The sequence below is a fragment of the Anabrus simplex genome, chromosome 10 (genome assembly GCF_040414725.1).
Source record: "Anabrus simplex isolate iqAnaSimp1 chromosome 10, ASM4041472v1, whole genome shotgun sequence".
NCBI lineage: Eukaryota > Metazoa > Arthropoda > Insecta > Orthoptera > Tettigoniidae > Anabrus > Anabrus simplex.
In genome coordinates this window covers 85,375,282-85,519,460 of record NC_090274.1, presented here as the reverse complement: position 1 = coordinate 85,519,460, position 144,179 = coordinate 85,375,282, and the positions used below count along the sequence as shown (strand labels likewise).

The following is a 144,179-nucleotide window of genomic DNA, read 5'->3' as shown; positions in this document are numbered from 1 at the left end:
GTTTTCGTTGAGGAGTTGAAGAATTTAGAAGAGAAAATCAGAAGTTAGTTTGATATAAGTGGGATTAAATAAAATCCAGTTTTTAAACTTTTGTAGTAGATTTGATGAAAAGGTCTCTATGGTTGTAGTAATTGAATTCCAAAGGAAAACTTTAATTCTTGGAAGAAGAAGAAAAGAGATTTTTTTCTAAGTCCACCAAATATTGATGTTGAATCCAAGAACGTAGTAATTGTGGATATGGAATGTCCGTGTAGCTGCATAAGTACATTAGTTGTCGATTACTTTGACGGCCAGACCAGCCGCCGCTGCTTGTGTCCAGAGGAGGCCGCTCGGACCCCTCAAGTACCCAGAGATACACCTCTCCCGCTACTATGAGAGGCGTAGTGGTGGTGAAGCACGCCGCACACGCGACGATTGTTTACAGTCCGCAGGCAGTTAGCAGGTGGTACGCCGCACATCAGCCTTGGCCGGGAGGAGGGCTCCGACTTGCCGTACACTGGTTGACCTCACTGGAGTAGAGCGGGCCCGTACTCCACCACAGTGGCGGTACGGCTGCGGGGGCACTGAAACATTAAGATCTCGGCGGCAGAATTTTGTTGGACCAAAATGATTTTAGGGTACAGGCTTTGTGGTGAGGCTGAGGGGCCAGCGGCGTGGAAGTTTTTGTTTCATTTTAATTAGCCACTAGTGTGTTTGAGCAGGAGGCGGGAGCTTGGTAATGGCCTAGGTGGACAGGGCAGCAGTTTAACTGACAGGGGAGATTGTACAATGAATATTTAAAAACAAAGGACATAATTCCAAGGGCAGAAGGCCTCAAAAATAAACCAAAAATATAACCTTCAAATTTCTTTCAAAATTATACAGAGCAAGTTAGCACTGAAATTACACAGGTTTCACCTGCGACAGGTGAACCCTAAATATCCTCTCGGTGGCTGGATTGCTTAGTAATAAGGTAACAGGTGTGAGGAAATCGAGAATAATACACGGCCCATGAAATCTGGGGGCAAGCTGGCCCGCGGGAACAAAATTCTTGACCATAACCTGGTCGCCTACCTTCAAATGGGTGGGTCTCCGTCCACGATCATATCTTTCCCTAACCTTTTCATGAGACACTTTAAGATTGGCCTTAGCCTTCTTCCAAAGATCTTTAATGTTATCAGGATCTATTGTCTCAGGCAGAATATCACTCAGAGACCAAAGGTTAGAGAGCGGCGTGTTTGGAACAAACTTAAACATCAAAGAAGCTGAAGTAAACTTATAGGATCATGAACCGCCGAATTCAAAGCAAAAGCTAACTAATGCAGGGACGTGTCCCACCTAGAATGATCTTCATGATGATATGCAATCAGCGCCGACCTCAGATTACGATTGACCCGTTCTGCCAGAGGTGGTTGAGGATAGTAAGCAGAAGTTGTTACATGAGAGATAGATAGATCAAAACAAAATTTACGGAAAAGATTCGAAGTGAATGCTTTAGCGTTGTCGGACACGATATATTGACAAGGACCAAAAGAAGCAAAGATCGAATTTAAACAGGAAATGGTGGACTGAGCGGTAGCCAGCTTAGTCGGAAATAATCATGAGAATCTAGTGAAGCCATCTACACACACAAGGATGAACTTGTTGGCATTCCCCTTTGACTGGGGTAAGTATCCGACGTAGTCGATATACAGACGTTCCATTGGGCGCGATGCTTGATGAGAAGACAATAGGCCTACCTTGGTGGACATGGTGGGTTTACTAAGCAAGCAAGATTTACAAGCTTTAACTAGTTCACGAATTTCACCGTCCATACCTTTCTAAATAAACATCTCCCGGATCTTTTCACGGGTTTTGAAGATACCTAAATGCCCCCCTAATGGGGTTTCATGATAGTACTTGAAGATCATGGGCACGAGAACAGCTGGAACCACAACCTTCATCTTATTATCATGCCTCGACGGGCAACATAAAACACCATTCCTCAGCACATAAGGGACAGCATTTTCCCCAGAAGAAAGGGTTTCCATGATAGGGTCCAGCGTCGGATCTTCACGTTGATATTTCTCAAGATCCCTAAACAACATGGGAGCATCAGTTAAAATGGCATTAACCTTAGGTCGTATGGACTCGGGAGGTGAAGAATTATCGACCAGTTCGTGGGTCTCGACGTCATTGGAAAACATAAGGCTTAGTCCGTCTGCCACAACATTTTCAGTACCTCTGATATGCCTAACGTCAAATTGGAATGCAGAAATTCGGATGGCTCACCGGGCTATACGACCAGTACGACGCGGCCTACCTAAGACCCAGCTTAAGGCTTGGTTATCAGTCTCCAAGTCGAACTTGACATGTTCCAGATAAAGGCGGAACTTTTCTAGCGCAAACAAGACAGCCAAACCCTCAAGTTCATAGATGGAATATTTGGCTTCTTGAGCCGAAAGAGTCCCAGATGCATAGGCGTTGGGTCGCCTCCCTAGTTCGGTCTCTTGAAGAAGGACCGCAGCCACTGTCGACGACGACGCGTCAGTTTGGACATTGAATTTCTTCGAGAAATCTGGCATAGCCAGGACGGGGGCATTACACAGAGCTAATTTGAGATCTTCAAAAGCGGCTTGTTGACAAGGCCCCCACTCAAATTTGACGACTTTCCTACGAAGAAGGTTCAAGGGCGCCGCTCTGTTAGCGAAGTTAGGAATAAATTTCCTGAAGAAATTCACCATGCCAATAAATCTGGCAATACCTTTGATGTCCTTTGGAGGTTTGAACTCACGGATGGTCTGTGTTCTAAAATGATCCTTGGCGACGCCATCGGGCGATACAATATGCCCTAGAAATGACATGGAAGGCTTAGCGAAGGCGACCTTGGAGAACTTCACAGTTAACCCAGCCTTACGAAGGCGATTGAGAATTTCTTTCAGATGATCTAGGTGTTCTTCGAAGGTCTCTGAAAACACGACGACATCATCAAGATAGTGATACAGGTACTCAAACTTGATGTCGGAGAAGACCCTGTCTAGTAGCCTCGTAAGCACAGCTGCACCCGTAGGGAGCCCGAAAGGCACGCGGTTGTACTCATACAAGTTCCAATCCGTGGCAAAAGCTGTCAGATGTTTGGATTCCTCTGCTAGCGGTATCTGATTATAAGCCTGATTGAGGTCTAAGATGGTGAAGAACTTAGCTTTATGAAACCATGAAAAACAAGAATGAAGGTCTGGAAGGGGCACAGATTGTAACACAACCTTCCGATTGAGAGCCCTATAATCAATCATCGCCTGAAGCCCCCTTGGGGTTTCGGAACTAGAAAAATCGGCGAAGAGTATGCCGACGTAGAGGGCCGAATAATACCATCTTTTAGCATTTGATCAATGGTTTCTTTCAGCGCCTTCATTTTCGGTGGAGATCGAATCCGTAACCTCAATCTTATATTCGATAAGGTCAGTGACACCAAGAGTATCAGAGAAAACCTCTGGAAACGACTGACACAACTTACGAATACTATCAGCCTGCTCCTCAGGTAGATGTCTAAGATCTAACAACATCTCATCCTGGGTAGGTGAAACAGATGAGCATGACACAGAACTACATTTAAGTAAAGGGATTTTACAATTAGAAGCAAATTTGAATGTGCACGACTTGCTCTGAAGATTGAGCACTAGACCAGTATGGGACATAAAGACGGCTCCCAATATAATGGGGCAAGACAAGTGCTTTGCCACAAACAATTTAACTTTCCAAGTAAATTTAGAAATCCGAATTTTGGCATTTAAGGAGCCTAAAATTTCTAATGGAGAAGAATTAGCCGAAACATATTGAACCGAAGTCGAACAAAAATCAGGAAGTTTACAAATAGATTTTAATTTGGAATACCATTCAGCAGAAATAATGGAACAAACACTGCCTGAATCTAAAAGAGCAGTTACGGGCTCATTATTCAATTCAATTTTGAGAAAAGGAACAGGTGCGGGGGTATCCGCCGCAATCCTAAGACATTCTTTGGGACCTTCAAAAGATCAATTTGAAGACTGAGTTTTCGCTGAAATTTCGACTTGTTTACTTGGGGCTGAGCCTCGGGAAGATGGGTTCGCCGAATCAGCCGAATCCACTAGTCACTTATTATTAATGGCATTGGTGGAAGTTGCACCAGAAGTTGAGCAGGAGAGGGTGCTATTCGAATTTGGGCAATTCTTGGCGATATGGGAAAACGCGCCGCATTAAATCAGCCTTGAGATGACCCTGCTCCATTCCCTGTCCCACTAGATTTAATTGATGGGCACTTGTTCCGAAGATGATCAGGCGACCCATAAACGTAACATTTACGGGCGGTGACTGGTCGGCGAGGAGGAGGCCGAAAACTACTAGAGGATGGAGGGGTTCTTTCGCAACACGCAAGGTATCGGCGTATCTAACTCCTTAGGCGGAAACAGCCATAGCCTCTAACTCGGCAAAAGTTTGCGGACGTGACGCAAAACACAAGTATGATCTGTAAGGTGGTGAAATTCCTTCCACAATGGCCTGTACAATCTGATCTTCAGGGAAATGTAGAGCAAACACCCTGGTATAGAATTTAATGTCTTGTATGAAATCAGCAAGATTTTCATCCAGTCTCTGTACTCGATAATGGTACTTCTGAATCAGAGATGACCTCGCACGAGCAGGAATGAAATTTGCAAGAAGGTGTGCATGAAAATCTTCAATTAATGACTGTTCAGCTATTGCCCTAACAATTTTGTCCGAGAGGACACCTATGGCATACGGATATATAATTTGAAGAATTTGTGAAGCAGAGAGGGAAAACACTAGAGCATGATCCTGGAACTCGACCAAAAATCTCAAGAATGAAATTACATCACTGGTAGAGTTGACCGAAAACTTAGAAATACCCCTAAGTAACATTGCTAAAGGATGGGGTAAACTACTGAAGCCAGGTGACATAGTAGGCAGAGGCCTAAGTGGCGGAGAAGCTGTTTCTGAAGCGGCATTATTCAAAGAGGTTCGACGTTCAAATTCATTATCTAATGGGGCAGAGGTTTGTTGAACTCCTACTGATTTCCTATTTTCTTGTCCTTTAGAAGATTCTTCCTCGCTAACTACGTTTAACGTAGCGGGTTGATCGGATTTGGGAGGGACTGTCCCAGTTAACAATAAGGTAACCTTGTTGGACAGCTTATCAAGGTTTTCGTGAAGAGCGCTAGCCTCTTTCCCTTGAATGTCCTTCAACTTTAGAGACAACATATCGTTAACACTATTAGAAAAATGGAATAATCTGGCTTGCACACGTTTAAGTTGATTTGGAGAAGGATCATTTTTTTCACAAAAAAACTAACTACAGATGCTAGCTCAGTAGTATTATCAGTGATCGTTGATAGAGCATCGACAATCTCTTTTTCTCCCAAAGTAGGGATGGAAATAGGCAAATCAAGGGACTCCTTAAGTTTGTTGGTATCTACAGCAACCGTGCCTCCATATTGCACATTCCTAATCGTTAATTCATAAATCAATTCCTCCTTGCGCAAATAGCCGGGATGGAGGACGTCGCGAGAGCCGGACATGATGACAGAAAACTTTTAGAAAAATAAAAAAAATCCAGCAACTGAGAAAATTGTTAGAGTTCGAAACGAAAACAATGTTTAGCCATCAAAAAGGGCTAAATTGAGACCCATTCAACCACGCTCTGCTACCACTTGTTACGGAGTTTTGTGGATTTGAAGAGGTGAAAGAAGGTGCGGGGAGGAATAGGTCTCAACTACAGAAGCACGAAAGATGTTACAGGGCAGAAAACCATAAGTACAAGGAGCACTTGCTCCTAATTACAATGTTAAAGAAAAGAGCAGAACCGCTCTCAATATTACAAGCCTATCAAAGGCTACAACAAACTTCATTTCTATCTGCCCTTAAGGCACACCAAGAAACAGGGGTATTTGATACCCAACCTACAGGGCCTTTACATGAGGAAAATAAAACATCAGGTTAAGTTACTGGCCCATAATACAAAATAGAATGGAAGCGAAGCTTGCACTCCTAATACACCTTTAAAACCTACTTGGCACTAGGCCGCTTACGCAAGGGCTAATCCCATACTAAGGAGGTGACACGATAAGAAAACTTTATTACATGACGAAGAGAAGGAAAACTGTTATGAAAACGTAGTCACCTCAAAACAATATGAGTGGGAGCTCGAGAGCGTTAGGCACTCTCTATCCCAATTCGTAGTTAAAGAGATGGAATATTTACCAAATGTCTTTTACATTTTACAGGATAGGTTACATGAGAAAAGTTTCGAACCTGCCCAGAGGGTTAAACTGCTGAGCTAGCAAGAAATAAAGTTATTAAACGGCCATTACCTTGTGGATGAACTGCTGCCCGAAGAAAGAGGCGCTTCCCGCCCCCTGCTACATAATCACACACTAAGCAAGATGTCGATGAAGTGGCACCGAGACAAGAAAATCAGCAGTTTTTATAGCCTCGTGGAAAATTCGAGACCTTTCAAGAATGAAAAAGACATACCCCTTCAACTTTATTGGTAGACTAGGAATTACACATGGAAACCTGAGGAAAAAAGCTATGATTGGAGGAAAATTACTTACAGAAATTACTGATTGGTTAAATTCAAAGCTGGCGAAAGAGAAGGGTTATACTGCCAACCCAAAAATGACTGAAAGAAATTTAACAAAGAACAAACTTATAAATACCAAATTTCTTTAAAAAAAACCAGTTCCTTCACTTCGCACTAGGGTGCACAATTACAGTTCTTAAGTAGTGCCATCTAGAAGAGAACGTCCACACTTCTTGCTACAGAGCAGACAAATACAAATCGAAATAGACATAGTTCAGAACACTTCAAAATTTACAGTAGAGACATCTTCCGAGAAATCTCTCCTGTAGAGAGGTTTCAACTGGCGCAATATTTGAATTCGCGGCGTGGAGGTGTACCGCCCGGTACACTATCATCAGGACACATTTGACCTCCTGAACCTAAAATATCTGCTAAATCTTGCCGGAATCTACAAGACGAGCCTCAGTGGAATAATGTTTCCTAAACCTGAACTACCTTCTATCGATCCAGTCACTAAATGTGTATAATATAACCAGAAAGAATGCATTTCAAGTGCTTGCATGAAACACCAGCCAAGATGACTAGTGTGTAATTATTGGCATTCTGTATATCACTTTTCTTTATACACAGGGTGCTACTACGCCAATTCTTCATTAATTTGCTATAGCTGCTTCATACATACGCTAATCAATTAAGCACTACAGATGTGGTTCTATATCTCAACCAATTCACTTTCATATATCCCCAGAAATTTTACCAATCTCAGCAGCATTTCTAGTTTTAAATTTTTGTACCTTATTTGCAATGTATTTTTAATCGTAGTTCCATATGGACATTACATATTAATTTCAAAGGATTAAGTGAAATTGTCAACTGCGTCAGGTACGGCAAAAGGACATGGCCATACCATTAGTGACACGTCATATGCCTAACGAGTGATGGGTACGATGACCATCTGCTGGTGAATGGTGCCCTTTTTACATGATGCAGGACTGCGATACCCATCGACTAATGGAGTATACACATTCCCGTGTTGCATAATTGGTACTCCATACCTTTCTCAGTCCGTCGACATTCAGCACTGTAGACACAGATAGTTTCACTTTAAAGTTCTACACAACAGTTTATACTAAAAATGAGATTTACAAACCAGAAATAGGATTTCTACAAACCAATTTTACAAATTTAACAACACATCAATAGATCAAAATACTACATTTTTAATACTTCTGCATCATTTATACAGTAGTATGTACTGTTTAAAGAAATCTTTCAACTACAGCATATTGTACCCGTATATTTTGGCATAATTGGAGTTAAAATTGAGATTACCATAAGAGCCTAATTTAATTCGGTCAGTGGATCATTTGTAAGAGCTGTGGTGAATGTGAGGATCAGATAACCTTGGAGCAAGTCGCCTTAAGCTCATAGCTACATGACCGCGTGGGGATGCGTTCCTCTTCTCTTATTAGTCAGGAGCCTAGCATGCGACAGACATCAACAGTTAACATTTTCAAGGCTAGCACCGCCAGCATGCTTTCAGAACTCTTCACAAGACCAGTCTTCAAACATGATATTTTAAATAGACATGAAGAAAATTTATGATTGGTTTCCAACTAATCACAACTTCTAGACTGAGCAATGTGTAATCGATGCTCCTCTTACTCAACTCCAACTCTATTATGCTTGTTTAAAGGGGCCTTACATCGAGGTCATCGGCCCCTAATGGCACGAAATGAGATGAAATGAAATGGCAAATTAAAAGTCAAAATTGTAGCATAACGGTTTGTGTTATTAGCTGCTCTCCTCGGGGGCCTGGATTTAATTCCAGTACAGCCAGAAGTTTAAAACTGGCAGGAGGGCTGGCATGTGGTTCAAATGGTACTTGCAGCTCCCCTCCACTGGGGGTGTGCCTGAAAAGAGCTGCACCACCTCAGGATGAGGACAAGAGTTTACTCATTATTAGTGTATGTTTTCGGCACTCAATAGCTGAGTTGATGGTCTGAGTAGCTCAGACGGTTAAGGCGCTAGCCTTCTAACCCCAAACTGGCAGGTTTGATTCTGGCTCAGCCCGAATGTATTTGAAGGTTTTAAAATACATCAGCCTCATGTCAGTAGATTTACTGGCACATAAAAAAACTTGCAGGACTAAATTCTGGCACATTAGCCACGTTGACAACTGTTTGAAGCGGGGTTTGCAATTTCAACACTTAGCAATTTATCAAATTAATTGGCAAGTTCAGTAGCTCAGATGGTTAGTGCTGGCCTTTTCTTTCTTAGTGTGCATGTATGTTGTGTATGCAGCAAGAATGCAGCTTGGATATTATTATTATTATTATTATTATTATTATTATTATTATTATTATTATTATTTGAGAACATATCAAGCGTAGGAGTGTAGTTAGTTGGACGTAGAGCAAAAATTATTTTCCCCACCTCAAAGGAAGGCGAACTTGAAGTGTTTCAATTAAGCTCACAAGCCTTTAATGTACAGTCATTTAGTTAGCATGCATGTTTGCTTCCCAAGAAAGGGACCCATCGGTTCGATTCGTAGTCAGGTCGGCGATTTTTTTAATTTCTTGTAGCTTGAAGGTAGGGCGGTTTAGAATTTAATGAACAATCATTTATTTACTACGATAGTCAGCGGTCCAAGGGAAAGAGTGCCGAGTTCACTTCACAGTTGGGGTGCAATTTTTTATTTTCTCGCAGCTCAAACATTAGGTGTATTGAATTAAACGCATGTTTTCAATGCACAGTCATTTCTTTAGCACAATACTCAGGAGTGAAAAAGGGAGGCGCCCTGGGTTCTATTCCCAGCCATTTGAAGTGCAAGCATTATTTTGGGTTCTGAACACAACATTTTATTCTCTGAGTGATGTCAACAGTACTGTAAACTAATATAATTCTCTAGAATTCATATCAGCTCAAAATATTAAAATTAATAAATCACAGTTCCAAACACTAAAAACAACATCATGTTACGCATCAGGTCTCACACTAGCGTCTTTGACTCTGCAGCCAGTTGGCTTCAAGACCTTGAAGTAGCTTTAGAAAGGTATGCCCCTACAAATAATGCACATGTATTAAACCCTTCACCATCTCCCTAGTCCCATACTACCATCTTGTACCCAGTTCAGCACTGAGCCCTAGACCATAGCTCATTCCCATTATCTCTTCCGCCCCTGTGCCCGTTAGCCATTTAGCCTTTACCCTTTAGCCATTTAGCCTTTTTGCCGTTTAGCCATTCAACCCTTTCGGCCTTTAGTACTTTGGCCCTTTTGTAGTTGCTTTTCAATGCTATGGCCATATGAATAAAGCAAATGTATTAAGCCTTACACCATTTCCCTAGTCCTATTAAAACAATGTGTGTAGTCGCCATCTTGTCAATTTTTTGCAACTTGTTTTATGTCACACTGACACAGATAGGTCTTATGGCGACGATGGGATAGGAAAGGCCTAACAGTGGAAAGGAATCGGCCATGGCCTTAATTAAGGAACAGCCCCATTCGCCTGGTGTGAACATGGGAAACCACGGAAAACCATCTTCAGGGCTGCCGACGTTGGGGCTCAAACCCACTATCTCCCAGATGCAAGCTCACAGCTGCACACTCCTAACTGCACGGCCAACTTGCGCGGTCATCATGTTCAAAGATCAGATCCAAAAGCCCCTGGACCATGTTGCTTCTTGTCTCGTTAGGTCAAGCCTGGGATCGAATCCCAAACTCGAGTCTGTAACGACCTTGTAAGGTTAAGATGGGCATCAAATCCATGCCTGTTAGCATAAGCTAGCACTCTTGTCCCTTATCACGTTGGAAGTTAGGTTAAGCTGGCACACTTGGGCATGAAACAACAGTCTGAAAACCTAACGCCCTTGTAAGGTTGAGCCTAGGGTTCAATTCAGAGTCTGTGAGGTTAGGACTTGAGTCGAATCTGTGCCTGTTAGGTTAACTTGCACTCTTGGCCAAGCCCTATATTTCAAATCTCCCGCCAAGTAAGGTCATGTGAAGCGAAGCTCGCAATCTCAGTCAGCACATTCAGTGTGGCGGAGGCCCCTCCCAGGGGCATGTGGTGGTGAACCTGTCAACAGTATCTACTTAAACCACGTTCCATACCTTCCAAGGACAGTGAAGAATATCTTCCAGAAATTTGTGAGTGTTGATTTTCAATTCAAAAAATGCTTTCAGATTGAACAACATCAAGAAGAATTTTGTATTTCTTGTGATTATTGAACAGGATGTTTCAAAATAAATGCAACCTCCTGTTGTACTTTGTGTCATTTGCCAGACGTGATCCAAGTCCAGCCACATCCAAAAATGCCTGAAATACTTAAGTGTTGCCAACACAAACAGTCCACCTCCGGATTCCTCTGTTCACCAATTGGGTGCAGAGTAGTTTGGGGGCAACATATAAACATACAAGCTATTAAGATAACATTTTATTAGTACAAAAACATAAATGGTGTTTGAAATCATTCATTTTGTCATGCTGTGGACAACTGCATAAAAATTACAGGAATTAGGCGATGTCTTGATGTCTCCATTGAGCATCGTACCAATTTTTAAAAAAATATAATCGATATCTTTGATAATCCAGGTTAGAGTCAAAAGACTACTTCTAAGTACTTGCAGTTTCCAATGCATTCGGTCTGGTCGCACCCAAGCAGTTCCTTGTCAGATGACCACATGGATGGGGACGACTTTCTATGTACAGATTAGTACAGGAAATTTTATACAGTGAAGATAACTCCCTCAATTAGTAACATCAAAGCCTGAAAGAACAACTTGCACACTACTGTCCTAACTACAAGCTAACATGCCACTGCTTGAAATGGGTAATTCCTGCAATATACCGCAAGCAGCTATGCTGCCAACTGCCACATATTATGTATATGGCAAAGAATCTTGGAACAGTATCAGCTTTTATATGGCCTTGGAACAAATCCAGATGTCACACAACAGCTAGCAGTACATTACAGTACTCTGTGGAAGACTTAGGAACTAATTGAAGGAAATGAGAATATTCGTATAAAAACCAAAACTTTTCTAACGAACTTCACACTTAATGCTTTAATATAAGGGGTGTGACAGTAATTGTGAAGGATTTTTTAAGGGGAGGTACAACTACACAAATGTCCTCAAAAAGAAGGGGTGTCTCACTGACGTGAACATGACACATATCAAAAAGGCTGCAAAGATCATTAATACATACTGGGGACAAAAATGATAACCTCCATAAATCCGGTACCTAATAATAATAGAACTGAAGCAAAGTACTATTTAAATCGACAGAATTGGTCAACATGACAAAGGTCTGGCTTCCAAAAAGAAATTACCAAGTTTCAACGAAGATATAATGTTGTGACTATATTTCAAGGGCACTTTTGAAAATGTGATCACGAAAAGTTAAGGCCTAAATGGAATAAGAAAATTTCAATATATCACCTCGTTCCTGAAAATTTAGACAAAGAAAACCATAAAAACACAATGCCATGGTTGTCCCTATAATGTACAACTTAATTCATAACCGCTATCACTGCCCTATGCTCATTGCATCACGGTATGTGATGCGCATCCTGAAATCCACAAATAAGCTGTGCTCTACTCGTAGCATTATAATGAATAAGAAAATATTATCATCATCTGGACATGTTCATTAAGGCTCGTCTCCACAACGTTTAACATTTCTACTCTGAATTGTTCGAATCGACCCAGATTTAATTTTCAATTGTTTGTAACTGATAAAATATGGACTGTATACAGTTTGCCCAAAACCTTTTAGAAGTTATTGACATGATTTAAAATATTTTTCTGTTGGTGACTACTCTACCTGTTCATTAAATGACATATATGATTAATGGTTCAAATGGACCTATCTATTAATTTAAATGCTGCCCTACCTAGCGGTCGCTACAAAAATAATGCTTAACTACCTCCATGACTAGTGATTACTGAGTTGTCTGTGTTCAAATATGGTTGGTCATTAGCGGTTATGTGAGAAATCTATACGACATATATTGTATGAAACTAGTGAGAGTGAACATGAAGAGGAAGCTGATGACACATTGGCTGATCCTGATATTGTTTCCCAAAGAACTGATGATGAAGATCACATTTCTCTCAAGGGAGAAGAAAATCACAAGCTCCAAGTATCTGATAATGAACTACAAATTGAGGTTGACTCTGTGCTATAAAAAGTGTACATATATCGAAATGGGACACAATTGAGAAAACAACCCTATTGACAATCATATGTTAGACAATCGAAACAGACTTTCAACCTATTAGGTCGTGTTATCAATATTCATACACTTTACTCCCCCATTTATGTTGAATGTCCCTTATCGATTCCTTGCTACGCGTAACACGACCTAATAGGTTGATAGTATGTTTCGATTACAATGCGGTCGTGAAAATTCAATATTCATATGTTATTTACATTCTACACATACAGTAGAACCCCTAATTAACGTTTTTACAGGGATCTGATTTTTTAACCTTAAATCGAGGTTTCAGTACGAAGCACACCTTCTAAAGAGATTTTTACCTGTAATAACAAACATTGTACCATCATACGTTATTTACACAATGACAGAAATAAAAGAATATATCTATCTGCACACTGTACTGTACTTACAGTTTGTGCTTCATTTTGACAAGTTTTCTTTGGTGAATGCGATCCGTTTCAGTTTAAAGTTTTTCTTATAATGTTATGCATTAATTTACATAAAATTTGGGAAAAATAAAAAAAACTTGCACAGAAACACATTAAACTTGTTATGAAACAGCAATCGGTTTGTTTAAACATTTTCACAGATGTTTTCCAAGCGGTGGTTTACTCATTAGCTCATAGTTTCTAACTCCAATAGACTGAACATGCATATTCTGTTTCCTTCTTAAGAACTGTAATAGAATCAGTCCAAAGGATTGTCGCAAACATTTCCATTTTCTTACTTCAGAGAGCTAGTGGCTTTACATTGCAGTGACACAGGTAGGTCTTATAACGACGATGGGATAGTAAAGGCCGAGGAGTTGGAAGGAAGTGGCCGTGGCCTTCATTAAGGTACAGCACCAGCATTTGCATGGTGTGAAAATGGGAAACCACGGAAAACCATCTTCAGGGCTGCCGACAGTGGGATCCGAACCCACTATCTCCCGGATGAAAGCTCACAGCCGCGTGCCCTAACCGCACGGCCAACTCGCCCAGTACTTCAGACAGCATCACCTAACCTAGGTATACCGCGTACGTATTATCATAATATATTTCAAGCTCCCTGTAGAATAATGATAACATTTTTAATTAAAATTTAGATGGGAACAGCCTTTCTGAAAATTAACGAGATGTGAAAATTAGTTATGTACACCATTGTATCTTGAGAAGGAGCAGTATCACATTCTTATTTTATTTCAGTACATGATTTTAAAATTAAGCAATCATTTATTCAGCTTTTATTTCTAAGTTAACAACTTCCATCATAGCATTTATTGCAAAAACATGTTATCCCAATGTATGGTACACAAGTCGGAGTTGTGAGAAGACCTTAGGCTCTCTCAAGATTGATTCGCTTACGTGTAGCAAGGAATCGATAAGGAACATTCATCATAAACGCTGGAGTAAAGTGTATGAATACTGATAACGGATCAAAACTAACATGCCCGAATTTGCCTGTGATAACAGATGGATCAGTAAAAGGGTTCTAATTGTAATTATAGGATATTGCACAGATTAATTCAGGAAATTTTCGAAGGATATAACACAATGTAATAGACAAGAAAAATGTTCCACCGATCAATGCTATTCATTGTGAATGAATTATTGCATTAGTACCGGTTTCGGCCTCTGCACCGGTACTAGTGCAGTAATTCATTCACAATAAATCGTATTGATCGGTGGAACATTTTTATTGTCTATTACATTGAATCCAATCAATACGGAATATGAAACTTATAAATAAGGATATAACACAGTCATTAAAACAGGAATTCTCATCTCCTACAGCGGCCACGGTTGGATGTGTATCAGAGTCCGACATCTCACTTTAGCCCTAAGTGCCCATGCCATAAATTCCTTTCCTGTCCTGTATCATCCTTAGCAAGCTTATGATGTCTTTTGCGCAAGTACTTAATGTCACATAACCTAAATGAATACAAATAAATATTCGAGAATTTTAAAATTTCCTTAATGCTAAATGTGAATTTTGCCCTATTTTGAATTATGTGAAATCGAAGATACAATTGCATCGCTCTTATGGAATAATTTTCGGGACTGGAAATTTCTTTCGTTAAATGCAGGTTTAATATAATCGCGGTCACGCAAAATCGTGGTTGTACTGTAATATGAACTATGTTATTGCTTCATTTAGATTATGTACAACCTATATATACAGGCCTATAAGCTCATCAAGCTTTCAGGAGGTTCTATTTATAATACTTCAGAGAAAGGTAAATTCAATTATGTGTATTCCAGATTGCGGAACATAATGTGAATTGCACCTGGACCCAAGAGGACAGGTGATTCCCAGATATTGGCAATGGGGTTATTCGTCATTGATAAAATGCTGTAAACCACTTTATAGGAAACAAGATGTGAAATGGTGAGAGTTTTTGTGGGTAAAGAGAAAACCTACAAACCCATTTCTTTGATAGAGCTCGAAGCAATTTCAGGTATGTACGATTTACACAATTTAGTAACAATAGCAGTTTCTATTGTTACTGTTCACTGATAATAATCACAACCAAAATGACATGCAGTTATCTATATTTAAAGGCTGGATTTTGCTGGCCAGAGTCTACAAATCAGCGGGCAAATCACTTTAAGGATTATGGAATGAAGCAGATAGTCGTCCTATTCTTGAGCTATAATATCTCTTCAACAGTTCCAAATAACCCAGTTTTGTGGTTCGATAATACAAGAGATAAACCAACTCTTAGAAGTATTAAAACATTGGCTTTAATAAGGGATGACTTTGACAAGTTCATTCCACAACTACCTAAAGTGTTTGTTGCGTACATAAATATTTACTGTGGATGGACACAAGGTTCACTTTAGTAGAAAATGCATCTTTAAGCATTATTTACCTACAAATGCACAAGGAAAATATGGAATAAAACTATGCCTTCTCTCAGATTTGGACATGGGTTATGTGTGCACCGCTGAAGTTTACAACGGTAATCCACTAAACAGACAGAGAGAAGTGAACCTGGGAAGGAATATGGATTTCAGACTTGTCAGGGATATTGAGGGATCAGGGAGAAACACCACTACAAACAATTACTTCACCATTTTCACCCTGGATGCCGAGCTCCTGAAAAGAACCACAGTTTCAACAATGCATTGTTCTTCCTGAAATAACTGATCATCACCTTTTGTTCTGGAACATTCCTAGAGACATAACACTAGCTGATCCCAATATCCATAGTCCTCAAACAGACTTATTCCCAGGAACTCAAGTTTTCATGCAGAATTAAATAATGGATCAGAAAACTGATGAAAACTAACCTGTTCTCCAAAACACAAAATTGATAAGAATCTGTGATGGATAGGTTAGTATAATTACTTATGAAAGATAAAAGGTGATCATCAAAGAGTCATATGCAAGTGCTGGCCAACAAGGAGTATACCATGAAACGGAAGAATTTTACAGTGTTTCCAGGAAGAGCCAATACTAGAGTGACGCAAGACAAAAAAGAGGCATCGACATCTGAAACCATTCTTCCAGCTTTATCCATTTCCGGCTACCTTAAGAAAAAGGAAGGAATCTGGATACTCTGGTAGCTAAAATGGTGGCACTAGAACTGCGGCGTCTATCGCTCGTCGAGAATAGACTACTTGAAAACCCCATAAAGTAGCTAGAAACAAGGTATAGATTGCCTAGCCGTCGCCTACTCACTGACACTAATTACCAGGACTTTACCAGACAATGAAGGCAGCACTACAAAGGAACCTACATTCGACACCTCATGTAGATATTACCACAGACATTTGCTCTCATTCTAGCACAACCTCATTTATTACGGTGACTGCATACTTTTTCAAGAGTGAATTTGACCTAAAATCTAATGTCTTTAATACTCTTAAGTAGCATTCAACCCACACTGCAGCTTACCTGTCAGATATCCTAAGAAGAATCCTAGAAGAATGGCAGATCAATGTTGTAGATGTTATAACTGATGGTGGAGATAACATAAGAGCCGATGTGCAGAAACTTTCTGTCAGTCACCTACCTTGCTTGGCCCACACGCTGGACATAGTTGTGCAGAGTGGGTTAAGTAATACCAAGAATATTGATGAAATCCTCCTTATCTGCGGAACTCAGGCAACACACTTCAAGTCCCGCGTTGTTTCAGCTGACAAGTTGCGCAGTATCCAGGCACAGCTAAATACCGTTCAAGATGTGGTGACGCGGTGGAATTGTAGAGGTTACTACAGCAGCCTTGACATCACTACCGAACAGTCCGTCACCGCTCACCGCCGATCAGTGGACAGTGCGGCAGTGTTGAAACCACTAGAGCTTTTGCCGAGTTGTATCTAACAATCTTCTCTAATTAGGGGAGTTAAGATCACACTCCGGAACAAGGTTCCAAAGACTGTGCTCTCTAAGAGATAACCTTATCCAAGAAAGAGACAGGTGGAGACAATACTCATCCCTGAATCAGCCACAATTCTGAACCCACGATTCAAAATGCAGGATTTGAGAGAGCTGATGTTCAGAAACTCCTTACTGTTGATCTTCCAGAATTGTACCAAAAGCAGACTGCTGAATAGGAAGTTCCTCTCCCTTTTACCAGTACCAGATCACCTACATCCAATATTTGGGTTTTTAGAGGAGAGGGTGGCTCATTACAAGCGCGTACAAATCCATACAAGTAATGCAAATATTGTTTTATGGTAATAACTTGACCAGCCGTTCCTAAAATTGAAAGAGAACCCAGCCGACATTTGGAGGAAGCACAAATCTAGTATGGAGCTGTTGTAAAGACTTTCTCAAAAATATCTTTGTGTTCCTGCAACGTCAGTTCCTGCGGAGAGAATATTTTCTAAAGCGGGACTCATCATGAGTGAAAGTAGGAACCGACTCAAACCAAAAAATGTAGATGTTAATTTTCTTGAATACAAATATTAGCAGAGTGTAAAATTGCCCTTAATCGGGCCTATGTACCACAATATCATTTATCAAAATTGTTTAATGTACAGTAAGAAAAATGTGCTAATATAATTTTCCAACTGTTTGTGACAAAGTACTGAGAGGGTGTATATATGTCTAAGTTTGAATATAGGCCTACACATTTCTTGTACTTTTTTGTTTATGGTACGGCAATTCACTTATTCTGATTACCAAATTAGGTACTTAAACCATACGAATAAAGTTAGCCTATCTTAACATGATAGTAACAGGATGTAAAATACCTCAGCAGGCTTACGTGGCACCACAATGCCATTTGCAGAAATTGTTTAAGGTATGAAAACTGTGCTGGTATAGTTTTGCAATTGTATGTATATTTCTAATTGTCCCGTGAGGTAGATCATACACAACACTCTACGTTCACGGCAGTAAATTAGCAAGAAAGAAAGGAAAAATAAATTGGAACACAATAAGTGAATAAAGGGAACAAGCTGGAAGCGAACCCAGAGCAAAATCGTCAACACCAAATAAACAAGAACAAGATACTTACCATAAATAAGGCCAAGAAAACCCACCCGGAACAAGGAGAAGGAAAATCATACCTGGTACCAACAAGTTAATTTAAGAAGAACAACACCTTTATAGGGAAATTAAAACAAATGATTTATTTAGAGAATTAAACGTTTGGAAGGTTAGAGGAAGAAAATACTCAACGCAGGAGAAATAAAAAAGTATACATTAGTTTGAATTAAGATATCAAATAAATATGTTTTAAAACTTAGGCTGATCAACCCCCAGAAAATAAATGAAAACACAAAATTATTAAATAAGTGAGGCCTCATCATACCAGCAAAGTTAATTTGGCACTAGTATCAATACACATGGATACATTTTAAAGTCTTCCAGATCCACTGAGCTCTCACCAAGGGAATAAATCAAGGAGAAAATTTGGCATGACACAAGGAACCCCGAAGAAACAGAAGGAAACCGAAATAAAAAAACGTTTAAATCCAAGCACAAGGTCCCCCAAGAGAAGAGAAATCAATCAGAATAAAGCATAATCACATCAATACAAAAACCGTTGGCGTGGTAACCAACAAACGCAAAGAAACAAGTATGGAAACGGGTGACCACGGAAACAAGAATAATCAGAAAAAGGGGACAAAAGGCAGAACGAGGAACAAGAAACACGAACAAAATCAAACTCAAACACAGGATAATTAAATAATTACTGTCCACTTGGTTAGAACTCAACTGGATAAATAAACTCGCTTAACAGGCTTTGATAAGGTAGTTAAACTGATACTTTACAAGCTTTACCACATAAACGTAAGGTACTCGAACTCCATAATTTCTTAAATTATTTTACATATTTCACCCGAATAAAGGTTTCAATAATATCTTTCAAAATGATAATAACAATGTCCAAATTTCTTTCAAAAGGCCGAGATCTTCCTTTCAATAAAGAGTCTATCTTTACTACACGACGGATACTGTAATTGATTGAAGCTGAAGAGAATTAGTTTCGTAGAATAGCCGAAAATCTTCACTGCATTAGGAAGGCGTCAAGACGCCATTTTTAAAAAACTTACATTCTGGATGATGAAGCGATCCAACGATTAAATTAAAAATACAAACTAGAGCAGCTCCCGCGTTGTTTTAAAATGCAAGATCATAAGAAGGGCCAAGGGATAGCCCTTTTTCACATTTTTCTTCAAGTCACATCCATGACGAGAGGCCAAATGCCTTCCCACCAGACAGGCAAGAAACGTGCGTCCATCTCAGTTCACAACTCACGCCAGACTCCTCCTCAATAATCGGCGATTAGCTTTTCTTCCGGAAGCGAGCTCTCATTGGTTAGAGGTCGGAGCATCGTTTGACGAAAGCTCAGGCAGAGAGCGCCACATACAAGGTTCATTTCTTCCCGCAGCTTCAAAGAATCACCGCCAGAGCGCAGATCAATGCATATATTTAGTAAATAAATTCTCAAGCAGTACCAAACCGAAAAGAAAATAAATCCACCAGATAGAGATAATTTGTTACCAATTTCTACAACCAAGGTCAGTTCGAAACTGTTTCCTTGGGAAAGGGATTTTTAAGTTATTAATACCGTCTCAGTCCTCCCCTCCCGAAGCTGACCATATTTCCCAACATGGTCACTTAATTTAGTGGTCAAGAAACAATACAAATTTAGAATGAAGTTCACTTTAGATACAACCACCAATTCAGCACCTTTGACACATCACTTACGAACACAATACCAGAGTCTTTTCAATATTACATAATTTTCCTAATTCTCTGCAATTGCAGCTTAAATTTTCAATAATCAGTTGATTAACACAACACGCACGCAGGTACCTAGGTTAAGTTCACCTTAGTTCCAGTATAGTTCAAATTGCCAAATGATCATGACCAAAAGGATTAACAGAATTAATACTCTTCGGCAGTACAATCGACCTTTAAACATTGAGTTTCAGTGCAGATCTAATAAATCGGGTTTCAAGTATCAAGAAATGCAGCCTCTTGTTTCATCTCCAAAATCAAAATCAACATTGCCATGACAGCAAAACAGGAAGCAAGGAGCAAGAAGGAAAGCGAAGGGAAAAACAGTTAAAATTGGTGAATACATTTAACGGATAACTAAGATCCAATTACAGTAACAGATTTAAATTTAAAATTTCAAACTACAATCGACTGAGCCAGAGCCAAAGCATACCACATAAGAGCCTAGGTTTGCCTACGGAGTAGTACAAGAGTAAACCACACAAACGTAAGTGACACTCCAAATTCCACCAATACAGAATGAACGACACTTAAATGAGTGCACACGTCCAAGTTTTAGAGGATAGTAATTCCGACGCCAGATTCAATCAGCAGTGCAATAATCAATTACCGATTCACCACACGGCGGAAGTCCATTACCAGTTAACATCATCACAATATCGAAAATTCACAACGCCAAGTTAAATAACAGTACCCACCAGAACACTAAACTTGGTGACACATTAAGTTAAGGCATACATCACATGTACTTACCAAACCACCTCAATACTACCGCTCGGTGAGCAATGAATGCATTTTAAAATTTCTCACGACTATCACAGACAACAAGTAAAATTTGCACCCATTACTGGTTCAACATTCCCAATCACAGCATGCATAACCAAGATGAACAAGAACAAGGAGAGGCAACCAATACACAGTTAATTAGCAAGGTTTCAGGTAAGCGAAAATAGAACATAAAAAATGGAAAAATCCAAGGCTAAAAAGGTAAACAAATTCATAGCAAGGGAAGAGTAGGCAGGATCGGTTGGAGACCTCTTAAGGATCATTTAGATGGAGGGTACGCGTTTCAGTTTGTCATCAACAACAGATCAACCAACAAACACCGAGCTACCAAAACTTACAGATCAAAATTAAGTACAACACAGGACCATAATTAGCTCCATGGAAGCAACAGGACAGAAATAGGGACAGGAGAAACTCAGGAGGGAACAAAATCTGGAATCAGGTAACTAACCTACTGCATGGAAACATAATCACAATTCTTTCCACAAAGGGACACCCAATCAAATTAAAAGGAAATTTAGAACCTCAGATCAGAAGACCCCAAGAGGGAAATAACGAGCACTGACCAACACAGCGTACACTACCGGTTACCCAATAGGGTCTCAGCATTACCTGGTCTATAAATACGTGACTTTCCGATCACACTGTCGCTCTACAGCCAACAGGTGCCTCCCCCTATCTCCCAGGGGAGCAGGCAAATAAAACATAAGTGGCGGAATACGAGGCAAGTCCATGGAAAATGCTCACAGAAGCATGAAGAAGGCAGTTCTCAACTAATAGACCCCATAATCTATTAGCAGGAAGATTCCAGTACCGACTAAGAGAATCCTAATCCGTCCCATACCAGAGTAGCAAACTCAAAGCACGGTAAGATGGTCAACACCAATGTCAACAGACACCAAAGAACCACTGAGAGAAGAACACCATAGAGTGGCAGATAAAATTTAAAATGAGCATTACAGAAGAACCAAAAACAGATACGATGACATCAGATCAACCAGAAATGCAGGGAGACAGGATATGAAGGAACCAGGAAACACGAAACCAGCAAGTTACATGCCACAAGTTAAAATCATTCCATCAGAGCAATAGATCCACACCGAAGGGTATTTCCAAATCTACGAAGACACAAGGTACAATAATAAGACCAACAACCAGTCCATACCTGACATGTCATAATGAGCCAACAACACAACACAGAAACCGTAAAACAACCATGACTAGCTCCAACATGCATGCGCCAGACCCCGATAGGGAAAAAGGGACACTTGCAACCCTCAACGACATGCTGCGAAACTATCATGCCCACCCCGAAATATAAACCCCAAACAACAAATACTTGGTACCAAAATCATCACCCAACACCGGTCTGCACCCAATCCTATTAGGTTAAGAGGCTTTTCCATCCTCAGGCTACAGACCACATTAGCTCAACAGCAATCCAACACCGTAGAAATGGTAGGGAGGCCGATGGAATCCACAACTCAAAATGGAATGCAATTAAATACAAATAGGTTATACATTTTCAGAACATAGGAATTCTATGAAGACTATGACCTCGACAGAGTACCACAAACCATACAAGAAACTACTAGCCACCTAAGAATATCCACACATGAACCAGACCTAACCGCAAGGAGGTTAACAGGACAACCTTTCCAGGAATCACAAGTTAACATAAATAAAGCAAGACCCAAAATGTATGAGCCAGAAACTTGAGGAAAGCCACACACTAAGCGACCACACTACAACAAGGGAACAGGTTAAATTAATAAGAGAGCACGGTATCCGTTAGAAATAGAAGACTACCAGCAACCAATAACCAGCACGGATGAACTAGTAAAGACCTGAATAGGTCCAGACACAGGGTCAACAAGGCATCCACACCGTTACGGCCTGACAGAATTCAACAACAACGAACGCCTACACAATAACCCCATACAAACAGAATCCTTGGTGAAATAACTCGAGTGACCCCCGACCAACTCACCAGCCCACACCAACAGCGAGACAGGGTAAGAATAGTACATATTCACGCCATAGGCGAACACCAGTCCCACAATCAGCATAAGCCAGCAATTGCCCAGCAGGCACACGAACACATCACCAACGACAGCCCCCAGAACTCCAGCAATAATATACAGGAGATATAATTTCAATACTCAATCAAGATATCACCACAAGAAAATATGACCGAACCTCAAGTAGCCCAGAAAGGTAAACAATTTTCAACAGTAGATCTCAATAAATTTTCAAAAGAAGCAAGGCGAGCATAGGAACGATATTGGTTAGGCCTAACGTAGGTACCACCTGGACATATTCACATGAAATACAGGCAAAATGCTCACAAGTTAACCGTATACAACAGTAACCAATGCTTTCCCCATAACACATAATATTAAGAACGAGGTGGGTGAATGACTCAAACCTCCGCCCAGCAGTTCACCAATCCATACCAACCGTGAGACAGGGTAAAAATGAAATACTTCATTCATGCAAATTTGCAAACACCTACCCCACAGCCAGCACAGATCAGCAAGCACAGAACAAAGTCAGAGTCATCACATCCAGAAGCCATAGATGGTTAAAATAAATGCTACACAGGTTAATACAAGCATTACAGGCTTGCTCAGCAATCCCACCAGTAAATAACATGACCGGCCAACGAGTCACCGCAGGGAAAAATCTCAAATAATAATAGGAGAAGAGGTTACAAGGCCAAGATAACTGGTATACCATAGAGCATATTAAATTTCAAAACCAGCATAAATAATTCACCACCGGTTAGGTATCACTTAATTTAGGAAAAAAAAAAGCACACCTAGCATGAAGGGAGAACCATACCAGCCTAAGGCCAGTATTTCTCATAAATATTCACTAACGACACGGATAACAGGGGCACAGGGGAAATCACATAAAACCAGAACCAAATAAAATAAATGGCCACCGGAAGTAACCAAACCAGGAGAAAATAAATTCCGATACACAATGGTACAATACCACTATCACATATGAATAACACACAATGCTTAGGCCTAAATTTAGGTTGAGTAAAATCTCGGTTCACACGCCAGTACTAGCACATCAGAACACACTTAGAAACAGTAGTTTCTCATATTAAATGTTGGTACACACCTTGACAAATACACAGGCCAGGAAAATAATAATAATAATAAACACCATATTAAGCCTGGGAATCAAAACACAAAGCCAGAACTGATAATACCATAAGACGTTCCCAGAACACGAACTGTTACATGTAAACACTCGTTAAACACAGGAAAACAACTGCACTTCACGCGGTGAATAAAATCACACGAGCTTACCAAGTAGAAATTAAAATTAATGCACACCGAGGTAGTATAGAGAACACACACGTTGTTTTTAAAATATCAAAACAGATATGTCACACGAATCACGGAGAGCACACTGCAAACCGTAGCATGCTCAAAGCCCAAGCTCAATCGATTTGTATCCAAATATAAACACTAGCAACAGTTTCAAGGTTTACAATAATACACCAAATTCCAAATTAAATCAATAATGCCGTACTCACCAATTTATGAAGAAACAAGAGAGGAAAAGATACAGGTCACCTGAGAAGCAGGAAACAAGGAAGCAGGTTACAGCGAACAAAACAGCTGGTCGCAGGATTACCAACTGTACACTCATGACACCAAACAGTCACCACGACTCGCACGAACAGGAAAGACACGAAACACCGAGAAGAGATTACATGAAACAAAAATATTTAAAATAAACAAGACGAATGCATTTCTTTCACAAGAGCACATTACAGTAGTTCAACACTATGCCCTTCCTTTAACTAACTAGGATTAGATACCAGGTAAAAATAAATAAGAGAAGATGCAAACAACCTACGGGTAGGTACGAGCTACAGGAACGTGAATCAAATAACCTAGCTCTCGCTACCACTTTACTGTCCCGTGAGGTAGATCATACACAACACTCTACGTTCACGGCAGTAAATTAGCAAGAAAGAAAGGAAAAATAAATTGGAACACAATAAGTGAATAAAGGGAACAAGCTGGAAGCGAACCCAGAGCAAAATCGTCAACACCAAATAAACAAGAACAAGATACTTACCATAAATAAGGCCAAGAAAACCCACCCGGAACAAGGAGAAGGAAAATCATACCTGGTACCAACTAGTTAATTTAAGAAGAACAACACCTTTATAGGGAAATTAAAACAAATGATTTATTTAGAGAATTAAACGTTTGGAAGGTTAGAGGAAGAAAATACTCAACGCAGGAGAAATAAAAAAGTATACATTAGTTTGAATTAAGATATCAAATAAATATGTTTTAAAACTTAGGCTGATCAACCCCCAGAAAATAAATGAAAACACAAAATTATTAAATAAGTGAGGCCTCATCATACCAGCAAAGTTAATTTGGCACTAGTATCAATACACATGGATACATTTTAAAGTCTTCCAGATCCACTGAGCTCTCACCAAGGGAATAAATCAAGGAGAAAATTTAGCATGACACAAGGAACCCCGAAGAAACAGAAGGAAACCGAAATAAAAAAAAACGTTTAAATCCAAGCACAAGGTCCCCCAAGAGAAGAGAAATCAATCAGAATAAAGCATAATCACATCAATACCAAAACCGTTGGCGTGGTAACCAACAAACGCAAAGAAACAAGTATGGAAACGGGTGACCACGGAAACAAGAATAATCAGAAAAAGGGGACAAAAGGCAGAACGAGGAACAAGAAACACGAACAAAATCAAACTCAAACACAGGATAATTAAATAATTACTGTCCACTTGGTTAGAACTCAACTGGATAAATAAACTCGCTTAACATGCTTTGATAAGGTAGTTAAACTGATACTTTACAAGCTTTACCACATAAACGTAAGGTACTCGAACTCCATAATTTCTTAAATTATTTTACATATTTCACCCGAATAAAGGTTTCAATAATATCTTTCAAAATGATAATAACAATGTCCAAATTTCTTTCAAAAGGCCGAGATCTTCCTTTCAATAAAGAGTCTATCTTTACTACACGACGGATACTGTAATTGATTGAAGCTGAAGAGAATTAGTTTCGTAGAATTGCCGAAAATCTTCACTGCATTAGGAAGGCGTCAAGACGCCATTTTTAAAAAACTTACATTCTGGATGATGAAGCGATCCAACGATTAAATTAAAAATACAAACTAGAGCAGCTCCCGCGTTGTTTTAAAATGCAAGATCATAAGAAGGGCCAAGGGATAGCCCTTTTTCACATTTTTCTTCAAGTCACATCCATGACGAGAGGCCAAATGCCTTCCCACCAGACAGGCAAGAAACGTGCGTCCATCTCAGTTCACAACTCACGCCAGACTCCTCCTCAATAATCGGCGATTAGCTTTTCTTCTGGAAGCGAGCTCTCATTGGTTAGAGGTCGGAGCATCGTTTGACGAAAGCTCAGGCAGAGAGCGCCACATACAAGGTACATTTCTTCCCGCAGCTTCAAAGAATCACCGCCAGAGCGCAGATCAATGCATATATTTAGTAAATAAATTCTCAAGCAGTACCAAACCGAAAAGAAAATAAATCCACCAGATAGAGATAATTTGTTACCAATTTCTACAACCAAGGTCAGTTCGAAACTGTTTCCTTGGGAAAGGGATTTTTAAGTTATTAATACCGTCTCACTAATGTAAACATCTTGTAATAAGAAATGATTTCAGCTTGATACATCCTGTATTGAATACGTTTGAAATATTAACCCATTTTATTTTTATGCGTATGTAACACGTACTGGAACACCTAGGTCTTCTGGATCCACTGATGAATGTTGTGAGACATAAAATAGGCCATACTATGGTAAACGGGGATAAAAGTCAGGTTGTGGGTTTCACTAATTTGTGATATCTGAAGCCATCTATTTTCAGTTTCAACTCAGCTAATTTATAACTGTTAGGCTCTTTTGCTGGTGTAATAGTGTTACCATATGTTTCAGGTAGTTTATAAATTATTTTCAGCAAACTGAAGAGTCTTAACAGTTATATTCACTAATAGTAAAATTCCCCTCAGCCCTAATTACTGTGTTGATGGGGTAAAAATTCCTTATGGGAATCACTGTAAGTACTTAGTGTTAATATAAGGAAAGATCTTCATTGGAGTATTCACATAATCAGGATTGTAAATAAAAAGTACAGATCTCTGCACATGATTATGAGGGTACTTAGGGGTTGTAGTAACGATGAAAAGGAGAGGGCATATAAGTCTCTGGTATGACGCCGAATACAGTACGATTCCAGTGTATGGAACCATCACCAGGAATACTTGATTCGGAGACTGAAAAACATCCAAAGAAAAGCAGCTCAATTTGTTCAGGGTGAATCCCGACAAAAGAAGAGTGTTACGAAAATGTTGCAACGTTTGCGCTTGGAAGACTTGGGAGTAACGAGACGAGCTGCTCGACTAAGTGGTATGTTCCGGGGTGTCAGAGTAGAGATGGCGTGGAATGACATTAGTAGACTAATAAAATTAAGTGGTGTTTTTAAAAGTAGGAAAGTTCACAGAGTTAGAATTCAAAACGACAAATTAGGGAAAATATTAGTTTGTAGGAAGGGGAGTCAGGGAATGGAATAATTTACCAGGGGATATATATTCAATAAATTGTAATATTTTTCTATTTGTTTTACGTCGCACCGACACAGATAGGTCTGATGGCGACGATTTGAGAGGGAATGCCTAGGAATGGGAAGGAAGCAGCCGTGGCCCTAATTAAGCTTCAGAACCAGCATTTGCCTGGTGTGAAAATGGGAAACCACGGAAAAACATTTTCAGGGCCGCCTGCAGTGGGGTTCGAACCCACTATCTCGCGGATGCAAGCTCACAGCTGCGCGCTCCTAACTGCACAGCCAAATAGCCCGGTCAAATAAATTACCAAATCCTTTGCAATAAGAAAAACTAAGTAAATATCAGGTAGGGAATCCGCCAGGTTGGTGTCTGCCCTAAATGCAGATCAGTGATAACTGATTGATCGACTGACTGATTGTGCCGAATGGGTGTATATATGTCTGTTTTAATATAGGCGTACATATGTCTTGTGTTTTCCTGTTTATGGGATGATATTTTTTCACTTATCCAGATTACTGTACTTCATTATTTTAAATTGCTAGTTAAGTTCGTTCAGTTCTGTTAAATGAACAGCTATCAGACTGAAAGGAGTATAATGCCCAATGAACTTGTGTTTTTATACACTTTATCAATATATTATTTTACATGCAGGCTACAACAGATTTCAAAGTGAATGATTGTTATTGTGCATCATTAACACTTGGGTAGGTTTGTAAAGCACATAAAATATTTTAAATTGTCCGCCACCACATTTCAAAGGTAAGTAGGTAACGATAGCAGCACCGAGGTAAGCGATGTAAAATGGCGGTAGCTAAAGGTGACAGCACGGTGCTCTGTTAATTAAAGATGGCTGCTGTCAAAAATAATTTTTCAAAATTTCCCGCCACCACATTTCAAAGGTAAGTAGCTAAAGAGTGCAGCACTAAGGTTTGCGATGCAAGATGGCGGATAACAGCTGTCAAAAAAGCACGTGGGTTTGTTAGGCACGTGGAATTTTTCAAATTGCCGCCACCACATTTCAACGGTATGTAACAGCACGATTGTGCAAACACCCTTAAGCAGTCCCATAAAAAGCTATGTATAGCCGCCATCTTGCGCAAGCACACTTAAGGTGTCTCATAGCCGCCATCTTGTGTCCGTCATCTTGCGCAAGCATCCCAAGGGAGTCTCATAAAAGCCTATGTATAGCAGTCATCTTGCGACCGCCATCTTGCGCAAGCACGCTTAAGGGGTCTCATAAGGAGCCATGTAGAGCCGCCATCTTGCGCAAGCATCCGAAGGGGGTCCCATAAGAGCCTTTGTATGGCAGCCATCTTGTAGCCACCATCATGCGCAAGCACCCTTAAGGCGTCTCATAAGGAGTCATGTATAGCCGCCATATTGTGCAACTGACATCGGGAAGGGCATCCAACCGTAAAACTGAGGTGAAACCCCTCCATGATTAGGCTTGCTGTCTTGTGTTAGGTTAAGCCCCTCTAAGATAGCGGATGTGAGGTTAGGCGGTATCTCATAAGGAGCCATGTATAGCCACCATCTTGAGCAATTGGCGTCGGGAATGGCATCCAGGCGTAAAACTGAGGTTAGGCCCTTCCATGAGGTTAGGCTTGCTGTCTTTGTTAGGTTAAGCCCCTCCAAAAGAGCAGATATAAGGTTAAGCTCACTCTCTTAGGCGTCAGGAAGGGCAGCCGGCCGTAAAACGGAGGTCAAGCCCCTCCGTGAGGTTAGGTTAGCTCTCTTTGTTAGGTTAAGCCCCTCCAAGATAGTGCATGTGAGGTTAGGATCGGGCTCTTAGGCGTCAGGAAAGGCATTCGGCTTTAAAACTGAGGTTAGGCCCTTCCGTGAGGTTAGGCTAGCTCTCTTACGCATAAAAAGTTAGGTTAAGCCCTCCAAGATGGCGGATGTGAGGTTAGGATCGCGCTCTTAGCCAGCGTGAGGAGGAGGCCGCTCCCGAGAGCGTGTGGCGCTGGTGGAGGAGGAGGGCTCTGCGGAGGGTCTGAGGAGGAGGAGGCGGCCGAACCCGCCACTTATACTACTCATGATAAATAAACAAAAGAGAATACAGGGGATTGAGATGGTGGCTGATGGGAGTTTAAGGCTTTTACAGAAGTGGCAAATACATGTTTATTGTGTGAGAAGGAGTTAGGAAATGCACATTTCTTGAGACAGTGTGAAAGTATAAGAGCATTACGGGTTAAATACTTGGAAGCGGAAGAGTTAAATAAGATGGAAAGAGAATCTGAATATTATACTCTTGTCAAATTAATGAACCGGGAATGGAGAAGGCCAGGGAAACTATCGGAATTATTGACATGGGGCTGACATGGGAAATCACTTAAGTCGAATACTGCAATTTTACAGGAGAAGCAAAAAACTGTTGCAAAGGTCTTGTTTGAATGATTTATTCATTATAACAATAATACCGAAACCACTATTAACTATGAGAACACACCAAAACCATTGTAAAGTTCAAAAACAAGAAAAAATACAACATATTGCATAAACAATTTTAATTGCGGTAAAATTCCTTGTACTCTTTATCTAACTAATCCACCTTCGAAAGTAAGTCCTTCTTCTTGGCCTCATTGATTGTTGGAGTACTCTGGATTGGTGGATGATCGCGAAGATTAGCAACATCGTTAAGGGATGAAATTTCAACTTCGGAAATTCTTTCTTGAAAACCCTGCTGAAAAATGTGTAACTCATTTCAAATTCAGGATGCTTTATTTGATCATCCCTATAGATCCTGTGAACATTAAGGTCTGGGCTCAAGTTAAGCTGAAACGATTGACGCCTAGAATAATTGTTCTCTTCCGCCGGAAAAGACTGTACCTGGGCTTTGATGAGATCCCTATCTTCATCAATATATTTGAATTTACGGGCACTTGAGCGTGGATTTCGCCCTCTTGTGTCCTTCCAGACTAACTGCCCTTCTTTTTCCTTACTTATTAGACGACCCAGGTGATTGTCTGCTATCCCCAAGACACCACAGAATACCTTCCTGCAAACTTTAACGTGGCCTGCAGAGGTTGGTAATCTGTAATCCACAGTTACCTGACGATCGTGAGTAGTTGGTGAGTCACCCTCTTGTTCAGTTGTTGAAACCCTCCTTCTACTTCTGAGTAGGAATTAAACTCATCAGTCCCATGAGAAAGTTAGAGCGCGCTGAGTATTCCCCTTTCCAGAATCGTTATGCAATGTCTTAGCTCCTTGAAGCAGGTCCTCATTCGTTGTACACTTGCTGCCAGGTCTTTTGCAATTAGGCTGAAGAGACTGAAAACACTGCTGTAGCCTATCACACCAGTTGAAACGATAACCTTCAAAACACATCGAGTACTTACCTTTCGGAACGGACGAGGCTGATCACGACGGAAGTCAAGGGGACGATTTGGTTTCGTTTTAAGTTAGGTATTTATCACAAGAAACCCTCCATTATTATAAAACAAACACAAATTCGTCACTGTTAGCTAATAAACAACTCTGCAACTCCATATATTATTATAACACAAAGCGATGAGAACCACTCCCGCCTAAGACAGACAAGGTTCAATGGACATACGTGCTTCTCTATGCCAAGGCGTCTGGACTTACAACTGATGCCATCTAGCGACCTTCATAGGAGCTGAACTAAACGAGGGGTGGACGTGCTGGTTTCTCCATGCCATTGGCAATGCTTCTTACTTGCATATCCGCGGGTTATTGGACTTAAGTGCTTTCCAATATCAGCCCCTCAATTGTAAAAAGCTAGTGGGAGAAAAAAAAATAAAAGTGGTGAATGAAGGAAGGGTAAATGCTGATGAAAGTGATGAAAGAGGGATACACAGATATGGAACATTATAGAGTTCAAGTTAGTATTAGTAAGGGAGACAATAATTATAATTTTAGTATTATGTCCCGTTTATATGTATCTTTAGTTTTGTTCCTTCCTCCTTACGTATTGTATATTTTATAATTAGTAGTATTTTAGTTCATTGATAAGTAAGTCGTATTGTATTCCCTTAATTAGATTGTATGTGTTGTTGGTAAATCGTTTGTCTGCCTGTTGGCTTTTTTGTTAGATAGCGTTTGGCTGGTGACGTACAGATGGAGGAGGGGGGATAGGCCTGACCTATCTCAAGCTAAGTGCTGATTCAGTACGTCTGCACGTGTAAAGGAGAGTAAGGTAGTGAATATTATTAGGTTAGAGGAAGTAAGTTGTCAATGGGACAGCGAAAGATGAGCCGAGTCATACCACCGTCTCGGCAGAAGAACACAGACGTGACGGCCTACATGTGAAGCTGGCATCCGCACACATGTGAGCTGTTACATGAAGGAGTGGTGAGGAATAACATTGACAACTTAAGGGGTTGGTGCGGTTTCGGTTTCCGAACCTCATGAGATATGTCTGGTCGTGACATCCCAGGGAAAGGTGGTTGCAGTTTCTCACCAGGGGGTGTCGCGGCCAGACATATTTAGGATAGAATTAGTATATATTTAATGTAGTAAGTAGTTAGTTATAGGCTTAATTTAGATGTAGGGCGTGCCCTAGCATGTGAGCTGGTATTCCGCTCATGTTAGAGGCAGCTCAGTAGATTCAGTTAAGGGTGGCACCTTGCATGGTGTCTGGTATTTCGCCCGTGTGGGGGGACCAGCAAGTTAGTTGTAAGATTAGAGGGTTGTAGGGTTGGCCATTAGATGTGGACTGGTTATCCGCCTGTGTAAGGGGCCGCTTAGTAACTTAATTGGTGTATTTTTAGTTATTTATACAATTGTTCAGTTTCACTGCGTTTAAGGGTTCTTGTTTTATGTAATTTAATTATGAACATGTATATGGGCTAAAGGCCTACAATGTTCAATACTTACTTACTTACTTACTTACTTACTAACTTACTGACTTAATTGCTTACTTACTTACTTATTACTTACTTACTTACTTACTTACTATATGGATTTTCCCGACGAGAAAGATGGATGCTTGGACCACTATATCCTGTCTCAAATAGATCTTATCTATATTTGGTCTTCCTAAGTTTATTGTATCTGAAAATGCTAAATGTTTTGCTTGTAACATTTTTTAACATTTTTGCTTTGATTTATCTATATCTCATGTTAACACCACACCTTACTATCCAAACCCCCGTTTTGCTGAAAGAGTTAACCGTAATTTACGTGCTGCACTCATTGCATACCATCATAACCAACAATCTAAAAGGGATTCCTGCATTCATTGGCTTACTTATGCATTTAATTCTTCTGTTCGCAAATCACATGGGCAAGGATCCTTGTCCATAATGCTTGGATTTACTCGATTTTCAACCATCTCTAATGTGTTTCACATAGATTCTCTCCTTGCTCACAATCCAGATTCGGAGGAGGATCGCAAAATTTGGGACGGAGCGAGAACAAAATTTGTAGTTTCCTATGCTAACGTGCAAAAGAAGTATGATAAAGGTCGCAGACTTACCAATCTATCTTTTGGTGACACTATTTTCGTCAAGACTTACCCTAGTAGTAAGGCTATAAATACATTTTCTGTGAAATTAGCTGCTCGTTATCATGGTCCTTCTACGGTCTTAGAATGTTTATCTCCATTATCCTCGTCAGTTAATAACCCCCGTTGCCAATCGCATCAGTCGAGTGCACTTGAGTCAAATTAAGCCCACTTAATCAGCAAAAGTTTGTGAACTTACTTAATGATCATGTAAATTGTATTGCCGTCTACATTTACATTTGCTCATTCTGTTCGAAATTATGTAACTTATCTATGTAACTAGGTATATTGTCATTTATTGATATCGGTGGTAACCTCATAAGGATTATTTGTGTCACTAAACATCAAGAGATATCGAACCCTTGTGCGTCAAAATTATTAATGGTATTCTCCTTGGAAATATTTTCGGGTGCTGCTTCATTTCGACTGTAGTCATGAGACACGTCATGCCACTACGTGATTAATGCGTGTGTTTATGTATTCCGGCCTCCAAAATTATTTCTGGTCTTATTGGACCAGTTCTGTGCTCTTCCATATTTCTGTAGCACATATTTTCGCACGATTTTCCTGTTATGCAACTACTATTCGGAGAGCAAGAATGTATGGTACTTCTATTTGTTTGCTGCACTCTGTACTGTCAACCTGCGTGGTGAGTGATGTGACAATGGCCACATGGCCCTTTTCATCTTCCCGGTTTGTTGTTCACTAGTTGGCCCTACTGATATTTACGTACATGTTTTGTTAAAGATCCGCGTAATGCCAGCTACCGTTCCGAGTGTGTAGTGATTTCTTATATTGTGTAGTTTGCTCTTACCTTCCCCTTTTAACTCTGTTTGTGCCTTGTTTGGTGTTACCACTGTAGTAGAGGTAACAATATGGATTAATTAATTTCGTTAAAAATATTGTGGGACCATGTTATGTGAAAGTAATTGTATTATTAATGGGGTAACTGAGGTAATTTGGAATCGCGGTATATGGGCCTATGAGTGTAAAAGTCATCCTATGAGTTTTATTTAGTTGTCACTCTTGTTTGTGTTCAATTTCCGCTGCTATTTTTTTAAGTTTTCTTATTATTTTTGGTGTATTTTCTTCTATCAAAATTTTTCTATGCTTATAATGTGATATCTATTTGTACCTTTATTTTATTGTGAGTTGCCCGGTTTTGGCTGATTTATCATAATACGATAATTCTTCTTTATATCCGTATTCTGATGTTGGGTGTTACATTCTATCTCATATGCGCATTATGCCGCTTCCAAGGCCAGCTCACATTAAATTCAAAAACAATGATTTCGCCGTCTGTTATATTTTTTGTTTATGTGCTATGCAATTAAATCATACCGTCTAATATAATAATAATAATTATTACTACCATTATTATATTTATTATCTGTATCACCGCAGTTAGTAGAGAGTTGAAATTTGATTCTCGTAATTCTTAAATTTCCTTTCCTAAAACGCTCACCTGAATTAACCACATCCGTGTTTTGTCTTATTCCTTTCATTATTATTTTTGTAATTTCTCGTTTGTGTACGATTTAATTATGCGGGCCTTGCCTGTTGTTAATTGTAGCTTGGCTTGAGAAGCTGCATTTCAGTTCGTGTGTAATTTGTTCCGTAGTTTTCGGGGAACGTTCACATTTTACCTTAAGATTTTGTGATTGTGTCGGGGAATATTTAACTATGGTTTTATATTTAATCATTTTATTTGATGATTTAATCAGTTTGATATTAATTTCAATTCTGGATGCATTTTGAGTTGCAGAAATAATTTAACCGTGTTACCACGATTGTTGTTTAAACATTTATGTAAAGGTCAATTATAAACAAATTTCAACTTAAGCAGGCTGACTGGATCCAATTATCGTAAATTTAATTATCAAAAGGAAACTATTACTGGCCAGTATATTATATTTATTTAAGAATTGTTTGTGTTACCCATCAATTATTATTTTCTTTAATCTTCGGTAAAATGTATAAGTTTTTAATTTTCTTCCAGTTTTAATTGATTGTAAGTTTGATTTATTTATTAGTTACATATTATTTTTCCACCTTAATAAGGTATTGCCTTTTGATTTGGTACACTTAGTGCCATTACTGATTTGTCAATATTTGTTTTCGATCCCGGACTTTTCACTTCTAATTAATTTACGGCCCCCTCCACATTTGATTTATGTAGCTTACTGCACCCAAGGTACGTAGCTTTTGTTCCTTGTTCTTGTATTTGGTTGTTTGGACCGTGTTCGTCTTTAGTGTCCTTGACCCGTTGCAATATTGTATAGAAAATAATGAACTAGGAATACAGTAGGTTGTATGGTAAATACACCAATTGTACAGTAAATACACGACCTAATTGTCGATATAAAAGCAGTTACATGATTTGCCCACCTGCTAGGGCTGTATGTCAATATTGTGGAAAAGTAGGTCATTTTATAAACTGTTGTAAGCGAAAAGCAAGTCAGTTTTGGGGAACAGAGCAGCCGGCCTCATCAGGAAAACAATGGACAGAACTGGAACTGAACTTCGAGCCTTGGAAGTTACCCAGAAGAAATCTTTATGCTGGATACCGGCACTGACGTCACTGACTTATCTATCTGAAGCTCGTGTGAAGTGATAGGAACATGTACGGTGACGCTAAATCGTCTTTAATTTTGAAAGGAGTGACCAGTGTCTTACACAGGTATAACGATAGGCCGACCTTGGAACACAACCTGTCCTCTATTAGGCAGAGAGTCGCCGTCGATATTAACCCTTGTCAACTTGAATATAGAAAAATTAGGACTTTATATCATAAGGACATTCCCCGGGCTTGTTTAATAACCCTGGCGTTACAATAATTTGAACAAAATATTATTATTATTATTATTATTATTATTATTATTTTTATTATTATTATTAAATGTTCCGATACGCTCGGCCCCAATCCCCTTTAAACTTGTTACAAAATAATTGCCATTGGATTCTCAATCAGAGATCGGATATTTAAATTGCTCTTCGTTGGTTGTCATTACCTAATTAGCGTAATTTCCTAACGGACGTTACACGACGACAAATTCAATTGTTCTTTCACTCTCTGACGGCGTAAGGCGAAGCTCCGATTCCGACTTGATCTCTCATCCAGGAAGGATGTTCCGATGTACTCTCCGTGCTTCTGCCTTAATTTGGCTATCGGCCGCGTTGTCACATTTAGCCCTAGATGGAATTTACCACCCACTTAGGGCTGCACTACTCCGGAAGCCGCTGTGGTCTCTACGGGCCTGGTACCCTCTGCGGAGCGATGCCCCATTCAACAGGAACTTGAACTCGCCGCAGATTCCCGGGATAATTTGACCCTCTCATTTCAGGGTTTAGGTGCTGGGCTCTTTCCTGATCGCTGGCCGCTTCTAAGGGAATCCTTGTTAGTTTCTTTTACTCCGCTTAATAAGATGCTTTACTTCATCGGGTAGTGTCGCCTGGTTTCATACACACACTTTCAGGATTTTCATAGCGAGAGGGCGTTGAACCGGCGCCTGTAGGCACACAGACGTTGCGCGGACACACTCTCACTGGTCCAGCTCGTCCGGGAACGGAATGTGTGTTCATGTACCCTTCAGTTCATTAGTCCACGTTCTTCATCGACCCACGAGCCGAGTGATTCACCGTTCAGGTTTGTTTTCTGTTGTTCTCTCGCCGAAGGAATCACCATCAACAGCGTCATATGGACACTGCGGAGAGGATTTTGCAGTTGAATCCAGACTTCAGGCACGCAATTTAGTCCGCCACGTCTCTTGCCCTGCAGCAACAGTCTGATGGTCAAATGTTTTCAACCAACGGAACTCGAGCCGACCAAGCATGGTGTCAGATCATATTTACTTGACGCCTCGGGTGCGTGTTTTATGTTATTTCGTCTGATTTAAATCTCTGAATTGTGTTATTCTTTGGTTGCTAGGCACTCGCCGACAAAGGGCTGACATAGAGATGTACTGTACTTCTTACATTAAACCGGTGTGCATGTCTCAGTATTTACAGTTGCACAGGAGAAAGATTTATTTAAAAGATAATTTACAACCTTAATTTTAGGTCCGGATTCAACAATATTTATACAATCATTGTACAGTTTTTCTCGTCACATACCTAAAAGGAGTTTCAAGCAAAGCCACGACGGTTCCCTCATATGTTTCCCGCTCCGCTGAGCGATGAAGATAGGTATCCAATGCCTCTCCACTTAAAAAAAACGCTTATATTTATCGAGTAGTCCCACAGTGCGTGATTTGTTTCAATGATCATTCGCCACATACACATTCCAAGGCAAGGGCGGTGAACCGGCGCCTGCAGACACACAAACCTCCCGTCACATTCTCTGTTGTGTTGTTGACAGTTCCAGTTCTTCTCAGGAGATGCGGTGGCGCGACACTCCCTTCCATGGAACGCTATGTCGCGTTCAGTTTTATCAACAGCATCTCAGACAAGTGTAGTCCGTGGCTGAAATCCAGCGGACGCAAAGTACATTCGCAACGTCATAGAAGGAGACACAGCCACGCTTACAGAGTGTGGGACCCGCCGGAGTTCTCAAGAGGGGGCTCGACAGGGAGCCACGCAGAAGGACAGAACCGCTGGAGTTCTCAAAAGCGGGCTCGACAGGGAGCCACGCTTACGGAGTGTGGGACCCGCCGGAGTTCTCAACAGGGGGTGCGACAGGGAGCCACGCACAAGGACAGAACCGCTGGAGTTCTCAAAAGCGGGCTCGACAGGGAGCCACGCAGAAGGACAGAACCGCTGGAGTTCTCAAAAGCGGGCGCGACAGGGAGCCACGCAGAAGGACAGAACCGCTGGAGTTCTCAAAAGCGGGCTCGACAGGGAGCCACGCAGAAGGACAGAACCGCTGGAGTTCTCAAAAGCGGGCGCGACAGGGAGCCACGCAGAAGGACAGAACCGCTGGAGTTCTCAAGAGCGGGCGCGACAGGGAGCCACGCAGAAGGACAGAACCGCTGGAGTTCTCAAAAGCGGGCTCGACAGGGAGCCACGCAGAAGGACAGAACCGCTGGAGTTCTCAAGAGCGGACTCGACAGGGAGCCACGCAGAAGGACAGAACCGCTGGAGTTCTCAAGAGCGGGCGCGACAGGGAGCCACGCAGAAGGACAGAACTGCGGGAGTTCTCAAGAGCGGGCTCGACAGGGAGCCACGCAGAAGGACAGAACCGCCGGGGATCCGACTCTTCCTTCTCGAAATGTTTCTGACGAATCAATCTTGGTAGTGATCCTTCCGCAGGTTCACCTGCGGAAATATTTGAACGACTTTTCTTTCCTCTAAGTAATCAAGTTTGGGCATCTTTCCAGACACATCGGTAACTACGACAAATAGATCCCGCACAACTGTCCGAAGATCTCAATCGGCAGTGGGGAAGGGCGGTGCGTACAAAGGGGAGAATTGCAATCAATGCGAACTTATGACTCGCGCTTCCTAGGAATTCCTCTTCCACGGGGACCAATTGCAACCCCCAGTCACTAGATGGAAGACGTTCCTTCTCCGTCCTCTACGACTTCATCTCCAAGTTAAAGAAGATCTCAGAATAGAAAGGGAGAAATATACTGCACAGTACTGTATATCTCCTTCTGATGATGATGTTCTTTTAAGAAGTAAAGATGTAATTTGTTGTTTTATATTGTGTATTTTATTGCTTGTGTACTCCTACAGGTATGATGCAGTATAAGATTTATATTTAAAATGTGTGCTAGACAGACTGAAAAGCTATAAAGTTACATTTATGTACAGGTTAGTCTCGGGTTCCAATCCTTTAATACAGTGAGTTGAACACTATTTCTTTCTTGAACTTATCCGAATTTGGGTCACAATAATTAATACCAACAAAAACCCCATCGCACTACAGCCCTTGAAGGGCCTTGGCCTACCAAGCGACCGCTGCTCAGCCCGAAGGCCTACAGATTACGAGGTGACGTGTGGTCAGTGCGACGAATCCTAGACCGGAATTAATACTAAACAACACGAAAATTGGAAGAAAATATGAAGAAGGGGATGTCCGTAGAGGAAAATGATATGTGATAGAATTTTCACAGTTATATCGGAGAATATTTCTTCACCACAGCCACAAATATACCGCTGTAACAAAACAATTAATATCTTCAATTTGTAAGGATTCATGCTTCTGTACAGAGTACACTGAGACTTAGCAATGTGTGTAACTATTTTAACCAGTATCTGGTGAAGATTTTCTCACCGTTCTTGTCGACAATCCAATACACCCACGTTTTACGTTTCGTGTGATGAATGAAACACGGAAAATAAAACTATTTTGACAGTTGCAACGAGAACTGAAGAAGAGATAGCGAGTTTGAGGGAGAAAATTAGACTTGTAACAGAGGACAGGAATGAAGAAAAGTCTCTCTCAATTAATGTTCAGAATTCGATAGGTAGGCAAGAGGGAGGGAAAGGAAGTGGGAAGTTCTGGAAGACAGGTGGGCTCATGTTTTAAGTTCAAGGAAAACGAGGGCTAAGAGTTTTCCTCAGGCAGTGGGCCCAGGAGAAGTATCGGTGAGGAACCAGTGTGAGTCAATGAAGGTAGATCAGCAAATGGGAGATGGACATCAGGGAGGTGTTACAAAGGACGGATGGGGGAAGAGCAAAGTGACCGGTAGAAAAGAGAAACGTAGAGTAGAGGATAGGAAGAGAGAGGTGGAAAAGGTTAAGGTTACGGAACAAAGGGAGGAGGAAGTGAGTTTTGCTCCCGGCTAGACTGCTAAATGGTTAGCGTGCTGGGCTTTGGTTACAGCGCCCCGCGTTCTGTTCCCGGCAGGTTCGGGAATTTTAACTATAATTGGTTAATTTTTCTGGCAAGGGAGCTGAGTGTATGTGACGTCTTCATCATCATTTCATCCTCATCATGAAGCGCAGGTTGCAGGAGGGTGGGGTTGAGGAACTGGTCATTGGTGACTCAATTATCAGGCATGTGGGGAAAGTGTGAGGAGGAAAGGGAGCCGGAGTAGAGTGTTACCCTTCAATCAGGTTAAGGCAGATGTTGACGAAAACAGAAGGGAGGGACGAATGTAAGGAGAAGGTGGTAATCTTGCACGTTGGTACCAATAATGTAAGGCAAGCAGGAATAGGTACTAACATATTTGGGGACATGTGGGATCTAGTTACTGCAGCACGGAAGGAGTTTAAGGAAGCAGAGATTGTTGTCAATGGGATACTGTGCAGGAGAGAAACTGACTGGAGGGTAATTTGGGATTTAAATGAGACTATGGAATGGGTACTTGGGGAGTTGCAAGTGATATTTGTGGATGCTAATGGCTGGATAGGAGATAGGGATCTACGCTCAGATGTCCCTCACTTGAACCTCAATTGTACTTATAAATTAGGAAGTTTGTTTAGAAGCGTTAATGGGAGGTACATTCAGGGAAACGGAGAGGGCCAGAGAGCGGTGATAAAGGTACAGGGATCAGGACGGCAAGTAGAGATGACGTAAAAGTGTTAGTATTGCACTGAGGATGTATTGTAAAGAAAGGAATAGAATTTACTTACCATATATTGTAACAGGAGTTGAATCATGGCTTAGAAATGATATAATAGACGCAGAAAATGCCTCACATTACTGAAGTGCTTATCATAGATAGTATAGGCATGGCATAAGGGAGAGTATTCATTCTGGTGAAAGAAGAATTTTTAAGCTACTAAAATGTTAAAGATGACAAACATAAAATTGTAAGTGTAAGGCTTATCTCTAAAGGTAATAGGCAACGTGGTGTTCTTGGAGTGTATAAACCTAGAAATGGTAGCGTAGACGCTGATTCGGAACTATTTCATAAGATAATCAGCTAAGTGGGAAACGATATGGAAAGGAACGTGATTGTAGCAGGTATTCTCAATTTACCAAATGCCTCTTGGGAAGGTGATGCGGAGGACTGGAAGCATGACCAAGAAATGGAAAATAGGTAACTATGGGAAGGAGAGCTGATTCAGAAAAAGATGGAACCAACTAGAGGGAGGACTATTCTGGATGTGGTGCTGGAAAACCAGGTGAGGTCTATAGAGAAACTGAAGTAATAGATGGTATTAGCATGAAATGCCGTGTGGCCTCCGGAGAGGCCTGGTGCAGGTCTTTGGACTTGACGCACTTAGGTGACCTGCGCGTCGTGATAAGAGTGAAATGGCGATGATGACGGCACAACAACCCAGCCCCCGTGCCAGGCCAACTAACCAATTAAGGTTAAAATTCTTGACCCTGCTGGGAATCGAACCCGGCACCACTGTGACCAAAGGCCAGCACGCTAGCCATTTAGAAATGGGGTAGAACGGTGGAATCAGCAATCACGAAGTTGTTCTTCTCGTTGTAAAAACGAAAAGTAATAGAAAGGACAGTCGTAAAGGCAGTACCATATAGTTGATAAGACAGGTACGAGGGAGTTTAAAAAAAGTAAGTATGATCAGCGGAAAACGGTAAATAAACATATAACAGATTGTGGGAAGTGTTCAAAGCAATTATCAAGGAAATTGAAAACAGCTATACACAACCTGTGTCTTAAACGTTCGGTGAATGGTCGCCTAGTTTGCACACCGTGCTAGTTCGGACGATGCGCTCATGCACACGCATTGCCCCCTATCGGTCACTCAACACAATTAAAAGGAGATGAAGGCTGCAACACATCGCACGGAGTCAGTGTGAGGACTCGTGTCATTGCACAATGGAGTGCAAAAAGGAGCAACGCGTTAACATGAAATTTTCTTCGACCTAGGCAAAATCCCAACGGAAACACACGCAATGTTAGTACAAGTGTGAAGCAGTGAATACAAAGTGCGTTTCTGACTGATTTATACGCTTTCGAGATGGAAAGAAAGGTGTTGAGGACGAGGGGCCTTCCAGACAACATCGAACGAGTGCGACAGATGCTTGCGAATGATCGGCGACTGTCCTTACGACTTATAGCAAATGAACTGCGTGTAGGCAAGGACAGTGTAAGGACCATTGCTCACGAACAATTTGCAAACGCGGAAGATTTGTGCCCGGTTTTTACCGCACAACCTGACAGACGAGCAGAAGCAAACTCGGATGGAAACGTCGGGAGATTTCCTTGACGTTTGTAACCAAAATCCGGAGGTGTTGAAAACCATCATTACAGGAGACGGGTCGTGATGCCACCAAGAGACAGTCAATGGCGTGGTGTTCAGCGTCTTCTCCGCCTCCCAACAAAAGTCGGCGCACGAAGTCCAAAATTAAGACAATGCTGATCGCCTTTGTCGACAGCAATGGTGGCATTCTTCATGAATTTTTACCCCAGGGTACACCTGCCAACGCGGAATTCCACAGCGAGCTTTGAAACGGCTACTGAAACGCATCAGACGGGTTCAGCCTGAAATGTACCGGAGTGGACAGTGGAAGCTCCTCCACGACAATGCCAGTCCACACCCCGCGAGACCCAGTTTCTCGCTGAACGCCAGGTGACTTCTTCCTCACCCCCCGTATTCTCCAGTTTTGGCGTCGGCAGATTTTTTGTTTCCCCTCTTAAATTAGCCCTGAAAGGCCACCGGTTCGACAGTGTAGCAGGTATCCAACAACGCGTAACAAGGGTTCTCCGGGAGATTCCAAAAGAAGAGTATGCTGCCAGCTTCCAGCAGCTTTATACTCGATGTAAAAAGTGTATTGTAGCTAACGGAGATTACTTTGAAGGTTAGTAAAGGAGTTTTGTGTGTGACTTATGTTGTCTTTATTTCATGAGACCATTCACCGAACTTTTCAGACACAGGTTGTACTTTAAGATGTGGCAAGGAATGGTAAAGACCCGCTATAATATAACAGAGACATAAAGAGACTGAGAAGAAGGTGCAGGTTGGAAAGCAATGGAGTCAGACATGGTTGTGGAGTAAGGAGGAATTGAGGGAATTTATTGGAAAGTTGAATCTAGCGAAGAAGTCAGCTAAGGACAACATGATGCCAAGCATAACAGACAGTCATACCACATTCTAAATAATAGAATGCTATGTGTAGGGATTTTAATTAAAGGATACAGAACTCTGCACATGTTTTTGAGGGTATTTAGAGGGTTGTAGTAAGAACTTAAAGGAGGGACTACGTAAAGGACAGATAGGGTATCTGCCACATAGGCGACTGCAGATCAGTGGTGATTGTTAGATTGATATGATAATAGTAGCAAAATAATAATTGAAAATGTATATATTCTTACAAGAACAGTCGGATCCTATTGTCAATGAAATAGAGAATACCGTGTCAAGATTTGGACTCGGCATTTTGAACGTAACTTTCTTTGCAGCAACAGCGCATCGGTACATTTTTGTGTTCACACTTCAATTTTCCAGTAGTGGACTGGTGAAAGTAATATACAACGTTGTAGAAATTAAGGCAAAATGACGTAGAAAATACGACGTTGGAGTTTTTCTGAATAATCTAATTCAGATATATACTGCACATTTTTGACGATACTTACTGGGTAGCATGGCATACGTCTATGTCGAAATGATGAAGATTAATAAGGGCGAAGGAACGGGTAAAAAACTCAAATTTAGAAATAAAAGAGAATAAAAGTTAAAATTGGTTTAATGGCACCAAGTTAATCACAATAAAAATATTGTTATTTTTGTTGCTGATATGGTCATCTAATATTAGTTAACAATTACTCTCATCATTGAACACACACTTCCAGCTCTGATTCCTTTGTCAAGCCTGGGACTACACCCTCATTGGAAATACAAAAATATTTATTTAATTTTAATCAATTTATTCCATTATTACAAGAACGATAACTTATTTACACAGAGGCTAATGGCCTAATGAACACCATTCAATATCACAGGAATGGTAAAAGTGTGTAACATATTGCATTTATTAACAGATAAAACATTGCATGAATGTTGTTAAAACATCCAAACCAGACTGAATCCTGGTAGAAAGTGGTCTGGGGACATGTCCCGCACTAGCCACACGCTACCTCTCAGTAATGACAAATGATAATACTTACTCAAGAACACATAAAAACCTGCCCTGGGGTTAAAACAATAAACATCTGGACGATGTGCTTGGACTTATACCTTACAAGGGCGTACTGGTCATCATCACTGGTGTCTGTGAACAATCCTATAAACCTCGTTAGAGTGCGCTACATATGGTGAATTATTCATTTATCATCATTACTAACCTCAACAGGCTTCAATACATCATCCTAGATTCATATTACTAGCCACACATCAAAGACTCACTAACATCATCCCAGATTCATATTACTACCCTCACATCAAGGACCCACTAGCATCATCCAAGATTCATATTACTAGCCTCACATCAAGGACTCACTAACATCATCGCAGATTCATATTACTAGCCTCACATCAAGGACTCACTAACATCATCGCAGATTCATACTACTAGCCGCACATCAAGGACTCACTAACAACATCGCAGATTCGTACTACTAGCCCCACATCAAGGACTCACTAACATCATCCCAGATTCATATTACTAACCGCACATCAAGGACTCACTAACAACATCGCAGATACATATTACTAGCCTGACATCAAGAACTCACAAACATCAAAGTAGATTCAAATTACTATCCTCACATCAAGGACTCACAAACATCAAAGTAGATTCATAGTACTAGCCTCACATCAAGGACTCGCAAACATCAAAGTAGATTCATATTACTAGCCTCACATCAAGGACTCACTAACATCAAAGCAGATTCATATTACTAGCCTCACACGAAGGCCTCACTAATGTGTGTAATTTGCACAGTTACAGTTTATGATGAGTAGACATCCTATTTGTATGCAAATGCCGATATGTAGAAATCCAAAACCGATCAGGAAGTGCACTTGAAGGCGAAGTGCGACCAATTAATGAGATCAATAATGCATGTATATACATACTGGAATATATTCGAGATCATGCGTACATTTCAAATTTCGTATTTATTGTGCATGTTTTCCTTTTCTATTATGCATATTTTAATCTGTTTTAAAGCAATCTTAAAATAAGATTGAATAGTTAATACCGTGAACACTTTCGTCCATGAAACAGTCGAAAGGGAACAGGCACCTATCAAGAAACACTTTCAAATCATACCAGAATCAGTCAAGAAGCTAAAAGCAAGTGGATTGAGTCTTGTAGAGAGTGAAGTGTGAAATGAAAGGTTTTTTTTTGCTAGTTGTTTTACGTCGCGCCGACACAGATAGGTCTTACGGCGACGATGGGACAGGAAAGGGCTAGGAGTGGGAAGGAAGCAGCGGTGGCCTTAATTAAGGTACAACCCCAGCATTTGCCTGGTGTGAAAATGGGAAACCACGGAAAACCATTTTCAGGGCTGCCGACAGTGGGGTTCGAACCTACTATCTCCCGAATACTGGATACGGGCCGCACTTAAGCGACTGCAGCTATCGAGCTCAGTAATGAATGCTTTCCCAGTAAATAAAGAGGATCTACCGGAATGTTTAACAACCTACATTCGCTTCTCCTGTCACATCAGTAGTATAAGTGGATGGTTCGGGCGCCACCGCCACCGCAGAGGCATCCTCCACCTCCACAGAGGCCTCCGCCACCTCCACCTCCACACTCTCTCGGGAGAGGCCTCCGCCGAATTGATTGTGCTGGCTAAGAGCGCGAGCCTAACCTCACATCCGCCACCTCGGAGGGGCTTAACCTAACTGTTTGCGCGTAACAGAGCTAGCCTAACCTCATGGAGGGGCCTAACCTCAGTTTGATGGTCGGATGCCCTTCCTGACGCCTAAGAGTGCGAGCTTAATCTTACATCCGCTATAGTGGAGGGGCTTAACCTAACTTTTCACTCACAAGACTGCAAGCCTAACCTTATGGAAGAGCCTAACCTCAGTTTTAGGCCGGATGTCCTTCCCGACGCCAATTGCATAAGATGGCGGCTATACACGTCTCCTTATGAGACGTCTTAAGGGTTCTTGCACAAGATGGTGGTTGTAAGATGGCTGCTATACACAGCTCCTTGAGACGCCCTAGGGACGCTTGCTCAAGACGGCGGCTATCTAATTCCACAAGATGGCGCTATAGATAGCGTCTTATGAGACGGCTTAAGGGCGCTTGCACAAGATAGCTGTTGCTCTTATGAGACTCGCTAGGCATGCTTGCGCAAGATGGTGGCCACAAGATGGCAGCTATGAGACGGCCTAGCGACCCTTGCGCAAGATGGCGACTATACATAGCTTCTTATGAGACGGCTTAAGGACGCTTGCACAAGATGGCTGCTGCTCTTATGAGACGCCCTAGGAATTATTGCGCAATATGGCGGCTATCTAATTCTACAAGATGGCGACTATACACAGCTTCTTATGAGACGGCCTAAGGGTGCTTCCAAAATATGGATGCTGCTCTTAAAAGACACCATAGGGATGAGTGCGCAAGATGGCGGCTATACACAGGCTCTTATGAAGAAAGCAAGCTTAGAGGATACTGCGCAGGATGGCGGCTTCTGTTATGCATGTGGTGGAGAGCAATTTGAAATTTCACGTGCTATTGTTTGCAAACAAAGCTACGGGCTTTTTGACAGCGGCCATCTTTCATCAACAAAGCATCGTGCTGCCATTTTTAGCTACTACCTTTGAAATGTGGTGGCGGGCAATTTAAAAATTCCACGTGTTATTTGACAGCTGCCATCTTTACTCAACAGAGCACCGTGCTGCCATCCTTAGCTCCTACCTTAGATACGTGGTGGCGGGCAATTTGAAAAATTCCACGTGCTTTATTGATAGCAGCTATCTTCAATGAACAGAGCATCATGCTGCTATCATAATGCATGTTTAGAATTGCAGATCACAAAAGAAGTGATTGAACCATAACAAGACTAGAATCGAACACAGTACTCGATGTCGTTAACCTCAACATGCGTTCAGAACATTGTTTGACGTGTTCAGATTACTAAATAAGTTATTAAAACATAACAAGACTAGAAACGAACACTGTACTCGATGTCGGTACTTTCAACATGTGTTCAGAACATGTCAGGGGATACCTTTGTTCTAAGAAGATCAGATCAGAAAATAAGTGATTGAAACATAACAAGACTAGAATCGAACACTGTACTCGATGTCGTTAACTTCAACATGTGATCACGATATACGATGACGTTACTTACAACATGTGTCCAGAACAAGTCAGGGATCCGAACACAGAAAAAATAATAAGACTACAATTCTGAAGAGCTTGTGCAAAATAGCGGCTGTTATAACGTCCTCCTCCTCTTCCGCTCGGTTAAGGCATATCTCTATCGAACATAAAACGCGATCTTATGAATAAGGCAGTGCACATACTGCGTAGCCGATTTGCTCGGTAAACGATAATATGAATACAACAAAAGTACAACTTCAAATGATTGCCTTCTATCATTTGTCTTATGCAAAAATAAAAAAACTATAGGAAAAACCATCCTGCGTAGCCAACTCTCTCGGTAAACGATAATATGAATATATCAAACGTATTACTTCAAATGGTTTGCTTTCTATCATTTGTCTTGTGCGAAATTCAAAAGGTACAGAACAAAAACCATACTGCGTAGTCAATTCGGTCGGTAAACGATAATATGAATATCTCAAACGTACAACTTCAAATGATTAGCCTTCTATCATTTGAATGGGTGAAAACCATAACGGTATAAGTGACATTTCTTTAAAAAATGAGTTAAGTGCAGGATGTAACTCCAGGAGGATGTACCCTTTCACCAACCAGGGGATACAAGTGATAGCGGTAATATTCTGCGCTCTAGTGATGGGTGGTATAACTACAAATACATTGCTTTATATGAGTGTTGAAGATGTTTAAATGTCTTTTTCTCTGAATGACTAAAATGTTACTTATACCGTTATGGTTTTCACCCATTCATTTGTCTTATGTGAAAATTAAAAAAAATGGAGAACAAAAACCATATTGCGTAGCCAACTCGCTCGGTAAATGATAATCTGAATTAGTTGCAATATAAAAACATAGATTCAAACCCTATTCTCTTATCGCAAACACGGAAAGTGAAATTAAGCAGAACGCCTAGTGCTATAAGGAATACATTGGATACATTTAAGCCCCCCCTAGCAGTCGAACAAGTCATCGCATAAACACGTAACATGAAATATCAGTTCGGAAACATATTGTTTCAATCTGTTGGCATGGGTTACAAGCATTTAGCTCATGCGGAAAATAAAATTGAGCGGAATGCTAGTGGTATAAGTAATACACTGCTCACATTTAAGTCCCTAGTAGTTGAACAAGTTATCGAATAAACATGTAACACGAAATATCAGTTCGGAAACTCTTGTTTCAATCTGTTGGCATGGGTTACAAGCATGTAGCTTGTGCAGAAGAGGGCTACTATGCAAGATAATTGCAAAATGTTGAAGCGAACAATAATTGTGCTACACAAATAATAGAGAATAGGACCTAAGTGTTCCATTTTACTAGAAGGGCAAAAGGATGAAAGGACTCTTCCTCCTCCTCCTCCTCCTCTATCCGCGTCCGCCTCTTTCTCGTCTTCCTGACCACGTCCACCTCCTTCTCCTCTACCACATCACTACGCCCTCCTCCTCCTAGAAGGAGTTAGCTGAAGTTGGTACATTTTTAACAGCAGCAACACACTTATCGAATGTTATCAGAATAAACGCTCCTACTTTGTTAAGTGTAGCAAATTAATTTCTATTGGTCAATGGTTTTGTGTTCAGAACCGAAGAAATTCATGCCGCACATAACAGGGAATGGAACCCAAGGGTCACGTATTATCAGAATTACATTATAAAGAACAAAATTCCCGACCTATTAGTGGAGCAATAAGTTGCGTTTTTTAACAGAAAGCACTATCTGCTTGATAGTTTTAGTGTTTGGAACACTGAACTTTTCAAGATGGCAGCAGTGAGGTTAGCGATGTTGTGTTGTTGGATTTTAAATTCCGCGCTACAACATGCAAAAGGTGGCAGCCTTGATGTTTAGCGTTGTGAAGATGGCAGCAGTGAGGTTAGCGATCCTCTTTTGTCCTTAAAAGTGAGGTTTGGGTGCATCAACATGACAGCTGTCAAAAAAGCCCGTGGCTTTGTTTACAAACAAGAACACGTGGTCGTGGCGTCACGGTCACGTGGTATGCTGCGTCTGCATGCAAAGTTCAAAATCCACAGCCACGTAGTTAGAACTCGTCAAAAGCACGTAGATTTTAAATTTCGTGTCTACGTCATACAAGGCAAATTATAGAAGGCTAATCATTTGAAGTTGTACGGTTGATATATTCATATTATCGTTTACCGAGTGAGTAGGCTACGCATGATGGTTTTCCTGTAGCTTTTGATTTTCGCACAAGACAAATGATAGAAGGCAAATCATATGGAGTTGTACTTTTGTTGTATTCATATTATCTTTTACCGGGAAATTTGGCTACGCAGTATGTACACTGCCTTATGCATAAGATCGCGTTGAATATTCGATAGAGATATGCATTAACCGAGCGGAAGGGGCGTAGGACGTTATAACAGCCGTTATCTTGCACAAGCTGTTCAGAATACTAGTCTTATTAATTTTTCTTTGTTCGGATCCATCTTCTTAGAACAATGTATCCCATGACATGTTCTGAACACATGTTGTAAGTAACGTCATCGTGTATCGAGTTCTATTCTAGTCTTGTTATGTTTTAATCTCTTTTTTAGTGTTCTGAACACATAAATCAATGTTCTGATCACATGTTGAAAATAAAGACATCGAGTACAGAGTTCGAATCTAGTCTTGATAAGTTTCAATCACTTCTTTTGTGATCTGCAAGTCTAAACATGCATTATGATGTTATCGTTGCAACACGTGCACACTCTTGCCTTCGCGATGCAGATTTAAACTTGTTCGATGGAGACATAAAGCTATGTCTTGACAGAGGAGGAGAACAGCCTATGTATAGCCGCCATTGTGTAAAGATGGACGTAGACAGCTGCCATAAAAGCACGTAGAATTTTTCAAATTACCCGCCATCACATTTCAAAGGTATGAGGTTTAGTGCTATAAATATAGCAGCACGATGACCCGTTGATGAAAGATCGGAGCTGTCAAAAAAGCATGTGAAATTTTTCGAATTACCCTCCACCACGATGAGGTTAAGTGCCGTAAAGATAGCAGCAGGATGCGTTGTTTCAAGATGGCGATGACAGCTGACAAAACCACGTAGAATTTTTCAAATTGCCCGCCACCACATTCCAAAGGTAGTACCTAAAGATAGCACCATGATGCTCTGATGATTAAAGAAAGCCGTTATCAATAAGGCACGTGGAGGTTTTACAACTGCCCGCTACCACGTACCTAAGGTAGCAGCTAAAGATGGCAGCACGGTGTTCTGTTGATTAAAGATGGCAGCTGTCAAAAAGACGCGGAATTTTTCAAATTACCCGCCACCACATTTCAAAGGTAGCAGCTAAAGATAGCAGAACGATGCTTTGTTGATGAAAGATGGCCGCTGTCAAAAATCCCTTAGCTTTGTTTACAAACAAGAGCCCGTGGAATTTCAAATTGCTCTCCACCGCATGCATAACAGCAGCCGCAATCCTGCGCAGTAGCCTCTAAGCTTGCTTTCTTCATAAGAGCCTCTGTATAGCCGCCATCTTGCGCAAGCATCCCTATGGTGTCTCTTAAGAGCAGCATCCATATTTTGGAAGCACTCCTAGGCCGTCTCATAAGAAGCTGTGTATAGTCGCCATCTTGTAGAATTAGATAGCCGCCATCTTGCGCAAGTTTCCATAGGGTGTCTCATAAGAGCAGCAGCCATCTTGTGCAAGCGCCCTTAAGCCATCTCATCAGGAACTATATATAGTCGCCATTTTGCGGCCGCCATCTTGCGCAAGCTTCCGTAGGGAGTCTCATAAGATCCTATGTATAGCAGCTATCTTGCGCAAGCACCCTTAATCCGTCTCGTAAAAAGCTATGTATAGCCCCATCATGTGGAATTAGATAGCTGCCATCTTGAGCAAGCGTCCCTAGGGCATCTCATAAGGAGCTGTGTATAGCAGCCATCTTGTGGAATTAGATTGCCGCCATTTTGCGCAACCATCGCTAGGGCGCCTCATAAGGAGCTGTGTATAGCAGCCATCTTGCAGCCACTATCTTGTGCAAGCACCCTTAAGGCGTCTCGTAAGGAGACATGTACAGCAGCCATCTTGTGCAATTCGCGTCAATAGTTAGATAAAGAGGCCCCTCCAAGATAGCGGATGTGAGATTAAGCTCGCACTCTTAGGCGTCAGGAAGGGCATCCGGCCGTGAAACTGACGTTAGGGCCCTCCATGAGGTTAGGCTAGCTCTGTTACGCATAAAAAGTTGGGGTAAGCCCCTCCAAAATGACGGATGTGACGTTAGGCTCGCACTCTTAGGCGTCAGGAAGGCCATCCAGCCGCAAAACTGAGGTTATGCTCCTCCATAAGGTTAGTCTAGCTCCCTTACGCATGAAAAGTTAGGTTAGCCCCTCCGAGATGGCTAATGTGGGGTTAGCTCGCGCTCTTAGCGAGCACAGTCAATTCGGCGGAGGCCTCTCTCGAGAGCGTGTGGAGGTGGAGGCGGCAGAGGCCTCTGCAGAGAGCCTGTGGATGTGGAGGATGCCTCTGCGGAGGACCTGCGGTGGCGGTGGCGCCCGAACCATCCACTTATACTACTGATGTGACAGGAGAAGCGAATGTAGGTTGTTAAACATTCTGGTAGATCCTCTTTATCCGAGATTTACTGGAAAACCTTTCATTTCACACTTCACGTTCTCCAAGACTCAATCCACTTGCTTTTAGCTTCGTCACTGATTCTGGTATGATTTGAAAGTGTTTCTTGATAGGTGCCTGTTCCCTTTCAACGGTTTCATTGACGAAAGTGTTCACGGTATTAGCTATTCAATATTTTTTAAGATTGCTTTAAAACAGATTATAATATGCATAACAGAAAACGAAAACATGCACAATAAATACGAAATTTGAAATGTACGCATGATCTCAAATATATTCCAAAATGTATATACATGCATTATTGATCTCATTAATTGGTCGCACTTCGCCTTCAAACTCACTTCCTTATCGGTTTTGGAGCTCTACATGTCGGCATTTGCATACAAATCCGATGTCTACTCATCATCAACTGTAACTGTGTAGGATACACATGTTAGTGAGTCCTGATGTGAGGCTAGTAATATGAATCTACTTTGTGTTAGTGAGTCCTTGATGTGGGGCTAGTAATATGAATCTGCGATGATGTTAGTGAGTCCTTGATGTGAGGCTAGTAATATGAATCTACTTTGATGTTAGTGAGTCCTTGATGTGCGGCTAGTAATATTAATTTGTGATGATGTATTGATCCCTGTTGAGGTTAGTAATGATGAAATTGCAGATCAACTCGTACACAGTCTAGATGCAGGCAAGAGGGAAAAACGGGAAGATAAAGTTCGCTCACTTGACTGCACAAGATCAAGCCTGAAGCATGGTCTCTCGTATGGAAAATTTGAGATGGAAAAACAACTGCACCGATGACGTCATATGTGGTTCACATGTCGGGTTGGCGTTGCGTCGTGATCCGCGGCTACAAGTCACCTGCTCGGTGGGGAACGCGAATAAACTCGCTGAATTAAATTATTCATCTCTCAGTTACCCGCTTGCAGAGTTTTATTTCTTTTTCAGCAGCGTATTCTGGAGGATTCTGTCCTATGATGTGGATTTTTTCAACTATGTTCTTCAAATTGCAACGTGTAACCCATGAGTTGCATCACAAAGAACGCAACTTACGTCCGCACAAGAACGTCCTCGAGCCCAGTAGCCTCGCGCCGAAGCTTTAGCTCATCGCCTAATCGTCCTTTGGATGAAACAATATCGCTGTAGAAGGTATTTCTGGAGATCATGGTACTGAACAGATCTCTCGGATGGCACTTTGGAACTGTGACCTTCAGTTCTTGGGTTCTTTCTTCACGACCTGAATGCGTGTTTGCTGCGAGTTACACAACATATATTATCGCACGCATGTGTTCTGTAATAGAGGCACAATTCATACTTTACTTCCAAACTGCAGAGACCCGGGTTCTATTCAATTTCTCTTCTTACGTCTTTCAGCTAAAATGCCTAGATGGAATCAACGGTCCCCACCGTAGGAGGAAGACGATTTGCGGGTCATGGTAAACGAATTGTTGAAATTTAGTGGAGAGGATGGTGATCATAGTGATGTGGAGTTCGTAAGTGACAAGTACTGCAGGCTCGAATGTACAGGGTTCGGGCCTAGCTGATGCGAATATTTAGCAGTCACAAAATCAAGACCGGGTCCGGACATATAAACGAAATAAAGATTCTTATGGGCATACTGTTGCCGCAAGAGATCGAATAGAAAACTGAATTATGGCATTATATTTCTCACAGTTGCTTGTTGATAACTGCTATTTCCTATCAGCTTATGACACAGAAGGGATTTTGTCCTCTCCAGGCTGAGTGGTTGAGACGATTGAGGCTTTGGCCGCCCTTCTGATCCTATCGTGGCCGGATCTATCCTCGCTCAGTCAGGTGGTCATTGAAGGTGGTCGAATGCACCAATATAACATGCGACCGAAGACGGTCGTGAAGGCAAACGCGTACTCAGTAATGCTACAACATGTTCAGAGAATCATGTAACTTAACCACTTATGTGGGGACATCGGTACACACCGGCTCACTCCCAGGTCGGGAATGAATTCCCTGATAGAAGAAATTATTTAAGTACTTGCTTTTAAACAATCGTAGACTAAAATGAACAATATACGGGCCACAAGAGAAATATTTAATTGAATACAGTGTATTTAGCTTTTGAATAATCCTTCTATTTTTCAATACTCTGGGCAAGAAGGTACAAAGTGCTTTCACACTGTGATACAATGTTCGTCTCTTCCCAATAGCAAAGCTCTGACTTTCGATTATGTATTATGTTATTATTCGGTTATACAGTAACTTATACCTAAATATTTTACGTAGTTTTCTAACAATCTCTGCCTGGAAATAAACTTTCATATGTATGTAAATTCTAGACTAACAAGGTTTTCAATTAATTAAAAGATTTAAAATGGAATAAATAATACTCAGGTAAGTTTCTGTTATGATCGTTAGCGCTTCTGAGGCAGCCAGTTTATAGACCTGCAATTCATAATTGTCACTAATTGCGCTACACTACAAGTTTTCGGAGACGCCGAGGTGCCAGAATCTAGTCCCGCAGGAGTTCCTTTGCATGCCAGTAAATCTACCGACACGAGACTGATTTATTAGACCACCGTCAAATACCACCCGACTGAGCAAGGAACGAACCTGACAAGTTCGGACCAGAAGGGTGGCCAGCGTCTCAACCGTCTGAGCCACTCAGCCTGGCGAGGAAAAATATCTTCTGTGTCATCAGCTCATAGAAAATAGGAGTAGCCAATAATTGTTTGCGAGAAATATAATGTCCTAATTTAGTTTTCAGTACAATCCCCTGTGACAACTGTATGGCCATAAGAATCTTTATTTCGTTGTTATTTGTCCGGAACCGGTCTTAATATTTCCTTCGTTTTTTTACTAAACTGAGTTTTATGTGTGATTTTCTGCTGGGCATCTTTTGTCTGTACAGTTATGTTCTGTCATTCCTCTTCATCAAAAAACTGAAATATTGCGCTCGGTTTTGTTTTCCCTAATGTCTCTCCCACTACATCACGATGGAATTTTGGATCTAAGCAGGATTTTCTTTAGGCCACTTTTGGTCAAGGTTGATGAATGTACACTGGTTGGACTATTATCAGTATTATCGTCACAGCTGTCCCTGTCATGGTTCCTACTTGAAATTGACCGAACACGTGTTATCTCTTCCGCGACTGCTAAACAATCGCATCGGCTTGGCTCGAACCCTGTATATTCGAGCCTGCAGTACTTGTTCCAGGTAAATTCCTGTCACCTGGGAATTATACTTCGGCAAACCTTACTTCATAAAGATCACTATCTTCCCCACTAAATTTCAACAATTTCGTTTATCTTGACCCGTAAATGGCATTCCTCTGAAGGTGGGAACCGGTGATTCCTTTAAAATATTTTAGCGGAAAAGAATTAAATAGAACGCTGGTCTCTGTAGTTTGGAAGAACATCATCAAATACGTCTGTATTATGGAACACACGCGTGCGATAATAGATGTTGTGTAACTCGCAGTAAACACACACGCCAGTCGTCAAGAAAGAACCCAGGAACTCAATGTCACAGTTCTTAAGTGTGATGCGAGAGGTTTATTGCGTATCATGATCTACAGAAATACCTTCTACAGCAACATTATTTCATCCAAGCTTCACCGCGTGGTTATTGGGCTTTAGGTCGTTCTTGCCCGGACGTATGTGGCGTTCTTTATGATGCAAATCGTTGATCACACATTGGAATTGTGAGAGCATGGTTGAAAAATTCCCATCACAGGGCAGACTCATCCAGAATACGCTGCTGAAAAAAGAAATAAACCTCTGCAGGCAGGTATTTTTGAAGATAATTATAATCTCCGAGCAAGAGACTTGTAGCCACGGATCTCGACGCATCGCCAAATCAACGGGTTAAGTTACATGATACTCTGAACAATTTATAGCATTACTGAGCACGCGTTTGCCTTCAAACCCATATTCGTTCGCATGTGAGCTGTTACACTGACATTCTGGGCTGTAGGGTTTGTCACAGACATTAGGATGGTATGGCCCTTGCCTGTATGAGTTCGCATGTGAATGGTTAGATCGACAGTCTGCCTGAAGGATTTGCGCAGATATTGCAGCAGGGTGGCTTTTCGCCTGTGTGAATCCAAATTTGCTCTGTATGACTGTCTTTCTGGCTGCAGGATTTGCCGGAAACATTGCAGCAGAATGGCTTCTTGCAGGCATAAGTGCACTAGAGATATGCTAGGTTGGCTTTAATGATGCAGAATTTGCCACAGACATTGAAGCAGTGCTGTTTCTCGCCTGTGAGAGTTCGCATGAGGTCTGTTAAACTCCTTTATGCCTGAAGGATTTGCCACAGATATTACAGCAGCATGGCTTCTCGTCTCAAAGCGTTCGAATATGAAATGTTAGATCGCCTTTCTGCTGAAGGATTTGCCGTAAATATTGCTTCAGTGTGGCTTCTCGCCGGTTTGAGACCACATGAGTACTATTAGATTGAGTTTGACTCTGAAGGATTTGTCACGGACATTGCATCTGTGAGGATTCTCGTCAGTGTGAGTTCGCGTGTGTTTCGAGAGTGCATTTCTATCGGTGAAAACTTGAATACAGAAACTGCAACAGTGTGGCTTCTCACCTGTGAGATTCTTAAAGTAATCTGTTCGACTGCCTTCCTGTCTAAGGAATTTGCCACAGGCATTGCAGCATTAGGAACTCTTGCCTGCGTGATTCCGCACGTAAGCTGCTAGATACGCTTTAATGCTGAAGTATTTCCTCTTCTGTGTGAACTGGTGAACTGTACGACTGCCTTTCTGGCTAAAGGATTTACCATAAAAATTGCATTAGTATGGCTTCTCGCCTGTGTGAGTCCGCACGTGCACTGCTAGGACGCTTTAATGCTGAAAGATTTGACGCAGACACTCTACAAGTGTGGCTTCTCGTCCGTGTGAGGCCGCACGTGAGCTGCTAAGTACGCTTTCATGCTGAATGATTTTCCACAGACATTGCAGTAGTGTAGCTTCTCGCCTGCGTGAGTCCGTATGTGGGCTGTTATATTCACATTCTGGCCGAAGGACTGGCCACAGACATTGCATCAGTACGGTTTTTCGCCTTTGTGAGTCCGCATGTGGGCTGTTAGATTGCCATTCTGACTGAAGGTCTTCCTACAGACATTGCAGCAGTATGGCTTCTCTCCTTTGTGAGTCCACATGTGGGCATTTAGAGTGCTCTTCCGACTGAAGGTCTTCCTACAGACATTGCAGCAGTATGGCTTCTCGCCTGTGTGAGTACGCATATGGTCTGTTAGACTGCCCTTGTTGCTGAAGGACTTGCTGCAGATATTGCAACAGAGTAGCTTCTCTCCTGTGTGAGTCCGGGTGTGGGTTGTCAGGTTGCTTTTCTCGCTGAAGGACTTGCTACAGATATTACAACAGTTTGGCTTTACGCCTGTGTGAGTCCGCATGTGGGATGTTAGACTGCCCTTCTTACTGAAGGTCTTCCTACAGACATTGCAACAGTGGGGCTTCTCCCCTTTGTGAGTCCACATGTGGGATGTTAGAGTGCGCTTCCAACTGAAGGTCTTCCTACAGACATTGCAACAGTATGGCTTCTCGCCTGTGTGAGTGCGCATATGGTCAGTTAGACTGCTTTTCTTGCTGAAGGACTTGCTGCAGATATTGCACCAGAGTAGCTTCTCCCCTGTGTGTGTCCGGGTGTGGGTTGTCAGGTTGCTTTTCTCGCTGAAGGACTTGCTACAGATATTACAACAGTTTGGCTTCTCGCCTGTGTGAGTCCGCATGTGGGTTGTTAGATTGCTTTTCTGGCTGAAGGACTTGCTACAGACATTGCAGCAGTATGGCTTCTCGCCTGTGTGAGTACGCATATGGTCTGTTAGACTGCTTTTCTGGCTGAAGGACTTGCTACAGACATTGCAACAGTATGGCTTCTCGCCTGTGTGAGTACACATATGGTCTCTTAGACTGCTTTTCTTGCTGAAGGACTTGCTGCAGATATTGCAACAGAGTAGCTTCTCTCCTGTGTGAGTCCGGGTGTGGGTTGTCTGTTTGCTTTTCTCGCTGAAGGACTTGCTACAGATATTACAACAGTTTGGCTTCTCGCCTGTGTGAGTCCGCATGTGGGATGTTAGACTGTTTTTCTGGCTGAAGGACTTGCTACAGACATTGCACCAGTATGGCTTCTCGCCTGTGCAAGTCCACATCTGGGCTGTTAGATTCACTTTCTGGCTGAAGGATTTTCCACAGACATTGCAACTGTGTGGCTTCTGGCTGAAGGATATATCACGAGGACTGCTCCTGAAACAAGGTGCTCCACCATCCGGAGGTTGATGATCTGCGTAGCTCACCTCGGGTCTCGATCTACAGTGAAAAAATTAAAACGATGTTGCCAATAGATCAACAGTCAACTCCACTACAAGTCTTACACTGGCGAAATGCTCCTACTGAAGATTCCACTGACAGAGAGCTTGTTACTCATGAACATCCCATTCCTGGGGTTTAACGTCCTATGAGGTCAAATTCAGAGTGAAGTCGTAAATTCGAAAAGGTCTCACTTTTACCTAAATGTGTTGAGTCTTTTGTCTCGAATCACGATATCACGCGCAAGAAACATCTGACAATTTAGGAACGTGTAATCTCATAGACAATTCCATTGACAGAATGCATGAGAATAAGTGGTACAGCCTGAAAGGAGAAACACAAACTCTGTAATCCGCCAAACATTTACCTATTGAAATTCGTATGTCTGTTCTCGAACACGAAGGACAGAGTATGCTTTGGGGATTTCGTCTTGTTCAAAAAGTACTCTGCGGTTTGTGGCAGGCGAGTAATAATTTTTGTAAAAAAGCCCTTGACCTTGAGGTTGTTCGAGAGAGAATCTCAATGTTGGAGATATTAATAAAGTTGAGAACATGGTTTTCCGACTGTCAGCAAGATCTACTGAACAATGGAAAATCATTTATAAATATTAATTACAGTCGCACAAACATACGCATTGTATTTGTACATTGTTACCATATCATTGCCGCATTCTACTACGTCAGAGTGTGCAGTTAACTCTAAACACATAGCTTGGATATGCAACCAAACACAGTCGACATACATATAGACGGACGGTAGTAAGAACAAGGAAGTTCATACTTACTACCATGTACTACATCATTCTACGTCTTAGTTACTGTCTTTAACAGCAGCATGGAAACCACTAATCCAGATAAAATCCTCGAAAAGCTGAAATATAACGTGCAGATTACAGCTTTCAGTTTCACCTCCAGATACTGCTGTGTTAGATATTATGATGGCGACAAGGAATATGGCTTTGGTAGCAGCGTTTTATAACAATTTTCTGATATAATGAAATATTTGAACCCAAATGCTGACTGTCACGCCCTTGACAAGAGTTCCTCTAACACTACAGCTAAAAGGAGCACAAAAATCAAGGCTTGAGCTAAAATTAAAGATTACAGGACATTGAACTGCACCGCAGTGGATATTCCTACTTTGTAAAGGAAGGAAAGAGATTCCTTTCATTTCAAAAACCTCAAGGACAAAGTGATTATTTTTAGTGGAATGATAACATCGTTGGGCAGCATCCTAGTTTGTGCATGTCTCCCCACCGCAGAGTAGTTCGAGATATTCTAGGAAAGAAGAGCCAGAAATACAAATTTCTTGGTTAAGGGTGAGATTCCCTTAAGCAGGCACGTAGGAAAAGACGATCACGCAGGCCAAAATACATCGTAAGATGAAGTGATATTTCCCAATTCACATGGGCCGGTGGAAGGCATGACTTGCTCACAAGTAAAGTAGTAGGAGGCTCGACCACGTGGACACATGAAACGGGGTCATTGATTCCAGATACGACAGACTAGACCACTTGAACACCACACAAAATATTAATACTGCCACCACAAGGCAACAGCGGGCAGAGAATACGACAGTGGTTTGAATGTCATACATATTGTTGCATATCATACCAAGCAAAAGGTACAATATTCTGTGGCAATTCTTCTTTACGTGATTATGTGATTTTTGTGACAAGTGAATTATCAGGTTCTCAATTAGTTTTTCATTCTGTACTGATGAATATACTCCAAGAACTATACTGAAATTCAAGTCACGAGCTTAGGAAATGTATCCTTCCGCATGTGAGCACGTCCCCTGTTCCACCTTCCCGTCTCGTCACCGTTCTCCATCTCCGCCACAACCAGGTTATCATTAACGCCGTGCGTCCATCTGACAAGCACAGTACTTCATTCTGAAATAGTGAAGCATCAAACGAAATCACTTCCTTTCACACAGCTGTCCTTTGATTACGTCCCATACCTATTTATTCCTTTACTGACCATGTAAAATCTACAGATTACTGACGAATACCGAGGCAAGAGAAGCAAGGTTTATTTTTATTTCATAATGCAATTTGTGTGAGGCAATGGAGACTGTCAGTGTCAGTTTCTCACAGTTATAACCCGTGAGTGGGATTGCAAAGTACACTGTTTGAAATATTGTAGTCTCGTCATTCGGAACCCATGATCCTCTCATGACAACATTTCTGCAGGTAGAGGGCGATTACGAATAAAAAGTACACATTATTATTATTACTATTATTATTATTATCATCGAATACGCCAAGGATCATATTCCCATACCGTGTTAAGGCCCTTCTTGTTTTATTTACGGCGAGTGCTGAGCTGACACATCGATCTTTCGCTGGAGACTTGGATTTTCCGTGGAGTTTAAATTCCAAGCGAGCGGCGTAAACACTGTACACAAAAACGCCGATCAGCTGCGCGGTCTTCTTCACGTCTTCCACAGTCCACAGTGGATTCTAATCTCGTAGGCTACTGTAAACGTTTAAAACAATTTGGTTTAGATTTTCTACAATATTTTTCTCCACTTTTGTTAGCTTTAAAGTATTTCACAGGGGACTCAAGCGTCACAGCATCACACACGCCTTGCTCACAGCTGGCAGCCATTATGAATACTGAACAGTGAACACGCTGTTGCAGCCAGTATTGCCAACAGTTTTCTTGGATCCATCTTCAACATCACACATATTATGCAAACTTATCAGCAGTGGAATGAAAGTACACAGTGCAATAAGATATCAATATCGTATTAAATAATTATTATTTTGCTACATACACCACTGAGAACAATAACTATTCATAGCCTTCTACGTATGAAACATAAGAGTTGGTAACGAACCCGAATAACATACAGCCTGTGATATATTTTCCATATTTATACAGGGCAAAAAATTTTATTCATCAAGTCAGTTCACAAGAATATCTAACCAAACTGAAGAAAGCTCCTGACTTCAGGAACAAGTAACAAATCTAGGGAAGTATTTGGCGCTGCGGAAGCCTTTTCACCGACCAGAAGTCTGACTAACATCAAAGGGACCACTTTCGATACGGAACAGTTGGCAGAAGAGGTACTCTACCTTTATGGAAGTTGATGCAGAAAGTAGCGTAGCATTCCTCCTCCAGAGGAGCGGATGTAAAAGACGTCTGTTCTCCATCTCCGGAGCGGCGTAACTACCTGCTGTCATGAGCTATAAAATGTTTCCTAACAAGCTGCCCGTAAAATAACACCATCACATCATTATGGCAAAGTCTCATGGAATCGGAAACAAAGGTTAGGGCGTCCCCTGGAAGGGGCGCGCGTTGGCAGGGCCCAGTCAGCGTGAAAGGTATGCAAGGTTTACCATCGCACGGGCTGTGACGGCTAAACAAGCGAATTATCCCATCCTGTATCGCATCACTTTACTAAGTCTGGACGAAGTAGCGAATTAGCCACAGCCCTTGAGAGAAGGCATGTAGGCATCTGTAAGGTGCAGAAGAAAAGTTGGAGTGGGGACAAGTTTATAACTTATGTGCAAAAGAACACGAAGAAGTGTGACAATCGCTTGATGTAACTCGTCTACGTTGGGGACAGAAGGAAATTCCAATTTTTCAGTGCAACGCTGCATAAACTGGGCTGAGCACGAAAACCTGATGGACACGTCGGATGGATAAAGGAATACCACACAGCCCATGGAATACTCGGGTATGGACAGAAGAACGACGACGGCCAAAAAAAATCCCAATTAAGCAGAAACTAATCATCACGAACAAATAGTACAAAAAAACGATACATCCTTGTTAGACAGAAGGAATCTCAAAGATGTTCTAGATGTTCCTTACGAAACCGTTATAATGCAACATCGACCAGTCACCTGTAAGCTGCGGGTAAAGTCACCATGATCCCAAAAATTCGCAGGAAATGGACCAAACAATCAAATAGTGGCGCCTGAAGGAGGAGGTCGATGTTGTTGCGAAAGTTACAGTGCCACAAGTGACCATAGTTGAAGTGAGCCGGACTAAACTGAAAGACACCGCATGCTCTGTTCTTGGAACAACTAAGTCAGGGCGACGACGACGAAGGTTTAACTATGACACGTGGCTTCGGAATGACGATGTTAAGGATGCAGTACGGTTGAAGGAACAGCTGTACCACGCGGTTCTTACTCATTGGAATGCCTACAAAGCAGCCAAAAGTAATGTGAAGGAGGTTAGTGCCATAGCAAGAGCACACCGGTATGCAGGTGAAATTTGGTACGCCAGAAGACGAGCGGGATATTTAAAGGCTAGTCAAATCAAGGCAACGAAAAACGGAAGCCAACGTTTTTACAGCTTCAAAGAGGAAACAGATGATTTGCCACTCGACTGGAAGGAAGTGCGAGAACGCTGGCAGAACTACTTTGACAAAATTTCCATCTTGGAATTTCAGTATCTACCTATCCAAAACACCTCTGCTGTTGAAGGTCCAACGAAGGATAATGTCATCAGTGAGGTCCAGGCTATGCTGAAGAAAATGAAACCAGGTAAAGCCACTGGCACCCATGATCTTCCGGCAGAGTTTTGTTTCTCTCAACTACGGGATGCAGAGTGTGGCTAGAATGAGCTTTTCAACCTGCTCATCAAAGAAGGTCGAAAACCAACAGATGGGTAACGGAATATCGAGTCAGAAATAAGTGAAATCCTGCCAATTCTTCTAATCACCGCCCGATCAGACTTGTGAGCCACGCAATGACAATTTCCGAACAAATCCTCGACAAAAGGATTGGCGATTTAGCCAAACTCAACACCAGCCAAGCTAGATTGGTGTAAAATTTTGGCACAACAGGAGCAATCCACGCTGCAAGGCTCTTAGTTGTTAGACATAGTGAAAAGAATAATAGCAATCATCTCGACTTTCTGGACCTTGAGAAGCCCTTCATCAGGTACCTCAAGAGCTTACCTGGTCAGCGCTACAAGAATATGGCATTCCAGAGCACATTATTAAGGGGGCACAATTGCTCTATATAGAACCAAGGAGTTACGTTCAAGCTGCCGCAGGAGCGTCTGATGACTTCCATAGAACGGTAGGAGTCCACCAAGGCCGTGCCTTATCATCACTGCTGTTCATTCTTGTGATGGACACCATTACATCAGACCTGCAAAAGCCAACACCATGGACACTTCTCTAAGTTAATGGCGCCATTTTGTCTGCAGAGAATAAGTTTGATATCCGCGTCAAACAGAAGATTGCAATAATCGACTGGCGCAATATGTCCCACGCCTCAACAAAAAGAAGACATAGTCGAGAAGATGAAACCGTGCGTGTTTCCGGTGAAAATACAGCACAAGTAGAGAAATTTGGCTCCACAATCTCTGATGATGGCGACTTACTGATGAAGTCACCTTAAGGATATAAAAAGCCAGGCTGAAATGGAGAATAACAACGGGCGCGTTGCGACCGTCAGATGAAGGGCCATCTGAAACCTAAGATCTACAAAACTGTTATCTGCCTTGTCGTTTCCTACGGCAATAAATGCTGGCCAGCTACAAAAGAAGTAGATCGCAAATTAAGCGTCATGGATACGAAGATGATTATTAGGAAGGCTGGCATTACTAGACTGAATCACAGTCCAAATGATGCTATTATGAAATGTTTTGTTGTTGCACTGATCCAGAAGAAAATTGAGAAAAGCCATGTGCACAGGTTTTGGAATGTGTTGCGTGCAGAGGACGATATATAGTTAAAGTCAGCGTATACACAGGAAGTCTGTGAAAAGAAGCGCAAGGCACGAACAAGACAGCAAAGGAAAGATACAGTGCACAACGACCCGAAAGCCGAGAATACATACAGACATGGCCCGAAACCTAACTGGAGACAATGAATCACGACAGCGGATCATCCACCAGGCAGGACTAACACTAAAGAAGCAGAATAACAAAAAGCAGACATGAATATTCTACTATGAAAAATGGGATATGATGGATATTTTTCACATCCTAGCATTCAACGTAATATGTTCAAATTCTCTCTCCTAAAGCCTACGTCCAATATTTATAAATGACTTAGTGTTTGAATGACAGAGTACTTCTCGATTTGATGTTTAAGCAACTATATGAAATGCATTATAAAAAAATGAATAACTGAACAAAATAAACATTTCAGAATGATGTGTGTTAATCGGGCGTGACAGAATAGCCGTGGAGGAGTCAGTCAGTGTATTCTGGACTGAACGGAAGTTCGTCTTAGACAGCAGACAATCAGATTAATCAGTTTGGTATTTTAATACGGTCAAGTCTATAATTATGAAGACCATGGAGGAGTGGCAAAAATGGCTGGTTCAGGACCATGTGTCTCTAGACATGAGTCTCTTCACTAATTATTTAGCACAGGGCAAAGTGTCTCTCCACAAACGGAAGGTAACCTTGTCACTAACTGGTGAGATCACGGCCATGTGTCACTACACAAATTAAAGTTAACCTCATCACTAACTGCTTAGCTCAGAGCTATGCTCTCTCCACAACAGGAAGGTAACCTCATCACTAAGAGGTAAGCTCAAAAATATTTGTCTTTCCACAAGTCAGCAATTAGGAAATTTTATTATCTTCATAACCTTTTCTTATGTAATTCAGTACCAAATTAACATGGCAAACCTTTTAGACATTTAAGTTGCTGCATGATATTTGTAGACTGATGAAATGAGAGTCAGGACAAGATAGCACCAGAGGTTAGATATAAAAAGTGGGAAGCAGTAGATACAGTAAGACCCGGTCGAATGAATCCTTCAGAAGCATCTAAAACATACGATAAACAACGGACTAAACTACGTGGACAATGGATTATCCTCGGCCTTGTATACCAAGGAAAAAGTATACACACAAAAGGCTTGCTGCTTTGCTGGTTGGAGAGTGACCCTGCATGATATATGTTTAGGAAGAATGCTAAATTAATCTCCATCCAAAAATAGAAATATGCATTGTGAAATAATTATTTTGTGTGAAAAGTATTGATAAGCAACATTCTTATTCGTGGTCATATTACAAGATTGTTTTCTAACGTAGCCTACTGTGTCCTGTTACACAAGAATTACTCAGAAACCGGAGAAATTCAACCTCAAAGAGTTGACGTATTTGGGCGTTCCTCAGTTGTGTGCATGGTTCTAATCTGACTAATGAGAGAGTGCACTGGGCAGTTCTCAGGAATTAAATGAGTATTTCTTGCCACTGGTTGTGAATGTCAGGATAACACAGCGCCAGATGGAAGATGAGTGGGAAGCAGTCAACGCATCACGTAACAGACGAGGAGACTCTCACTACCCACAAAATCAAATAAGCCTTTCAGACTTCATAGTTTCCATCAATAATCTGGTTTGAAGTCAACCCTTAAGCTATGACTAGCCATTGCAGAGGCTGCCAATACAAGGGCGCGGCTAAGAGCACTAACCCGAGCTTAAACAATCATTTCCCACGGATTATCAAAGATCGTTTCACACAGTAACCAAAAAAGGTGTGACAGCAATAAATGAATTAGCAAGTACTCCATTGGCACACCTACAGTTCGAGAAACACTACTGCATTAAAGGTTTGAATATAGGATATACATGTGTGCTGCTCTGTTACGTCACTGATAAAAATAATTTTGAAATAAATTTATATTAGATTATTTTTTACCTACTTTTACGAGATAATAAATTCACCTGATGAATTCTGGAAATTTCTTATGCAACCTGCACAAAATATAAATCTTCTATTGTAGCTATCCATTTTATTAGTTTATATTAATTGTGTTAATATGTTTCCAGTCAACACAGTACAAGCACTTCACTGACAATGAGCACTAAAATGAAAAGTGGGGAAATGGCGACATTCAGCAAGTGTGACCGCAACACTGGAACAAAGATAATTCACTACCACAATATCTTGTTATGCTTAAAACCATGTGGAAGTTTTATTTGAAAACTATGTTATTTAAGATGTAGGACTACTGAACTGAACGTTTCATTTCTACAGCAAATTATCTGCTTTGGTGTTCACAAATGGAGGAATTTGACTTAACACAACAGAACTGGAAAGTTTAAAATATGGCATTCTTTGTGTTATTGCACTATTGAACTGAGCCATAAATATATTGATTAATGAAGCTATGTTATTTTGGAATCATTATATTGTGTGCAATGTACATAAAAAATAACAATCTTGAATTTGTATATTTATTTTATAATCTTCAATTATGCCTCTTTCTGTGCACCACTCTTGATACAAACATACAAAATTACTGAGAATATCTGGAGGTGATAGTTGCAGATGGCATTTCAGATGATAAAAATGTGAACAAATTATTCGGTGACAGTGAAAGAATGAATACAGCTTTCACCCTTACTTAAAGGTATAAAACTAAGAAACAATTCTAGGTTCTGTTCAACCCAATCAACACACATCACTTTACAAGTGAACTATTTATTTAGGGACATGTTTCGTCTCTAGTTGAGACTACATCAGCCATTAAATCACATGGTAAATTACAAAACTCTAATTAGACACTCAAAAAATGTTAAAAAATGGAAGAACTCAATATCTTTTTAAGGACTATTTGGGAAATGCAAAATATATAAATATATACTTAAGATGCATTCCATTTTATTTGCGACATGACATTGGAATGAATTCCATTCTAGAGGGACCAGCCATAGGGGGGCCTCAAGATGAGCTAAACACAACTAAATACAACTTTTCATATAAAAGGATTTCTTTATGTAAAGAAATTTAATCTCTTTTCTTAACCATAAATGGTTGACCTTGTTTTGAATTGAAAGGTGAAACTAAGATGATATAATTTTTCTTTGGGAAGGTTTTGAGAATTTGGGAATTACTTTGCTTACTAGACATTTCTTTTAAAATACTATGTCTTTTAAAATTTTTGCTAATCTGATTTTGCGATTCATGAACCTATTTAAAACTTCCTTACCCTGGTTGGCTTCATTAGTACAATTCACAAACTTCATTGTGTAGATATTTCTGAAGTGTATTTGTTTAAAACAAATTTAAGCACAATTTACGAATATCACTGTGTAGATCTGTATTGACACAGTTAAAACTAACAAACAATGCTAGGTTTTGGTCCACCCAATCAATACACATCAAGTGAACTATTTATTTAGGAACATATTTCGTCTCTATTTAAGACTTCATCAGCCAAAAAATCACGTGGTAGATTACACAGACCTCAAGATACAACTTTTCATTTAAAAAGGATTTCATTCTGTAAAGAAATTTAATCTCTTTTCTTAACCGTAAATGGTTGACCTTGTTTTGAATCGAAAGGTTAAACTAAAATGATATATTTTTTCTTCCTAAATAAACAGTTCATTTGTAAAGTGTAGTGTATTGATTGGATGGAACAAAACCTAGCAATGTTTCTTAGTTTTAACTGTGTCAATACAGATCTACACAGTGATGTTCGTAAAATGTGCTTAAATTTGTTGTAAACAAATACACTTCAGAAATATTTAGCTCTACCAGAGATTTTTTGTAGATAGATTAGAAAAAAACTACATGAAGTGTCATTAAATATGATCTAAAAGTTCCTGAATATTTTAGATAAAATTAGCCTATATAATTTTAAGATATTAGTGTTTAAATGTAACAATTTAAAGAAAGGATTAAACTGATGAAAACGGCCAGTTTTCGGATATAAAACATCCACTACTGAACACAACTCTGAATAGGTGCTACATATTCCATACTGTGTAGGGTATGTGGTGTACGTACTTTGTTTCTTCTTTGATGTTTGGTACCAGCTGGTTAATTGAACCCGGATCTGTGAATATTTCCTCCTTAATACCTTCGGAAGGCTATAAGTAAAAAATAAGAAAAGTATAATTAAAAGGGAATAAAAATATATATGACTAAACAGAAAATAGCTGAGAAAATACGTTTCATATTCACACAATAAGAGTCTAATTAATTTATCTTCGAATGTAAAAATATAAGAATGGAAAGGAACAGTGAAATCAAATTGAATCAAATCAAAATCACTTCATTTTCAAAAGAGATATCTACCGCGATGGCAAATGGTACACAAGAATACATTATTGACAAGCACTAAACTTTAAATTAAGAAAAGAAGACATGTTCCTAAAACACAGTATTATACAATTCACACGAACAATTTTTGTATTAATCACACAGCTCATGCTTAATAAATTTATATTATTTACAAGATTCTACACATAATATCTTCTGTACTTACAAATATAATCAACTCATATATATTATGTGGACTTACTTCAAATAATACTATAAAACTGCTGTAAGATTGAAATATACATTGCATTTATTTATTTATTTCCTTTTTACCCATTTTGGAACGTAACAAGCATAAGGACCTGCTGCATCTTAATCAGAGCTCCTTTCACCACTTCTAGTGATAAGAAAGATATGAACATGAAAATGAACACATAATAGAATAGCAGTAGGCAGGGTAGCAATAGAGAAGGAGGAACACAAAAAGAACAAATACTATCTCCAAATGCTTACCCAATACCATTCCTTGCTTCCTTTTCGGTTTCTGTTGATCCCTATTTCCACATTGACTAGCTATTTTCTTTATCCTCGTATATTCACAATCCCCGGTTCCCACCTTTCCATATACGACTCGTTGCCTCTTTGTTCATTTCCATAATCCTATTTAGTTTCTTTCCCTAAAGACCTCACTGTAATATAAAAGTAAACCCACATCGTTCCTATCACTTTACTAACAAGTGGACAACTACAGAAATATCCATCAACCCTCTCTCCTCAACACATTAAAACCATCAAGCAAAATACAATCAATCAGTCTATCAATCAATCTATCAACCATGAAATCCATCAATCACCACTGATCAGCATTTAGGAAGGTGGCAGACTTGTTTAACAGTTGTTGAAAAAAAAAAGATTGTGGAAATTTATGAAACAACTCTCTTGGTAAATTATTTCAATTATTAAATCATCTTCATACAAGCCTATATTTGCCAAAAATTGTCCCTTTGAATTCTAACTTATCTTCATGTTGTGACCTTTCCTACATTTAAAGAATATGACTTAAAATTATTGATAACTAACATAATTCCAAGCCATCTCTCCAATGACATCTGAGAATATATTGCTTAGTCAAACAGCCTGTCTACTTTTTTCCAAGTCCTCCCAGTACAAACTTCGCAATATTTCCGTAACAAAACTATTTTGTCAGAAATCACCCGCGAGGAATGGAGCTGATTCTGTGGATTACTTCCTGTTCTCTAATCAAGTAATCCTGGTGACGGTCTCATGCTCTAACTGAGGCCTTGCTGGGGATTTATGTTCCCTCTCCTTAACAACCTATAAATTACCTCATAATTTCATTAAGAGATCCATAAATTTTATTTTCAATCTTCTTTCGGTGAATACCTCAATGAAGATCTATCCTTATTTCAAATACCTAGGTATTTACAGAGATCCCCATGAAGAACTTTCACCCCATCAACACAATAATTAAAACAGAAAGGACTCCTATCACACAACCTGACATTCCACCCCATTTGCCACCTTACCATTGCCCAATGTCACTCTCACAATCCTGTCAAGAGCTTTATATATGCCAATCGTGATATACTTGACCTCCAGAATCTAAAATGCCTGCTATAATTTGCTGGAATCCAGAAGATGAGTTGCAGTGGAGTAATGTTTCCTAAACCTGAACTCACTTCTATCGAAACGGTTAGTAATGGTGTATAACATAATCTTGAAGAATCAATACTAAGAGCGTGCATCCAAAACCAGTCAAGATGACTAGAGTGTAATTATTGGTTATGTTTATCAAAATTTTATTTATACGCAGGGTGTTACTACACCAAATCTTAATTCATCTGGTACAGCTGCTGCATACATCCAATTCAGCCTACAGATTTGGTTCTATATCTCAATCAATTGACTATAGTATATGCCCAGAAATATTACCATTTCTAGTTATATATTTTTTTAACTTATTTGCAATGCCATTTTTATTGTAGGTCCATGTGGAGATGGAAATTAATTTCAAAGGACTGGGTGAAACTGTTAACTGCATCAGGTATTGTAAAAGGACATGACCATAACATTCGCGACACGACCAATGCCTCATTAGTGATGGGTGCGATGCCTATTTGCTGGTGAATGGCGATACGCATCGTCTAATGGAGTATACTCATTCCCATGTTATATATTTGGCACTCCATAGTGTGTCATTCCACTATTTCAGAAATTAAGCTCAATCGAATTAAGACGAACGCGATTTCTAATAATGAAGTCAGACACAATGAATAAATTATATAAAATCTTAAGGAATTTGAGAGTAACGCAAAGTCGGAATGAATGAGATCGTGATGGCAGTGACCAAGACAAAATTGATATTCGAATTGTTAAAACAAACACTGTTTAAAAATCACAAATAAAAAGCTAACTCAAGGGACTGGACGTGTTCGGAGCAAAAAGCTGCATAAAGCATATAAGATATTAATAACGAGAGAAGAAATCAAGAAAGGAAAGATATTTATAACGTCTAAACAAGAATTTAAGAGTTGAACATATAAAAAGATTAAATAATACGCGTAAAATTTTGAAATACGAGACTTACAAATTGATTAGCAGTGGCATATAAAAACTACGCAGTTAAGGCCGTGACTATAAAAGCAGATATTCGATACATCGCAGCTTAAACGATCAATAACTAGAAAAGCCATTCTATACGAGATAAACTTGAAATGTTAGCGGCCATATTGGAGATCTGATAGCAACTGAGATTATACGAAGCAATATTAAGCGGAATGAAGAAGTTAAATTATGTTAGAAGGCTTTCGAAACGAAACATGTCACGGCTGATTTCATCGATGTATTTCGTCTTTTCAACCGAGCTTATGAAGGAAACCATGGCTTTCTAAGGAGATTTGGGATTGACTATCTGGATGATTCCCAGCTGGACCGACATGGCAGAGATGACCCCCTGGTTCCCAACGACTCCACGATGACCGGGCAAGCAGGGTGACCAAGTAACATATATAATTCCGGAAAGCGACGGAAAAACATAATAAATAAAATTAATAAAATAGAAGGATCGATAAATGGAAAAAAAGGTTAATGTTTTTTTAGTTAAAGGCCAAAGTAATAGATATGTGTTTAGTGTCTTCAGAATGATTTATATGATATTAGGTTCTCGCGAGAGATTTGTATGTGGCGAAGATATAAGTCTTCATCACAAATAAAAGAACCCCCAGTTTGGGAATGTAATAAAGTGATAATAATGTTTAAATGGGAGCAAAGAGTTCCAATTAGCCATATCATGTGTGAGGTGTATAAGAGGAATAATTTTAGGATATTCGATACGTAATACCAACTGATATTATGATAAGTAGAGGTTATATGTTACCATAATAAGTTAGGATATATGTTAGATTTGGATATTATGGCCGACTGAAGACATGTGAATGTTATTTAAGAAGATATTAATCCGATACGACGAGTATTTGAAAATAAGGTTATTTAGCGTCATGCCATATATATATATATTATATATATATATATATATATATATATATGCTAACTGTATGAAAGAATATGAGGAGATACGAGAAGAAATGAGTTATATGTAGATATTATGATGTTATATGAAGAAAGTGGAGGATATATTGAAGGAATAAGTAATTCTACGACGAAATATGAGATGTAAGTGATGTATTTGAAATGTTAGGAAAGATATATTGACGCACAGTGAGATCATACATGTTCATTACCAATGATAATATATTGTCCGAGAATCCATACCATATGTTAATGACGACGTGCTAACACATACATGAAATGTTATTATAGATTAAGATCATCAAAGGGAATTCAGATAAGATTGATTTCATTACTCACTTGGATGTTTCAACCTGATACTTCTACTCTGAAATCACATTTTTACCAAAATAATGATGGCACACGTAGGTCAACTTGGATAGTTATTACTATATTGTATAACAAATCTAATTTAAAATAGATATTACATAGTGTCTTCAAAGATGATTTTCCGTAGCGAAAATACTGCCAATAACACGCATATTAGTTCATTTATTGTATATTTGCGCATATTTGAGAATATTATTACCTTGTTATGTACGTCCAATTATGATTTGCGTTTAATAGTGAATGAATATCAAATATGATGATTGTTAATATTACAATTAATTTGAAGAGAAGCAGATTTGTGTTGTCGATTGATAAACTAATTTTCCAGAAGCATATGTTGCAGTGCTACGAAATCAAAATAATATTTTCCTAACAAATCTTGTCCTAAGGAAAAATTAACGAAAACTGCTGAATAGAATGATTCTTCAGGTCAATGTAACCAATAACTTCCCAACGAATTTTATCACTTTCTTTATGTATGCTTAATTAAATATAAACAATAACTAATTTCAATTGCGATAACAACACGATCATTGAAAATAATATGAGCCTACATGGTGAATACATTCCAGAAAAACACATATCAATCAATTTCCAAACGTAGTTCCACAATTTATATTTTTTATCTAAAATGCTAATAGTTGAGATTTATATGATGTGTTATTTGAAGTTTTCTGTTATAGCAAAGTCAACTTAGAGCTAAGTGGTTGGATTATCGGTTCTCTTGAAGTTCAAGGACACGTCAGATGGAGACGTCCATTAATCTTGATGAGAGAAATATTTAAAGTATCAGCGTTGTCTGGATCCCACGTTTAAAATATTAGTGAAGATTGAAATAATGATCCCTGAGATCAGGTCGAGATATCCTTAGGCACCTATTCTGGACGCGGGAAGGGCGTAATACCTTTCTGAATCTGTCAACATGCAACACCGTTCATAGCAACAGGGCGTAATAAAATGCAGTATATTCTGGACTTCAGATGCAGTGGCATCTTTCAGACACAGAGTATGCCAGTGACTTCCCTTCATCTCATCCATGCTGCCTCTATCATAATTCGCACTTCTACAACTACCCCACTATCAGTCTATAGGCGAGATCCCAGATACATGAAGCAATTCGGATGGAGCCATTAGATGATTAGATGTTCATTCTAAGGTAGTAATGTGAGAAACAGATATCCCGAACTTCACCTTGATACCAGAGTGTCATTCTTGGTCTACCAGCAAGTGAACAGAGCAGAACAATGGTGTACACATCAACTTCACTAGCCAACGTAATTTTGCGGTAAGATAGAAAATATGTAATTCTTATGGAAATCGCTGCCCTGATTCCGAAAATGATGTTTTTTTCCTATCATGTTTAGTTTTGACGCAGTTTAGTGTTTTAGTATCTGCATGAATTCGTAAGATGTAATGTTGAGAGATGTTCCCGCGCAACTTTTTTTAGAATACAATTATGTGATTTGATTTGTTATAGTTTGAATTTTATTACAGGTTTATTGCTGTCTAAATTTTCATTTTTTAGTTCGGGGTTTCCTGGTAAATGCATGACAAACTCAACCAGATACGCAATGGACCGCGAGGTATGTAGGATTGAAGGTAAGACAGTTGAGCGTTTGCCTTTCATCTTAGAACACTTGAATAAACAGACGTATTTATGATGGACTGATAAAGCAGTTTCCTTTCAAAGGTAACAGTGTTGCTTGAGACGGGCTCCAAGAAGTACTGGTACGTGTTTAGTGCGTCTTGTAGGCCTATCGTGTGCGCGGATTTAATTTCAAACTGATCACTAATAAGCGAAGTTGTAGTGTTTTAACACCTTCATGGCTAGTGTTTCAGAGGTGACCAGAAGACAGTGTAAACAAAGTCCTCAAAAGTTTTGTTACATTTGTGGAGTTTGTGTGTTGGAGTCCAAGGTGCGTCAAATAGACTTGTTTGTAAAGAAACTTTATTTTTCTTACTTCAAATTGAAAGTTGGGGACCAAGACAAATATTTTGCACCTCATATTGCATGCAATACCTGTGTTGAGGGACTACGTTACTGGTATGAGGGCAAACGAAACTCAATGCCGTTTTCTAGACCCATGTAATGGCGAGAGCAAAAGAACCATTATGACGACTGCTATTTTTGTACGACCCATGTTGTCGGTTACAATAAGAAAATTAAAAACAAAATTAAATATCTGATTCTCAAGTCAGCTATTCGACCAGTTCCTCATGGACGTGACTTACGTGTACCTACACACTTGAGTGAGGAAAGTAGCAGTTCATTGCAATCTGACTATGAAGAAGTAGATTTCGAACCACATCAATATGACACACCTTCAGACAAATTCACGCAATCCAAATTGAATGATCTGATAAGAGACTTAGAGCTAACTCAAGAAAAAAGTGAATTACTTGGTTCAAGATTGCGCTCAAAGAATATGTTGGTACACGGTGTTACATTTTCCTGGTACGGAAATCGTGACAAAGAATTCAGAAAGTATTACACTCAAGAAGATGAACTTGTATTTTGTACGGATGTTTCAAATCTTCTACGTCAATTGGGAAAGAAGGAGTATGATCCTAGTAACTGGCGTGTTTTTATTGACTTTTCCAGAAGAGGTTTAAAGGCTGTTTTGCTTCATAATACAAATGTTCTGGCATCCGTACCACTTGCACACTCCACAAAAATGTCTGAAACATACGAGACCTTAAAGTTGGTGCTTGAAAAAATTAAATATCACGAGCATGGGTGGCAAACTTGCGGTGATTTGAAGATCATTGGATTGTTGCTGGGACAACAAATGGGCTATACAAAATTTCACTGTTTCCTATGCGAATGGGATAGCAGGGCACGGGATAAACATTGCGACACAGTGAACTGGCCGGAAAGGAAACAACTACAACCAGGATCCAAAAATGTCTTGAATGTGTCTCATTGACCGTGAAAAAATTCTATTTCCACCCTTGCGCACCAAATTAGGATTGATGAAACATTAGATAAAAGTAGCCTATGATTTCCATATTTATCCACTAAATTTCCCTCATTATCAGAAACAAAAATCAAAGAAGGCGTATTTGATGGAGCACAGATTCGTAAACTGATCAGGCATAAAAATTTCACAGACACGATGACCAAAATTGAGAAAGAGGCATGGAATGCATTCAAAATATAGTGACTAAATTCCTTGGCAACATTAAGGTTCCTCAATACAAAGAAATTGTAAGGAAAATGTTGGTAAAGTTTAAGGAACTCTGTTGTAGTATGAGCCTTAAGATTCATTTCTTAGCTTCGAATGTGGATTATTTCCCTCCAAATTTAGGAGGTGTCAGTGAAGAACAAGGTGAAATGTTTCACCAGGATCGCAAAGATACAGAACGAGCTATCAGGGACGCTTGGGATGTGAATATGATGGCCGATTACTGTTGGTCGATTGCACAAGACGACCCTTCTAGAGATCATTCAAGAACTTCAAAATCCCGGAAATTCCATGGAAAACGGAAAAAAGACTGAGGTGTGAATCCAACCTGCACGTAATGTACAAGTAACAAAACTATGTATGTTTAACCAAGTAATTTTAATTCAAGGTACGGTTATATTAATTTAAAAGCAACTGTACAGCCGAAACTAAATAGGCGCTTTATGCATCAGTTTCACGAACTTCAATATACATTAAAATATAATACAAACCATCTACTTGCTTACAAAGCAGCTTTTATGTGTATTTAATGCATGCAAAATATGATTACGTTTTGCAAGCTGAAATTTACATGAATATATCAACTTTAATCAATACTAAGTATCAACAATTTTGCGTAAGAACAAAATAACATTTTGTATAATTGCCACTAAACCAGACGTGATACGCCAAAACAATTTTTTTTCAGACTAGTTTTTCATTGAGAAGCTCTCCGGGACGTTGACGGAGCGGCGTACACAACCTCTGGTGTTCCTGTACATCAACTCGATCCAAATTATAAGCATTTCTGGTACACTATGGTCACGAGTGCAGACCAGATCACACGGTGTGGAACACGGTCGAAAGTCGTTTCAAGGTTAAGGAAGGCAATACACAGTATATGGCTGCTGTTTCGCTCAGTGCTTTTCAATTTGTATTCTGGCAGCGAAAATTGCTTGAGTTGTTCCAGCACCCTTAATGAAGAAGCATTTGTTAGCAATAATGCCAACGATTTCACCCAGTCAATAATGACGGGTAACTCGAAGATCTTCTCGTGTGCAATAGGGGACAAACTGGACGGTAATCTGCACATTATTCTGGATCATCTTTTTGCTTAAAATTAGGCAGAAGGATGTTTGTAGCCCAGTGATATGGAACAGAGCCAGAGTCAACTCCGGCACTGAACAAGCTGGTCAACCAATTGATAATGAGTTCTTTAAATTACTACAACTTTCAGAAGTTTGCTGGGAGGTCGTGTGGTCAGGGCGCCTTTTGGTTCTTCATACTCTTGACGGCACTCCCGACTTCCTCTGATGTGATGCATAAGATAAGACATACCATCTGGAACAGGGTGATGTGGGAACTCAATGCAGGAAATCTCTACAAATGTAGTTCTCAACGTTTGAGGATTCCGTATCTAACCTGTAATCACTGGTCATCTTTGCCTCTAATGCAGACAGAGTGCTCAAATTTGGTCAGCCGGAAAATAGTTTTCTTTTGTTTCCAGTGGTGTTCATTGTTTATACCGTCAAAAAATCAAGGACGCCCCTAGTGTTACATTAACTCATTTGTTCCCAAATTATTTTCTTTTTATCTTTTTGATAATTTATTATGCTTTTGCTCACAGGGGATCCCAAAACTGCAGTAATTGTGTTAAAATTATCTTACGAAATTTCTAAGTATCTTTTTCCGCACGTTCCATTAATGGAACAGCGGGCATGAACGGGTAGTTTTTCAACAACGAATTTTGCATTTACGCGAGTTTTCATACATTTGCATTTATTGGCCCTCAATTGAACACTAAATAAAATAAAAACACACTTTATTTACAACTTAAATACAGGAAATATTATAATCAGCATGAAAACAAAGAAACAAACGAACAACCTCTGCTGTGTTTAGTAAGGAAGTTTCACAGGATAAGCACTGTACTACAGCAGTGAAAAATTTTCTCTTCATTCTGCTTTTAGTCTTTGTCTCACATGCCATGAAATGCTGCAAAATAGTTGACATGAAGTGCAACGTCACATTTCATGCGCATTTTTGCAGTGTTTTCCTTACACTGTGCGCATTTAGAAGCCAACTGCATGATCTGTTTTTCGTCAAAATGCACTTCATCTGAAACTCTTTTGTTTACTGGACAGACCTGCTTTAGTGATCGGCCAAAGGAAGCTCTCCAACTATATTTTTGTAGAAATGGTAGAGTTACCCTCCCAGTAAATACTTCCTGGAAGAGCGATATATAAACCAAGCATTATTCGCAGACACATTTAGAGGAAATGCAAACAATGGCCGGTACCATTTCTTCATCCTTATGGAGACTAATGACCCCAAAATTTTCGTTGATGCAAACAGCGCCACCCGCTATTGGTGCCGGATGAGGAACATCACTTTTTCTCTTGAGTGATCACTTCCACCTCTTTGCTGTCCCGCCTGAGTCGAGGCTACGGTAACAATATTGTTGTCATTGTACCGCATAAGCGTAATCCCACCTTCAGCGTCGGTTAACTAATGATGTGATCCCCTTCCCCTCTTGGCTAACTCTTTAGCATTCATTAGCTGAACTTCCCCTAACCTGTTTTGACGAATTATTCCCGTATCATTATGTCAATTTTAGTAATAATTATGTTATTGGCTTTACGTCCCACTAACTACTTTTACGATATTTCGAAGACACCGAGGTGCCAAAATTTAGTCCCGCGGGAGTTCCTTCACTTGCCACAAAATCTACCGACAGGAGGCTGACGTATTTGAGCACCTTCAAATACCACCGAACTGAGCCAGGATTGAACCTGCCATATTGGAGTCAGAAGGCCAGCACCTCAACCTTCTGAGCCACTCAGCCCGGATTGTCTTTTTTTCTGGAGTTCCTCCAAAACTTTGAGGTGGAATAGTTAGCAAAGTAAACATTATAGCCGACGTCCTTCGGTAATAATGATACCATGTCCAGAACTACGGATCCACCTATACCAACTCCAATATCAGGCCTCGTGTTTCCTGCACTGGCTCCTTCACATGGATTTGAACTGCGTAAGTCAACTGAATGGACACACTTTTCATCTGATTTAGCATGTTCTTTGTTACACTCATCTAAACGTAAATCTATATCTACAATTTCTAGGTCTATGATTCTCTGTACAGTTGTCTCCACGAGGCAACGGAGCTGGTTGCCCGATAAGTTATCAATATCTTAAGCAGCTTCATCCCCACTATCTTCATATTCTCCGGCGGCCCAAATGACAGCGTAAGTCTCCATTTCATTCTGATATTCTTGTATCTCATGAACTGAGAGTATAGAGTGAAACAAATAGTTCCCTCAAAATTATGCAATATACCTACATAACAGGTTTTAAGAGGTTAAGAACAATGTTGTAATCTGACTGAAAAAATGAAGTTAAACTGTTACTTCCGGGTGAGCAATTCCAAATGATTATCTGCTGCCATGTTTCAGCGAAGACAAGGGTAGAGAGGGGTGGCGGAGTGTATGATGCAGACAGAATGTTTCGCGCGTATGATCAATTTCCTCACAGGACTAGGACAGGATTGTCTGTAACAGGCAATATCCACAGTTCATTAATTAAATAGCCCTAATTGCACACACAGTGCAAGAACACACTGTATTTACGACACACTTGTCAGTCAGTGAAAGCACCAGATTGTTTCACCTCTCGTCTGGTTGTCGCAGTGACATTCTCAGTGCTGCCGCGCCGCGATTGTGTATTCCTTCACTCACAACACTGTAAATACTGAACGAATGGAACAATACACAAATAGTTTGATTACAGTAGATGTTATGGCCCCTTCTACTTAGGTGCATAGTTCACCTTCAGACTGGCAGGATGTGTGGTGAATGGCGAACAACTTGGAAAACTGCCTGTATTCCTGCTACAAGCTTGTCTCCTATTTCTATGTGGCCCACTTCGTAGTCAATTTGTGTAGAACAAACTGTGCACCGCCTAGCGGAGCTCAGAAGCGACTATGAACGAGAAACTTGTGTATTCGCACCGAGCATTACCTCTGTCTCCCACTTTTCACTTCCCCTCCTTTCCCTTTTCCGGCGCACAGCAGCAGCGAGCGGCTGGCTCTCCGCTGTAGCAAATACAACAAGTTCGTCAATTTGAATCGCGCGCCCGCAAGTAACAAGGTCACTTCAATTAACCAAAAGAAAAACATTTCCCGCCAATCCGACAGCATCATCATTCTCATCACACGAAGAGCATGCCTGATTTCTCTGTCGGTATAGTTGTGATACACCTTGTACATAGTGAATGCGCCTCTATTCAGCGACAGATTGCTTACCGACACGTTTGGCAATGACAATTCTTTCCCTGTGTTCTGGATTCTTTTGTTAAGCCCAGTTTGTACACTGCATGTCCTTTTATCCTACACCTCTTCTTCGACTGGAATCATCCATAAGAACGTTTGTTTTTCAATGCGGCAGGAACTATGTTCTGATGTACCCAAGTTTACTGTTATGTTTGCAGTGAAAGGTCCTTAGAATGTGGTCCAAGTGTTGTGAATCGCATTCAGGTCAACGGGAGGAAAGTGTATGCTGTCTGCTAGGGTCTCCTACTGCCCTTTAAGCCTCCACCACTTGATCTTCCCGGGGGTTTTTATCCCTCCACATCTACGATGCTTAGAGGTCCTTAATTCTGCTATGACTACCCTATGTTGAGGCGGTACACATCCACACCGTTTGCTAGTCGGAGATCACGATGCCGAACAACGATAAGGTCAATTTGGTTGCTGCAGTGATGAGCTGATTGATGCACTTACGAAGAACGTATTATCAGAAATCAAGTCATTTGCCTCGGTGAAATCCAAAATATGAGTTCCATCATCTTTCCAGATACATGACAGATTCTTAGTGTGACAAACATGCGTATTAATATCACTAGAGAGAAGTGGGAACTCATGTTCAGGACAGTCTCAAACATGATCTCGTAGCTCCTGCCAATGCTGTTCCATTTTTAGGTCATCACAGCCAGATTGTCCGGCTCAATGGCTAAATGGTTAGCGAGCCTTAGGACACAGGAATCAGGGTCGGGAATTTTAACCATAACTGGCTAATTCCCCTGGCACGGGACGGGTTCATCATCACGACACGCAGGTCGCCTACGGGAGTCAAATCAAAAGCCGAAGTCCTCGGACACATCCCGGCACTAAAGACTATACGCCATTTCATTACAGCCAGATTGCGACAGGGAAAACACAAGTTTGAGAGGACATAGGGCTGAACCTCAACAACTCAATCTTGCAAGCTTGCACACATAATGAAGTCAACACAATTCCTGTTGGATGTACCCTGGTAGATTAGTTCATAGACATCTCTGATGTCATTTGATTTCTGGTCCTTCCAAAGCAAGCAAATTACTACCTATAGTTATTTTCTACTCTGATGGCGGGCGGCCTACATGCTGTCAGGGGAAGTGGGGTGCGGGCAGTATTTCACTGCCCAATCAGACAAAAGATCGCCTAGCGGTGGCACTGAGAACTATTCAGTCACCCGGAGACTTTGACGCGCTCACTTCGCTCCACGAACTGCTGTGTTGCCGAGTAGCCTTACTGTGTGCGTTGGGTATTACAAACAGTTTGTTTTGTGAGTAATTCTTTCCGCGTCCTTTACTGCATTCTTCGATTAACGTTTTCTTGGTATGTGATGTGACGTTAGTTTCTTCTATTGTTTCTATTTGTGTTGCTCTGTGTTTTTTATATAATAATTGCACTATATATCTTGCAATGGTGAAGAGGAAAGAGTTAAGGAGCCAGGGTAGAAAATTGATCAGCAATGTTCATGAATATTTTCAAAAGGAAGCAGAAAATAATGGCCCTTTAGTGAGTGTGTATAAAGTGCAGCAGAGAGTGTCGGAAGCCTGTGAAGTTAGTACGCGAACCGTTCAGGCTATAGTAAAGGAAGATGAAGACAGTACCCAGTCATCTGGTTCCATCTCATTTCAATCACCGCGCAAACGAATCAAAAGGAACTGTGTAACAAGGCAATCGACGGATTCCATAAAGATGTAATTAGAATAACTCTCCTCAGTTATTACGTAAAGGGTGAATACCTGACACTGAACAAATTACGTGGTGATTTAGGAAGAGATATACAATTTAAATGGGGAGTTACTTCATTGTGGAGGATACTAAAGTCTATGGGGTTCAAGAATAAAAAAAGCAACGACGGGAGAAGATTTTTAATGGAGAGAGCTGATATAGTAACAGCCAGAGTAACGTTTTTGAGAAAAATGCATCTCCTGAGGAATAAGGACCCATCGCCCCCCTATATTTTATTTAGATGAGACTTACATTAATCAGAATTACGCTCTAACGAAAATCTGGCACCATTATGAGGGTACAGGAGGTTTAAAAGTTCCTGTGGGGAAAGGTGGACGAACTATTGTTTGTCACGTAGGTTCCAGTCACACTGGTTTTCTACAGGAGTGTAAATTGGTTTTCAGACCAAAGGTGAAATCGACCAGTGATGACTACCACACTGACATGAACGCTATGGTTTTTAAAGAGTGATTCTTGAAGTTATTAGACGCTCTTGACGAAAGGAACATCAAAGACGCAGTGATTGTACTGGACAATGCCAGCTACCATTCAGTACAGCTAGAACGAATTCCTACGACGAACAAACGAAAAGCTGATATTATATCGTGGTTATCTGCTAGGAATATTCCTCATGACAGCAATCACACCAGACTCGAACTGTTGTCTCTTCTGAAACAATTCAAGCCAAAGGCAAAAAAGTATGAAACTGATACACTTGTTGACAGAAAGGGTCGCCTGCCACCCTAGCACTGTCAATGTAACCCCATAGAGCTGGTTTGGGGAAACAGTAGTATAATTGGATGGTTCTGGCGCCACCGTCACCGCGGGCTCCCAGAGGCCACCTCCACCGCCACCACAGCCAGAGGCCTCCCAGAGGCCACCTCCACCGCCACCGCACTGGGGGGCCTCCCAGGGGCCTCCTCCACCGCCACCGCAGCCAGAGGCCTCCTAGAGGTCTCCTCCACCACCCGCGGGAAATTTCAATTTGTAAACAAAGCCACGTGCTTTTTGACAGCTGTCATCGACAACAACGCATCGCTAACCTCAGTACTGCCATCTTGACGGGCCTAAACCTCAGTAGTACCAACTTAACCTAACTAGCGCGAGGTAAACAAATCCACGTGTTTTTTGACAGCCACGTGCTTTTTGACAGACAACAACGCATCGCTATCCTCAGTACTGCCATCTTGACGGGCCTAAACCTCAGTAGTACCAACTTAACCTAACTAGCGCGTGGTAAACAAAGCCACGTGCTTTTTTGACAGCTGTCATCCGCCATCTTTAAATTACAGAGCACTGTGATGCTCTCTTTATCGCAGTAGCTACAAATTCGTCACCTGTCATCGGCAGTGCTGCCATCTTGGCGGGTCTAAACCTTAGTGCTACCAACTTAGCCTCACTAGCGCGAGATAAACAAATCCACGTGCTTTTTTTGACAGCTGTCATCCACCATCTTTAATCTATAGAGCACAGTGATGCCCTCTTTAGCTACTTACCTTTGAAATGTGGTGGCGGATAATTTGAAAAATGCTTTTTGATAGCAGCCATCTTTGAGCACCGTGCTGCACTCTATGTGGTAGCGGCAATTTGAAAACTTCTAAGTGCCCCCTGTTTGGAAACAAACCACGTGCTTTTTTGACAGCTACATCCGCCATCATTAATCAAGGGAGCACCGTGCCGCACTCTTTAGTTGAAATGTGGTGGCGGCAATTCGAAAAATTCCACGTGCTCTTGTTTGGAAACAATGCTACATGTTTATTTGACCGCTACAGTCCGCCATCTTTAATCCATAGAGCACAGCGCTGCCCTCTTTAGCTACTTACCTTTGAAATGTGGTGGCGGTATAATTTGAAAAATGCTTTTTGACAGCAGCCATCTTTGAGCACCGTGCTGCCCTCTTTAGCTAGATACCTTTGAAATGTAGTGGCAGGCAATTCCACATGACAGCAGCCATCTTTAATCAAGAGAGCACCGTGCTGCCCTCTATGTGGTGGCGGCAATTTGAAAAATTCTACATGCTTTACAAACTCACGCGCTTTTTTTGACAGCCGTCATCCGCCATATTTAATCAACAGAGCACAGTGCTGCCCTCTTTAGCTAGATACCTTTGAAATCTGGTGGCGGCAAATTCCACGTGCTCTTGTTTGGAAACAAAGCCACGTGCTTTTTGACAGCTGTCATCCACCATCTTTAATCAATAGAGCACTGTGCTGCTATCATGCGGGCAATTTCGTCAGTTGTCATCCGCCATCTTTAACCCACAGAGCACCGTGCTGCCCTCTGTATGACATGTAGTAGCGGGCAATTTGAAAAGTTCTCTTAGCTGTCATCCGCCATCTTTAATCAAGAGAGCACCGTGCTGCCATCTTTAGCTAGATACCTTTGAAATGTGGTGGTGGCAAATTGAAAAATTCCACGTGCTCTTGTTTAGTAAACAAACTCACGCGCTCTCTGTCAGCTGTCATCCGCCATCTTACATCGCAAACCTCAGTGCTACAGTCTTTAGTTGAAATATGGTGGCGGATATTTTAAAAAGAAAAATTCTACAGCAGTCATCTCTCGACGCTAATTGCACAAGATGGTAGCTATACATGACTCCTTAAAGGTGCTTATGCAAGATGGCTACTATACATAGGTTCTTATGAGACACCCTTGGGATGCTTGCTCAAGATAGCGGTTATACAGGGCTCCTTATGAGACACCCTAGAGATGCTTGCGCAAGCTGGCGGTTGCTCTTATGAGGCGGCTTAAAGGTCCTTGCACAAGATAGCTAGAGACGCCCTAAGGATGCTTGCGCAAGATGGCGGACGCAAGATGGTGGCTATACACGACTCCTTATGAGACTCCTTAAGGGAGCTTGCGCAAGATGCCTGCTGCTCTTATGAAGAAAGCTAGCTCAGAGGCTAACGTGTCGTGCTAGTTCGATTCATTAAATTTGGGGCTTAGCCCTACAAGGAATGTGCGGTAATCTAATCTTCTTAGAACAAAGGTATCCCCTGACATGTTCTAAACACATGTTGTATCGAGTACAGTGTTCTATTATAGTCTTGATCACTTATTTAGTGTTCTAAACACTTCAATCAATGTTACGATCACATGATCACGGTATAGAGTGCAGTGTTCGATTCTAGTCTTGTTATGTTTCTTTAGAGATTTGCCAGTCTAAAGATGCATAATGACGTCATCACTGCAGCACGTGCATACTCTAGCTATTCCGATGCAGGTTTAAACTTGTTCGATAGAGCTATGCCTTGACATAAGAGGAGGCTTTAACAGTTTATGTATAGCCGCTATTGTCTAAAGATAGCTGCTGTGAAGAAAAAAACACGTCGAATTTTTCAAATTGCCCGCCACCAAATTTCAAAGTTATGAGGTTTAGTGCTGTAAAAATACCTGCGCGATGCAAAGCTAGCTTTCTTCATCAGAGCAGCCACCATCTTGTGTGAGCACCTCTAGGCCGTATCATAAGCAGCTGTGTATAGTCACCGTCTTGTCGCTGCTACCTTGCGCAAGCACACCTAGGGCGTCTCATAAGAGCAGCAGCCATCTTGTGCAAGCGCTCTTAAGCTGTCCCATAAGAAGCTATGTATAGCCGCTATCTTGTAGAAATAGATAGCTGCCAATGCCAAAGGGCCTATGTAGGAATCGAACCGTCGGTCTCATCATTAAACTATGTTTTTCTTGTTCCTGATACTGCAAACCTCGGTATTAGGTAGAAAAATTTTGTCCGTTTTCGAGATATTTAACGTTTTGCATTTAAGATCCAAATTTAATTAATCGAACCTGCACGGCACGTTATACTCTCGACCATAGCTAGACCTGATCATGTTGCGAAGACTTGCTTCAATACAAGCTAAAACAGCGAATGCCAAAGGGCCTAAGTATGAACCGAATCGTTGAGCTCATCAATAGACTATGTTTTACTTGTTCCCCATACTGCGAACCGAGGTATTGGGTAGACAAATTTTGTCCGTTTGGCTCTACGATGCACCGTTTTCGAGATATTTAACATTTTGCATTTAAGCCGCAAATTTAATTAATCGAACTAGCACGACACGTTAGCCTCTGAGCTAGCTTTCTTCATAAGAGCAGCAGCCATCTTGCGCAAGCAACCTTAAGGCGTCTCATAAGGAGTCGTGTATAGCCACCATCTTGCGTCCGCCATCTTGCGCAAGCATCCTTAAGGCGTCTCTAGCTATCTTGTACAAGGACCCTTAAGCCGCCTCATAAGAGCAACCGCCATCTTGCGCAAGCATCTCTAGGGAGTCTCATAAGGAGCCCTGTATAACCGCTATCTTGCGCAAGCATCCCAAGGGTGTCTCATAAGAACCTATGTATAGTAGCCATCTTGCATAAGCACCTTTAAGGAGTCATGTATAGCTACCATCTTGTGCAATTAGCGTCGAGAGATGACTGCTGTAGAATTTTTCTTTTTAAAATATCCGCCACCATATTTCAACTAAAGACTGTAGCACTGAGGTTTGCGATGTAAGATGGCGGATGACAGCTGACAAAGAGCGCATGAGTTTGTTTACTAAACAAGAGCACGTGGAATTTTTCAATTTGCCGCCACCACATTTCAAAGGTATCTAGCTAAAGACGGCAGCACGGTGCTCTCTTGATTAAAGATGGCGGATGACAGCTAAGGGAACTTTTCAAATTGCCCGCTACTACATGTCATACAGAGGGCAGCACGGTGCTCTGTGGGTTAAAGATGGCGGATGACAACTGACGAAATTGCCCGCATGATAGCAGCACAGTGCTCTATTGATTAAAGATGGCGGATGACAGCTGTCAAAAAAGCACGTGGCTTTGTTTCCAAACAAGAGCACATAGAATTTTTCAAATTGCCACACCACATTTCAAAGGTACCTAGCTAAAGATGGCAGCACGGTACTCTCTTGATTAAAGATGGCGGATGACAGCTAACAGAACTTTTCAAATTGCCCGCTACTACATGTCATACAGAGGGCAGCACGGTGCTCTGTGGATTAAAGATGGCGGATGACAACTGACGAAATTGCCCGCATGATAGCAGCACAGTGCTCTATTGATTAAAGATGGTGGATGACAGCTGTCAAAAAGCACGTGGCTTTGTTTCCAAACAAGAGCACGTGGAATTTGCCGCCACCACATTTCAAAGGTACCTAGCTAAAGAAGGCAGCACTGTGCTCTGTTGATTAAAGATGGCGGATGACGGCTGTCAAAAAAAGCGCGTGAGTTTGTAAAGCATGTAGAATTTTTCAAATTGCCGCCACCACATAGAGGGCAGCACGGTGCTCTCTTGATTAAAGATGGCTGCTGTCATGTGGAATTGCCTGCCACTACATTTCAAAGGTATCTAGCTAAAGAGGGCAGCACGGTGCTCAAAGATGGCTGCTGTCAAAAAGCATTTTTCAAATTATCCGCCACCACACTTCAAAGGTAAGTAGCTAAAGAGGGCAGCGCTGTGCTCTATGGATTAAAGATGGCGAACGGTAGCTGTCAAATAAGCATGTAGCATTGTTTCCAAACAAGAGCACGTGGATTTTTCAAATTGCCGCCACCACATTTCAACTAAAGAGTGCGGCACGGTGCTCCCTTGATTAAAGATGGCGGATGTAGCTGTCAAAAAAGCACGTGGTTTGTTTCCAAACAGGGGGCACTTAGAAGTTTTCAAATTGCCGCTACCACATAGAGTGCAGCACGGTGCTCAAAGATGGCTGCTATCAAAAAGCATTTTTCAAATTATCCGCCACCACATTTCAAAGGTAAGTAGCTAAAGAGGGCAGCACTGTACTCTATAGATTAAAGATGGTGGATGACAGCTGTCAAAAAAGCACGTGGATTTGTTTATCTCGCGCTAGTGAGGTTAAGTTGGTAGGACTAAGGTTTAGACCCGCCAAGATGGCAGCACTGCCGATGACAGGTGACGAATTTGTAGCTACTGCGATAAAGAGGGCAGCACAGTTCTCTGTAGTTTAAAGATGGCGGATGCCAGCTGTCAAAAAGCACGTGGCTTTGTTTACCACGCGCTAGTTAGGTTAAGTTGGTACTACTGAGGTTTAGGCCCGTCAAGATCGCAGCACTGAGGTTAGCGATGCGTTGTTGTCTGTCAAAAAGCACGTGGCTGTCAAAAAACACGTGGATTTGTTTACCTCGCGCTAGTTAGGTTAAGTTGGTACTACTGAGGTTTGGGCCCGTCAAGATGGCAGTACTGAGGTTAGCGATGCGTTGTTGTCGATGGCAGCTGTCAAAAAGCACGTGGCTTTGTTTACAAATTCAAATTTCCCGCGGGTGGTGGAGGAGACCTCTGGGAGGCCTCTGGCTGCGGTGGCGGTGGAGGAGGCCCCTGGGAGGCCCCCCAGCGCGGTGGCCGTGGAGGTGGCCTCTGGGAGGCCTCTGGCTGTGGTGGCGGTGGAGGTGGCCTCTGGGAGCCCGCGGTGGCGGTGGCGCCAGAACCATCCAATTATACTACTGGAAACGTTAAAACTGCTGTAGGGAAAAGGAATAAAACGTTCAAACTAACTGACGTCCAATCTTTAATGGTAGAGGAGGTGCATAAAGTAACCGAACAGGAGTGGAAGTCTTGTGTGTCACATGCTGAAAAATTTCAAGAGGACGATTACAAAAGGGGCGTGGTATTGGACACAGTGATGGACGATATCATCATAAATCTGCGAGACGACAGCCACAGTGAGGAGTCGAGTGTCGGGATCCTTCAGGTGGAATAAGGGAAGAAAATGTGTTGTGTAACTCTGTACTTTTGAATGAATTGTTTTTCGGTCTATTGTCAATGTACTTGTTATACGCATTATTAATAAACTCGTATCATACTACATAGAAGATATAAGAAAATATTAGGAATAAATAATAAATAAAAATAATAAAACTCATCCACTGGCCATAATCGAACTATAACATACGAAGCTCTGTATTTCATTGTTATGTGGATTTCAACGCAACGTTAACGCGCGCGGGCGCTCTTGGCAACGTTGTAGTAGAGGCCTCTGTCTCTCTCCCTTAACGGCCTCACGCGTCGTGCTGTTTTGGTCGGCCGCACGCTCCCCGCTTCCCCCGACAGCATGTAGGCCGCCCGCCATCAGAGTAGAAAATACCTTTAGTTAAAATAGCTACTTTCAATTCTAAACTGCACTTAAATTACCCAATTATCGTAATCACAATAGGTTAACTGAAACAATAGAATTTTAGTGAGAACTAAATTTCTAGGGAGATATCTCCCCTACAATGAATAGATTAAGTAATAATAAAGCAATCATAATACTTACTAATAAAATAACTACAGTACTGTAAACCAAGCCACATTTAGATGTATCCTGATTACAATAGTTTAACTGACACAACAAATATACTTAAACCTATGCTTCAAAATTTATGCTTATATTCTTACAGCACTGTCCGAAGTATCCCCACACAAGCACCCTACTGAGAAAAACCGCCGAAGACACAATTCTTGAGGTGATCTAGCTAACGCAAGTTGATCCTAACAGACTTTCAGTTGGTGTAAAACACTCAAAAACAATTCACTTCAACTAACATTTGTTAACAATGTGAACGTTCAGTACACACGATACAACAAACAAATTCTCCCACTGGGGGACAGAGAACAAGAGACGGCAATCAAGATATAGGTTTATCACAATATTTCCATGAACTTTGACTGCCCAATATCAACACAGATGTATACATACTAAGAAACAAATCGTACACTTGTCTGAAGATGAACCATCGTCCAGATTAATCCCACGGAATATTTTGAAGCTAATACTCAGAGAAGTGGAAGAAAACACCAGTCAATCAAGGTATGTGCTGTAAAACGGAACCATGGATCAAAGGTATCAGGGTATAAAGAAACACTCATGGCTCAATTTAACTCCAAAGGGAAAAGATAAGGTTGGATCAAAAGTATTTCAATGACACTTCAGTGAATGATCAATTAACGAATAGTAAAGATAATGATTATCATAATTTTACTGCAAAAGCAATTTTAGTATTATTAATATTGACAACTAAAAGAGAGATGGGAGGCTCAGAATAGTTAACTGTTAATAATGTAGAATGACACTGCGTAGGCATTGTACAAATCTATAGACAGTTTCACTTTGAAGTTCCACACAGCAAGTTATACTGAATATGAGATTTTCACACGAGAATTTCTAAAAACCAGTATTACTAATTCAACAACACTTCAATATATCAAAATATTATATTGTTAATACTTCTGTATCATTTATACAGTAGTAGATACTCTTAAAAGAAATATTTCATTTACAACATATTGTACGGGTATATTACAGCATAATTGGAGTTAAAATTGAGATTGCCACAAGAGCATAATGTAATTCATCAATGCATAATTAATAACAGTTGCGGTGAAAGCGAGGATGAGATAACCTTGGAACAAGTTACCTTTAAGCTCATAACTGCATGACCGCGTGGGATCCGTTCCTTTTGTCTTATTGGTCAGGAGCCTAGCATGCAAAAGACATGAACAGCTAACATTTTCAAGGCTGGCACCGCCCGGCAAGTTTTCAGAACTCTTCACAAGAACAGTTTTGAACCATGATATTTTAAGAAGACATGAAGATGATTTACGATTGGTTTCCAACTGAACACAGCTTCTAGATTGAGAACTGATAAAGACACTGTGTAAGCGACACTCTACTCGCTCAGCTCTTACTATATTACTTTCATACTGCTCTACTTTAGAGCACAACAGCACATCGCATTCCCACTACAATACTACAAGATATTCTACGCCAAGCGATGTTTATTAGCCGTGATGTCTTATTAAGAGAACACATTATTTCGTCTTCTGCGAGACATAACCACTAAGATATTAATTCCATAACATCAGGGGCGAATGCTGGTCATGAAAGTCAGGCTTGCTATTCCATTCGTGAAAGTCGGTGGGGTGGGACATGCATAGTTCTGAATGAATAAAATTTATAAACCCAAAAATCGCTAAATCACACGAACATTTTAATCGTGCATTCAAACCGGTTACGTCACACATTCAAGAATGGCCAAAAGAATAACAATCAGACAAATTTTATAATTATTAACAAATTATGACAAGCCAGTGATTATATAATTTAAAGAAGTAAACGTCAAACTACGTACACAGAAAAACTGCAACTATTTATTAGATCTTCCTACTTGAAAACAAACTCTACTCTGCGGCTTCTCTTTGCAAAACCATCCATAACTTCATCATAGAAAGAGGACTGTAATCTAATTTTTGCAAGCAATCCTTTTTCAGTCGACAACATAGCTGAGATACAGAGAACGAACGTACATATTCTCTGTTTATCTCCCTGTGCCGTGTCTTTAAATCTGGCAGCGCCGGACAGGGCCTACCATTCTTAATAATGTCAGTTTTCTCTTGGATAGTCCTCCGAGAAAATAGATTTGATAACAAGCTGTCAATAATGCACGGTTCGGAACCCATTGCAGCACGTCAAATAATTCAGAATAGATGATCAGGAACTTACAGTACACTACTCACTGACATAACACACTAGATCTGTAGCTCTCAGACCAGAGCTTCCAACTACACATTACAAATGTGACAGCTTGCAACCGGCCTTGGAGAGAAGAAACCTGCGCGCGCATACATTTCTCGCTGTGTCGACAGCTCCGCTGAAGCTCCCAAGATACGAGCAAGCCCCGCTAGACTCGCCAAGATAAATGCAACATGCGATTTGTATAATGCAGATCTATTACAGATACGGTATATATTGTAATTTTTTTAACTCGCCTACTTTAGAAAAATATTGCGCTTGCACAGCAAGCGTAGCATGCTCGGAGAAATCGCCCCTGCATAACATGTATGGTATGCATAAATGATATGAACCCGCAAACTAAGTACCATTTGTGTCGACTGACATTTAAATAGACATGGCAGGAGCACATAAGTAGGGGCCATTTTAGTTTCAGTGTGTGTGTGTGTGTCAGGAAGCCTACTGTTTCGAGAAGCCTGCAAGGCAAGGGACAAATAGAATCATCACGCTGCTTGCAAGAGGAACCTCTACTTTCACCATGGTGCACCTTACAAGGGATATATTTTCTGGCATGTGCTACTAAATGGGGAGATACCACCACACCCTAAACGATGCGGAAGGGATCAATCGTGAGATGTAGCCAGCCAGAAGGGAATCAACTTCCCTCATCAAAATGCAAGTACCTTCTTAAATATTCATTTCCTCTTGAGAAGAACTTCATTCTTGAAATAGTATTTTCTATTATTTTGTGTCGTTACAGATTCTCATCAACTTATTGGTTTCGGTAAATTTTGTGAATGACTGAAATACACTCATGTTCATAAAAAACAGAACAACTTGAAGGACTACAGATACGAAGTTCATATTCGCGGGGCATGTGCACTGGTATGTTCTAAAGAAATGATTAGCATTAGAACCACGTCGACGCTCAGGTTCAAGGTCCACATCGATATCCCTTCGCACCTCCACCGACTGGTAAAACGTGCCTGCGGCTCTCGTTGTCGCCATTAACCAGTGTGACTTGACCAAACGTGCAGGATGCCTCGCAGACGTATGCACATTATTGAGCATGTGAGACGACCAGCTTAGTTAAGATAATAATCACTCTCTGTGCTCACTCAACAACCCCAAGCTTGTCTGATTAAAGAAACATAAATAATTAATGCGAATGTTAAACAATTACTAGTCTGTCTTCTATAATGTGTGAAGGTAGATTGACAAATCTCCTTAACGCCCTAAAGTGATCATTCCTTTAGTTATTCGGTCATGATTCTTATAGTGAGGGTGACATAAATTCCCGAATGTTCATGAAGTTGAGGTTTGCAATAAATAATGAAAATCTACGTAATGGAATACTCATGCCTAAATAAAATTTGAATTTGAAAAGTAAGGCTTGGCCAAGAATGCAAGCTTAAGCTAACGGGCACGGATTCGACTCAAGGCCAAATGTCACAGGCCCTGGATTCAATCCTCGGCTGAAGCTTACAGTGTCATTAGCTTAGCTGTACAGACTCAAGTTCGACGCCCAAAGAGTGCTAGCTTAAGCTAACAGACACAGATTTGATGCCTGGGTTAACCTTACAAGGACATTACAGCTTCGAGTTTGAGATTCGATCGCAGGCTTAACCTCATTAGACAAGATGAGACATTGTCCATGGGCTTTAGGATCTGATCTTGGAACTGGAAGGTGGCCATACAAATTCCTTTAATAGGAATAGGGAGATGGTGTAAGGCTTAATACATGTGCTTTATTCATAGGGACATAACGCTGAAAGTTTACCTTAGGTCATGGAGCTGAGTGACTGGAAAAAGGAAAAAGGCCAAAGGGCTAAAGGCTACATGGCAAAAGGACATAAAAGTGTTCAGTGGCAAACCACAAAAGGGCAAAAAAGCTAAATGGCTAAAGCACTGAGGGTCGAAATTGCTAAAAGCTAAAGGGCAAGAGGGAATGAGCTGTGGTCTAGGGCTCAGAGCTGAACTTGGAACAAGATGGTGGTATGGGACTATGAAGATAGTGAAAGGTGCATTATTCACAGGGACATATCTTTATAATGCTACTTCAAAATCATGAAGCTGAGTGGCCGCAGAGTCAGAGATGCTAGAGTGTGGGCAGATGCGTACCGTGCTGTTGGTTTTAAGTGTTTGGAACCCTAAATTTTTGATTGTAACAAACCTAGCACTTAGATTTGAATTCTAGATACTTGTAGTAGCTTATAATATCGTGGAGACCACTTAGAGGTTAACACTTTGTGTTCAGAACTGAAAAACGTGTTCGCACTACACATGATTGGCAATGGAACCCAGGGCCTTCCCTTTGGCCTGCTGAGTACCATGATAAGTAAATGACTGCACATTGAAAGTGTGCTTTTTATTCAAAACACCTAACGTTTGAGCTTTGAGAAATTCAAAAATCAGCACCCCGCGTGGGAGTCTAACTCAGCATTCTTTCCCTTGGACTGCTGCCTATCATAGTAACTAAATGATTGTGCATTAAATTAAAAAACACCCAACTTTCGTGCTACAAGATAGAGAAATCGCCGACCCGACTAGGATTCGGACCTGTGGCTCTTTTTTACTAGGGGGCCGATGACCTCGATGTTAGGCAACTTTAAACAACAATCATCATCATCATCTTTTACTTGGGAAGCAAAGCAGCATGCTTGCACATTAACAGCTTATGTGTTTAATTGAAACACCTAGCTTTAGTGCTACAAGGATTGAAAGTCAAAAATCATCGACCGAACTAGTATTTGAACCTGGAGCTCGCTGGGGCCCAAAGCTGAAGTGCTATTCGAATAACTAACTCTAAAATTTCAAACTTATAATTCTGAGCAAAGGAAAATATCGCTAATTCTGGGTTTCAAACCTGGAGCTCACTTGGACTCAGAACTCAAGAGCTAAAATGCACAACAAGAAGAAATTTGTTAAAAATCCTCAACCCGACCTTAATCGATGACAAGCTTTGCTTTACCTGAAGACTAAGTGTGAGCTATTAGCACAAAGTATGTTAACTGAATGTGGAGACAGAATGCAATAAATTTAGTATAAAATGAGGTCGTGACATATGTGCATCACAGGAAAAGAAACGGACTGTACGAACATGTTGATTAAACTTCGGATATTTGCTGTGACACCACGTCTCAGCACAAGAACATCGGCAGTACGGGTAAGTTGACTAGATTTGCTCAGATAGGGAATACATAGTTTATTGTTTCTGCATTGAGCTCTGAGCTGAAGATTGAACCCTGGAGACTTGTAATTGCCTGCTGTAAATTTTACATCACTTGGCACCTAACATCAGAGCTACGAGCAATTAAGAAATCCCCAGGCCGTCTGGGAATCGAACTCGGCACACTTTACCCTGAACTACTAACATAATAACTAAAGGAATGTGCGTTAAGTTCAAAACACAACATTCGAGCTGTAAGAAATTTAAAAATCACCGACCAGACTGGGAATCAAACCTGTGGTTCCATAACTCCGGCAAGAAACAAGCATACTTCTAAATGACGGTACATTTAATTGAAACACTTCAAGTTCGACTTCCTTTCGAGGTGAGGACAATAATAATATTATTCGCTTTACGCCTTACTTATTACATTCCACCGTTTGAAAAGTTCGCAATAATAATGATAATTTTGAGAATCCAAGCTGGTAAGAAAGTTAAGGCCAGAACTTTACCGTCTGAGCTCGGCAATTATTTCCTCAGTTGCTAAGTGCTGAAATAGCAATCCCCATTTCAAACAAGTTTCGAAGATGCCAGAATTTAGTCCTACAAGTTTTCCTTTGTGTGCCAGTAAATCTAACGACACAAGGCTGGCGAATATGAACACCTTCAAATACCACTGGGCTGAGCCAGAATATAACCTGCCAAGTAGGGGTTAAAAGGCTAGCGCTGAGCTACTAAGCCCGACAAGTCAACTATTACAGTAAGAAACGAAAACACACACACGCCAATAATAATAATAATAATATAATTCGGAGGATCCTAACCACCTTCGTACTGAATATTCAACATGTATACCCAATAAGAAAAAAATCTGGTGCTGGAATTTAGTCCCGCAGGAGTTTGCGTCCTATCAGAATCACCTACCTGGTAATGAAGAACAAAATCCCTGACCCTGCCGGGAATTGCAAAATCTAGAATATTTAAATCAGCATGGATTACACACAAAAAATAATAATAATTTGTTGGATCTAACACACCTCCGCACTGAATACTCTACATGAATACCTAGTGAGAAAAAGAAATCTGGTGGCGGAATTTAGTTCCACAGGAGTTCGCGTCTTATCAGAATTACCCAATCAAGAATAAAATTCCCAACCCAGATGCGAATTTCAGTCTAGAATATTCAAATCAGCTTGTAATACACCTAGATGCGCATTATATCTGTCATATAAAATCGTTTACAAGCAAAGTGCAAGTCCTGAACAATAGACGTGTTCCACATTCGGCTGCCAGAGATCAAGGGGGTTAATCTTTTGGAGTGTCTAACAACTAGACTCGCGATAATAATGCTGACAAGTTTCGTGTCACTGCATTCTTTGGACCTCGCTCGCTAGATGAGCGAAAGAATCATCAGAACTGTTAGGAGGATGAGGCCACGAGTTTACTTATTATTAGTGTGTGTTTTCGCCACCTTATATTTGAATTTTCTGGCTGAGTAGTTCAGATGGTTAAGCCGCCAGCCTTCTAACCCCAACATGGCAGGTCTGATTTTGGCTCAGCCCGACTTTCCTCCTTAGTGCTGTAACTGTTCCCTCTCCTCGCTTCACACTTCAGACGAAAGTTATTTGCTGGGGAAACATGAATATAAATATAAACTATATGTGGCTTGCTCGCAAATTGCCACGCAAATAAAATATCAATTATCTTTCCACGGTTTCCCATTTCTCTATGTTTAGATTGGGCGCCAACTTTTCAATTTTTAACAAAAAAATTACAGCTAAATTTATATTGATTAGCATAGAGACTTATACAAATCACAGGAGTAGGACTTTAAATAATTAACCATTAAGTATCCCTTTGAGAAAGAAAATTAACACAATATCCAGTCAAATTAATTTATTAAACAAAATATGTGATGAGTCGGAAAAGTTCCTTTCAGCTTGGAGGGAATTAAGAATTTAACGTTACCCGCTTGAATGATCTAATCTTCATCTGTGCTCCGTGGTTACTCGTAACCCTTTTCTCATTGTAGACTGGTTCCATGGACATCCTTCCTTCCTTCTGCGATTTGGTTTGGGCTATCTGGCCTAACACTCCCTAATTGCATCGTCCTTAAATTAGACATTGGCCCTATGCTTAGGAAAGTTGATCACAGGTGGAGAAAATTCAGTGTTATGAATTTTTCCATATTAGCAGAAATCTTGAACCAACTAATCTGTTCTCCTGATACAGTACAGATTTGTACCAAGTACCGTAGACTTGAACTAACATAGTTCTTCGTCTAGAATAATATAGAATATATAACACGCAGGTTACAACTCCGTCTCACAGCATCACGGCACTTACGTACTGTATATCGATGGTAACTCACTGTACTGCTCCGTTCACGATAATATACACGAGACATCCCCACCCTTGGGAACTGCTCCATATCAAGTCTCTTTTCCATCGATGCATCGGATTTCTTGATCTCATATCATATCTTTCCCTACCTTTTCTTCACGGATAACCAATGGGCGTGTCTACGATGTACACAGGCAGCTCTAGCCTTGTGCGCGGGTTGCTGTATAACCAAGTACTCTTGAGTTAAACCCAGTGATTCGTCCTAAATTCTCAGCTTCAAAAATAACTTTTCCGTCTACACAAACATGACATGGAATGACACAAACTCTGTCTCAACATAGTGACCACATTACAATACATAATATACCGAGCTCGATAGTTGCAGTCGCTTAAGTGCGGCCAGTATCCAATAATCAGGAGATAGTGGGTTCGAAGCCCACTGTCGGCAGCCCTGAATATGGTTTTCCGTGGTTCCCATTTTCACACCAGGCCTTAATTAAAGCCACGGCCGATTCCTTCCCATTCCCAGACGTTTCCTATCCCATCATCGGCATAAGACATATCTGTGTCGGTGCGACGTAAAGCAAATAGCAACAACATATAATAAATTCCTATCCTGATAACTAAAATAATAAATGATGTTCTAATATAACTAATATGATTCCAATGTAATTCTAATTTATAAAAGATTGTAGTTTAATTAACAGTACTCAACGAATAATTGCCGATGCCGTATAATTTGATATCAAATGATATCACGTAATTAGACTGTACAATTACAATCAACATGGCTGGAAAAGCCTGGACGGCTACAGTGTACATGTATGTTGATTGTGCAGCATGAAAGCAGCTTGGACCTTTAAAAATGATATTTATTACTTTTTGCAAACTATGCAAACGTTGTAGTGTAGTTAGTAAGACGTAAAGCGATTATTATAATTTTCCCACCGCAAACGGTAGTCGAACACACAAGCTTTTAATGTAAACCCATTTAGTTAGCATGCTTGTTTCATGCCCAAATAAAGGAGCCACCGGTTCGATTCCTAGTCTCGTCGGTGATTTTTAATTTATTTCAGCTCGAATGATGTATGTTTCGAATATAACGCACATTCCTTTAGTCATTATAATAGTTGTTCACGTTAAAGTGTGCCGAGTTAGATACCCAGGTGGAGTGGGGATTTTTAATTGTTGACAGCTCTACTGTTAGGTGCAAAGTGATGTAAACTTCACGGCAGGTAATTATAAGTCCTTTAGCCATTTAGCCGTTTTGTCCTTTAGCCATTTAACACTTTTTCTCTTTAGTCCTTCGGCCCTTTCGCAGATTGTCAGCTCCATGACCTAAGGTCGCCTTCGAACATTTTGACTAAAATGAATTAAGCATATGTATTTAGCCTTACACAATTTCCCCAGTAATATTAAAATAATTTGTGTAGCCATTATCTTGTTCCAACTTCAGATCCAAAAGCATCCGGACCATGTCTCAATTGTCTAGTTATGTTAAGCCTGGGATCGAATCTCAAACAGTAGTTGACAGCTAGAACACCTGGGCGTCAAACATGAGCATGTAAAGCTAACGCCATTGTAAGGTTAAGCGTAGGGTTGAATCCAGGGCCTGTGAGGTTAGGCGTCGAGTCACATCTGTGCTTGTTAGGTTAAGCTTGCACTCTTGGCCAAGACCTATTTTTAAATCGCCCGCCAAGTAAGGTCATGTGAGGTTAAGCATGCACTCTTAGTGAGCACATTCCGTGAGCTGGATGTCTCTACCAGGGGCATGTGGTGGCGGTGGTTGGCGAACCTGCGAATAGTATCTACTAATATCTTCTTCTTCCTTCAGTGTTACATAAACCACGTTCCATACCTTCCAAGGACAGTGAAGAACATCTCAAAAGTAGTATATACTTACACAGTAGAAATTTGTGAGTGTTGATTTAAAATTAAAAAAGACTTTATTATTGAACAACATCAAGAAGACCTAACTATTCTAATTCTTGTGACTTTTGAGCACTGATGTTATAAAGTAAACAGAGTCCCCTGTTGTACTTTGTGTCATTTGCCAGACGTGATCCAAGTCCCGTCACATCTAAATATGCCACAAATATTTAAGGGTTGCCAAAAGAAACTGTGCAGCTCTGGATTCCCTGTGTTCACCAATTGGGTGCAGATTATTTTGGGGGCAATATATAAACATGAAAGCTATTAAGATAACATTTTATAAGTACAAACAACACGAAGAATGTTCAAAATCTTTCATTTTGTCACGCTGTGGACTAATGTGTAACAATTACAGGAGTTAGGTGATGCCTAGATGTCTCCACTGAGCACCTTACTGAGCTTTAATATACTTTTTTTAGAATTTGTTTTACATCGCACCGACACAGATAGGTCTTATGACGACGATGGCTTAGGAAAGGCCTAGAAGTGGGAAGGAAGCGGCTGTGGCCTTAAATAAGGTAGAGAAGCAGCATTTTCCTGGTGTGAAATTGGGAAACCATGAAAAACCATCTGCAGGGCTGCCAACATTGGGGCTCCAACGCACTATCTCCCGGATGCAAGCACACAGCTGCGCGCCTCTAATTGGACGGCCAATTCGACCGGTAGTTTTAATACAATCGATATCTCTGATACTCCAGGTTACATTACTTTTGCAGGATTACTCTCTTCAGTGATATTGCTATTAGTTTCCATTGCTAGTCCCACCAAAGCTTTTCCTTGTCAGATGACAGCATGGAAGGGGACGTCCTCGTATGTACCCATTAGCACAGGAATTTCATATAGTAGAGATAACTCCCTCAATTCGTAACAGCAAAGCCTGAAAGAACTTGTACATAATTCCCCCTACTGACCTAACAACAAGCTAATATGCCACTGCTTGAAATGGGCAATTCCTGCAATATACCGCAAGTAGCAATGATACCACACATTATGTATATGGCAAAGAATCTTACAACAGTATCAGCTGTTGTATGGCCAGGTAACAAAGTCAGATGTCACACAACACCTAGCAGTGCATTACAGTACTCTGTGGAAGACATAGGAACTACTTGAAGGTAATGAGAATATTCATATAAAAACTACAACATTTCTAAGGAACTTCAGAATTAATGGTTTAAAATAAGGCATGTGGTAGTAGTGGTGAATGATTTTTTAAGAGTTGGTACAACTACACAACCATCCTCTCAAAGAGTGGGTGTCTCACTTACATGAACGTGACATATCAAAAAGGCTTCTTCAAGACATACCGGAGGCAAAAAAGATAACTTTCATAAATCCAGTACCTAATAATAATGGAACTGAAGCAAAGTATTACAGTAAAACCTCGTTAGAGCGTTCGTCATTGACACCTTTTCTCACTTAGCACGTCGTAAATTCGAAGTCACAATGCTCATCGTATTAAATCTATATAAAAATACGTCACTTACCACGTCACGAATTTTCGCTGTTACTGCTTAGCACGATCACATTTTCCTAGTCCTGAAAATGTTATTTGTCATCCCTTGGGGAAGGAACGTGATTTCGAACTCCGGTAAAAGCGCTGGCCGCAGCTGCGAGATAACTGGAAAAGGCCTTGAATTCTTTAAGTTCACAGAATAAATTTCACCTTCAGGGAGCCTCAGAAACGCTCAGTTTTTCTTGCCGGTCAGCCGTGAAACTGCTGAATAACACAATGAGCCTGTTTGTGCATGCATTTCACATTCGAATTCAAAAGTTAGAAATGTATTTCCTGTTTAGTTGCAGAATGACGGGTAGCAAATGTTTGTCGCACGGTAGCCTACATCTGCAATATAATCGTGTGAAGTTGACCACCCACTGCTCCGAAATAAAATGCTTTCTCTAGCATTTGTTTTAGAAAGAGTGTGATGTGCATAATACTACGATATTTTTATTGGCCATATTCAAATATTTTCATATTTGTGCACTTTTCAGTGCACAATTTTTATGTTATAAGCCCCAGCGGAAAAGGTCTCATATTTGATCTCTCGTGTGTTTTCACCTCTCAATAGTCTCTCCTTGTAGAGTTTCACTGTACCCATGGATATACGACGAGAAATCCGAATATGTCGGAAAATCGTATGTACTGTTTCGATATCCCCGTTGGATAGTTTTTATACGTTTATTCAGTAGTACGTTTTCTTGTTTAACACATTCATTTTCCTTGTCCCATGCAGAAACGTTTTAACGATGTTCCAGTGTGTTTAAATCAACAGAATTTATAAATATGGCAAAGGTCTGGCTTCAAAAAATAAAATTACCAAGTTTTGACGAGACTATATTTCGAGGGCATTTTTGAAAATATAATCACTAAAAATTAAGGCCTCATTGGAATAATAAAATGTCAGTATATCACCTCATCCCTGAAAGTTTAGACAAAGACGACCATAAAAACACATTGCCATGATCGAATCCAATGTCAACATATTGTACAACTTAAGCTGATTGCATCAGAGTATGTGAAGCATATCCTTGAATCCACAAATAAGCATGTTGATTAAGGCTCGTCTTTACGCTGTTTAACCCTTCTCCTCTGAGTGGAATCGAACCAGATTTAATATTCCATTGCTTGTAACTGAGAAAATATGGACGCTACATGCCCAAAACCTTGTGTATTTGTTCATCTCGTTTAGTAGTTATGACATGATTTAAAAATATTTTTCAGTAGCTGACTTCTCTACTTGTTCAATAAATTAAATATATGATGGACCCATCCATTCATTTCAATGCTTCCCTGGTCACCATAGAAACAATGTTTGACTACTTCCATGACTAGAGAGTACTTCAGTAAGGAAAGTAATAATATGTGAGAAATCTATACGAAATATATTGTATGAAATTAGTAAGAGTGAATATGAAGAGGAAGCTGATGATGCATTGGCTGATCCTGATATTATGTTTCCCAAAAAACTCATGATGAAGATCACGTTTCCCTCGAGGGAGAAGAAAATGATCTGATAATAAAATGCAAAATGTGGTTGACTGTACATCATGATATATACATATCTCGAAATAGGACAGAATGGAGAAAATAACCCTATTGACAATCACGTGTACATAAGGTACATTCAACATATACAGTAGAACCACTATGTAATGTTTGTACAGGTACCCAATTCTTTTAGCCTTAAATGGGGTTTACACTAAATCGAGGTTTCAGAAGGAAGCACACCGTTTCCATAGATCTTTGCGTGTTTAACATAAATTATTCCATCGTACAATATTTACACAATGAGAGCATTAAAAGAAGGAGATAATTATATATTCTACACAATGTATTGTAGTTACAGTCTGTGCTTCATTTTAACAAATTTTTGTCAGGGAGAGCAAATCGGTTCAGTTTAACTTATCCTTATAGCGTTATACATGATTTTCCATTAAAGAAGAGGAATACACCAAACTCACAAAAAAACACAATAACATTGGTATGAAACAACAATAGGTTTGTTTAGACATATTCGCGGATGTCTTCCTAGTAGCAGCTTACTCATTAGCGCGTATTTTCTAATTCCAATAGTCTGAACACACATATTCCGTCTCATTCTTAAGAATTGTAATAGCACCAGTCCAGAGGATTGTGGTAAATACTTCCATTCTCTTATTCCAAACAGCGTCACCTAACCTAGGTTTACTGCGCACATATTATGAAAACATATTTCAAGCTCCCTGTAGAATAATGATAAAATTTTTACTACAAATTTACATGGAAACAGCCTTTCTGAAATTTTATAAGATGCATAAGTACATAACCTAACCTCTGAAATTAGTTATACACAACACTGTAACTTAAGAAGGAGAAGTATCACATTCTTATTTTATTTCAGTACATAGTATTACAATTAAGAAATCATTTAATTATTGCAAGAAAATGTTATCCTGATGTATAGACACCAGTCGGAGTTGTGAGAAGACCTCAGACTCCCTCGAGATTGATTCGCTCACACGTAACGAGGAATCAATACGGGAGATGATAGATCGCATTCAATATAAATGCTGGAGTAGAGTGTATGAATACAGATAAAAGATAAAAACTAACATGCCCGAATTTGCCCGTGATAATGGATGAATCAGTAAAAGGGTGCTCATTGTAACCGATGGATACTGCACAGAATAATACAGGAATTTTTGAAGGTTATAATAACATTTCCCTTTAGATAAAAAAGTCCCTTTAAATGGTATTTACCTTCCAAACCTAGAGGAAAACATGAAATAAAAGTATGGCTCCTCTCGGATTTCGACAAGGCTTATGTGTGCGCCACCGAAGTTTACAATGGTCAACCAGTAAACGGACAGAGAGAAGTGAATAGGGGAAGGAATGTGGTATTGAGAATTGTCAAGGATATTGAGGGAACAGGGAGAAACGTCACTAAAGATTATTTCTTCACTGACTTCACCCTGAATAGTGAGCTTCTGAAAAGAAGAAAAACACAATTTCAACAATGACTGCATTGATCTTCACCTATCCTACTGGAACATACCTAGAGACCTAACACTTGCTCATCCCATTTTCCATACTCCTCAAACAGACACATTCCCAGGAACTCAAGTTTTCATGCAGCATTTAATAATGGATCAGGAAATTCACAAACCCTAACCAGTTCTCCAAAATACAAAATTGAGATGAATCTGTGATGGAGAGGTTAGTATAATTACTTACAAAAGTTAAAAGCTGATCGTCAAAGATACATATGTAAGTGCTGGCAAATGAGGGGTAATACCATGGATGATACACAGGGGGAAGATATAGGTGATGTACAAGCAGTCAGGAAAATACAAGGACACTAGTGGATGAACAATATAAGGCCACTTCGGATGAACTTAAACACAAGCCACAACAAGTTATAAATAGTACAGCAGAAAAATATAGAAAGATATTTCACAACAAATCACAAAGGAAATATTACAAAGTTCAGTGAGAGTGATACTAACAATTACAATTAGATTCATTAAACAGAACAGATGTTTCCCCACACCAACTGTACAATGAGAAATAAGAAACATTTGGGATGATATGATAGGAAAAAAGAACAGGAGAATGAATTCAAAATGAGCATTTTCAATTACAAAGTCCAGGCATGCCATATGATCTGACCAGACCGGAAAATATAAACATAAACAAGTTTAAGATAAGACTATTACGCAGTTGGGGAATGTAAACAAATATTGAAATCCTAATGTTCTTGAGAGAATTGACACACAGAAAGTTCATTTTCACATAAGTTCAAAAAGTGATCCAAATAAAGGAATAGACATACATCTGCTTCGTAATGGATACAAAATAGTATACAAGCACTCCAGAACCAAGCGCAGTTTACAATACCCTATGGTCTAAGAATAAGTTCCATACCAGTGTGAAAATTTACACCAGTATGACACAAAAATGTTGCCCGCTCTCCAACAACCAAAGAATGACTCAAGGTAGTAGAAGACAAAGAGAACTACTTATACAGACCAGTTGAAGAGGTTAGGTACAGGAAAAGTGATGACACATGGTACTAGAAACGCTGAGGAAAAACATGAAGAGTGTAGAGTGTAAAATCTAAAACCAATGATGTCATTCATGTTTAACGACTGTAGTCCTGTAACTGTGATAGTGTGCACATGTCAAATGCCAGGAAGAAGGCAGCAGTAAATGATGAATGGGGCGGAGTGAATTGACGATGTTAAAAAGTAGTCAGTTGTAGCTATCTACTAACAAGAAGGGAAGATAAAAACTATACCTCATCAATCTCTATTCCTATGCAACCTACAAAAAAATTCAACTATTTTGGATAATACAAGAACTACACCAACAGAAAAAGGGTTTGAATCAGAATTCCAGCAACATATGACAGACATGTCAAGCAGATACACTGTAGATTTCCCAATTACGAAATACTTTAAAACTTGGTAGATCAAAACAAATGGCAATTCAGCATGTCCTGTCCTTGGAAAAAAATTGAAACAAAATGGGAAGTTCTGCCCGGTATATATTGAATTCATGTGAGAATTCGAGTCACTGCTTCACATGAAAGAAAGAAATGTGAAATGCTCGTAGGAAGAAAAATCACTATTAAATTCCACATCAAGATGTCATAATTCTGTCAAGTTAAAAAACAAAAACACTTGTTTTCTGTCAATACTGACAATGGCATAAGTCTGAACTACATCCAACATATAGGGCCATCTATTCAAGAACATCTCTTCTCTATAATCATTGCAGGCTCAACAAATAGCATTTACAGCAGACATAGGAAAATGTATCTTCAGGTGAATATCAAGATTAACATTTACAATTCATGATGTGTACTCTGGCAAGATAGGCCACATCAGGCAATTAAAACATACGGAGTCACAGTGGTAACCTACACAATAGCATACCTTGAAACAAGATGCACGAATAAATTCAAAGAATGTACAAGCTCCCCTCATGCAGGAAGCATCATAAATCAAGACTTCTGTGTAGATGCATGCCTCAAGTGTTCTAAGTTGAATGCAGACACTTCTGAACAATTAATGCAAAATACACAAAGGGTGCATGCAACCCCGACATACCCATTCCTTAACACTAGAACAGATTATCTTGGCCCAATTCTGGGTCTGAAACTTTGATCGTTTACATACCTACATGGCATCATTCCATATCTTAAAAATCAACACAAACGACCGATGCCTTCATGGTGTTGCACTTTGTATTTTCTTAAGTGTATCATATTAATATGTCTAGATTTTATTAAAATCAAATCGAGAGCTAATTTGTGCCTGTGAGTGTTAATGTCCTTGGTTTGATTATTATTATTATTAAATTTTGGTCAGTGTATTTCATTCTATTTATCCTTGTTCTTGTTATGTGATCTCTAATTGTGCTGTAATTTTGTGTTTTATCCTGTGTTGGTTTATTTAACATTATGGGATCATTCTTCTCGCTGTTTTGGGGTCTAATTTCAATTATGCCTCATACACACATTATGCTGTTCCCAAAGCCCCTCACTTTAAATGTTATAACAATTTCGGTCACTGTAAAGTGAAATCTTAATTCAATCCAACTATCATTCAATGTATTAATAATTGTACCTCACCTCCGCTCATTCAAATAAGCGCCTTAATGAACTCCTCTACAGAACAAAAGTTGAAACTGATACTACATGAATTTGGAACTTTAATCAGAAGATGTCACTACTGAAATATTAAGTTTCCTAAACAGATTGAATTTCTCCTTGTTTTGTTTGGCTATACATCAAGATGTTTGAACATTTTTCCACAGATGTCACTACCACAAACTCTGATCATGCACTCTGGTGCAAGGTGAAAGAACTTATAACTTAAAGAAGTTTCGTATTTTGAAGTTTTCATAACTGAATCTATGTTCATTTATTTTTGGACTGGCAACACTTCTTTTCTTTCCACCACTTTGAATCTAGCCAATCAGGAATTTTTGTAATTAATTTCCAAACAATCCTGCATTTCTTGTTCACTTTGTGCTAACTAATAATAATTGAGAGGGTGTGGCCAGATCAGTCCTGAATTCTCTCGAACCTTCCCCGAGGGCATATAAGTTGCGGCTTTTCGAGTTTCCTTGTCAATTGATCGCCGTCTTTCTAAGTGTGTGTGTTAAGGCAAGAGGCCGGGCGCCTCTTTCTTCAGCCGGCAGAACATCTTCCAGGTAATGGCCCGTTAATCCTATCTTTCTTTCTGTCTCCGCAACTTTATCTGAGGGGAAGGTCCGAATCTTAACTATCTAACATTCTTTTCTAAAATGTAAATTTTCGTTTGGCTAATGTAAAACTTTATAAAATCTGAAACTGTAAATTGGGCATTGAGAGTGAGTTACCCTCTCGAGATCCCCTTCATCTTGGATTCAAGTGACTACGATTTCGTAACCTTTCGTTCCTGTAATGTATTACAGTTTTTCCCATGCACACCACCTCAGTAGTTCGGGACTAGCCCCAGTTTCACCAGCCAAGATCCCTGTAGGTTTTAATATTTCATTATCTCAGAGCGCAGTGTATGCCTCCATTCTGGTTGTGTTTGGGCCGTTTATTTGACATGCTCTTTTTCGCAAAGGCCCTGTAGATTGAGTACTAGATACCACTGTATCAAAATATTTCTATTTGTAATTTGTGCCTTGTGAGGCCAGAGAGTGTAACATTGCCTTGAGCGTTCTGTAAGCAACTGAGAGCCTGTTAGCTCTTTTCAAAATTTTATAATAGTAAAGAGTGGCTCTGGAAGGGTAGATATTTTATTTAGGGAGCAAGTGATCTTGAATTAGGGGATATCTGCCCTTGACTAAATTGTTCCTTATTTTGACTTGAAGTTTTGTAAACTGGATCCGGTATCTCTGAAATTTTAAAACTAGGGGCTTGAAGCCCAAAATGGTTAAAGTTCTGAATCTTGGATTTTTCCAAATCTGGTTTCAAGATTGGCATTGTACCTGATTGTTACTTCACTTAGTGGAAATTTGTTTGTTTTTATATGCTGAAAGGTATATAAGATATATAACCTTTGTTAAAATTTTAATTCAATTCTTGATATTGCAGTTAGACCCATTCAAGACCGCACCTTCTTTCACCATCCCTGCATTCCACACATACCCCAGAACAACAATAATGATTATTTATCTTCTGTAACTAGGCCATTCTAGGGAATTGAAATTTGTTTCTCCTGTTCTTAATTTTCCTTTGGTTTACGCTCACATGTCTTATTCACATCCGTGTTTTGTTTTTTTCTCCCATTATTTATTTGTTCTGGCGCTAAGTTCTTATCTCTTATTTTGTGGATGCTTTCAGTTTAGCAGGCCTTGCCTGTTATTGATTAATGATAACTTTTGCTTGGGTAGCTGTATGCTTCAGTTCGTGTATCATAGTTCTGTTAATGTCAAAAAACCTGTTTTTGAGCTATTAGCATTCGAAGTTTTGCTTATAGTTTTCCAATTATTTTTTTCAACAACTAACTTAAAATAAACTTTACACTTTCTGCATGGAAGTCACCTTATTACACGCTAATTTTCTTCTATCCCATTCTTTAAAAATTGCCAGGTATCTAATCTTTATTGGTAACCTAACATTATTGGCAAGGGCTTATTTAATAAACATCAACTGTTTGTTTAGTACTTAACAGAGACATTGGCCCTTTTAACACGTTGCAGGCCAGGATAAAACGCGTTTGTATCAGTTAATATCCCAATCTTGATGAAAAATGGCATTGGCTCTGTTAGAACCAAGCCACAGAATTGTGGACCATTAATATTGTTTTTCCATTGTAATATTGTAATTGGTATGGGGAGTTTTCTACCATGTATTATTGTCATTTAAATTCATTTGTTTATCAGTGTGATTTTATTTGCTGTTCAAGTCACATTTTGAGTTTGTGTGCGTCCGTGTTTCCATAATTGTTCAAACATTCATGTAAGAATGAATTGAAACAAAGTTCAATTAATCAGATTAATATTTAGTTACTGGCCAGTATTCTATTTCTTAGAGAGGTATACCTTAACATTAAATATTAATTTTGTAAAAGAGTCTCAGGTTCATAGTAATAATCTAGAAAGGTGTCGAACTTTCAGTATCCTTATTGCTTTAGTAATTTATTCAGAGTTATTAGTGATCATATTTCTTGTAATTTTATTCATTTGAAATGGTAATTCAATTGTGAATAATATGAAATTTAACTCTTTATTCATTAATTAAATATTTAACTCCAATTCTAATTGCATCTCTTCATTTGGTAGTGTTGGTTACTTTGACCTGTCGACTAATTAAGAGCTAATTTAAGATCTTGCCCTCTTAGCTGTCTATTATCCTGGGCCCCTTCCACATTTTATGTTCATATGCTGCTGCCCCAAGTAGGTAATTTTGTGCTTTGATGTTGTTTTCTGTTGTTTTACTGTATTCATTTTTGTGTCCTTGGCCCATTGCAAAATGGGCATTGAAATACCCCATAACAACATATTCATACCGAAAGAAGATGACAGAAATGCTATGCAGTGGACGATTGCAGTGATCAAATGGGTATCATGGTAGTGACGGATTCATTCATATAACAAATGTTCACGTGAGTAAAGGTCAACATACAAGGACTATTCACAAACAGTATCTGTTATGAAGTATGAAACAGAAACAGAAGTGTTTATTTATTCGTTGCAAGTTTAAGTAATGCTATACGTTACAATACACTAGTAACATCATAGTTGGAAGAATAAGAATACTTCTTCTTGCCACAAGAGGGCTACAATGTGTGTAGTATAAAAGTGATAGCTCACAGTAAGCAAGCATATCCCTTGCAACTTATACCTACAAATAATTGTATTATCTAGAAATCAATAATTAATATAATCAATAAGAATACAAATGTGTTTCATTTGGATGCAACTAGTATCCACTAACAGTAAAAAAGAATGTATCTTATAGCAAATCTGTGTTCAAAAATACTTACAAACCCAAAAGTATTGGTATGAATAATACCAGGTCACAAATGATAACACGGTACTGGTCTTTCGGGTAATCCTAACTGCTACACAATGCATAATGCCAGATCGTGGAACAACTTGAAGGAAAAGTGAAAATTAGGTAAGTAAACAGTCAATCTCATAAAAAAGTATATTTTCCATAGGACTATCAATCGTATGCATTGAAATGAACGGTCAACCACTGATATCTGTTGAGCCATTTTTAAACTATTTTGATTACCTGCAGATGGATTATCAAATCATGTACATTACCTCAAGAGTGTTTTCCTGTGTTGACCCTGGCTCTGTTAACTCTGATTTAACTTCATTTTTCAGAACTACCATATCTGATAGATGTTCAATACTTTCCTGTGGAAAATAAGACATATTAGGTATGCATTAAACATATATCTACAAATACAGTCACCAACAAATGAACATGATAATTCATTATCTGCCAGTATAATGGTTACTTTCAAAATTTCACTTATGTTCAAGAAAGATTTCTACCATCAGAGGATTGTTAATACCAAAGGATGTACTGAGAATGGGCTTCCTCATTCCTTATGTCAGAGAAAGAATGGGACTGAAAACCAAATATAAAATGTGATACACATTCTAGCAATATCGGAATATATTCTAGAAGAGACAGAACTGGGGCCATCTCGCACAGAATTTGGAAGGAAGCTGCCATAGGCATAGACATTAAATTGTATGTACTGTACCCGGACAATATACTGTACCGGTTACGACCTGTACACGAGTCTTTTTTGAGTATAAATTACATTTAATTATCACGCGTAATGTTCTGAGCACGCCTGGTTTGTTTACCGTCAGCGGGACAAGCAAGCGAGTGAAGGACAGCTGTGAGCTGTGACGTAGCCACAGGGGCTAGCTAGACCGCCCGCCCGTCACACCACGTGTTCCCAGCCTGGACTCGTATATTCTAGATTCCACGTCACATCTTCCGGAATGTTCGATGGGGGAAATTTTGTAACTCCCGTAATACTTACGCTAGCGGCTTGAGCGATATATCATCTTGTTTGGGATCACCTGAACGTCGCAATGCTCGAGTTTCAAGTAAATCCATCGAGGGATTCAGGAGATATTCAGTCAAGCCGTATTGTGACGTAGACGTCCCGGATCGAATAAAAGGAGGGCCCACTGTAGCCTGTTCACTCAGATACAGCTGAGTAGTCAGCGTGGACACTCTCGCTGCTACTATCGTTGTGTAGTGACAGCCCCGACGAGGAACTCTGTAATTTTTTAAGTATTCATAAAGTGAACTTGTATTTTTTTCGAGTGTGGGAGAACGAATTCTTCCAAGTATTCTCAAGTGGACTTGCAATATTTCGAGTGTTAAAGAACTTTTTCTAAGTCTTCATAATTGAACTTACAAATTTTACGGGTGTTCGAGACTGGAATTTTTCCAATTATTCATGAAATGGACTTGTATTATTTACGTGTGTTAAATTCATAATTAGACTTGTTTTATTTGTGTTAAAGAACGAATTCTTCATAAATTGAACCTGCAATATTTGCGAGTGTTAAGAGACTCATTCCTCTAATAAACAGTGATTTATAAACTTTGCTAGTGATGATCTCTGAATGTGCTCAAAGTTCCCGTAAGCATAAATTTGTGATTTTTGCCGGTACTGGTTCAAAGACTTCTAAACTTTGCCGGTGATGAACTCTAACTTCATTCAACGTCTTTAAAACATAAATTTAGGATTTCACCTGTGTTTACTCAAAGACTTGGATACCTTGCCAGTGATAGACTATAAATTTATTCAGGTGGATGGACTTGTGATTTTCGTCCATGTTCACTCAAAGACTTGTACATTCGCCAGAGTTGATTCAAAACTTTATAAATTTCGCCAGTGATAGACTGTAAATTTATTCATGTGGATGGACTTGTGTTTTTCATACATGTTCATTCAAAGACTTGTACATTCGCCAGTGTTGATTCAAAACTTTATAAATTTCACCAGTGATGAACTTTAAATCTATTCAGATCTTCATGTGGATGGACGTATGCTTTTCGTCCGTGTTCATTCAAAGACTTGTACCTTCGCCAATGATGAACTTTAAATTTGGTCATAGTTTCATGAGAAGGAACTTGTGTTTTTTGCCAGTATTTATTCAGAAACGAAGACTTTTGCTAGTGGTGAACTCTGAAATTATTTATTTTCCTCGTATACAGAGACATATCGTTTTACGAGTGTTAAATTTTGAAAGTCTTGACGAATAATAACCAGTGACTTCGCTAATAGGTTAATCACCCAAGGTTTTTATGAACTCAGATTTATCAGTACTGCGAGTGACCTTGGAGACATCAATCCTCTCAGTCACATTGGACTGAGGTAGCAAATGATTATCTGCAACATCACCAGGATCATCGGGGTTCAACCTGGGCCTCGAAAGTTCGAGGCATCTCTACCTTCTACCAACCCAGACAGTCCAGCCGCTTCTGTACAGAGTCCCTGGAATCTTCCGGAACGTGTTCCAACCTGCTAGGCTTGGTGAACTGGAGAATCCGAGCCATATTATAGGACTATGTGGAAGACAACTTATATCTACCTGGAGGTGATGTGCAATTTCATGTCTTATATGAATAAACTCATGTTCAGTCAGAGTCAAAGTTTTCTTGTAGATAGGACCCTACCTCCTGTACCGAGCCCTAGCTACTAGTCACCCAGTTTTAGCCCTGAGAACTATATTCTTGCTTACTTTAAAATATAATCTGAGAGTCGGGCTCTTTTACCGGTACAATCTGGAATAAGGGCATGAGATTCAACAAAGGGGTGAACTGACCTTATGGAGCAGGTACTGAGAGGTATACGCTGATCGAAATAATAGCTGATTTTTTAAGACAAAATTTATTCATTTCATTGAGTAGGACTTGAATTTTCCTTATTATTTGCTTGATCAAAAATACTTTGATAAACAGACTCAATATCGTCTTGAAGTTTTAATATCAAATTAATTGTGACGAATGTCTGTCTTTCCAAAATGAATTTCATTTGAAAGTACAATCTCTTCCTTGAAAAGTTCTTAAAATTTTTTCTTGAACTCGTTTGAATTATGGGAAAAGAGAAAATTATTAAATTTAAATTAAGTTGTCTTCACTTGAAAATATAGAAGTTTTCCCTAGAGTCTTTTCTAAATGTTTAACACTTGAAATTGTGAAACTCTCCTCTAGAGTCTCTTTAAACTTTTAATACTTCACAAAGTATCGCAAAATGATTCGTCTTATAAAGTTCAATCTTATAATTTCTTTACGAATAGAAGTTTAAATATTCTGATAGTACTGTTGGAATATTGATTCCCAGTAAGAGTGAATAAACTGTTTGTTGAACTGCTATCTAGAACCACTGATTCTAATATTCCACCAATGAAAAGATAGTCTTGTGGAATTCAAAGAATCCAAAAACACTCATCACCAGTAATCTGGAATTCAGGAATGGATTGTGAAGATATGCAGTTCAGTGAATAGCATGTTTGACAGCCGGTGTCGTGATGTCATCACCCATGGTACAACGCTAAACTCCCTCATTGAGACAACGACCCATGTCCGTCGCTGAAACCACGTCTCCAATCCCGTGTTGAAACCACGTCTTCAATGCCACGTTGACAGGTAGACATGAATATAATAGGCACTTGTCAGGTTTTAACGCGTTTTTGGCTGGATATAAAAACACGAAACTGTTCAACTGACTAGTAATAATTACCGAGTGTCCTATCTGACCTGTTTCAGATTTATGAATCAGACTACGAACACAGTATCGTCTTAAGTGCACACTAGCAGTAAATTGTTGATAACTATTGTTCTGGAAATCGTCGTGTAAAATAGCAGTCGGAGGATATGTACAAGTGTTTTCACACGCAGATCACAGTCTATTCAAATGACGGAATCTTATTATCTCGAGAATACTTACAAGTATTGTCACACTGAGATCACAGTCTATTCAAAATGACCAAACGTTATCTCTCGCGAATGTTTACAAGTACTGATTGCGGTAGAGTAGAAAGCGGTACAATATTATGCACTCGCGACGAAGGATTAAATACGTTGATAGTTCAAAATTGTCATTAGACGTGTGTTTTAAAGCACAATTATGAGATAGTCTGCTTTGGTAAACAAGATATTTTACAAGAAAATGCCCTTAACATGCACACGTTTATCAGTTGTAAATGTTTTAAGTTATTCCGTCCAGAAGAAAATTATAAGTTTTAAATAGTGAAGTTCACTCGAGTTAAAGTCCAAAATGTAAAGTAAGTTACTATCACCAACACTGTTACACCCTTTAAAAATGGTGAGATTACCAAGTCATCGTAGTAATAATTGAAACATTTCTAAGTGCGATATTTTTCACTGGACTACAAGTCCGAAGACAGTTCAAGCAGAGTACCGCTATGCGATAACTAAGTTTGAATTTTGACGTATATATCTGCGTCAACAGCATGCTTACGTGATTGCTGTGAGTTGAGAACTGTCTGACCAGGACAAATGCCTGCTATTTTATATCGTGCAGCTGTGTTAGCTTTCCTCCCCTTCTGATGAAATTGCATTTCTTTACTGCGGAATGACTTTTAACTCCGTGGGCACATTTTTATAAAATTTAAATATGTTGCCATTTAAATCATGGGCTACAAGATGGTCTCAGTCATTATTTGATATTGCCATGGGATAACAGTTAGTAAAAATACTTCTCGTATGTTCTAAAGGTATCATGCGTTGTTCACGTGATCATGACGTCAGTTCTGACGTAGACAGCTTGCTGTTTGCCTGCCTGAGCGTGCCGTTGCAGTTCCTCACACGTCGGGCCGTATCGTTGCAGCACACTGACATTACAAAATAATGTTCCAGGCCGTTAATGGCTCCTGGTACAGTGCTGTTTTCGTATGTCCAATCATATCAATCAAATCTTGGAGAATGTCTGAACCAATTTCATGTGTTACAACTGTTCTAAAGATTTCTTTGTTCTCAGCACAGACTTTGGTTTAGGGACAGATTAAAACATTTTGAAATATCTGAATCACATTCTCTACTGTGGTTTTGTTGAGATCACAGGGGCTGCATGCTGCATTGATACAATTCTGTTTCAAACAGCATATTTCAATGCTTGCAAGTGTGAAAATAAAAAACGAACATGGAAGAAGAAGGCTTATCACAATCATATAGCAGGGAAAGTTGTGACGTAGCCCAAACTCAAAGCAACTACAAATGAAACATTTTACTACTACAACTAAGTTATGCAGTGTTCTGTAAAGAACTGTGGGGAAGAGAACACCATCAGCAGTGTTGTAGTGTACATCAGCAGTTTCAGAAGATCTTTCATGAACTTTCACGAGACCTTTTAATTTCTCACATGGATTCTTAAAACCTCATCTGTATGAAAGTATGTGGGGGAGGCAGTGTGATCAAAAGCTTACATTCTAATATAAGTTAATTTTTAATAAAAGTGTGTTCACGTATAAAATTCCAGAATATACCGACATAACCTATTCAATATAGAAGAAAGAGAACAGTACCTGATGTAAGCAAAGGATGAAAAAGATGCAGAAAGTGGAGGGGAAAATAACTACAAAGAGGAAAGAAAAGTTAATTTGTAATGTGCATGAAATCCTCAAAGTGTTGGAGCCCACTGAGAAGGGGCACATTAAAGAAAATTTTCCCCGAAATCATATATTCTATAGTCCTTAGACATGGTTCTCTATGTAACATAGACACAGACATGTATTTGAGAAATAAAATGGGCTAATCACTATTCTGCCTTTCTAAATGAATTCAATGTCTGAGCAAAATAATTATTTTGAGAGAAATCAAATTTAGATTTTAACTCTCATATGCCATAAGCAAATCTGCTTTTTCCTTAACACAAATATCTTCCAGCAGTTTGTGGATGTGAGGTAACCCAGAGTAATCATACCTGTGTTGACATTCTGTTTAGCAGACTGGTGTATCCAGTCTCAAAAACACTGACAAAAGATATGTGATTCAACTACACTAATGAAGACAGGAGTAATAATTTTTAACATGTGGTGCTAATGCTGGTGCAGTAGTGTTGGAGGATATTACTGTTTTAAAAAAGTACAATGGGTCAACCATCCTCTAGTTTAATCAGAGGGGAAAAATAGAAGAGGCATGACCCCTAAACCAAAGTAAATTTGATACAGACAGAAAAAAAGTACAGACTAATCCAACCCAAACATTAACACACTCACCAACAGTTTCCGATAATAGCACACATTTCTTTAACATCATTTTGAGATCTGTACAACTTAGAAGCAGTATCATTATAAGAAATATCAAACCTAGAGTTCTTGTTTGAGAGTGCGCTCATATGCCAGGTTCAGGCCTGACACAGAACATAACAAGAAATATCAAAGGTAAAGATCTTGAACAGCAAAACGCTGACATCATTGATATGTTCACACACCTTTACCTTCTGTAGTGCCTGTAATCAGAACTCAACAAAAACACATTTATTCTGAGAATAGCGTGCATTAACTGCAGAAATTTAACTTTAATTATTACTGTCAAGTCACAGTTATTCACTGAACATTTCTCTTCCAACTTTCAGGGTTTTCAAAGACTCTGAGGTGCCACAATGATGTGCAGGAATTCACTTTACTGCTAGTACAACTACAGGCATGTGCTACGTCACATACCTCTAGACAGAACCCAAATCACACTCGCCAACACGAAATTAGCATGTCATCAGTTTACCATCTGAGCTATCAGATTAAGAGCCACTGAACTGAAATTCACACTCAGAGGATAGTAATGGACTGTGATTAGATTAGCAACAGACAAAGCAAGGAAAGATGATGAAAATATCTTGCTTCTTCTCAAAAATATTCCACAGCATCTTCGCCTCCATCAGGGTGTTTGCTTTAGATGAGCTATACTCACAGCAAACTGCCAAGGCAGAATTCACAACATGCTCACCTAACATTAGCGACATTGTACAGAAGGTTGAATGATGCAAATCTTACTTGGAATTTCTTTTGGAGGAAAATTATGTTCACCATGAGAGCCAGGGACCTACTGGCCATAACCTCATTCAATCTAGCACCCACCATTTTCCACCATTTCAGCAACTATTAGCACTGCAATTGGCTGACATATGATAGGAAATGATTTCAATCCCACAAAGATTTCATTACTAAACCATGCAGAATAAATTCATAACCACACACCCTCCAGAAATCAATTTCAATAACCAACAGAGGTAAACAAACAACTCACATCAGTCAATGGGTACTTAACACATGAAATGCCCTGAGAACTCAATCTTGAGGCAATGCCTATCACAAATTTGTCACTAGCTGGACTTAACCAAGGTTCCTTCACTATCAAGCCCACAACAATAATTCAGCTTTTTGGCACTATCAAACACTAGTAAATGCTAGAGGCCAATTGTCCACTCAACGGCCCTAATCTGGGGGCTTATGCCACAACTACTGTTGTTTGTAGTTCCTAAGAGTTGGCAGCTCTTTGTAGCACGCTATAACATATTGCTAAGCAAAGAAACAAAAGAGAGAAATATCATGCCTAGACACCCATGCAGTAAATGAAGACTGCTGGCATTAACGATGGGTAAGCACACAGTAAATTTTGCCCCAGCCAAACTTATTCAGCTACTAAGGGTTAAATTATGATCTCTATACAGTTATCTGGAATGGGACTTACAAGTGATGCATTTCTTGTTCCTTCAAGCCAGGCTGGTTCCTCTTTGATGTTTACTTCCAGGTCCATTTCACACTGCACCTGAAGTAGTTAGAAGGTACTGGGGTTGTTGATTACTTTCAATGACCTTACACTGAAACACAGGCCAGAAAAACATATTACCTTATTGCTGTCATTGCTACTTACATTATTTGTCAACTGACTACGCAACAAACATGTAATTCTATATGACTGTCAATAATATGATCATACCAAAAAGACTAAAAATTTTAAATGATTGTTGAGACCGTTATCGTACCTATAGGATTTCAAGTTTTCTATTACGGATGTTATGATCATAGCTAAAGACTTCCAGTTTTACATGACCTCTAACACAATGATCACATCCATTGGATATCTAATTTAACATATCTGTTGATAACGAGATCATAGTCCCCTAGTTTTACATTAAAGCTTTTCTTATTAATAGCTATATAACATACTGTTTCATATGGAACTGAAACCACAGCAAGATGACTTTTCTTTCTAAAAATCCAACATACATTGATTGAGATTGTAATTCACGAAAGTTCTTGAAAATTCAGTGACTAATTCATTTGCATATCACTCTGATCTCCTTGGTCCATACCTTGGAATCTTCCTACCATTTTTATCCTCTGCACTGCGCTACAGTGCCTTTAGATTTGTTCTATCAAAATTTACCTTTCTAGGATCCAATTCTCTCAAACCATTCTCCTCTTATCAGCTGATTCACTAACTCTTTATTTGAGACGTGTTCTATTCATCTGATCTTCAACAACTTCCGATAACATGGCATTTCAAAGGCTTTCACTCTGTTTTTCTAGCCACCAGTTATTATCCATGTTTCACCTTCACATCAGTGCAAAAATCATTATTAAGGTTTTCTGTCTGTTGAATCTAAAGAACATGATGGAGAAAAAGATGCGAGTTTAGGCAGGATTTAGTGATGACATTTACAGATATTGAGGAGACATCCGGCTGTGTACCACAGCAAGTTGTCTTCAATGCTCTATTAAAAAAAGAAGGCAGGGAGAGGAGAACTAATTAGAAAATCCAAAAATGAAAAATTAGAAATTAATATGAATACTATAGGACAAACAAAACAGTTCAAAGTAGAAACAGGACTTCAACAACGATGTGTATTATCCCCTCTACACCTCATGACAATCATGGATGATATCCACAAGTGGGAACCAAGGAGGCAAAGGCCTCACTCTTTACAGATGACATTGTAGTATGGGGAGAAGATGAAATGGAAGTACAAAAACAAGTTACTCTATGGAATCAGGAGATAGAGGAATATGGTATTAAAATAAGTGGGTAGAAGTTCTCGGTAATAGTGGTAACGAGAGGTAATAGAGAGGAAACTGGGAATATTGAAGTAAATGGAAGACCATTAGATGTTGTGGAAAGTTTCAATATTAGTGGAGAAAAATAGCAAAAGATGGAGGGATAAATTATGAAATTGGAAATAGAACTGAACAAGCCAATGTGTTTTACCAATGTGCGAGATGTAACCTATAGTCAGGAACTGAGGCATCACACAGGAATGCAAGAAAATTTTGCACCCTACATATTACACACCAATTTTGATATACACTGCAGGCACATGGACAAGAAAAAAACATGATGAAGGCAGAATCCAACAGGCCAAGATGAAATTCCTTGGATGCATAATAGGGAAGACATGAAGGGATAAAATCAGAAACATAGAAATCAGGGAGAGAATTGGAATCCCTAAACTGCAAGACAAGATAGAGACCAGTAAGCTGAAATGGTATGGACACATTATGAGAATAGAAGAGGCTAGTGTTCCAAGGTGAGAGTATATACACAGAAAATAATAGGAGAAAGGCACCAGGGAATACCCAGAAGGAGGTGGATGGACATGGTGAAGGAGAGATACACACTGAGGATTTCCTTCATTCACAATTCTACCCAGGAGACTGGAAATGGAAAATGAAGAAAAATAATCTGTTGAACTGAAGACAGAAATTTATACAAAAGTGCTATTAGCTCATTTCATTGAACAATGCCAGCAACCTTTACTTAAGTGTTCTTTCATTATTTGTCTGTGCATGTGATGTCTTACGAAACAACCGAGGGGAGCTTAAAAGAGCACCCCTTGAAAGGAGTTCCGTGCTAAACAATTGGTTTGAATATTTAGCAGGTTTTTGTTCCCCAGGTGGTACAAAACTTGTCTGAATTGAATACCTCGAGTGATATCCCCCAAAATTCATTTCACCCAATAGCAATGTTTGTTAGTCAATGATTAACTGCCTTGTACAGTTTCCGGAGCCTGAACTTAGTGCTGAAGTTTTTTCTCTCATTCTTGGAAGTGGTTTAATGTTGCACTAACATATCGAAGGGAAATGGCTAATGTTAGGAAGATAGGAGAGTTAATTAAGGTTAATTAATGAGAAAATGGGGAAACCACGGAAACAATTTCTGGGCTGCCCATCGCGGAATTCGAACCCATGCAATCTCACCGCCACTCACCCCTGAAGAAGATATTTTACACACCAATAATTATCAGGAAATATGTTTAGAAGGAGAGGCATTCTACTGATAAATAAAACATGAGGACTAATTACGGGATATAGCTGTGTTGTGGGGTGATGATATGATACAGAAGAATCTCCATAACAACACTTATATACCAAGAATTCTACATATTCAGATAATATTCCAGATAACCTAAACGGAACAACTCTCAAGATTTCGAACCCTACTACCGTCTTTCGCAGCCGACAGTGTAAAGAAAAACTCAACATTCAGAGCTTCACTTTTAAATCGCACACAGAGGTAAATAACACATTAACACAATAATTAAAATTATACACTACATCTTGTAATTTCTTTCTGAAACTACGATTCGCATTTCTTCACCTGCGTAGCTCTTCAGAAAAATTCCTCATTCCTCTAAATTTAATTGCACGGAAGAATAGAGAGAAAGAAGAAGAGCTGCTCGACTAAGTGGTATGTTCCGAGCTGTCAGCGGAGAGTTGGCGTGGAATGACATTAGTAGACGAATAAGTTTGAATGGCATTTATAAAAGTAGGAAAGATCACAATATGAAGATAAAGTTAGAATTCAAGAGGACAAACTGGGGTAAATATTCATTTATAGGAATGGGAGTTAGGGATTGGAATACCTTACCAAGGCAGATGTTCAATAAATTTCCAATTTCTTTGAAATCATTTAGGAAAAGGCTAGGAAAGCAACAGATAGGGACTCTGCCACCTGGGCGACTGCCCTAAATGCAGATCAGGATTGAATTTATTTATTTGGTTGGTTGGTAGGTAGGTAGGTAGGTACAACACATGACTTGCCGACACTTGTAAGGCAAAGGCCAGGAGTTTTCAAGAAGAAAGCTAGTTAGCCTATAGAAGTATACACTTTTAATGCTTAAGTAAGCGTAACATTTAAGAAAAATTCATAGTATTAAAATAAAACTATGTACGCTAGAATGCTGAAACAGAAAGATTAGTATAACTTATTACGGTTCTCAACTGAGATCTGTATGTTCGGCAAAAGCAAATTAATGAAACTTCAACATTACCACCAATATGTTAGAGATGCTGTGAACACAGTGTAAAATGATAGAAATCACGATTCCTCAATAAAGAAAATCTGTAACACAATTAACGGAATAAGCTGGTGAACTGGCTAATACGCGTCTTATTGTAACAACATACCTCACACTTCGAAACAAAACCGAACATTTTAATGTAGTTTAATCACTTAAAACAAAGCAGGAGGAACAAAATTAATTTCTATCATTCAGTACAATACGCTGAATTTACAAAAGGATGCATTACCGCTAGAAACTCCCAAGTATACAACACTTCTTCTTCTTCTACTTGATATCTGGTTGGGCTCAGTATTTAACTGACACCCAGTTCCAATAATTTTTGAATGAAACACTTCATAACACACGTAACCACTTATTTATGGTGAATAATAAACACTTTATCTCACAGTGTTTAAAGCTCGTAAAACTGTAAACTTCTTTGTTATTACTATGTAGGGACCGCACCTTGGTATGTGGAATTATAGGACACTTACTGAAAAGAGCACTGGGTATAATCAAATACAGTAGAGACAATACGCGACTCTCAGCGAGATATCGAGGGACAGTGCTCTCTCTAGCGAGTAGACCTGAGAACTGCTGATTCTGTCATAAGAGCACGTGTATTTGTTTGTTTAATTTTTGGTGTTATTTATGCGTTTTCAGTGAGTTGACATAATTCAATAGTAGCGTGTGTCATTCCTTGATATCTCCTTCCAACATGAGGGGCATTGTATGTGCTGTAACTATGAAGTAGAGAAGAATGCGCGGTCTTTCTTTCGCTACCCTCGTGACAAGAACAATAATATTGTATTTGCATATATATATTCTTCCAGTGACAAAGAGATTTTTATAGTAATTCATAATCTTCTGACCTGCTCGACCCATATTTTAACTGGCTTAAAATATAATACGCATATTTTATTGTATAGTGCAGCAGATAACCTTCAATATTCAATATTCAAATATTCCTCAAAGCATCACTATCGACAACATTTTCATACCTTTATACTTTTCTTTCTCTTATCCCTCTTCTCAGATTAAAGCCGGACTTTTACAGATTTTTCTTTCTGTTAGTAGGCTTCATGTTAAGAGGAAAATTGTCCTGCTTTTAAATGTTAATTCATTGCATCATGTGGGTAAGAAATGTGCCGATATTTTTACTGACAAGTGTCTTAATGTGATGATCCAATGTTTTTAAATGAGAAAAAAGACAAATCTAACCGTAAAGTTCAGGCAGGAATGCTAAAGCAAAAAGAGTAATGCATAAATGAAAGATCAAACCCTTTCACAGCAGTCCTTTTCACATCTTGTTTATATGTCTAATTTCAGTCTTTAAATAATAACCTTTTATATAATTCTTCATTCATTTATCCAGAATTGCTTTAGCAACTTCGAAGTTAATATCTCAATAATACTTTATTTCTAGACGTAATTTATTTATCCATTTTCGTATATGCATTTCCATTGATATTTGCTTTTAGCGCGACTTTTCAGGTCAAGTCACTAGGAGCACCACCATCGAATTGTCTCCCAATTTAACAAGGCTAAATCCGTAAGTTGCGTATTGTATTTGGTTTAATGTCCGGCTATGTCTGGCCCAAAGAGGATCTATAATAGAAAATGAACATCTCCGGGTATCAACAGACGGGAATACACAAATTCGATGTTAGTTGCTTCAGAGGAGAAAAATAATACGACAACGGGTCCATAAGTCGTAACGTATGCGAATAGCCAAGGAAGGAAGGAACAACTGGCTGAATTTCAAGATCCAATTCGTCGTATAACAGAAATTAAATCGTAGAGTTTTTATTATTATTATTATTATTATTATTATTATTATTATTATTATTATTATTATTATTATTATTATTATTATTATTTTATTATTTTATTATTGAAAAATGCAAGGGAATTTGTATGACTACCAATTATGCTTGCCTTCATGTTATCCTTAGCTGGCTTTGCTAGATTCAGTTTCCAAGTAAGTTCCTTCAGTTCCTCCTTATTTCCACAGCCATTTCTAACTCTATTTCTTTCCAGTCTGCACCTTCTTCTTAGCCTCTTTACTTCTCTATTTAATAATGTGGGTATTTACCATTCATTACCACCTTTAAAGGTACCGACCTATTTTCGCATTCCTCAACAATTGCTTTAAACCCGTCCCAGGGTCCGTTAACATTCTCATGTACCGCTTTCCACCAGTCATACTCACTTTATAAAACCTCCCTATTACCTGCTTTATCAGCAATATGGTACTGAGTAGTATAATTGGATGGTTCGGCGGCCTCCTCCTCCGCCCGCGGCGCGGGAAATTTGAATTTTGGCGGGAAATTTGAATTTTGGAGGGAAATTTGAATTTTGGCGGGATATTTGAATTTGTAAACAAAGCCGCGTGCTTTTTGACATCTGTCATCGACAACAACGCATCGCTAACCTCACTGCCGCCATCTTGACGGGCCTAAACCTCACTAGTGCCAACTTAACCTAAGTAACGTGAGGTAAACAAAGCCACGTGTTTTTTGACAGCCACGTGCTTTTTGACAGACAACAACGCATCGCTAACCTCAGTACTGCCATCTTGACGGGCCTAAACCTCAGTAGTGCCAACTTAACCTAACTAGCGCGAGATAAACAAAGCCACGTGCTTTTTAACAGACAACAACGCATCGCTAACCTCAGTACTGCCATCTTGACGGGCCTAAACCTTAGTGGTACCAACTTAACCTAACTAGCGTGAGGTAAACAAAGCCACGTGTTTTTTGACAGCCACGTGCAGCTGTTATCCGCCATCTTTAAACCACAGAGCACTGTGCTGCCCTCTTTAGCTAGATACATGTGGTGGCGGCAAATTCCACGTGCTCTTGTTTGGAAACAAAGCCATGTGCTTTTCTGTCATCCGCCATCTTTGAGCACAGTGCTGCCCTCCTTAGCTACTTACCTTTGAAATGTGGTACGTCACAGCTGTCATCCGCAGTGCTGCCATCTTAACGGGCCTAAACCTTAGTGGTACCAACTTAACCTAACTAGCGCGAGATAAACAAAGCCACGTGCTTTTTTGTCAGCCACGTGCAGCTGTCATCCGCCATCTTTAAACACTGTGCTGCCCTCTTGCGTCACCTGTCATCGGCAGTGCTACCATCTTGGTGGGCCTAAACCTTAGAGCTGCAAACTTAACCTCACTAGCGTGAGATAAACAAATCCACGTGCAGCTGTCATCCGCCATCTTTGAGCATCGTGCTGCCCTCTTTAGCTACTTACCTTTGAAATGTGGTACGTCATCCGCCATCTTGCATCGCAAACCTCAGTGCTGCACTCTATGTAGTGGTGGCAAATTCCACGTGCTCTTGTTTGGAAACAAAGCCACGTGCAGCTGTCATCCGCCATCTTTGAGCACCGTGCTGCCCTCTTTAGCTACTTACCTTTGAAATGTGGTACGTCATCCGCCATCTTGCATCGCAAACCTCAGTGCTGCACTCGATGTAGTGACGGCAAATTCCACGTGCTTTACAAAACTATGCGCTTTTTTGTCAGCTATCATCCGCCAGAGAGCACCGTGCTGCCCGGCGGCGGTAAATTCTACACGCTTTACAAACCCATGTGCTTTTCTGGCAGCTGTCAACCGCCAGAGAGCACCGTGCTGCCCTCTTTATGCTGGTGGCAAATTCTACGTGCTTTTTGACAGCTGTCATCCGCAAGAGAGCACCGAGCTGCCATCTATGTGGTGGCGGCAAATTCCACGTGCTCTTGTTTAGTAAACAAAGCCACGTGCAGCTGTCATCCGCCATCTTTGAGCACTGTGCTGCGGGTAATTTCGTCAGCTGTTATCCACCATCTTTAATCTACAGAACACCGTGCTGCCCTCTATGTAGTAGCGGGCAATTTGAAAAGTTCTGTTAGCTATCATCCGCCTTCTTTGAGCACCGTGCTGCCCTCTTTAGCTAGATACCTGTGGTGGCGGCAAATTCCACGTGCTCTTGTTTAGTAAACAAAGCCACGTGCAGCTGTCATCCGCCATCTTAGAGCACCGTGCTGCGGGCAATTTCGTCAGCTGTCATCCGCCATCTTTAAACACCGTGCTGCCCTCTTTATGGCTACTACCTTAAGCACGTAGTAGCAGGCAATTTGAAAAGTTCTGTTAGCTATCATCCGCCATCTTTGAGCACCGTGCTGCCCGGTGGCGGCAAATTCCACGCGCTCTTGTTTGGAAACAAACTCACGTGCTTTTTTGATAGCTACCATCCGCCCTGCTCTCTGTAGTAGCGGGTAATTTGAAAAGTTCTGTTAGCTGTCATCCGCCATCTTTGAGCACCGTGCTGCCTGGTGGCGGCAAATTCTACGTTCTTTACAAACTCACGCGCAGCTGTCATCCGCCATCTTACATCGCAAACCTCAGTGCTACACTCTATGTGGTGGCGGATAATTAAAAAAAAAATTCTACAGCAGCCATCTCTCGACGCTAATTGCACAAGATGGTGGCTATACATGACTCCTTAAAGGTGCTTATGCAAGATGATCGCTATACATAGACACCCTTGGGATGCTTGCGCAAGATGGCGGTTATACAAGGCTCCTTATGAGGGATGCTTGCGCGAGATGGTGGTTGCTCTTATGAGGCGGCTTAAGGATCCTTGGCTAGAGACGCCCTAAGGATGCTTGCGCAAGATGGCGGAGGCAAGATGGCGGCTGTACATAGCTCCTTATGAGACAGCCAGTACTCGATACAACATGTGATCAGAACATTGATTGATGTGTTCAGAACACAAAATAAGTAGAATCGAACACTGTACTCGATACAACATGTGATTAAAACATTGTCTGGTGTGTTCAGAACACTACATAAGTAGAATCGAACGCTGTACAACATGTTAGGGGATACCTTTGTTTAGATTGAAACATAACAAGACTAGAATTGAACACTGCACTCGATGTCGTTACATGTGATCAGAACAATGATTGATGTGTTCAGATCACGAAACAAGTAGAACCGAACACTGTACAACATGTTAGGGGGATACCTTTGTTTAGATTGAAACATAACAAGACTAGAATTGAACACAGCACTCGATACAACATGTAATCAGAACATTGACTGATGTGTTCAGATCACTAAACAAGTAGAACCGAACACTGTACAACATGTTAGGGGATACCTTTGTTCTAAGAAGATCAGATTGAAACATAACAAGACTAGAATTGAACACTGCACTCGATACAACATGTAATCAGAACAATGATTGATGTGTTCAGATCATGGATCAAGTAGAACCGAACACTGTACAACATGTTAGGGGATACCTTTGTTTAGATTGAAACTAACAAGACTAGAATCGAACACTGCACTCGATGTCGTTAACCTTAACATGTAATCCGATACAACATGTTAGGGGATACCTTTGTCCTAAGAACCGAACACTGTACAAATGGTAGGGGATACCTTTGTTTAGATTGAAACATAACAAGACTAGAATTGAACACTGCACTCGATGTCGTTACATGTGATCAGAACAATGATTGATGTGTTGAGATCACGAAACAAGTAGAACCGAACACTGTACAACATGTTAGGGGATACCTTTGTTTAGATTGAAACTAACAAGACTAGAATCGAACACTGCACTCGATGTCGTTACATGTGATCCGATACAACATGTTAGGGGATACCTTTATCCTAAGAACCGAACACTGTACAACATGTTAGGGGATACCTTTGTTTAGATTGAAACTAACAAGACTAGAATCGAACACTGCACTCGATGTCGTTACATGTGATCCGATACAACATGTTAGGGGATACCTTTATCCTAAGAACCGAACACTGTACAACATGTTAGGGGATACCTTTGTTTAGATTGAAACTAACAAGACTAGAATCGAACACTGCACTCGATGTCGTTACATGTGATCCGATACAACATGTTAGGGGATACCTTTGTTCTAAGAACCGAACACTGTACAACATGTTAGGGGATACCTTTGTTTAGATTGAAACTAACAAGACTAGAATCGAACACTGCACTCGATGTCGTTACATGTGATCCGATACAGCATGTTAGAGGATACCTTTGTTTAGATTGAAACATAGCAAGCCTAGAATCGAACCTTGTTTGATGTGTTCAGTACAACTTCAATGATTAACACACACTGTGCACATATCTCAAATCAAAAAACACACTGTGCACATATCGCATACCTAACACTTCAAATGATTTGCTTAGTACGAAAATAAAAAAAATCTATACTGCGTAGCTAACTCGTTCATCACACTGCTAAGACGCTTGGTAATTGTGAATACACTCATATGAAAATCAAGAAAGCACACTGCGTAGCCAACTCGCTCGGCTCACTCGCTTAGTAATTGCAACACTGATACACACACGGATAAGAATGTTCCGAGATACTTACATGTTTTTAAGGGGGTGAAAGATCATAAATTATATGTACACATGTTGTCTCCTCCAAGTTGTAAGATGAAATAGACGCAGTACTGCGAGTTTCCGCTCTAGCTGGCGAACGGAAGTAGCATGATATCTCAGCCAAAAAAAAATACGCGTGAGCTTGCAAGTCAGACACAATGATGGATACCGCGATTCAAATCCTGGCAACTTATGCCGTCGGGAAGGGCATCCGGCGAGCATCTAGCTGTAAATCCCCGATTCTCGAGTTGTAAAACAGATTCTTAATCCCAGTTCTTTGACGTCAGGAAGGGCAACCGGTCGAAAACAATAGTGTATGATGAAAGAGGCTAGATGCTGCTAGTTTTGCATCAGGAAGTTCAACTCAACAAATTCCTGCGATTTAAAATCTTAGTCAGGAAGGGCATCCGGCTGTAGTGATACAGCGATTTAAAATCTAAGAAGAGCATCTAGCTGTAAAACCCCGATTCTCGACAGATTCTTAATCCGAGTTCTTTGACGTCAGGAAGGGCAACCGGTTGAAAACAATAGTGTATGATGTAAGAGGTTAGATACTACCAGTTTTGTGTCAGGAAGGACAACTAGTCTTAAAACAAAACAGATTCTTAATCCGAGTTCTTTGACGTCAGGAAGGGCAACCGGTCGAAAACTATAGTGTATGATGTAAGAGGCTAGATACTGCCAGTTTTGCGTCAGGAAGGGCAACTCAACAAATTCTTGCGATTTAAAATCTTAGTCAGGAAGGGCATCCGGCTGTAAAACAATAGTTCACGATACAGCGATTTCAAATCTAAGAAGAGCATCTAGCTGTAAAACCCCGATTCTCGTGTCAGATTCTTAATCCGAGTTCTTTGACGTCAGGAAGGGCAACCGGTTGAAAACAATAGTGTATGATGTAAGAGGCTAGATACTGCCAGTTTTGCGTCAGGAAGGGCAACTCAACAAATTCTTGCGATTTAAAATCTTAGTCAGGAAGGGCATCCGGCTGTAGTGATACAGCGATTTACAATCTAAGAAGAGCATCTAGCTGTAAAACCCCCGATTCTCGAGTTGTAAAACAGATTCTTAATCCGAGTTCTTTGACGTCAGGAAGGGCAACCAGTCGAAAACAATAGTGTATGATGTAAGAGGCTAGATACTACCAGTTTTGCGTCAGGAAGGGCAACTCAACAAATTCTTGTGATTTAAAATCTTAGTCAGGAAGGGCATCCGGCTGTAAAACAATAGTTCACGATACAGCGATTTAAAATCTAAGAAGAGCATCTAGCTGTAAAACCCCCGATTCTCGACAGATTCTTAATCCGAGTTCTTTGACGTCAGGAAGGGCACCGGTCGAAAATAATAGTGTATGATGTAAGAGGCTAGATACTGCCAGTTTTGCGTCAGGAAGGGCAACTCAACAAATCCTTGCGATTTAAAATCTAAGTCAGGAAGGGCATCCGGCAGTAAAACAATAGTTCGTGATACAGCGATTTAAAATCTAGCTGTAAAACTCCCGATTCTCGACAGATTCTTAATCCGAGTTCTTTGACGTCAGGAAGGGCAACCGGTCGAAAACAATAGTGTATGATGTAAGAGGCTAGATACTGCCAGTTTTGCGTCAGGAAGGGCAACTCAACAAATTCTTGCGATTTATAATCTTAGTCAGGAAGGGCATCCGGCAGTAAAACAATAGTTCGTGATACAGCGATTTAAAATCTAGCTATAAAACCCCCGATTCTCGACAGATTCTTAATCCGAGTTCTTTGACGTCAGGAAGGGCAACCGGTTGAAAACAATTATCGAACACGCATCGCGAAGGCGAGAGTGTGCAGCGATATGCATGTTTAGACTTGCAGATTAAGAAAGAAACATAACAAGACTTGTGTCTTAAAACAAATTCTTGCGATTTAAAATCTTAGTCAGGAAGGGCATCCGGCAGTAGTGATACAGCGATTTAAAATCTAAGAAGAGCATCGAGCTGTAAAACCCCCGATTCTCGACAGATTCTTAATCCGAGTTCTTTGACATCAGGAAGGGCAACCGGTTGAAAACAATAGCGTATGATGTAAGAGGCTAGATACTGCTAGTTTTGCGTCAGGAAGGACAACTAGTCTTAAAACAAAACAGATTCTTAATCCGAGTTCTTTGACGTCAGGAAGGGCAACCGGTTGAAAACTATAGTGTATGATGTAAGAGGTTAGATACTGCTAGTTTTGCGTCAGGAAGGACAACTCAACAAATTCTTGCGATTTAAACACATTTTTATTCCCAAGAGAATCGAACCCGAGACTACCGGGTGAGAGGCATGCATACTGTAGGCTATAGGTTTGTTCCACAGTCTTTGAAGTTGTATCAGCGCAGAGCGAGCAGCGGAATGCATGTGTTAGCTGAAATTGTACACGTATCTTCCGGCTGTAGTAGTAACCTTGAACGAAGACACGGTGTGCTGATAAGCGACTTGTAACTCACGAACGTCTTCTTAGCTGAGTAGCATTCAGCCCATGTAAGCTCTGTACGGAGAGGTTAAAACACAGTACTGCACCCATCGGATGAGTCTGATTGGCAACATTTTAATAATTGTATTTGTTAATAAATAGTAATAGCCAGCGTTCTTAAACAAAGGGACAGCATTGGAAATTTCTGGTAGCTAGCTCGTGAGAATGAAGCCTTGATAGGAACCCACGCTTCTCTCTCTGCTAAAAATAAATTATTGGGACACCTGTTATTACATCATCTTTTGGAACTGCGTAGTTAGAGTGGAAAAGTACTGGCAGAAGTGACTGAGATGGAGAATCATGGTTCTAAATACCCGAAACCCCTTATTTTGGAATGAACTCGTCCATATAGATGAACAGCGGAGTATGTGCTCCAATCAGATTGCTGCATTTAAATAATTTCAAAATTAGCGCGACTAAATGACATGTGGTTTGTAATTAATCCCTGTCAGTATTTAAGGAAGATTATATTAAGAGGAGATGTCAGTAATTATTATAGTAACTCTGAACTAACTTATTGGTTTGTGGCAAATGGATTGGAATATTGTGTATCCAGATGTTTGTTATCACCGGCAGTGGGAATCCCTTGCCAGCGTGGAGAGTGGTTTATCAGCGCGGCAGAAGATATAGTCCAACTAACACCTACTGTATTGTAAAAGAAATTACGAACAATTTTAGAGTCACGATGCATCATGGTAGTAACAAGAATTGATGCAATTTGTGTGTACAAAGCATTTCATGTTTTTGGTAACTTGGTTTTGGAGCTACCCAGCATTCCTTTGGTTGGGATTTTTAGTGGCAAGAATTAGTGTTCCTACGCCGATTAGTGCGCCAACATCCCCGAGTAGTGGCTGCTCACGGGTCAGTCATCATCAAGAGTCTTGTGGGGGTCAGACGTGTCTTAACTTTGCTCCGTGTTCAAGCACAAAGGTACAGAATTGTGTGTATTTATTACTACAGGGGAGGTGGATATACGCCTTATAAACAGTAGTTGAGTTGTAAAGGTACTTAAAACCACCCAAGTGAGTGGAGTATTAAATTGATAGATTTTACGAGTGTTCAGTCTATGCAGGGCGAAGACGTAACTTTGAATTGTGCAGTAATTGCATCCTGGGTGACGCAGTTGGAGTATGTAGCCTGCAGAGCAACGCAGACAGTTTAAAATATATGTGTAAGCCGTAAATAGTGGAGAACAATTAGCCTGCTACCGCGGAGCTGTTAGTATGTTTGAAACATTTGAGCGGAGGAAATACTCTCCCTCTCTATAAGTATTTAGGTCGAGTGGGGGTGGACACTTTCTCCCCCAGCTGGGGCTTTACAAAGGAAACCGTTGAGCCCATGCAAGACTTCGCTTCGTGAGAAGCAGCAGTGTGTTAAAGCAGAGTACGTAGAATCCGGCCTAAGTTCCAGAATATCTGAGTACTGCGTATGTGTGTATATATGTATTACAGTGTAATGTCTAGTTTTAAAACAAGTTGTCGTGTTTAATATTATGGGTAGGAAATAAACGTGTGCAAAGTGTCAAGTGAGAGTGGAAAGTAGTAATATAAGCCAATGCCGGATACAGCAAGAATGGTCAATGATATTAACATGTTGGTCATGAATCTGTAAGACAACATGGCTGCCTTTAGTCCTGGCGATCCCGAAATGCTGTCAATGTGAGTACACAATCTCATGTTTGATTTAAAATCTAAAGCTTTCCTTTAATAATGATATCTTTATTTAAATAGGTATGCGAGTGACGATGATGTAACTATAAACCCGAGTACACGGCCAGAAAATTAGGATAATTCTGTTTATGAGTAGTGTAAATATTTATTATTATTATTATCGTTATTAATCGTGTGTGTACTAAATTTGATCTGTTAGTATCGAACAAGTTATATTTTTGAGGCAATTATTATTATTATTATTATCAGTAGTATTGTCAGTATTGCATTTAGGCGGAATTGTTGTTTGTTTCACGCAAGCACAGTTACCGTGGTGGAGGATTGATGAAGTCAGTTAATGATAATAAAACACACATAGAGATATATATATGTTCAATAGTTACTGTCGAGAATTCTGTTGGGACGACAGTAACACTGATACATCCACATATTGGTTGCTATGGCAAGTAACGCGGTTAGACAGTTGAGTGAACAATGTTAAATAAAATGATTTATTTTGGCTCAGGTAAATCAAAGTGTTGTCGAATAATATGAACGATATTGAGCAACGGTAATTTATTTGAGATGTTTGAAGGTCCGTAGTTGAGAGTATATGGTAACACATGGGGTTATTTACCTGAAGATAATTATGGAGAACAAAGAGTATGGTGAACATATTCTCAATAAAACTGGAAATATAAGTATCAGCGTGATAGCTGAGAGGTAATAGAATTCGTGCACAATAAGAAATGATGATGACGTCGTAAATGAATAAATGTGAGGAAACAAATAAGCCAGTTAAAGAAGGTATACGAGTTAGAAGGACCAGATGATACATATAAATGGTTTAGCCGTGACACAATATCGTTCTATTCAGAGAAAGTTATAGTACGCATTTAAATGATATTTCAAAGTTAGGTTGGTAACATGGATCACATAACTGGGCTGGTGTGGATGCTTGCCAATAGGAACTATTTTATTGGTTTTAACAGATGATTATTATTATTATTAATATTAAATATATTTATTACTTTATTTGCCTCATATTAGCCATCATTTAGGTACATTCTTTTATTGTCGGTGCATTGTCTATGCATTTTATTCTGAAGAAACCACAGTAACATTTGCAATGGGTCATGGCTATATTTCAGCGAATTATAATATGTTGAGACGCTGAAATAGGCCAAAAGTGTGGTATGTGCTGATGACAAGGTTCATATATGTATATATTAGTGGAAATGTGGTATTAGGTTAGGATTTCTGGCTGCGTTACCTCGCTTGGTGTACGTATTAGCATAAGTTAGTGTATGTTTTATTTAAAGTAGGAGAGTTTGTCTTTTCCAGATTAATTTTACGATATCTAAGTAAGGGTCACTCGCATATATCGAAAGTAAAGCTTTAGATTTGTGTGCAACAACAACCAAGGTCCATTATGTGAGTTAAAGTTACTGAATTCTCAGGTTAAAGCAGTTATTGTTTATTGCACCTGGAAGGAAGATATTGTAATTATGGGAACTCAGTAACAGTTTTGGTTAGAGAAATATTATTATTATTATTAATATTGGTGAACTCCATTATGAGAATTTCATGGTTACGTCTTTACACAGTGGATTAGGTATTTCATTAAATTATGGCAAATATGGTTTTATAGATAAAGAAAACCCAATAAGCACTGTTAAGAAAGATTCTATTCAAATGGTGTTACTCATGGCAAATGAATGTTCTAAGATAACTGACATAAACATATTATAATTTATCAGGATGGTGGATCAAGAGTACCGTAATTACAGGTCATGTTAAGATATTATTATTATTATTATTATTATTATTATTAATATTGAATATTATTATTTAACATTTTACCAATGCAATTCACAAGCAATTAGGGAGTCTTGATGAATACCATATTAATCACTTGTGTCAATCAATTGTGGATTTATTAATTAATTAAATAATTTACATTTTATATTTTTTTCAATTTATCTACGATTTGGTTAACAATAATATTGGATTTTGGTAGGTGATTATAATTCTTTAGGACTTTTTTTATGATATCCAACATAGGAATAACATTCATTAAATGATATTATTATTATCGTTTCAATTATTATTATTATTATTATTATTATTATTATTGTTATTACAATATTATTATTATTATCATTTCGATGCATTGTAAATTCATTAATATCACTATATTGGAGGATTTGAGTCACAAGACAATGATTTCAAGTGATCAGTTAGGCAATTAATTAGGTAATTAATAAAATTTGAGTACAATCAAATTAGTAAAATTAATTAATTATTATATTATGGTAACTTTTGGTGTGTTTGTTTGCAAACTTATTTCACATATCTGAGAGATTAGTAATGACATTCCTAGGTTTGATCTGCGCAAAATCGTCGTATTACTTCAATTATTATTATTATTATTATTATTATTATTATTATTATTATTATTATTATTATTATTATTATTATTATTATTATTATTATTATTATTATTGTTATTATTATTACTATTGTATTACATTTTAGGTTGGTTTTCCAAACTACAGATATGCATTTGGGATACACTGTGGAGACTTTCCTGTATTCTTTTAACTGGTTTACAATGTAATTCAGTGATATCAAAACAATTTTATTAATTAGTTAATCGATACTTTATTTTTTTATATTTATATAAAACAATTTTATCTATTATAATTATTTTGACTGATGACAAGTAGTTTTTTTGATGAATAACTTGAATTGGCTATACAAAAATTTATTCACATCAATATTATTATTATTATTATTATTATTATTATTATTATTATTATTATTATTATTATCATCACTTAGAGTTCTCATGATTATATTGTTATTCAATTGATCCACCTGGTTTATAAACAACATTATCCTAGTATATATGTACAGTTACACAGACATTATATAATTGGATGAATTAATATGGGAAACATCATTTAAACAAAATTTTATGGAAAATTATAAATATTATTCTTTAGGGATTAACGAGGTGGTCATGTGTGTCATTAATGAGAGTTCTAGCTGTACAATCTCATATGGAAATAATGTAACATTAACAAGTCTATTTTACATTTTATAAAAATTTATTTACTTTTCTCTTTTGATTTATCAATAAAATTTTATATACATATTTAAACTCAAGTCAGTCTGAGTCATAAGTCATTGTAGTCAATAGTTTTACCGAATGCACTATCCCTATGCATCCTGATTCGACAACAGGGACTGATCGCGCCTGAGAAGAGGACCTCACCACCTTCGGTAAGTATATTTTTTAGGGCAGCCGAGGCAACGTTGACATCTAATCTACACCGAAGGAGCTCTGCAAGGGTGCAGTACCAATTAAGGTTGTAAAATATTCTGAAATAGTCCTCCTCTGTGGTGTAGTAGTTAGTGTGATTAGCTGCTACCCCCGGAGGTCCGAGTTCGATTCTAGCCTACTCCTACCGAAGAAGCCTGCACAAGGCTTATTACCTCCATCCGACAGATGAATCACCATCAACACTCTTGTACTCAAAAATCATTTTCGAAGGAGCCTGCACAAAGTTTAACGCCCCCATCAACAACCCTTACTTAATGCTGGCTTTTTTTTGCACACCCCGCCTCTTAGATCATACACCATAGTTTTACGACCGGTTGACCTTCCTGACTAGGATTTTAAATCGATAACTAGATATCCCGACATAGCCTACTCCTACTGAAGAAGCCTGCACAAGGCTTATTGTCTCCATCCGACTGATGAATCACCATCAACACTCATGTACTCAAAAATCATTTTCGAAGGAGTCTGCACAAGGTTTAACGTCCCCATCAACAGCCCTTACTTAATGCTGGCTTTTTTGCACACCCCGCCTCTTAGATCATACACCATAGTTTTATACGACCGGTTACCCTTCCTGACTAGGATTTTAAATCGATAACTAGATGTCCCGACATAGCCTACTCCTACCGAAGAAGCCTGCACACAGCTTAACACCTCCATCCAACAAATGAATCACACTCAAACACTCTTCAATCATTCTCACTACTTCGGAAGATAGCGGGTTCGAACTGGAAGCTGTAAAAAATAGCAAATGCTAGGTGAGGGGCCTGCGCGATCGTCATTACATGATCTAGCCGGATACCCTTCCCGACGGCATAAGTTGCCAGGATTTGAATCGCGGTATCCATCATTGTGTCTGACTTGCAAGCTCACGCGTATTTTTTTTTTTTTTGGCTGAGATATCATGCTACTTCCGTTCGCCAGCTAGAGCGGAAACTCGCAGTACTGCGTCTATTTCATCTTACAACTTGGAGGAGACAACATGTGTACATATAATTTATGATCTTTCACCCCCTTAACAAAACATGTAAGTATCTCGGAATATTCCTATCCGTGTGTGTATCAGTGTTGCAATTACTAAGCGAGTGAGCCGAGCGAGTTGGCTACGCAGTGTGCTTTCTTGATTTTCATATGAGTGTATTCACAATTACTAAGCGTCTTAGCAATGTGATGAACGAGTTAGCTACGCGGTATAGATTTTTTATTTTCGTACTAAGCAAATCATTTGAAGTGTTAGGTATGCGATATGTGCACAGTGTGTTTTTTGATTTGAGATATGTGCACAGTGTGTGTTAATCATTGAAGTTGTACTGAACACATCAAACAATGTTCGATTCTAGGCTTGCTATGTTTCAATCTAAACAAAGGTATCCCCTAACATGCTGTATCGGATCACATGTAACGACATCGAGTGCAGTGTTTGATTCTAGTCTTGTTAGTTTCAATCTAAACAAAGGTATCCCCTAACATGTTGTACAGTGTTCGGTTCTTAGAACAAAGGTATCCCCTAACATGTTGTATCGGATCACATGTAACGACATCGAGTGCAGTGTTCGATTCTAGTCTTGTTAGTTTCAATCTAAACAAAGGTATCCCCTAACATGTTGTACAGTGTTTGGTTCTTAGGATAAAGGTATCCCCTAACATGTTGTATCGGATCACATGTAACGACATCGAGTGCAGTGTTCGATTCTAGTCTTGTTAGTTTCAATCTAAACAAAGGTATCCCCTAACATGTTGTACAGTGTTCGGTTCTTAGGATAAAGGTATCCCCTAACATGTTGTATCGGATCACATGTAACGACATCGAGTGCAGTGTTCGATTCTAGTCTTGTTAGTTTCAATCTAAACAAAGGTATCCCCTAACATGTTGTACAGTGTTCGGTTCTACTTGTTTCGTGATCTCAACACATCAATCATTGTTCTGATCACATGTAACGACGTCGAGTGCAGTGTTCAATTCTAGTCTTGTTATGTTTCAATCTAAACAAAGGTATCCCCTAACATGTTGTACAGTGTTCGGTTCTTAGGACAAAGGTATCTCCTAACATGTTGTATCGGATCACATGTTAAGGTTAACGACATCGAGTGCAGTGTTCGATTCTAGTCTTGTTAGTTTCAATCTAAACAAAGGTATCCCCTAACATGTTGTACAGTGTTCGGTTCTACTTGTTTCGTGATCTGAACACATCAATCATTGTTCTGATTACATGTTGTATCGAGTGCAGTGTTCAATTCTAGTCTTGTTATGTTTCAATCTGATCTTCTTAGAACAAAGGTATCCCCTAACATGTTGTACAGTGTTCGGTTCTACTTGTTTAGTGATCTGAACACATCAGTCAATGTTCTGATTACATGTTGTATCGAGTGCTGTGTTCAATTCTAGTCTTGTTATGCTTCAATCTAAACAAAGGTATCCCCTAACATGTTGTACAGTGTTCGGTTCTACTTGTTTCGTGATCTGAACACATCAATCATTGTTCTGATCACATGTAACGACATCGAGTGCAGTGTTCAATTCTAGTCTTGTTATGTTTCAATCTAAACAAAGGTATCCCCTAACATGTTGTACAGCGTTCGATTCTACTTATGTAGTGTTCTGAACACACCAGACAATGTTTTAATCACATGTTGTTTCGAGTACAGTGTTCGATTCTACTTATTTTGTGTTCTGAACACATCAATCAATGTTCTGATCACATGTTGTATCGAGTACTGGCTGTCTCATAAGGAGCTATGTATAGCCGCCATTTGCATCCACCATCTTGCGCAAGCATCCTTAGGGCGTCTCCAGCCAAGGATCCTTAAGCCGCCTCATAAGAGCAACCACCATCTCGCGCAAGCATCCCTCATAAGGAGCCTTGTATAACCGCCATCTTGCGCAAGCATCCCAAGGGCGTCTATGTATAGCGATCATATTGCATAAGCACCTTTAAGGAGTCATGTATAGCCACCATCTTGTGCAATTAGCGTCGAGAGATGGCTGCTGTAGAATTTTTTTAATTATCCGCCACCACATAGAGTGTAGCACTGAGGTTTGCGATGTAAGATGGCGGATGACAGCTGCGCGTGAGTTTGTAAAGCACATAGAATTTGCCGCCACCAGGCAGCACGGTGCTCAAAGATGGCGGATGACAGCTAACAGAACTTTTCCAATTACCCGCTACTACAGAGAGCAGGGCGGATGGTAGCTATCAAAAAAGCACGTGAGTTTGTTTCCAAACAAGAGCGCGTGGAATTTGCCGCCACCGGGCAGCACGGTGCTCAAAGATGGCGGATGATAGCTAACAGAACTTTTCAAATTGCCTGCTACTACGTGCTTAAGGTAGTAGCCATAAAGAGGGCAGCACGGTGTTTAAAGATGGCGGATGACAGCTGACGAAATTGCCCGCAGCACGGTGCTCTAAGATGGCGGATGACAGAAAAGCACATGGCTTTGTTTCCAAACAAGAGCACGTGGAATTTGCCGCCACCACATGTATCTAGCTAAAGAGGGCAGCACAGTGCTCTGTGGTTTAAAGATGGCGGATGACAGCTGCACGTGCCTGTCAAAAAACACGTGGCTTTGTTTACCTCACGCTAGTTAGGTTAAGTTGGTACCACTAAGGTTTAGGCCCGTCAAGATGGCAGTACTGAGGTTAGAGATGGGTTGTTGTCTGTCAAAAAGCACGTGGCTTTGTTTATCTCGCGCTAGTTAGGTTAAGTTGGCACTACTGAGGTTTAGGCCCGTCAAGATGGCAGTACTGAGGTTAGCGATGCGTTGTTGTCTGTCAAAAAGCACGTGGCTGTCAAAAAACACGTGGCTTTGTTTACCTCACGCTACTTAGGTTAAGTTGGCACTAGTGAGGTTTAGGCCCGTCAAGATGGCGGCAGTGAGGTTAGCGATGCGTTGTTGTCGATGACAGCTATCAAAAAGCACGTGGCTTTGTTTACAAATTCAAATCTCCCGCCAAAATTCAAATTCCCCTCCAAAATTCAAATTTCCCGCCAAAATTCAAATTTCCCGCGCCGCGGGCGGAGGAGGAGGCCGCCGAACAGTCCAATTATACTACTGTACTGCCTAATACTTTTCGACCTTCCTTTCCATAATTTATTTTTAACTACGTCAATAACAGCTTCATGATCACCAATACCGGTACCATCTATTACTTCGGTTTCTCTATAGAGCTCATCTGGTATTATCAGCACCACGTCCAGGATATTTTTGCCTCTAGTTAGTTTCATCACTTTCTGAATCAGCTGTCCGTCCCATATTAGCTTGCTTGTCATTTGTTGGTCATCCTTCCTGCCGTTCGCATTACATTCCCAATTGACATTTGGTAAATACAGATCTCCCGCTACAATCACATTCCTTTCCATGTCGTTTCCCACATTTCTGATTAGCTTATCAAATAATTCTGATTCAGCGTCAGTGCTACCCTTTCCCAATATGTACACTCCAAAGACATAAAGTTGCCATATTATCTTTAGAAATGAACTGTGCACCTAGAATTTCACATTTGTCATCTTTAACTTCTTCGTAGCGTACTAATAATTTGTACTCTTAAACTAATAGGCCTAACTAATAATATTACCCAATACCTCTATGAAACGTCATTTGACCGGTTCAGGAATAGAATGAATGAAGTCCCCATCTAGCCTGTCGCACTCCTCTGGGGCAAAGATTAATGAATGACAGATGAAATGAAATATTACTGGAGAGTCTGGCTGGAAAGAAATGTGAAGGGAAAGCGTGAGTTAACTGAGAAAAACCTGTCCCGCCTCCGCTTTGTCCAGCACAAACCTCACATGGAGCGACCGGGATTTGAACCTCTGAACCCAGTGGTGAGAGACCGGTGCGCTGCCGCATGAGCCACGGAGCCACTGTACTACTCGTAATATTAATAAATATTATGAGTGAAAAATGTCTTATAAAACAAGGCCCTGCTCTCGGTGGGATCGGTCAAGCAACACCCTGTTCCGAAAAAAACAGTGTTCCGTATCGCCTGCACTCGGCGAGACTGGTATAGCAACACCCTGTTCCGAATGAACAGTGTTCCGTATCGCCTGCACTCGGCGGGATTGGTCCAAGATCGAATCCAACTCTCCTTATTGGTCTAGGTGTGTGAGAACCGCGCATGTTCCGCTCCGCTGGCTGTCTGATTGTTCAGACTCCGGGCGAATGTGAGTGCTATTTCTCTGCACTGGTTTTGAAGTTCTTTGAAAATTGACTGCACTGAACCATCCAGGGAAGGGGAAGGGAACCCTCGAAATATGAAACTGTAAGACGTAGGGGCGCGCATCTTAGTCAGCATTTTGACAGACAGCGAAGGTATGCATGACACTGATTTTTAATCTTTATTCGTATGAATTCTTGCTGCTTGAAACCACGTGCATCGTCAAAGTATTCTGTTACCGCGATTTACGGCTATTTGTTCTGTGCTACCACTGCAATTTGTTCATAACAATTGTTAGAAATAGACTATTATGCATACAGCTATATAAAACACAGCAATATCCATAAACCAAATGTTATTGAACAAGGCCTACATGTTTCATATTTTACTAGCATCTGTGTTCATTTGTCATATAAACATCTTAGCTAATATATGACTGTTTCACTGTCTGTAGAAACTAATTTTTATTATGAAATACCTGAAAACTGAACATATAACAACAGATCAAACCTAAAAATTAATTTAATTTAATTACTTGTTCCTTTCTCATGTTTTATTAATACACATTTTCTGTGATAAAAGCCATGTTTCAGCGTCTTCTACAGACATTAAAAGTCAAGCATAAAACTAACATTGAGAGACGGAACTGTTATTGGAACAGTTATTCGGAACAAAGTATTTTTTCGTAACCGGAACAAACAGAACTCTTCCAGAAAAAGAAAAACTTCGCCCATCCCTACAGGTTTGGTTCTTCTGATCCCCAGAGAGCAGGTAGGTTGCCCTGCCATTCCGTACGGTACCAGTGCGCATTATTTCAGATTTTCTCCTACAGATCGTTACTCGCACCACATATCTGACAACTCTGTTTTACATTATCCCTACAATGCCCGAAATCAACAGAGGGTTTTATTGGACTCTTTGTTGGCGGCGACAACTGCTTGCAATTTGAGATCTATCGAGAGGAATAAAGATGAGTGCCCGTCTAAGGTAAGTTGCGTTATATTGTTTATAAATGCTGACAATACAATTATGTATCCCGGGGTTTACTGACTTGAAATAGCAAGCAATTAGTCAGAATTTCTGTATTCGCTGTTATGACACTAAATATTTCGTTGGTACAGTATGGTACGGCACGCCGCTTACCATAACTTCTTGTTTCTTTCCTCCTCCTTACTTCTAGAAAACAATTCATACTGTAGTCACAAATAATGGGCCATTGAATTATATAATTGTGGATTTTACTCAAATGTCCACGTCGTAATGCACGTGGAGAGCGTGATGTATCGCGCCTAATAACGTGTAAAATTATTTTCAGTGGCTTTACGCTTGATGAAGTTCTGTGCATTCTTGAAGAGGAGGATACTGAAGTTGAAGCGATATACATTGAACCACTGGAATTCAATGTATTATCCGATGAAGTTTCGGCTGGGGAAGGTGAAGGCGGTCTCGCAGATAACCTAACGGGACGCCAAAACCGAGCACAAGCTGAAGTACGGTAGTGCTGAAGCGGCAAATTCCGCACAGCAGTAGAGAATCCATGTCTGATTATGATCCACGGCCCGCGAAGAGAGCGAAATCAGCACCTCGTCCGCCAGCTATGGATAGCGGATGACCTAGTTCCCACAACAGTCACTTCCCCAGTGAGAATTTTTCCACTTTCCTAATATGACACTGACCGACATATTTGAGTTGTTTCTTGACGATGAAATCGTGAATTTCTTGTGCTCTGAAGCTAGGAATTATGCCCTTTTTAAAAATGAAGAAGATCCCAAAGTAACCCCTGAAGAAATGGAGTATTCGTAACCATTCTACTTCTAAGTGGATGTGTGCGAGTGCCTGGGAAAAGACGAGGCCGACGTTCACCATGAGTTGGTCAGCAGTGGCATGCACCGAGATCGCTTTCTTCAAATAATGAGATTCATTCATTGTGCCTGGTTACAGATGACAAAGTGTGGAAATTAAGACCTTTCATAAATATCGTAGAGTAAAAAATGCCGTCAGTATTTTACAGCGGAGCAGGACTTTGATTACCACGAGTGCATGATACCATTCTACGGAAAACACGGGTGTTAGCCGTTCATAATTGGGAAGCCGATCAGGTTTGGCTTCAAAGTGTGGTGTTTGAACACAGTTTCTAGATATTTAATGCCTTTTCAAGTTTATCAAGGGAAAATCCCTTTGCCAATACACAGTACCGTATGAAACTGAATTCGGTAAAGCTGCAGCTCCCTTAGTATCTATGATGGACCAGCTACTTGATGCCGTTCAACATTTCCCTATACAATTTATTGTGATAATTTGTTCACCGGCTTCAAATTAGTGAATCACCTTAGCTCTCGAGAAAATCGAGTCCCAGAAGACTGTCCACTGACTTCTTCTACTGAAATGAAGAAAAAGAAACGAGGCATCTTCGAATACGGTACAAGGAGAGAAGAAGGGATATTGTCGTGCGCTGGATTGACAACGCAGTAGCTACTGTGGTATCATCCTGCCATGGAGTGCAACCTATGTCAAAAGTTAGTCGGTACAGTCGAGCTGAAAAGTAAAAATTGTCAGTTCCATGTCCAAAACTATTCGGAAAGTACAAGAACTGTATGGGTGGCACCGATCGTATGGGCGAAAATGTAGCCCTCTATGGGACTGGTATCCGTGCGAAAAAGTGGTGGTGACCAATATTTGCATGGCTTTTATACAACATGGTGAACAATTCGTGGATGCTGTTGAGGAAATCGGGTAATAAAATTAATCAGTTGGAATTTAGGAGAGATATTGTAATGACATACCTGAGGCGTTATTTGCAACTTCTTAAGGCCGGTGGATGTCCGTCGACGTCACGTGGAAGCACCATCGGAATAAGCTACATGGAAAATATTGATTGCGATGTATATAATTGGGCGGTATTCTGAATAGAAATAAGTACATTTGTTGTCACTTCTTTTAATTTTAGAGTATCTGTCACCTTGAGGTTCAATTGGTCCAACAAATCAACGACGGCGATGTGCAGCCGCCGAATGCCAATCCCGCGTCCGCACATAATGTGTCAATTGTAGTGTGGGCGTATGTGTAAACTGCTTTTTGTCACTTCACAACAGTGAAAAGTGGAAATAGGTGACTATGTATCATGTCTGGGCTAATGTTATTCTTCAGAAGTCCTAAAGATGTGGCAAATGGACCCATAAACACCATTTGTTCCTTTATTGCAAAGATATTTGTATTAGTAAGTGATATTCCGTAACAATATTAAGCATCAAATTACACGGTATTCTAAAGAGGAAACAACTTTAAAGTTTTACCCAAAAGCTATGTCAAGCGCCTGAGGGTACCGTACGGTACCAGGCCGTCATTTAGAAACCAAGGATCCAATTTTTAGAAAAATTACTTTGAAATGTTTTGTAGTATGAAAATGCAGGGAATATTAATTAAAAATAACAACATTGAAAATTCAAAACTCCGGCAATGAGGGCTTAGGGTTATCCTAAAGGGGTTGACCCAGGTGAGGTTCGTTTGAGTCACTGCAGGAAGATTAGCAGAGGGAAGTGTTACAGAGGAGCGGTGGGGCAAGAGTAAAGGGGAAGTAGAGTGGTGGATAGGAGGAAGGAGAGAGAGGAGGAAGTGACCGGGGGAGGAGGGGATCTAAAGAGGGTGGGTTTGAGGCTCGGGTCAGGCACGTTGAGGAAAGGAAACCAGAGTAGAGTATTAAAAGAAATGTAGAAGAAAATAGAAATGATGAAGGGGGATAAGGAGACGGTGGTAATTTTCAATGTAAGGCAGCCAGCAGATTTGTGGGGTCTGGTTACTGCAGAATGGAAGAAGTTTAAGGAGGCAGGGATAGTTATAAGTGGGATACCGTGTAGGAGGGGTAATGAATGGAGAATGATTGGGGATATAAATGAGACTATGGAATGGGTACGCGGAGAATTGGAAGTGAGATCCTAATGGGTGGGCAGGAGATAGGGATTTGCGCTTAGGTGACCTTCACTTGAACCTCAACGGTAGACCTACTTAGTGACGGGACTATCGAATGAAAACATCCAAATTATTCGATCGTCAATTACCGTTACAATCGGCTGTTTCCGTTTGCATTCGGTTTTTCATTCGCATCGCAAATTCCAATCTTTTCCTCGTGTCGGCGGTGAAATCGGTCTCCTCTTTCGCCATGGTGTAAGGTCAGATTTGATAGTATTCTCTATGCTCTTTGGTATGAACCACTAGACTGGCGCTAATTATGATGTAAACATAAGCGAATAAAGCTAATAATACCTTCGGGTTTTTCCCCACCCCCACCCCTCGCAGAAGCGAACAAACTTGCAAGCTCCACAAATTTTGCGAAATGAAGTGAATAAAAGTATGTGTAAGAAGTGATTTTAACGTTTGGCAATTATTATTAACTAGACGGCGTGCAGTAAATATTGTCTTAATTTCAAAATATTGTCAACCATGTTAAATAAATATTTAGTCTGGCGGTTTTTTTTTCTCTCGCTGTCACCATCTGGACTTGTGTGTTGAGTATTGCTTGCGTCATAGACGTTCTATTGTGCGTGCATTTTTTAATTCCAAAATGAGCAGAAGGAATAGATTTCAGTTTGGGAGCACTTGGAAAATCTTCCGAATTTTCAACTAAATAGTTAATGTGTTTTTCATTCGCAAGTGCAAAATCAACACCTCCAATTTAAGAGATCATTTGAAACGGAAGCATTTTACAGTGTTTCCAGGAGGAGCCAATACTAGAGTGACGCAAGATAATGATGTTCCTTCTGACAATCAACAGATATCGACATCTGAAACCATTCTTCCAGCTGCATTCAGTTACGGCTATCTCAAGAAAAAGGAAGGAATCTTGATACTCTGGTAGCTGAAATGGTGGCAGAAGACCTGCGGCCTCTGTCGCTCGTCGAGAATAGAGGATTTGCAAACCCCATAAAGGAGCTAGAACCACGGTATAGAATGCCTGGCCGTCGCCTACTCACCGACACTATTTACCAGGACTTTACCAGGCAACGAAAGCAGCACTACAAAGGAACCTACATCCGACACCTCATGTAGGTATTACAACAGATATTTGGTCTCATTCTAGCACAATCTCATTTATCACGGTAACTGCACACTTTTTCAACAGTGAATTTGCCCTAAAATCTAATGTCTTTAATACCCTTAAGTTGCATTCAAACCACACAGCAGCTTACCCTTCCGATGTCCTAAGAAGAACCCTAGAATAATGGCACATCAATGTTGTAGCAGTTATAACTGATGGTGGATCCAACATAAGAGCGGGCCCTTTCTATCAGCCAGCTACCTTGTCTGGCCCACACGCTGAACTTAGTTGTGCAGAGTGGGTTAAGTAATACCAAGAATATTGATGAAATCCTCCTTATCTGCAGAACTCAGTTAACATACTTCAAGTCCTGCGTTGTTTCAGCTGACAAGTTGCGCAGTATCCAGGCACAGCTAAATACCGTTCAATATAAATGGAAGAAGGATGTGGTGACGCGGTGGAATTGGAGAGGTTACTACAGCA

The 144,179-nt window shown here is 40.0% G+C and overlaps 1 protein-coding gene across 1 annotated transcript; it reads right to left on the bottom strand.

Moving 5' to 3' along the window:
• Positions 1 to 56,504: 56,504 nt before the first annotated feature.
• Positions 56,505 to 120,185, bottom strand: LOC137502342 (zinc finger protein ZFP2-like). The gene is made up of 5 exons (XM_068229347.1): positions 120,115 to 120,185; positions 116,029 to 116,158; positions 108,603 to 108,698; positions 102,090 to 102,316; positions 56,505 to 57,786 (listed from the first exon to the last, which is right to left on the bottom strand). The coding sequence occupies exons 2-5, from the start codon at positions 116,092 to 116,094 to the stop codon at positions 56,505 to 56,507; spliced, it is 1,671 nt and encodes a 556-aa protein (XP_068085448.1). The 5' UTR covers positions 116,095 to 116,158; positions 120,115 to 120,185.
• Positions 120,186 to 144,179: the final 23,994 nt, after the last annotated feature.

What these genes read in the sequence shown, in the direction of transcription:
- LOC137502342 (XM_068229347.1), bottom strand. Translation starts at nt 116,094, where the DNA reads ATGGACCTGGAAGTAAACATCAAAGAGGAACCAGCCTGGCTTGAAGGA. An exon ending in CACAGGAAAACACTCTTGAG is followed by an intron (nt 102,317 to 108,602) that starts GTAATGTACATG and finishes TCTTCTTTTCAG; the next exon opens with AAGCTCACTATTCAGGGTGA. An exon ending in TTTTCCTCTAGGTTTGGAAG is followed by an intron (nt 57,787 to 102,089) that starts GTAAATACCATT and finishes TTTTCACTGTAG; the next exon opens with ATCGAGACCCGAGGTGAGCT.